Source organism: Diadema antillarum, unplaced genomic scaffold (assembly GCF_040938485.1).
Source record: "Diadema antillarum isolate AM-2024a unplaced genomic scaffold, OU_Dant_1.0 scf00000017, whole genome shotgun sequence".
In the NCBI taxonomy this organism is placed as follows: domain Eukaryota; kingdom Metazoa; phylum Echinodermata; class Echinoidea; order Diadematoida; family Diadematidae; genus Diadema; species Diadema antillarum.
The window spans coordinates 350,225-475,000 of NW_027270906.1; the positions used below are offsets into that span (position 1 = coordinate 350,225).

General features: G+C 38.2%; 3 protein-coding genes across 3 annotated transcripts; 2 read left to right on the forward strand and 1 right to left on the reverse strand.

Moving 5' to 3' along the window:
• Positions 1-25,375: 25,375 nt before the first annotated feature.
• Positions 25,376-46,672, reverse strand: LOC139727023 (cyclin-F-like). Its single transcript, XM_071638007.1, has 16 exons — positions 46,625-46,672; positions 45,053-45,246; positions 44,076-44,185; positions 42,787-42,854; positions 42,272-42,453; positions 42,067-42,120; positions 41,335-41,457; positions 40,614-40,691; positions 39,638-39,789; positions 38,768-38,932; positions 38,071-38,194; positions 37,291-37,471; positions 28,846-28,933; positions 27,996-28,262; positions 27,151-27,296; positions 25,376-25,932 (listed from the first exon to the last, which is right to left on the reverse strand). Exons 1-16 carry the CDS (start codon positions 46,629-46,631, stop codon positions 25,376-25,378), a joined length of 2,496 nt encoding a protein of 831 aa, XP_071494108.1. The 5' UTR covers positions 46,632-46,672.
• LOC139725291 (uncharacterized) lies at positions 30,899-33,309 on the forward strand. The gene is made up of 2 exons (XM_071636383.1): positions 30,899-32,746; positions 33,181-33,309. Exons 1-2 carry the CDS (start codon positions 30,986-30,988, stop codon positions 33,307-33,309), a joined length of 1,890 nt encoding a protein of 629 aa, XP_071492484.1. The 5' UTR covers positions 30,899-30,985.
• Positions 46,673-47,030: 358 nt separating the features above from the next.
• On the forward strand, positions 47,031-120,097 carry LOC139727032 (protein HID1-like). The gene is made up of 19 exons (XM_071638015.1): positions 47,031-47,183; positions 52,963-53,112; positions 54,270-54,431; positions 66,654-66,758; positions 67,706-67,874; positions 68,798-68,855; positions 69,309-69,519; positions 70,326-70,439; positions 71,679-71,853; positions 72,356-72,507; positions 74,018-74,096; positions 74,486-74,650; positions 75,485-75,712; positions 76,569-76,726; positions 78,400-78,597; positions 79,170-79,261; positions 82,348-82,506; positions 104,897-105,017; positions 119,621-120,097. The coding sequence occupies exons 1-18, from the start codon at positions 47,118-47,120 to the stop codon at positions 104,967-104,969; spliced, it is 2,514 nt and encodes an 837-aa protein (XP_071494116.1). The 5' UTR covers positions 47,031-47,117; the 3' UTR covers positions 104,970-105,017; positions 119,621-120,097.
• The last annotated feature ends 4,679 nt before the right edge of the window (positions 120,098-124,776 follow it).

Here is a 124,776-nt window from a genome sequence, read left to right on the forward strand (position 1 = left end):
TCGGACATGCTGATGTTCATCAGGTCACTATATACTTCTTCATTTCTGTTTTCTGTGATGAAAGAAGGACTGTGGGAGTAGTTGTATACACTTATGTCGACACGGTTGGCAGGACTTTGTCAGGTCTCATTTTCATTTATATCTCATGCCTAGAAAACAAATATCACTTTCCATTACATTCAGCTTTCATTATAAATGCAGGGTTGGGTAGTCAGTTGTCATGGATCATGTGGATTGTTGTGGGCTTTGAATCAGTGGTTTCTGGTTCCACTTATCAAAAGTAATAAGCATAGAAATTAAAATTTATACTCACCTTTTATTTTACTTGATAAAGTCTCATTTCTCTTTTTCGATACTTGGATTCAGTTTTTCCTTCAAATGTATACCGCCTGCTTTCATGTTTTTTGTTTATGATGTCGACAAAGGCGATGAATAATTACTTAAAATTATCACAAAGGCCTTAAAAGATTAATCATATTGATCTAATCATATCTTTATAGTACTCCTTACTATTGTTGTTGTAATGGTCATTGTTATTACTGTCACTTGACTGTTGTTGGTATTTAGGCCAATACCATCATACAACCTGGCTATTGTCAAAGATTCGTGTCGAATAATGTTTACGTTGATTAATGTGCCTCCTTCATGTGAACATGAACATGAATTGAAACATTGAGGTCAACAAGCGGGAGCGTACCACATACGCACTTAAATTAGTATTAAGGACAAACAATGTAATGTGCATGCACGCCTTGTACTTCCAACAATATACCTCAAGTCAATTAATCGACTGGAGAATTTCTCTTACAGACTAGAAACAAAGATGCTAACCCCTACAGTGTGAAGAGCACGTGCGTAAAATATCGATGGGATGTAACTTGAAAAGCGTCACTACAGACCATAAACTCTTCAAAGGGCGTTAAGAACTCAAATCAAGGATCATAAACTTTCAATAAGATGGAAGGTGAGTGCACTACACCCTAGGGAGGCCACTTTGCTGGGAAATCGTTCCTCTTTCAGGGAATCCATCCGTGTACAAACATCTGGAGGCAAGCCTAGGCTGCTGAGCTGGCGGATGTTACTTATTAAAAGACTGTAATTATTTTGCAACTTTAATCTGTGTTTTGAAATTTTGACGTGGAAAAGCCTTCAGCTGATGTGTGCTTTTCTGAAAGCAGCTTTTCTTTTTTTTTTATTAATCTAGTAATACAATTTCTTGACTGCGAAACACTCCCAGAAAAGGGTAATCTTCCTCCTCCTATGTTAATATCTTTATTTCTCTATGTTTTCTTGTGTGTAAACATTGTTATCATTCTGTATGAATTGTACATGTTGTATGCAATCTTTCTTGTAAATGAAACGCTGTGTTGAAACTTATCCGTGTTCAATATTCACTAAACATTCATTGCAACCTGAAGAAATAAAACCTTGTTTCTATTCACCTTATAAGATCTCAATCTTCAAGCCAAGAAACCACACACGTTCTGCTGACCTTGTGTCTTCCCGCCGCGGGTCGTTAAGCGTTGGATTCATCTACATAGCATTTGCGATCAAGTATACACCCCTCAGCAAGCGATCTTTCTTCTTTCTTGGAAGAATCACCGGCACAGGTGCATAACCTGTGCTTTTGATAGTATGGATTCTTTCAAATAAACGTTACCAGGTCCTCCCCCCCCCCCCCTCCCGCTCTCATGAAACGATCGGGAGCGCGTCACGAGACCGACCACCCACGAGTCATACAGCCCACGAGTCATAGAGCTCACGAGTCTTACAGCCCATGAGTTACACAGCTCACGAGTCATACAGCTCATGAGTTCGACGCTAAGCAAACATGGCAAACAAGGCCCACGAGACTGACACATTAAGCCCCGTGTTGTATCTGTCGAACTCGTGGGCTGTTTTTATCTAGTGTCGAACTCATGGGCTTTGTTTGCCTAGTGTTGAAGTCATGGGCTGTATGTCTCATGGACCTGTTTTCAATGTCGAACTTGTGGGCTGTATGACTCGTGGGTGTCGGTCTAGTGGGATGACCCCGAAACGATCTCTACACTTTGTTTTCAAGAAACTGAAGAGGAAGACGAGGGCAAGCACTTATCTGTTTCAGGGCTCAACACTATCCTTTTTCTCTGATGGCTAATTCTGGCCTCTAAAATCTTTAAATCTGACATTCTGAAAGCCAAAAAGAGAAACGCATCGTCCCCGGAGGGAATAAACATCCATCTTGAATTCTAGATGCCTGATAGGGGCCACCAACAGATAGCCTCACTGGAAATTTGGTGGCCTGACATCAAACTTAGTAGCCCCGAGTCACCGGGCTTTGATAATGTGGAAACCTGTCTATTGTTGTAATCATGTGTAACACCTATAGTGCACATTCAGTATAAGAATCTTTGATAATGTCACCGATTTATATTCGTATTGCCCTTTGACCATTTATTTACTTTGAGAGTGAAGGTGAGAATGTTAATTCATAATTCCATGTTGTTCAAATCACGTGGAACAGAAAAAGACTATTTAATCTACTATGAAGCTTCTTTCACTCATCAACTGTTCGTATTTATTTCAGACGCCGCAGCGGTTCTCAAGTGTGTCTCAAGCGGTGAGAATGCTCTCAACGCGTTATGATGGAAGCCGCCATGCACCCATACGGATATAAACACAGCGTAACGTGGCGGAAATAAAGGGGGTTCTTCGCAAGGCTTATGAGAGTAGCTGCGGAGACACCGACGCTGCCTGAAATGCATTTATTTCGCCTCTGATTTGCCATCAAACATGCATCTCTCTAAAATCAGGACAGGAGTAAATATGAATAATCTTTCACCTGAGGACATTCGGCGTGACCAAGTAGGACCTACTGCTTGGCAGAGTTAAGTTTAAAGGTAAATCAAGTTTACAGTGGCCCGGCATACAGCTCCTATTCTCCTTGACAAGCCTTACCCACTTATAAACGAAAGGAAGCATTAATGTCACCAATTGATTTGTTAAGCAGCTGACTTTTTGAGGCGCCAGAGGGGATATTCATGTTGTTGACTGACAGACACTATGAAAAAAAAAAAGACAAAAATAGGAAATATTTCCACGCGGAACCTGGCATTGCATTTTTTTTTATTTGTATAGGACTCATGCTCTTTAAGAGCTCATTTAGATGCACATCAAATCAAGAATGAAGTAATAATAGGCAGAAACGGGGCTAAACATTTTAATTTATTAATCCTTCAAAGCCCTACGGGTAGATGGTTTTTGATGATACCATTTTCCGCTAAACTATAGGATACACACACATAATAATGATATTGAGCTTGTGTTTTTATGCGCCTTATATGCTATCTGTTTTCCCATGTCGTTTCTTTCTTTTTCATAATTTCACCTTGTTTCGTCAATGTCTTCATTGTTTTATATTTACACTTTTGTACACAATTTGCTCGAATTCAACATGTATTTTTTCATCTATACATTAATCGAAAATAAAGATTGAATTGAACTAAATTGAAAATATTGGAAAAACATAATTTCAAGAAGGTTTTTAGAGTTGTGATGATTATTACGAGAAGTTTATGATTTTTTTTAAATGAAAGAAAAATATTACAATCTAAAGCAGGTCATATCATGGTATGTTTATGATTTAAATCATGTGAAGCAAGGTTATCCTATGTCATTGTTTGTCCTTCATGATCGTACTGTCTAACGGAACGGTTTCAGAAAATATGGTAATCATGTTCTACAAGTGAAAAGAGGGATGTACTGTATAAGCTGTTATTTTCCCGTACAGATATTTTCGTGAATGAGGAGGTCACGAACATTCTCGCGAGATGATTTCGCGATTTGACACCGAGGCTTATCGTAAGTGCACTATTAGCCCAGCGTATGGCGACATTTTTGCGTTTTGTTAAATTCGCGGTGTGGCAGTGATTCGCAAAATTCGCGAAAATTAAACCCTCGCGAAAACAACGGATTATACAGTATATGACACAGGTTCAAGGGCAGGCGCGCCGGAAGCAGTTTTGGATTGGGGGGGGGGGGGGCAAACATTGGAGGGGGCTCAAGATTAGACCATGCATATGTTACACAATATACACATACACACACACACACACACACACACACACGCACACACATCTATTGTTTATATATATATATGTATATATATATATATATACATATATATATATATATATATATATATATATATATATTATATATATATATATTATGTAAAGTGGCGTACGGTGGGTCGAAACATGGGGGGAACCATAAAGTAATTTTGACGGTCTGTATGCTTGTGCGTGTGTGCGTGAGCAATAATGGGACTACAATACATTACGGAATGTGATACATTCAACAACGCAGTCATTGAGGAACATTGTAAATTTTCCTTACATGGATTATGGAATGACGGTGTGAAGCGATCGACAAATTATATACTGTCAGCAACATAAGGTGAATGGCATAACAATAAAATGCGAGCGAGCGAGCTTGAAAATTTTGATATTCTACAGTTCCAAAACTGGAGTTTGAATTGTAGCTACATATTTCGCTTTGAAATAAATGGGGGGCGCATCGGGCGCAACTGCTGGCAATTATTGGCAGCAACATTAGGAGAATGGCATAACGATTCAATGCGAGCAAGCAAAGCGAGCGAGCTTGAGAATTTTGACATTTTACAGTCCAAAAACTCCCGTTTGTAGCTATATCTTTCGCTTTGGAAATTAAGGGGGGGGAGCATCGGACGCAACTGCTGGCAATTACTGGCAGCAACATTAGGAGAATGGCATAACGATTCAATGCGAGCGAGCAAAGCGAGCGAGCTTGAGAATTTTGACATTTTACAATCCAAAAACTCCCGTTTGTAGCTATATTTATCTTTCGCTTTGGAAATTAAGGGGTGGGGGCATCGGGCGCAACTACTGGCAATTACTGTCAGCAACATTAGGAGAATGGCATAACGATTCAATGCGAGCGAGCGAAGCGAGCGAGCTTGAAAATTTTTGACATTTTTACAGTCCAAAAGCTGCCGTTTTGTAGCCATATTTTTTTCCCTTTTATTCATATATATATATACATATTTATTTTATTTTCTTTGTTTATTCATTGATTTTTATTATCATTATTATTATTTTTTTTTTTTTTTTGGGGGGGGGGCTTTTTTTTTTGGGGGGGGGGGGGCGTAAAAAAATGCGTTTTGCGGACGCCCCCCCCTGCCCCCCCCCCCCCACTTCCGGCGCCTATGTTCAAAGGAATGTTTTTCTCTGAATGCTGCTGCTAAAATTTCTTGTTTGTATGGATCGGTTTTTCAAGAGGTGTCGCCACGAGTTTCTTCCACTTAAAGGGATAGAATACAGTATTGGTTGAGATGGGGCTTGAGGTTTCCAATGTTTTTTTTTTTTTATGATGATGATGATGATAATATTTTTTTTTTGTTTGTTTTTTTTACAAATTAGAAACCTCAAATGAATGTGAAAGAACATATCATTCTAAAATGGAATAAAAGTTTACTTGATGAAAATCGATTTTGAACTGGCTGAGGTCCTAGTATTCAAAAACAAAGCAATCTTGATAAAAGGTCGGACCCACATTCTATTATAGGATCGCTTTGCGTTACTTTGTTTTTTGAATATCCCAGTCATTAAATATTTTGAATATCCCAGCCATAAAAAAAACCCCACAATTTTCTTCATATTAACTTTGAATTGCTCTTTGTAAAGAATGGTGTGCTTTTTAACATTTCATACATGGTTTATGAGTATCTCGCAAAAAGCGAAATCTCACCTCAACCAATAGGCCTACTATGTTATCCCATTAAAAGAGAAGTGAATAGAAAGCCTGTGCACGATGAGCTAAATACTGGTATACGATGTATAGGTATAGGGTGAATAATTTGCAATGCAGGTCATGCTTAGGGCATTATGTCTGTCTGCCTGTCTGTCTGCATGTCTGTCTGCATGTATGTCTCTCTTTCTTTCTCCCTGCTGTGAACAGACAGAGCAATTCAGCGTCATGGTTCTCTTTATTACCCTATAGTACATGCAGCAGAGATGTGTTGCCTATAGGGAGTAGAGGATTATCTGCGACAGATAGATGAGGGTAAGTGATCCATGTACAGAGCGCGATTTAGGTTATATCTGCCTGTACCCACATGCATGACCTCGCATATCTGGGACACGTTTTCTTCCAACATTTAAAGCTCCTGCGCGTATCTGGTCATCTAGCCCCTAGATTTACTTCTCACTTTGACGTGAAGCTTGAGGACGTCTTCACACCAGTTGAAAACGTAGAAGACCGATGTTGAGGCTTCGCGGACTCTGCGATTTGAATTTCAGAGCCATCAGGAGAGGAGGTGTGGTTTCTTTCTGAGTTCCCATCAATCACTGTGAGCATTTGAGGAGCGCAGCTTTTCTGCGGAAGTAGTTGAAAGGTCACCGTAAGCTCTACCCCCCCCCCCCCCCCCCACAAAAATAAAAGAACACGATTTCGGAGGTCAATTATTCGTACACACGATTGCGTACTAGCGAATCGTGATTAGAAAACATCTCCGGACAGTCATTTATGATCTGAAACAAGATCGGAATTACGATTCAAATCACCGTCCAATTGCTTTCACACAGCAAAAAATACGTAATTTGAATCACGGTTCTATAGTGATGCGTCCTGACAATCGTGTTTCAAATTAAAAATTCTCGGTACGTGTGAAAACAGTCTTTGACTAGATAGCTACGTCTGACTTGGTACTCCCCAAACGACCTAAAAACCGTGCTGAAAGAAAGATTTCCTGGCGAACGGTCCCTCGGGAAGGGGTCTTGAATTTCAATTCTTGATCTGGTGAATAAAATTCACACGTGTATACACGCTGTAGGGACTTTCCCTTCTATGTTGACAATCCCTTGTCTTCCGGTGAGTCGATCCAATGAAATATTCTTTAAAGACACTCACCACCTCATACAGTAAGGAATACAGACCTGGCTGGAGCGTTATTTCTAAATACCTTATTGTTAAGAATTGATCGGTTTCTGCTTACCAGAAAATCTAAGTTTACCTTAAAAGGAATCTAGCATACATTGCCATAGAAAGAATTCAAAATATTGATTTTGACTGTTTGCGAACAGCGTCTCCAAAAGAAAGTTGAACCCACAAAGAGTCCCTACATCAAATGGTTGCCCGAATTTGGTGTGTTTTGTAGCATCAAGGAATACTAGTACTCTCTGCAGTATACATTTATGAAACATTTTGGGATCTTTCCCAAGTGACAAAGCAAAAGGAGAGAAAGAGAGAGAGAGAGAGAGAGAGAGAGAGAGAGAGGGAGAGGGTGGGAGAGGGTGAGAGAGGGAGGGAGAGGGAGCACCCCCGAGTCGACTTCAAGAGCCCCTCCTACATTCTGCTCACTGTGGAATCTACAAGTGATAAGAATTCTTGGCACTTATGAATATGGGAGTGCGAATGCTGAGAATATAATTTAGTGTCGATTAGAAATAATTCCACCTAAGGGTGCCTCTGACAACAGAGAACTGTCCTCGAAATAAGTATTTCATGTTAATGTGAACGCCAATATGATGCCGTTTTTGGTACCCTGGGGTACCAAATAGAAATCCGTCATTTTCTTGAATTATTCATTTTTTGTTGTTGTTGTTATTTTAAGCACTGTACCCTGGGTTAAATAAGAAAAGGTAAAAGTAATTTTTAGTTCTTTACGGAAGAAAATTTTGTTGCAACTATGAGCTCAGCAGGAGAGAACAACATCAGCGCCCATTACGCATACTAGAGTACTACACCAGTGATTTCAGTGTCATACACAGGCAGTAAATTGCTGCACCGCACTATACGCATTACCAATCCACTGCAAAAACGTATTGGTCAAAGTTGTTATAACATGATTTTGAAAACATGATGGTACATCATACCAAGTAGGTCTCTCTCCTTGTCTTTCTCTCTGAGTCTTGTTAAAGGTATAATTCACCATTTGCAGATGAAACAAAAACCCAGCATTAGTGCGTCAAAATAGTTCTAAAATGTGAGTTAGGGCAGAATCAACCAATGCAAAAATTTGAACCAGTATAATCGATGTTAAGTATTGTTAAATACACAAATTGTGAACAATAAAAATGTTGTCAGACTAAACCGTCTGCAGTTATGGTTTAATGAGAAAAATAGTGATATCTCCTTATATTTTAGGCTTTATTGCAAAAAATTTACACGGTAGGATGTTTTGTGATACAACTGACCTACACATATGCATCAAAAGTGATATCTTGAACCTTTTTTTAAAATCACTGCTCCCAAAGGTAAACAGGACCTTTAATTTCCTTGTCAACATGTCACGATGTGTTCATAAAGCAATATTTGTACGTCTGCATTCTTATAATTTACTATAGTAGTTGCAATGTGGAATTACAATACAAGAAATTTTGTTTGAATAAGCCAGAAAATGAATTAGGGCGAGGACACGTATATTATGTGCATGAGAGGACTACTGGCTTTATTCATACTGCTTCTTTTTATACTTGTCTTTTTTTATCAACGTATATACAGGGTCTAACAATTTTAAGACAAACACACAGATAAATATTTGCAAAGAATACGTGCATGTATCGCCTTTCAAAAGCACAGTATTAACAAATCAAGACATCATGTAGTTATTGAAATAAGTTCAAAGCATAAAGAGGCAAAGCAATTTTATTATAAACACATAAATAAATATCTAAGCAACAGTCAAGATTAATAAGGCCCTAAACTGGAAGGTCAGTTGAGACTTTTCTTTTTTCTTCTCAGCTATTCTGTACTCAATCTTTATTTTTTAATTTACCAAAACGAAAAGCGCAGAAAAAATTGACCTTTCTTTTTTAAATCTTCATCTGTAGATCTGAAACTTGATATAAATAAAAGGCAATAATCTCGCCATGAGTTCTATCATCGACTCTTTTTATACATGCAGGTGCGTATCTACATATATGTAGACATACATAATAAGACTTAAACATAATTTGTCGGATAAGAAATGCACACAATTTTTCAATTACAGTGTGAAAATAAGCAGTTACTTTTTACATGTTTTACCTTCTATTTTGGTCGGTTACTTAGCGATTTAATCATCTTAAAAGCACGCCATGAATTTCTTCTCTCTTCCTCTCTCTAACTCTCTGAAAAACTGAATTTCAAAGTTCATTACAGTTCAAGTTACAGTTTACTGTCTTTTCTCCTGTATGGGTTTTAAAGGATACCTTCTGAATAATTATGAAATTAACTATTAGCATTGTGTGGGAGGTTCAATTCACAACTGACAGCTATGGCCTTTACTTGCCTACATCAGATATTTTTTTTTTCCTTTAGGCTCTGGCATTTCTACCAAGCAAACTTTAGCCACTCTTCTATAAGTGCGTGGTCTAAACTATATCTGCATGTCTTGATGATACTCGAACTTGAAGTGAAATACCTACCACATTAATCATTTCAAAGCCAAGAAAAAAGAAAGAAAAGAAATTGCGTTTTCCCTATGATTACTATGGCATACGTCACTTTATACCATTCACGAGGATTAAATCCGAGTTCACGAGGATATCAAATCCAAGTCATCATTTGATTGCCCGACTGAAAGATGACATCTACTAACTCCCTCCTCTGAAAGAGAAAAAAAAACGTACTTTTTAATTTAGAAAGAGAAAAAGTTTGATAGACAAAATATAATCCACCTGAATTGGGCCATTTTAGATTACACCATGTATCATGATGATGAAATCAACAAGGTGCACCGTGGGCTTGCGTGGAGAAAAGACCCTATAGAAATACCCTTATATCACACTTTGTATAATAATTATACAGTATAGAAAGAATCAGAGTAGAACAATTTTTTATGTCAGTACAATGTACTATTCTTTCCGTTGTGACCTCCAAATCCCCCCTCGCCCAATTGCATCACTGTACTTTCCACAGTAAGTACAGCGTCAACACATTCGATGTCAAAGTACGTCGGACAGAATAAAACATCGAAGAGAACCATAGTGTTTATCATGTTTTATATACTCTCGATAAGTTGGATTAAGAGTAATCCATATTGCATAACATGACATACATTGTTTCTACACTCATGAGCGTTTGTTGTGTAGAGTGCTGTCGCAACGATTTTCATATTCATATCATTCATTATAGGATGTCATCCATACCTTTTCAAGTTATGTAGTAGGTCAAAGCAGTTCTTATAGATTATTTTTATGATACATACTTTTAGCTGATGCTTTTGGAAGGTATAAAAATACGCATGCGCAGAGTGGAAGTTGTACGCGAAGCTTCTTGCTTTGAACGAAGAACACGATCTCTGCTTTTGGAAGGTATGAAAATGCGCATGCGCAGAGTGGAAGTTGTATGCGAAGCTTCTTGCTTTGAACGAAGAACACGATCTCTGCTTTTGGAAGGTATAAAAATGCGCATGCGCAGAGTGGAAGTTGTATGCGAAGCTTCTTGCTTTGAACGAAGAACACGATCTCTAACGAAGATGCTGCAGAGCCTTGATAAAAACTCACTTCCTGACACAAGAAGTAAGAAATCTTCGACCATCATCTTCGATTCTCATCTATCTTGCAGAGAGCGCAGAGTAGATGGAACTCTATGTACATTTAGATTGAAACAAACCTTTTAAGATCGCTGGTGACATGTCTTGTCGCATCCAGATGCAAATTCATCTTGAGGAACACCACTTTCTAAGGTCAGCAGATAAGAGTTTGATATTTTGTTGTTGTTTAGAGAAAAGAAACAACGTCTAGGTAGCATGACTTTAAATCAGCACCAGTAAAAATTAGAATTAAAAGCAGGCAAAGAGATGAACCGTACAGGTGTCTATTGGGACAGTACATCTCACAAGCCTTCCTTCTGACAATGTCTGATGTCAGTGCTGACTTTAATCTCTTTTTCTCTCGACAAACCCTTCGTATTCATTGACCTTTCCAGGAACAGAGGATTCTTTCCCTAAGCAAGGTCAGATGGTCAACGAATCGGTCAACGCACCTCGAGACGTCGAGGAGTAATCCCTATACAATCTACCATGATCAATGATGATCATTGCCAAGTTCTGGTCGACGTGGCAGTCGGCCCGGGTCACATCGAAATTAAAAAAAAAGAATCCCCTTAAGCAAACAAGAATACAAGCAAACAAACAAACAAACAAATGAACAAACGAACAAACAAAAAAATGAACAAGAATAAATAGATGAATTAGCGATTTTACGAACGAGTGAATAAATAGATAGATCGATAAATACCTGTAAGCGTTTACAGATTTTCCGTCTGTGGCATATTCTCCGTAACTCTTACTCAGTGGTAACTTTAAAACAGAACAAACAGAACGTATAGAACAAACCTGGAATTAACACAAAGGCTAGTTCCGCATTCAACTCTTCAGGACACAATGATAAGAGCTAAACTTAGCAATTTAGTCTTTGAGATCAATGAAAAGGCACATGCTATTTCCGTTTTGATTTGTACGTGATCTGTGATAACAGATGATTTGCATGTGAACGAACTATAAAACACCTTAATAGTTTTTGATATGCCATAGATAGAAGGCGTGATTCAGAGACGAAGTGAAATTGTCTCAACAAGTTTTTAACATTAAGTTTGGCGTTATGAAAATACAGCGCCAAACGCTGCAATTTAATAATATTGGCAATGGCCTAACTTGCCTAGCAAATACGAGATAGTTTGAAAAGATCGATTCAGAATGATAATGATCCGCTTCTAGAAAAGTCTAGAGTGACTCAGTTTGTAAAGATCGATTCAGAATAATAATGATCCGCTTCTAGAAAAGTCTAGAATGACTCCAAGGATCATCAGAGACATTCGGAATTATGGTAATTGCCGAAGAATTGCCTATTACCAATGTAAGTTGTTCAAACTCTGCTGTTTTTTTTTTATCTCCTGCTATCATTTTATCTATTAATGATCCAGAGAGAGATCTCACTTGCATGTGTTGCCGGTAACGTTGACACACCAAAACGAAAACAGGTCAGAGACATGTATTGATTACCTTTTTTTGTATTCACAGCCCGAGGAAAAGTGATGATAGACGCCGCATTAAACGATGTTGGGAGCGAAAGCATTCGCAGCAAAAGACAACAAACCGAGAATAGTGTTCACCTTTCACTAACGCTGATGGACGGACGCAATAGCGAGCAGAATTTTGGTTGCGTTTCATTAAATGCGATGAGGGACGGAGCGATTCCAAAATTTCCAGGAAATAGAAATTGTTGATTGTCTCACATGTCTGAATTTATGATGGTGACGACCTAGTTTTCTTAAGTTAACAACAATTTTGGAAATTGTCATGGGCTCTGGTGACATCAGCTTGATATGATTACTCGGGGATGATGTTGAAAGCTATTCTTGTAATGTAGCAAATTATGAAAATTCCTGGGCATGATGATAATTATTATGCACTTGCACAATGTACGTCATATTATGACGTGAGTAAAATAAAAAAAGAAAACAGCCCAAGAACAGAAAATCATATGTATGGTAAGCCAAGTTGTCTATTTCTATCAACAAGGGAATGGTACAATCAGGCCATGTACGTTTTCAGTGTATTTCATTCAAAAATAGATGCATTATGTTTTTAATCAAATCAGCTAACAAGAATACAGTGTATTAGTCATTCTTTTAAGCTCTTTGTGTTTTTAGGGAGAAAACAGTCTTTGTTAATTCGATTTGATACGTTTCGCTCACAGAGTAATTCCTTGTTTCATCTCGTTATCAAAGAAGACAATATAACTCATATGACATTGTCAAAATACCCTCAAAGTGTGTCCTATAGTAGCCATTCTGTCCTTTTCGGGAGAAAAGTTCAAATCCTTCCAAATGGTGCTGGGTTGAAAATGGAAGAGGTATGAAATACCATAGTAAAATCTGTAGGAAAGTTTTCCTAACTACCAGTCCATGTATTGGTTTTTAATGTTTCAACCGACTTCATTCGCACTGCATGCCATGGATGTATGCACTGGCAGTGTGGCATAATGATTAGCTCTAATACTAAAAATTTTGTATTCGCAAACCATAATCCTTGATATCTCTATCTCACTATATACCTCAGATGTCTACACATCGAACCATTTTTCGCAGTGAGAAACAATTGGTGCGTTGGCAAAATACAAGAAGTATTTCTAATTCCCAAACAGGCTACACGTGTACATTCGGTTTATTTTTTATAATTACTTGTAAATAGTGCGATTTTATCTACATGGGTTTCTTACGAGACGGGCTATTTCATTCCGCTACCGTTTTATTGACTTGTATGGTAGTAAATTCCCAAACAGGCCACACGTGTACATTCGGTTTATTTTTAATAATCTCATGTAAATAGTGCAATTTTATCTAAATGGGTTTCTTAAAACGGGCTATTTTATTCCGCTACCATTTTATTGAAACATAAACAAGACATCATTAGACATCTAATACATTATTGAAACATACATACATTATTGAAACATACATTATTGAAATATACATACATTAGTGAAACATACATTATTGAAACATACATTATTGAAACATAAACAAGACAAGAATTGAACATAAACAAGACATCAGTGTGTGATCTATAAGCAGTATTGCATATCAAACGCATCGCTCTTTTCTGCAAGAGAAGCACCCTGTCCATTTTAGTTTGTATTGCATTTCCCCATGCCATTACGCCATAATTAAGGTAAGGTAGAATAAGAGTTGAATATAACATAAGAAGCACTGACTTGGGGAGAATCCATCTAACGTGATTGAGAATGCCAATATTTCTTATTGATGATATTGATAATATTGATAATGCCAATAAACACTGTGTACACAAATCTGTACTGTGTAACATTACATGACTTATTGTATATCCATAGCAGGGTTCATGATTGTGCCCTTGTAAATAATGTCTATAATTATGGTGTTTTCGTTATACCACTTCGCCTTATCTTTGACATTATTTTGTCTACATTCTGTAGGGGGACTACATTTAACAAGCAGTGCTTCTAAGTAGTCCCCTCCATATTTGTACATGTTGTAATTTTATCTAAAAATATTACGGTATTTTGTATATATTATACTCTGTGTATTATGATATAATGTCCACTATATAGGAATATGATTTTATTTTATTTTATTTTATTTTATTTTATTTTATTTCATTTCATTTCATTTCATTTCATTTCATTTCAATTCATTTCATTTCATTTCATTTCAATTCATTTCATTTCATTTCATTTCAATTCATTTCATTTCATTTCATTTCATTTCATTTCATTTCATTTCATTTCATTTCATTTTTTTCATAAACGGTTATAAATGTAAATTATAAAAGAGTATTCATTGCATGGTAAGAAAACTCTTTCGAGCATCCATCGTCCAGTGCATGATGGTATCTCCTATACAAATATAATTTCTACTTGCATTTTTTTTTTCTCCAATTCACATCATTTCGGAGGATAGGTTGCCGGGTGATGTATCCCTTGAAATATGCACGTGTAGTAGCCAAAATCACCTTTTATACATTTTAGAGGTTGTCTGGTTATGTGACAAGATTTCTCCACGTTGGATTCATTACCCGGCATAATCTCCTACTAGCGAACTAACAAGCGAAACCAAGGTGCTACAACATTCTACTCATGCATGGACGCTTCTCTCGAGATCTGATCACATCTGTCATGTTTTACAGGTTTCATTTTATTTCAATATCTTTTAACAAGATTTTGTACATAGGGGAGTTTTGTGATCGTGACGTTTAATGGCTTTTGATTTGATGGCCAATAATCACAATAATACCAGCTCATTACTACTTCTGTAATCTGTCATTTCTCGTTGTGATGCCTGTATTATGCAGGGAGTGATACATCCGTCAACCCCACGATACATTCTACGGTCAGTCGATGATGTAGTAAATGCCGATTGCTGATCTCATTCACACGTTATATCTGTTACCGTTTGTTTGTGGGGTTTTTTTTCCCAACGATTCATCATTCCGAAGGGTTTGTATTCCGGAGGTTTGCTTGGACGCACCTTCTTTTTACTTTCGCATCAACGAACCTTTGGAATAACGAACCTTACTTAAATGTCGGATTAAAAAATGTTCGAAATAACGCCACAAATGTTCAGATTACCGAACCATATTTCATTAACGAACTATATAGGTAACTTGTAGGTATATTAGGAAGTTGTGTTTTTCGGGATAACGAACTAGGGAATAAAAAAACAAACAAACCTTATTTCATCTTCGTATTACCGAATATTCAGAATAACGGACATCAGCCATGTTACATGTGTTATGCATGTACGTGGTCAGAAAACTGTTTGTGTTGAATTTGCGCCAGGCTAAAACATTGCAACCGACAGTATAAGGCATGTGTGTTGTATGCAGACGTAAACCAGAATTTCACAAAAAGCCACCAGAATAGAAAAGCAGGGGCTCTGCTGGAATTTACCCAAAACAGTTTTCTCGCACTATATTCATAATGATATATTTGTATTATCGATATATCACACTCCGGGTGGTAGTTATGAACGCCGCACAGTCCTCGGGCCCTCTGCTAATGGACGGGTTCTCCATTTTCTCTCCCTCGAACGCTATTTGTCACTTTTACAACTCTAACGAGATTGCATTTGATATTACTAGTAAACATTCTTGTTCGTGGAAGAGGGAGTATTTCCAGTTTTCTTGAAGCTTTTCATACTTCCACAAATTTGTTTGTTTGTTTGTATGTTTTTTCGAAGCATGTATTTAACCCTATGTTGGGGGCTGGGAGCTTTCCTACCCCCCCCCCCCCATATCCTGCCATCCGCGCGATATCGCCGCGATGTTTCAAGGTTGTGTGTTGGTTTTTTTTCTTTCAAATCTCCCGCATCTTTTCTCTCGAAATTTTCGACGCCTGAGCACACGGTTTCGAAGTTGTACTTGCACATCGGACTAAAATTGCTCCAAAAACGTGAATCTTTTCACATTTTCAATGTAAATTGAGCGTTCGTTCAAATATCATAAAAGCATGATTACTTTTTTTTGGCTTTTATTGATTAATATCAAGTAATATTTCCATGCTAGGAACAGTGTCACCGACAAATCATCATCGAAAAAAAAGCCAGTAAATAGCATAAAGTTTGAAAACAACGGAATACGTAAGAAATTCGGAAAACAAAAACAATCATTTTTTTTTGGCACAATATTCTTTCACTTCTATACATTTGCTCAGGACACTTGAAAGAATATGTACACCAAAATATGCCTTTTTGGAGCTTTATTTAGTGATTTATAGCAAATAGTCAGGTTTCATTATGCATAAATTGGCATGAATTAGCATATCCGAATTATTATTTCTCTCTCATCTACCTAAATAGCCCTGCCTAGTTATAGGGTTTAAGATAGAGTCTACATTCATACATGACATAAGAACGACATAATCCACACATCAATTCGATTGCGCATCAAAATTTGTTTGAGTTTTACCAATTCGATCTTTTTGCGCATGTACTTTATTTGCTCAGTCGATATATAGCAAACATGATGACTTTTACACACACACACACACACACACACATACTAACAAACAAGCAAACAAACACATACGTAAGACATATTATTTTTCCTCTATTCAATGAATAATTCTTAAGAAGAGAGTAAAACTGAGTGCTTAATCTCCCACAGAAGGCTATGGATATAGGACTACATGTAGAAAGAATTGAAAATACAAAATGTAAGAAAGATTATCAGCATCCGTGGCGCAACGGAAGTGTAAGCTTCTTTACAGTATAGGTTCACAATCCGATGGAATTATATGAACCATTATTATATTGCCCCTGATTCTTTTCTGGTGTGATATTCATAGAAAAGAAATCCAGTGAAAATTACACCCTTGAACAAAAATATTGCGACCCATGCGCTCTCTCACTTTGTTTTGAGGCTGTAATCCTATTTTGAATGTATGGCTTATATCCTCTGGCCTTAATACCGGAAAAGAAGAAATTTAAAAAACAAGGAAAAGTAGAAATTACGCGGTGCGTAACATATGTCCCCGCCGGAAGTAGCATTTTGTAACAAAATGTGCAATATAGGTAAAAAATCAAGGTCAAAGGTCAAAGAAGTCAAAGGTCAAAATTCTGTGTAGAAGTTTTGAAGCCCTCACCTAGTGCAATCACATAAAGCAAATGTAATCGAAATTGGGTTAGAAATGGCGAAGGAGTAGCATTTTGTAGCCAATGTACAATATAGGTCAAAAATCAAGGTCAAAGGTCAAAGAAGACAAAGGTCAAAATTCTGTGTAGAAGTTTTGAAGCCCTCACCTAGTGCTATCACATAAAGCAAACGGAATCGAAATCGGGTTAGAAATGGCGAAGGAGTAGCATTCTGTAGCAAAATGCACAATATAGGTCAAAAATCAAGGTCAAAGGTCAAAGAAGTCAAAGCTCAAAATTCTGTGTAGAAGTTTTGAAGCCCTCATCTAGTGCCATCATATAAAACAAACAGAATCGAAATCGGGTTAAAAATGGCGAAGGAGTAGCATTTCGTAGCAAAATGTACAATATAGGTCAAAAATCAAGGTCAAAGGTCAAAGAAGTCAAAGGTCAAAATTCTGTGTACAAGTTTTGAAGCCCTCACCTAGTGCCATCACATAAAGCAAACGGAATCGAAATCGGGTTAGAAATGGCGAAGGAGTAGCATTTTGTAGCAAAATGTACAATATAAGTCAAAAAATCAAGGTCAAAGGTCAAAGAAGTCAAAGGTCAAAATTCTGTGTAGAAGTTTTGAAGCCCTCACCTAGTGCCATCACATAAAGCAAACGGAATCGAAATCGGGTCAGAAATGGCGAAGGAGTAGCATTTTGTAGCAAAATGTACAATATAGGTCAAAGGTCAAGGTCAAAGGTCACGACTGAAATTCTGTGTAGAAGTTTCAAAGCTCCCATGTAGTGCTATCATATAAAGCAAACAGAATCAAAATTGGCTCATAAATGACAGAGAAGTAGCAACTTGAAGATTTTGATCACACACGGACGCACACACGGACACACGGACACACGGACGGACGGACACACGGACGGACGGACACACGGACACACACACGTACGGAGCCCGTTTCATAGTCCCCTGCTCGAACTCGTTCGGCGGGGACAAAAAAGTATGAGAAAAGGAGAAAAAAAATGAGAGAAGAGCTGATGGAAGAGGGTTCAAGAAGGAGGAATAAAGGAAAAAGAGTTCAAAGTGATGACATTTTTGCTCGTGTTTGTTTGTTTGGATGTATCTAAGATAGCTACAAAGGAAGCGCTTATTATTGTTATTTGCGTAGTGTATTTTTTGTATATAATATTGTGTTATATTACATTATACATGTACACTTGTATATCCTTATGTATATAATACAGTGTACATGTACATTGATTTTCATCAAAATCTTCTATGAAAAATATAAACTCGAAAAAGTGTTTACTTCTGGTTTTTTTTTCTGACTGTACATGATACATAAAAACACCACAAAATCTGAGGTTTAAGGCGAAATTCCACACCCAGTTCAAGTCAAATACTGCAGAGCATTATCAGAAGAATTAAAATTAATGGTAGAAATTTCATCCAACTTCCATCGATTTTACTCTTTTCACGACAGCTATCATCTCGAACATAGTGTTGAGCTGCACTTTAATTCTCATTTGGTGTCTACACAGAGACAGATGGACATCCTAAGACATGCATTGGAATGCCTCCTGCGCCACAGAGGTATGAAAAGGAGGGTTGCTAGGGTGGATCTATAAGGCATTTCCGTACTACGCTGGTTTACCCATTCCGCGATCGGTTCGACGCATAACGAACGATTGGCAGGAAAAACAACAGGGCCTAATTGCAGGTAAAATGAAAGAATAACACGGTAGAGGGCATGTTTCGAGTATTGTAGATGAATTGCGTCTGTGCGATCGTTGGTATCAAAATGGATGAGAGGGAGTGGGCCGGGGGGGGAGAGAAGGAGGGAAGGAAAGAGAGAAATAAAAACTAACCGTTGAATAAGACGCAGAATCACTAGAGGGAACAAACAACAAACTTGGATATTAACATTGGGCATCTTGACTTGCCCTCCTTTATTTCTCTCTACCTCTGAATCGCCTTGAGCAAATTGACAACAGAGGAAAGAAACAAAAAGAGCGCCATCTTATGGCCAAAGTTGCATAGGGCGAGTCGAACGTTACACATTCTTGGTATGCATGTAAAAAAGTGTAGAACTGTTTCTGTCACCAAGAAAATAACTTTGACAGTATACAAACATAGAATAAAAAGAAATATATTTACAAAAATCAGCGTGCTCAATCAATCTAATCCCTATTTTGGAAGCAATGTTATACTAAAAAAAAGTACTTCTACATAAAGAAATATAGAATAACTTTGTCTACACACAACAAATTGAAATGCGATAATTCATAAATCGTATTTTGACACACTGACTTTCCAATACACTTCATCAAAACTGAGGTGTATATAATAAGGCACATTGTGAAAGTGAAAATGACGACAGCTGCAAGCTACGTAATACATTTCTTTATGTCTGAAATCCATAGTCAATCAATTCTCTGAGTATTTCAAAATGCTGTGAGGATCTCCATGATATCAATACATGTACATGTATTCCACCTGTACAATTCAATACAGTGTATAACTCACAGACAAATACAATGTACTTAACAAATCGGGACGGCACTTGTGCAGGATGTATAGTTGTATTCCTTTGATACCATTTGCAATGAAATTAAAAACAGACAAAAGGTTTGCTGAATCGATCTCCAGTGTGAGAAAACACTCACCAACAAAATGGAATGAATAATTTCAATCTGACAGCAGCATACATCATAAGGCTTCCCACAGACATGGGACATTATCAAGGTCCATGTGGTGTACAATAAAAAGGGAGATCCCTCCGAAAGCAAAAACAGCTAAATCATCCTGCAGCTAGTATTCGTACTTTGGCAATAAAGTAACAAAAAAAAAAAGAGAGAAAAAAAAAAGGTATGCATAGATAAGGAATACATACACTATCCAAACATACATTATTGAACGATGGAATTATAGTTCCTGTCTTCAGCGCTGTCTTTCATTACCAGAGAGATTTTGCTTTGGTGTTGTAAAGTACATGTAATTACTAATTCATGGCACCCCAAGTTAAGACTTAACACAGCTTTATATGTACTACAATGTACACATACAATTCAAATATTCAGCAATAGATTTCCATGCCTAATTTACGATACAGCCAGTCTTCATGCAGCTGTCATTCAGTACAGTGTATCACAGAACAATCATTTGCACATATCAAAAGAAATTTCATCTCATCACTGTTTAGTACTGAGGCCTGCTTATGTGTATCATTTAATACAATTTATCTTTAAAGGTACACTTGTACTATAAAGGAATGTCACATGTTTACTACTGCTGAAATTCATACATTTAAAGTGACATACCATGGTATGTAAGGATGGATCCTTTTTTTTTCCCACACCAGTTGGCATACATCACAATTGGGTTGACAGAAAAATAAAATATTTCCTACCAGTCCATGAGAATTGAAGTAGATTTCAACAACGAAATATGATAGAAAAAAGAAAGATACAAATATATTGGAATATGTACACACATTATCATAAAAAGAAACAAAACATGCACCATGATGTTGAAACATTATATTACTTGCAGTAATCTGATTCAACTACAATGTAACAATGTAATTGTAATTGTAGCAGAAAAGCAAATGTGAGGACACCATATCAAAACTGAAGAGTCTTTTCTGAATGCATCAGTGTCTTCCTCTAACATACATATCAAAGCACAAATCTCCCTGGAAACATTCCCCAGTGGAATGTTAGAAATTGGTGCAAACACACACAAATTTCTACCCCCAAGTAAAAGAAAACAAGAAATCTATAGTAACATGCCATATATTTACACCAACAATAACCAATACCTTTTTTGTTCCCATTCCAAAATTCATTTTCCATAATTTGTTTAGAATAATAGAAGATCAAGAAAGACCTAAAGAGAGGGACAGAAATATATACATGACATAGAGAAAAATATGAACTGACAAACTGAGGTGTTTCGAAATTTGTACCAAACATGGTTAGTGAACAAAACAGTGTGACAGTAATTGTTACATATCTTTTACGATAGACATCGTTGGAAGACAGATTTGTTAATGATGACTATTAAGAATACATCTTCAGCAAACAAACATGAAAACAAACAAAGAAGAATCACTCCTGAGGGATTATGATTTGTGCCCTCTCATATATCAAACACAACTACAATGTACTATAAAGTACACTTGTAGTATGCTGCAAGCCTATGAAGGTGTGACATCTTTGCAATAGGCTATGTCTTTAAATATATCATGCTAGAAGTGTCATTCCTTCCCCCTTCACCACAAAAAATAAATAAATAAATAAATAAACTAGAAAAGCACTCTGAGAGCACAGACCTCCGCCAAGCATGCAAATCATTTTCACCACTGATCTTGTTCTTCCGCATATTAGAGATCAGTGTTCCACCCATATGTACCTTACAGCATTGTGTGCTGAAAGTTGCCAGATTTCCCAATATAGAAGCCTTTGTTACATCATAAACACTCAGCTGCACGGCACGCCTCACCCCAGCAGAAACTAGAGCACGCACTTTAGTGCACGCAAGCAAACCTCAAATGCGCGCCGGCAAACCTCAAATACGCGCAGCCTGAACTCCCATGTTCATTGACCCTACCTGCCAAAATGTCAAAAATCCTTCATAAATTCCCCCAAAATTCTCGGATCACTACCAAAAGTTAATCGTTTGGTACTTGTGTCATTCTCAACCTTTCCTGCAAGTTTCATCCCAATCCGTTAACTACTTTTTGAGTTATTTTGCACACGGACAAACTAATGAACTAACTAACGAACAAACCAACGGTAACGAAAACATAACCTCCTCCCTTGGCGGAGGTAATAAACAAACAAAGGGGGCAGGGAGGATAGGAGGAATAAAGAGAAAACTATTGTTACCTGAACTGCATTTCACAACACAAGTCAGGTGAGCAAACTTTCCAAAACAAAAATACCTTTCTTGTAGCAAAGTTTAAAAAGAGGGAGAATATATATACATGCACCAAGACTAACAGTACTGAGTTTGCAATACATGTATATACTGCTCTTGAATCAGGATAAGAATCAAATACATGACTAGGTGATGACATTGGTTTAAATGATAGAGTCAGATGAATACTAATGATGCATTTCGAAAAAGCTATGATCGTCTTGCCTTGCCTCTTTTATATTTTGTGTCAATCCCTATCTTCCACACTCTGTTTACTCTAATACAATGACTAACAGAAATGAATTTGTGCACTGAACTAAAGGTAATTACATTTGTGAAAGTAAGCTGTCAAAGATGCCATATAAACTGTATAAAAACAACACAGAATGCTACTTTCTAAGCAAATAGGTACAATCTGTAATGCACATGTACCAGTGATATGTTGTGAATCCCTGCAGAAGAAAACTCATCATTGCATGAAAAAAAAAAAACCACACCTGAAATCAGCAGCATATCTGTGTCAACAAAGTTCAAAGTTCAAGAAGAAGTCAAGGTGATACAGCTCTGCTTGTAACCTCTTACATGTGTACTCTGTACATCATAAAGTGTCCTGTGTACAGTGCAGTGAGTGCACTCGTCGAGGTCATTCCATAAGTGAGAAAGAAAATGGATTGAATCCACATGTTTGCAGTTAAAGGCATACAATCGTGGCGAGTGGTTTGCGCGGCACAGAGACGAACGCAACATGCTGCCTCCCCCATTCTGTATCAAATGTAGTGACCCCGAATGAGAATAGCACTGGCTCATTGGGTCACAGCGAACAACACTCTAGACTACAAGAGTTCTGTGCTACAAATCTCCTGACCCAAAATGGCTGTCCGAGCGAGCCACGAGAGCTTCTGAATGGACGCACACTCTCAGTGCACATCCGCATGAAGAGAGGCCAAAAGAGCAACGCATCTTCTGGCCTCTCTCCTCCAATCACCGCAGCTCGCGGTCACAATGTTTGTGTATGATGCGTACACACATGTGTCTCAGTGGCAGCATTGTCCCACACGTTTATGGATATAGCTCCGAGTCTGGCATTGCGCAATTGCATGCACAAACTTCGGTCGTTCGGAGTTTACGTACCATTAGGGATGACGATCATCCAACTTTAAAACATGACATCCCAAGCAATGAAACATTGCAAACAAAACAAGTTATGAATATAAAACAAATTAAACTGGCTTGTCAGAAAGAAGTCGTCCTCTGACATTTAAAGATGCTTGCATTGCTTTTGTACCAACCAGCACATAAAATGCACAAGTATTTCACAGTTTGAAATACTTTAGGTTATTCATTTTCCCTCAAGTCGTAAATCCTTACATGTTCAAACATCTTCATTAGATGATATTTCCCTTTATCTGGAAGTTCAACAAAGAAGAATGTTAGTTTTTACACCAACATATCCATTTTTCTCTACTGCTGCAGTGGTCAGTGTTGGTTTATCTCATAAATGAGCTTTTCTAATAACACATTCAGAACATCAATTGAAGCAAAATGCGAACACAACACAAGCCCTACTGGGAAATCACAATAGTGTCACATTGGACTGTGCCTGAAGGAAATGGGTTGGAATCAGCAGTTTGGGGATCTTACAGTCGACCAGACAAAAGATATCAAAGTCCCATTTATCTTTGAAAACATGAAAACATCGCCACCAAAGTGTGTTTATGTCACCCCCAGGGAAATTGGAGAAAAGAATCATCTAGTCAGGATGGGCCGGTGGGATAATCGATGAATTTATAATAAGGCTAATCCAGACAGCAAACAAAATAACCTGCATAATGTTTAATTCAAGCAAATCATCTACACAAACAAGAAAAAAAAAAGAGAGAGAAAAAAAAAGACAACATCCACTCCAGAGAAACTGAAGAGTGTTGATGCTAAAATTCATTTCATGTGACTCAGTGAAATGACAAAGTTCTTGTTCCATGTTTAGTTTGTTTTGGATTCTTCTTTCCCCCACAAACAATGTTCTTTTACTTCCTTATAAATTCTGAAATAACTTTTTATTCTAAGTTTTCTAACTTCTTCTCATGATGAGCTGTGGGATCATTTCTCTTTTCAAAGTGAACTAGATTACTTCTTACAGCTGACAATGTAAAGAAATGGCCCTATTTTGTAAACTGCTTGTTACTACACAATTGTGAGCACGGGAACCAGGAATAACTCAACTTCTTCAAAATAATGCTGTCTTGCCCTTTGAGAGCTTGTGTCTACAGTAGTGAGGTATTCTTGTCACCTAAACAAACTCAAAGGGATGATAGTTTTGGTGGAGATGGGGATTCATGTTTTAACTTTTTGTGAGATAATAAGAAACCACTTAAATGAAATATTAAAGAGCATACCTTTCAAAGAGGAGTTAAAAGTTCATTTGATGAAAATTGGTTTTGCAATGGGCGAGATATCCAAAAACAAAGTAAAACAAAGTTGTCCTAATAAAAGGTGAGACAGAGCTATACCATCCCTTTAAGATCTAGAAAGACATAAAGATAAGGTCAAACAAAATATTTCCAAATGGACAGTGGATGGATTACAAACAAAACACAAAAGGATTTTAGAGGCTCACATTAGAAAAAGCTTCGTTCACATTTTTTTTTTTTTTTTGGGGGGGGGGGAGGGGTGGCAGACCATCCATTACTAGCTGCATTTCTAGTTCAAGAGTGGTTCTGCTGTTGACTCTGAAGTAAAAGAGGTAGATTCAAAGTTTTGTATAATTTGCAATGTCACAGGAATACTGGTGATAAGTACTAGACTTTTTGTCAAGAAGTAGAAAGGTTTGTCCTGTGAGGAGCAGTAAGGTCCTGAAATGCATCTTTTAAGGAATACCAAGGATGTAACAAAAGCTTCATTGACTTGAGCCATAGCACTTTATGAATATTGTCTTTTGACCACTTTTTTTAAAGAATACTTTCCATAATGGTTTTGATCGCATTATTTGAAAAGAATTCTCCAGCATCTCAAAGTGGATTTATAAGTCCGCCTCAGAGAACTGGTCATTTCCGTTCTATACTAGGTGGTCGCAACATATAAAACAAACCCTCTCCAACTGTCACATACATAGACATGGGCAATTTGTTGGAGTAAAAGGGAAGCTGATGTAACACAATAACAAGTACATAAGCACCATCATATGCAAGGACTGTGTATTGAATATAAACTATCATACATTCCAGCTTTTCAGCATGCACCAATACTTGTATCACGCACTAAAATGTCTTGTATGTAAGTGCAGGAATAATGCTGGGGGAATGATTGAGTAACATAAAGTACTGTCGGTGAGAAGTCTGATAGGTCAGTGGCCAAAGGCACCCTCATCACTAGAGTCCTCCATGGTCTTTCGCTTGAAGGACTGCAGAGGAGTGCGCTGCCTGAACTGGTATCGCATTGTACCTGGTGTCAGCTGGCCCTGAAGTCCACTACTGCTACTGTTGCCACCGCATCCGGCCATCCTCCGCCTTCCACTGATGGGCGAGGCTCCCATCTTCCGGGTTCGAACCCGCTGTTGGCAGAGTCTCCCGCTGGAGCTGATGGTATACGTTACTGGCTTGTTGGTCTTTGATGCCGAGCATGTTGATGATGATGATGATGATGATGATGATTCCAGGGGCATGAAGCAACTGCTAGTGTATGAGGCATCTTTGGTTACTGATGATGATGATGATGATGACGATGATGATGGTATTGTCCTTGGTGATACTGGTATCTTGGAGGAGGCAGGAAGTGAGTTGCTTGTAACAGCCGAGATGGAAGGACTCTCATCAAGGACAACCCATGATGCTGAGGATTCAGCTTGGATGCTAGAGCCTTTTGAGTGTTTTGATGCACTTGAAAGAGATGGCTTTGAATACTCTGAAAGAGCAACAAGAAAACAACCATAATAATTCATACCCTGTGTTTTCAAAGCGAGTTAAAGTACAGTGCACTCCTGTTATAACTAACACAGCTATAATGAAATTCAGGTTACAGCGAAATAAAAATCAAGGTCGCAAAATTATTGGCTCCATCATATTTCATTGTTTATTTCTTCAAAAGAAAACTGCCGGTCCCAAGGACTTTGTTATAATGGGAGTCCACTGTACAGCAGACCAAATAACAATTCTTAGTGCAGGGCTCGACACTAACGGTGGCCCGGTGGCCCGGTGGCCCAGGGCCACCAAAAATGAAGTCGGGCCACCAAAATTTTTTGAAAAGTATGTCAATAAATTCGTAACTTTTCGCGCCGGAAATTAGCAGTTAATTTTGTTCAAAGGATGGCTGAAAAGGACTGAATGAATGCCTGAGAGTGAGTGTTGCAAGTTTGTTGAAGTTTATTTATGAGTAGATATGTCCATTCTAATTCTTACTATCATAAACCTTAAATATTTAACTCATTAAAAAAAAAAAGGACTTTTAATGTTCTTTATTGTTTTTTTTCGGGACACCAAATTTTTCTCTCGGGCCACCGAAAATTTGAAATCTAGGATTTTGGTGGCCCCATCGGGCCACCAAACAAAAAAGTTAGTGTCGAGCCATGTTAGTGTATAATGAAGAACCCCATCATAAAACTTATCTCTGCTTAGTCTGATTACACAATAGTACAGCTCAACAGACTCCATTCTACTAGGTGACAAAAAGTATCAAGAACGTAAAGATTTTTTTTTTTTGCATGTACAGCTTTATATTTTACAGACCTATGCAAACTTGTACCATAAGAGGACATGGGTATTGAGAGAGGAAAAGGGGATCAAATACCGTAAAACATGACATATTCGTGGCATGAAATTTTCGCGAATTGGAGCTGACGGCCTTTTGCACGGCATGAAATTTTCGCGAATTGCCACTGGCATTCAATGCATATAGTGTAGACAAGAACTTTCGCATGTATTTTAATTTCACAAATTTTGGCGCACGTGAAATTCGCAAAATTAGAATGCACGCGATGTGATCTTTGTATTCTTGAAGGTATGAAATCTTAAATTTCAAATCTGAAACTTGACTATATCTTACGGTAAGGATCGATGCATTTTAGCAATAGGTCTTTGTACTACTACTTGTACTACAAATATTACATCATGTATTTATACAGACCTGGTGATGGAGCGCTAACATCACACTCATTGACATCCTTTTCAATGGGCTTGATGTCCAGATCGATCTCGGCATCGTCGGGGAATTCGTGGGTCGGAGTGGACACCCTGTCATGCCGCTCCTGCAAGTAATCGCCTCGTGGCTTCCTGTAATTCAGTTTGGAGGAATGAAGATGGTTTTCACAATGAATGCATCACAACATCAGTGACCACGCCTTGGTATCTCAAGTGCACTATATTACTCCTACAGCGAAATAACATCATAGACTGCCTGTGTGATGGTTAGTCACATGACTATTAGTCACATGATTGTTAGTCACATGACTGTTAGTCACATAACCATTAGTTGTGTGGCTAATGGTCTGCACTAGGCTGCCACATCACTCAGGCATCAAAATGAGGGAGGTTTCTATAAGCAATCAGAGACTTCTTGCGTATTTGCATACAAGTCAATACAAGTTGGTGAAAATACTAGGCAAATCTAGAAGCCTTTCAAATCCTCTTGTAACATGAGATTGAAGTTTTCAATGATTTCCTGCAGAACTAGGGAAACAGGGCAGCTGTCTTCTTATGGTTCTACAGTCAACCTTGCCTAAGTCGAATCTATTTTGACTAATGAAATAGCTTCGACTTATGAGGGATTAAAGATAGATAAAGATAGATAAAGAGAAAAGGCCTTTTTGAAAAAACCGTCCAGGCAATTATTCGACTTATGCGACATCGACTGAAGCAAGGTCAACTGTATGTGTGGTTAAGAGAATACAGTTGGCTGGCTCAAGAGGTAAAAATAGTTTCGTGAATTCGGGCCTAAGAGGCTACCAGGAAGTGGAACATTTTGTTACAGACCTTTGACCTCTGGACTTCCTTGAAGGAGACATAAGGAGGAAAGCTTCCAGTCCATCTTTGTCTGACGGCAGGGGATCAATCTTGCTCGTGTTGGCGGATTCATCCACCTCCTCCTGCTCCTCTTCTTCAACACAGAGCATCGTCCTGAGAGTGGCATGGTCCATGATGTTCTGCTTGCTGACCCCCAGGAAGAGGTCCTCGGAGAAGCGCTGCTTGACCGCCGCCAGGGTCACATCTCGATGATCCTTCACTGGCTCCTCAAGGAAACTACGAGAAGAGCAAAATCCAGATATTACATATTACATCCTATATTCCTATATCTCTTTTTGGTGGCTACATAGAAGTGTAACATTTGAAGTAAAATCCTGATGAACATCAATCAATTTCTCCAAAATTTAAGGGTCAATGCTCAACCCTCTGAAGACAGACTTATTTTCCTGTAACATGTATTTTCCATTTACCTCAGCCAAAGAATACTCGGGACTAGTCTTTAATGGGTAAATAGAGAGTGAGAGGAAAACATGAAGTGATGCGCTCATAGAGAGAAAGGGATGGATGAATTTTACCCTTAAATGGAGTGTGACAGGTTGATAACTTTCATTACGCCTTGACCAGCTACAAGTTCACTGATTACATAGACATCGATGAGAGAAAGAAAAGGTGAAGTACAATTGCATCCTCACAGGTGTCTTCCCTCTACAGGTACACAAAATGTGTGTCTCATACTTTTGGCCCTATGTGTCTCCATTCAGCTACATGCTGCAAGGCATGAATGAATTCACTTATTTGATATAGAAACAACGATGAGAACTTTATTATGATTCAATTTAGTTATAGAGTGGTTTCCTACCATTTGTTGTGAAGAAGCAAAGTACATTGGACCAGGTCTTTCAGTTCCAGTCCGGTGTGCTCCACCATGGATGTAGGCCAAGGAAAGTCTGGGGAAATAGGATGTTTGCAAACAGACTTGTAAACTAACTGGACCACAAAGGAATGCATGTACACAGCAACTCTACAAATAAAACTTGTAAATCAAGCAGACCATCATCCCTAGCTCAGATTGACTTGAAGGCCGCAAAGTCAAATTTACCAACCTTTAGATATTTGAGCAGATATATTGAATCAATTCTGACATGATAACACTTTCAAAAATACAAAATGAAACTCATCAACATAATGCACACATGTAAAATCAGCATTATTAAGTTTTTGTCAATGGACACTGTCACATTGAAAATGCATTTCCAGGTTGTTTCATGTACAACACCTATCGGTCATTCAACTAGACAAACATGTTTACGGGTAGGGATAACGAGACAAAAAGTGCGAGTGAGTGAGCGAGAGAGAAAGCGAGAGTGAGAGAGAGAAAGTGCTAGGACAGGTGTAAATGTTTTACAAGTCGCGCCATCGATGACCGAGAGGAGTTCATTTATTTTTGCATGTCAATTAATGTAGAAAGAAAAGACAGGAAATAGCTCCAGTTCCGGGAGAGTGCGGTATAGGTGTTTTCGTTCAAGTCCTTTTAGTTGTATCAAATATTCCAAATGCCTCGAAAAGGAGTGTCGTAGTCGAGTAGCAATTTAACAGTAGAGTTGGATCTTTTCGTGGCAGACACCATTTTGATTTCACCGAGAGAACATTGAGTTAGCTCCGTGATGGCAGAAAACCAACCTGCCACACCCAGGCGCCAGTTGGCAAGATAATTTTGTGTCTAAGCCCAATTTCGTTTGCGGCCAGGAGCCGTCCGTCCACCTTACCGTCAGCCTGTATACTGGCTGATTTGAGTTCAGATTTTGTTTGCTGCCAGAAGGCGTATTCCAACAGCCTTTGCAGCCTTCCAGTAGCCAAGAAGAAGAGGCATTTTGGTTATATTACACCGGTCATTGATGGCGCCGAGGCCGAGGTCGAATCTACTCCCAGGCCGACGCATTCGCAGCAGAGCGACTGTGCCCGCCCCTCGCTAGGGAGAACTTTGGACGCCAATGAATACGGAACGCGGGTCCCTCGCGAGACTTTGGAGCTGGAACAGCAACCTCGCATACAAGGACGCTCCACCCACGAATCAGTTATGTTCTGGAAGCGAATAGTTTGACAATTAAGGTGACTCTGTGGACAACGCAGGTGAGCGATGAACCTGGCGGGTGCATGACACCCTGTTGATATGATTGGTTATGACGAGGAAGTGTCGCCGAAGTAGAGAGGTGAAGGTCATGTTAAATTGGTAAAAGGATGAATATGATGTGCACATAATTCGAATGTTGGTATTTATACACTCCATGATAGTTGCGGGTTAACACAGAACCCGGATGTAAACGGAAGCAGTGTAATTGAAGGCAAGTGTTATAACCGCGGTAAACCGTCGTGCGTGCAGGCTGGTCATCTCAGGATCAGCACTACGGTGGTGTGAACCATATAGTGTTGCGCTTGATAGCAGATAGTGTATTGTCAGGGATAACGAATTAATAGTGAAGCTGTTATAATTATTCTGAAGAAGTGTCAAGCCAAAAGTACAGGTGGAACCGGACCAAGACAGGGTCCCGTTCACATGGTTGTCGAATATAAGAGTATTGTAATTTAATTTATCTCACTCAGAATTTTGATTTTGCATTTTATGTTGGTCACAACTCCTTGATTTCAGTCTTGTAAATATTCTACAAATGGTTTATTAAATTGTACATTAAAGTGAATGGCACGAGTGTGATTGAGTATTATTTAAGTCCGCCCATGTGACATTTTCTGGGGGCACGTCCGGGAGTATAACTCGTGCCATTCGAAGTCACATGGGTATATAAACGGAGAAAACAGAGTAAAGAAAAAGGTTGAGGAAAACTTGTGATTTTTTTTGTTTCCTCTACATTTGTATGTATGTACTATCTATGTATGTATCTATGTATGTACTATCTATAGGTGCACCGTTGTATATTCATTGTGTACATGATCTGAACTGATCTGAATACATTTTTGTATTATAAGTGCTCAGGTAATTCAGAATGGAGCTAGCTAAGTTAACTGAAATTGGAGAAAAGTTCGGATTCAGTGGAGAGGAGCTTAGGCAGTTTGTTACAGACGAGCAAAAGAGACTCAGAGAGGAAAGAGCGGACATGTTAGAGTTAAGGCGACAGGAAAGAGAAACAGCCGAGCTACAATTGGCGATAGCGCGTGAAAAGCAAACCAAAAGCGAATCAAGTTCTAATGGGTGCAAAGCTCGATCTCCAAAATTGCCTCTATTTCAGGAAGACAAAGATAACATAGATGCCTATCTACAGCGGTTCGAACGATATGCCAAAAATCAAAACTGGCCAACTACAGACTGGGCACTCAACTTAAGCACACTGCTTACAGGTAAGGCTCTTGATGTCCACTCTAGATTGTCAAGTGCGGAATCCAATGATTATGACACTTTGAAACATGCACTCTTGAAATCCTTTCAGCTCACTGCAGAAGGATTTCGCTCCAAGTTTTTTTCAGGCAAACCGACAACAGGAGAAACGGCATCCCAGTATGCAAACCGACTAGAGAACTACTTGAACAGGTGGGTAAGCCTCTCTGGTATAGAGCACACTTTCGAGGAGCTGGCAGATCTACTCCTCCGGGAGCAGCTCATCAGTGGGTGTCATCGAGAGCTGGCCATCTTCCTAAAAGAACGGCAGCCCGAGACTTCGAAGGACGTGGTGAAACTAGCTGAGCAGTACTTAGACGCCAGAGGAGGCACCTTCAGACCACCCCCACCGGCACAAAGGAACATCCAGACACACGTGGGACAGATGCCACGGAGCAACACCAGACCTGAAGGTAAAATCCCTCCAAATAACATTTCAGGAAATAGGCCCCCATCTCAACCCAAATGTTACAACTGCCACCAACACGGTCACCTTGCCCGTGATTGTACAAAACAGGGAAACAGAGGCAGAACGTGTTTCATATGCCACAAACCAGGTCACATTGCTAACTATTGTCCTTTCTCCCCCATGAAATCGGCAGGTCTAGTCCTCGCCCAGGATCCAGAGCAAGGAAACCCCCCTACCTCGGAACACAACCTGGCTTCATCGGAACCCGATCAGGTAGAACCAAATCCACACACTCCCTGTCAATGTCCAGCTTGCACTAACACAAAGGTCAAAATTGAGGCTTCTTGTATGATGGTTCGGATGCCACTCAATGCCCCCAAACTAGAATCCACCACAGACCATATCCAATTCAAATGTGGACACTCCTTGCCGTTGATGAGTGCAGCATGCACCAAAGAACATGTGGTCAGACAAATGCCAGTTACTAACGGACTAGTCAATAACAATCAAATTTCTGTTCTCAGAGACAGCGGCTGCAGCGGAGCTGTCATTAAACAAGATCTTGTCCAGCCAACCCAAATGACAGGTGAAGAAAGTACTGGCGTGCTGATTGACGGCACAGTGAAAACTCTCCCCGTCGCTAGAATAGATGTAGACACTCCCTTCTACGTAGGAAAAGTTAACGCATTGTGCATGAAAACTCCACTCTATGACCTGATTTTAGGTAACCTACCCGGAGTAAGAGAACCAGACAACCCAGATCCTGACTGGACGGCTACACCAATGCCTGTCGGCGCAGTACAGACGAGAGCCCAGGCTCAACGAGACGGTAAGCCATTTCGTCCTCTCAGAACCCCACACCCAATGGAAGATATCGTGACTCCAACAGCTCTCAAAGAGGCACAACAGAAGGATGAAACATTACACCGCCTGCGAGAACTCGCCGATACTCGTTCAGAGAAGGTAAGTCGCAATAACGGTCTCTCTTCCTTCTTTTACAAAGACGGAATGCTGTATCGCTCATTCCACTCTCCCCAAATGGACCCCGACACAACAATCACACAAGTGGTAGTACCAAAACAATACCGCAAACAGGTTATGCAAACAGCCCATGAAAATATACTCGGAGGGCATCAAGGTACCAAAAAGACAACAGAAAAGATACTTACCAATTTCTTTTGGCCCGGTACGAACTCTGACATTACCAGGTACTGTAGATCGTGTGACGTCTGCCAACGTACACTATCAAAAGGTCGTGTAACCAAGGTCCCACTCGGAAAAATGCCGCTCATCGAAGTCCCCTTCGAACGCATTGCTGTAGACATAGTTGGACCAATACACCCAATGACTGACCAGAAAAATAGGTACATACTTACCGTTATTGATGTTGCTACTAGGTACCCCGAGGCAATCCCACTCCCAAGCATCGAGACAGAAAGAGTTGCAGAAGCCCTAGTGAGCATCTTCACCAGAGTCGGAATCCCCAAGGAAATGCTGACCGATCAAGGGACTCAGTTCACATCTGATCTCATGAAAGAGGTAAGCAAATTACTCTCCATCAAACACTTCACTACATCCCCATATCACCCTGCCGCGAATGGACTAGTTGAGCGCTTCAATGGCACTCTAAAACAAATGTTGAAACGTATGTGCGCTGAAAACCCAAAAGACTGGGACAGGTACATTACTCCCCTTCTATTTGCAGTGAGAGAAGCACCACAAGAGAGCATGGGGTTCTCCCCGTTCGAGCTTCTTTACGGCCGGAAGGTACGCGGACCCCTCGACATCCTGAGAGAACTCTGGACAGGAGAAGCCGAAACAGGTGAGACCAAGTCTACTTACCACTATGTACTTGATCTCCGAAACAGGATCGACGAGACATGCCGCAACGCCCACACTCAACTTCAGAAATCAGCAAACAGGTATGCAAAATACTACAATCAGAAGGCAAAACACAGGGAGCTACAAGTCGGAGACAAGGTACTCCTACTCCTACCAACTGACAGGAATAAGCTCCTTCTACAATGGAAGGGCCCCTTTGACGTGATCTCCAAAATCAGCTCCATGGACTACAGGATCGACCTCAACGGGAAACCAAAGGTGTTCCACATCAATCTTCTGAAAAAGTATCATGCTAGAAATGATGTTCCCTCTATTTCAGATGCCGAAGCTGCTTGTACCGCCGTGATCGAATGCGAAGAGCAAAATGATGACGAGGAAGAAACGCAGCAACCACTAACTAACACATCTCTCCTACAGCCTTTCCCATTTCAGGCGAAAGAGTCACTCGACGATGTCTCAATTAACTCAGCCCTTTCCTCCCCACAGAAAGAACAGGTCAACGAACTCCTCAACGAGTACAAAGACGTCCTGTCTGATCTTCCCGGTCGAACCACGTTAGGCGAACACCACATCAAACTCAAAGGAAATGAACACCTGAAGAGTAAACCATATCCCATTCCCCACTCTCTTAGAGACACAGTCAGAGAAGAGGTAAAAACCATGCTATCGCTCGGAGTAATTGAGCCATCAGAAAGCCCCATTGCCTCCCCCATAGTACTGGTTAAAAAGCCCGATGGCAGCAACCGGTTTTGTGTAGACTTCAGAAAACTCAATAAAGTGACTGTATTTGATGCTGAACCCATACCAGATCAAGATGAACTCTTCACAAAAGTCGCCCATGCAAAGGTCTTCACCAAAATAGATCTCAGCAAAGGATACTGGCAGGTACCCATGGCTGCCGAATCCAAACCACTAACCGCTTTTCTTACCCCCGATGGTCTCTTTCAGTTCACAATGATGCCCTTCGGCTTAGTGAACGCTCCCGCCTCCTTCAGTCGACTGATGAGGAGACTGCTAGACCGACTCGGAGGAACGGTGAACTACATCGACGACATCCTCATCTATTCGACCACGTGGGAAGAACACCTACGTACACTCACAGAACTCTTCAGACGACTACGAGCCGCAAAGCTCACTGCTAGACCAAGTAAGTGCTTCATCGGACAGACAAGCGTCGAATTCCTAGGACATGTGATCGAACACGGACAGGTAAGACCCCGCCCTGAAAAACTCAAAGCCATCCAAGAGGTAAGTCAGCCTCAGACCAAACGAGAGCTCAGATCCTTCCTAGGTATGGCGAACTACTACCGGAAGTTCATTCCGAACTACGCCGCCGTCGCCGCACCACTCACAGACAGGACCAGAAATGCTGAACCAAACAAGGTAAAATGGGAAACGAGCCAAGAGCAGGCCTTCACAACACTGAAGGAAAAACTTTCTAACCCCCCTATCCTTCATTTGCCAGATTTGTCACAGGACTTCATCCTCAGGACAGACGCCTCCAACGTTGGACTAGGAGCAGTCCTCCTCCAAACACACCAAGACGAACGATTTCCAGTCTCCTACGCGAGCCGAAAACTGCTTCGACGAGAACAAGCATACTCAACCATAGAACGTGAGTGCTTAGCTGTAGTTTGGGCAGTAAAGAAGTTCGAACCATACTTGTACGGCAGACAATTTGTGCTAGAAACCGACCACCACCCACTATAGTGTACATGAACAAGGCTAGCCCTGCAAATGGGAGGCTAATGCGTTGGATTCTGGCTTTGCAACCCTACAGATTCCGTGTGGAAGCTATCCGCGGCAGCGAGAATGTTGGCGCAGACCTACTAAGCCGGCTGTAGGGAGAAAGATAGTGTTATAAGTAATTTCTTTTAATTATGAAATGCATTTTTCGAAAGGGGGAGTGAAATGTCACATTGAAAATGCATTTCCAGGTTGTTTCATGTACAACACCTATCGGTCATTCAACTAGACAAACATGTTTACGGGTAGGGATAACGAGACAAAAAGTGCGAGTGAGTGAGCGAGAGAGAAAGCGAGAGTGAGAGAGAGAAAGTGCTAGGACAGGTGTAAATGTTTTACAAGTCGCGCCATCGATGACCGAGAGGAGTTCATTTATTTTTGCATGTCAATTAATGTAGAAAGAAAAGACAGGAAATAGCTCCAGTTCCGGGAGAGTGCGGTATAGGTGTTTTCGTTCAAGTCCTTTTAGTTGTATCAAATATTCCAAATGCCTCGAAAAGGAGTGTCGTAGTCGAGTAGCAATTTAACAGTAGAGTTGGATCTTTTCGTGGCAGACACCATTTTGATTTCACCGAGAGAACATTGAGTTAGCTCCGTGATGGCAGAAAACCAACCTGCCACACCCAGGCGCCAGTTGGCAAGATAATTTTGTGTCTAAGCCCAATTTCGTTTGCGGCCAGGAGCCGTCCGTCCACCTTACCGTCAGCCTGTATACTGGCTGATTTGAGTTCAGATTTTGTTTGCTGCCAGAAGGCGTATTCCAACAGCCTTTGCAGCCTTCCAGTAGCCAAGAAGAAGAGGCATTTTGGTTATATTACACCGGTCATTGATGGCGCCGAGGCCGAGGTCGAATCTACTCCCAGGCCGACGCATTCGCAGCAGAGCGACTGTGCCCGCCCCTCGCTAGGGAGAACTTTGGACGCCAATGAATACGGAACGCGGGTCCCTCGCGAGACTTTGGAGCTGGAACAGCAACCTCGCATACAAGGACGCTCCACCCACGAATCAGTTATGTTCTGGAAGCGAATAGTTTGACAATTAAGGTGACTCTGTGGACAACGCAGGTGAGCGATGAACCTGGCGGGTGCATGACACCCTGTTGATATGATTGGTTATGACGAGGAAGTGTCGCCGAAGTAGAGAGGTGAAGGTCATGTTAAATTGGTAAAAGGATGAATATGATGTGCACATAATTCGAATGTTGGTATTTATACACTCCATGATAGTTGCGGGTTAACACAGAACCCGGATGTAAACGGAAGCAGTGTAATTGAAGGCAAGTGTTATAACCGCGGTAAACCGTCGTGCGTGCAGGCTGGTCATCTCAGGATCAGCACTACGGTGGTGTGAACCATATAGTGTTGCGCTTGATAGCAGATAGTGTATTGTCAGGGATAACGAATTAATAGTGAAGCTGTTATAATTATTCTGAAGAAGTGTCAAGCCAAAAGTACAGGTGGAACCGGACCAAGACAGGGTCCCGTTCACATGGTTGTCGAATATAAGAGTATTGTAATTTAATTTATCTCACTCAGAATTTTGATTTTGCATTTTATGTTGGTCACAACTCCTTGATTTCAGTCTTGTAAATATTCTACAAATGGTTTATTAAATTGTACATTAAAGTGAATGGCACGAGTGTGATTGAGTATTATTTAAGTCCGCCCATGTGACAGACACCAATGTTGTCATCACAGTCATCCTTTTCACATGTAGGCCCGAATTCACGAAGGTGGTACAATCTTTGTCCCTGGTTTAAACCATGGACAAAGACATGGGGCACCAAGTGTCACATGGCCTATTTCGTTACGACACTTGGCGCCTCATACAAAACTACGGTCTTTGTCCATGGTTTGAACCATGGATAAAGATTGTACCACCTTCGTGAATTCGGGCCCTAGAGTCTGATTTTAGCTTACCTGAGCCCAACATTAGCCTAGCCAGGTAGAGAGAGCAGGCTGCTATGTGTGACCTCGAAAACAGGCCAAAGTCAGCATGAAGGAGAGAGAGCTCGCTGATGTAAAGTGCCAGGTACTCCATTCGGCTGTCTGCTGCCACCACTTGGCAGAACAGGTGAAGGTAGTCAAGGACTGTCAGGTCCTATAGGTAATGCATCAGGTAAGATGTACATGAAAATTTGAATATTGTGTTTATCTTGAATCTCTATCTTCATTCTTGGTTTAGTTATGTAAATGTGTAAACAAGAAGTTAACTGGCATTTTGTTATAATACATTACTATTGACAGTTTAAAATTTGGCATAACACAAGTTTTCACAATTGAAAATTTTAATGGTTCATTCTTTCTGATGAATTATGTAACAGGAAAAAATAAACATGAAATAGCAAGACTTGGAGGGTGCATTTTCATTTAATTGCACAGCTCAAAAGTACACCATACCCTTTGACAGCTTGTTTCAATAATGTTCTAGAAAATAATCTATAGTACAAAAGAGCACAATATTCTTCTCCTCTACACTAAATCTGACAAGTTATCAGAACCAACTTTGTTTGTCTAGAATTAACTTCATTTAACATTGTGTTTCCTTATGGCATATGTTTGTATGTCTACAGGTGAAACTTTCTATGCTGAATATGGTAATCTGTCAGGACTATATTACATGGCGTTACTGTGAAACTCTTCAGTTATTCCTGTTTGTAGCTTGCAATACAGTGTACCTGCAGCTTTCTGCGAACTTACTCTGAGGTTGCCCTTGAGTGTTGCTACCACATCACCCAGCATCCTCACAACCTCCTCATACTTGTACGTTCCATCTGTCAGCCATGCCGCCTCTCGGATGGTGATGATGTCATCTTCTAGAAGCCTGGTAGATATTCGGGAAGAAAAAGAGGGAGACGTAGACTGGGTATGAGAAATTTAAATGAAAGCTAGGCATATCCATGTGAACAAGAGTTTAAGTACATCACCTAGAACTGAAAAATGTGGAGGAATTAGTATCACAACTAATATTGAAACCTATATACAGGGTATCAGCTCTAAGCCTTTGTTTAATCTGTTGAGGACAAGTCCCGAGTATACTCGGGCAGGTGTCTATGGGAAATGTGTGTTATAGCAAATTCAGTCCGTCCTCAACTGGTTAGGAAAAATATAGAGTTCAACTGCTATTGCTGTAAAACACACACACAAAAATTATATCAGGGAGAGTGTGTGTCATCAAGACAAGCACATGAATACAAACTAGTTTTAACAAATCTCAGAGCAACAAAAATCACTTTACTCGTCACACAATTCAAATTCATGGAATAGAGTCATGCAAAAGTTAAACATGAGTTTGTACAAGGCATTAAGGAACATGTTTATTGAGATCATGAAGAAATACTGGTAGCTGTTTTTGAGTGCCAGTGACCACTGTAGTGGGTCAAGTGAGTATAATTACCTGGAGCAAATGACCATGCAAGTGATGCCGACAAGCTGCAGCGTTGCCCTTGAGATGTTCCGAGCCATTAGATAGCGGTCAACCAACTGGACAGCAGTGTGGATGGTCAGACAGGAGTAGTCTTTCATACTGCCCACCTCAACTAGCCAGTCCACCAGAATATATCTGAAATTCATTGAAGTAGGAAGAACAGTGTCATTTATTCCTGTCACAACCTTGTAGATCTATATCAAATTATGTCACCATCTTCATCATATTCAATCAAAACTTATTCTTGTGATGTACTCATTTAGTACCTACATAATGGTCACAGACTAAAAAAAGAAAAACAAAGATGAACAACAAAATCACAGTATCACATGCTACAGTGTACAGTGAAAATGTAAAAGGCTTTATTGGGGCACTCAGAAAACAGCTTCCTTTAATCTTGTCCGACTTTACAATGTGAATTTTACCCAATCCTTTTGACTGCAGAGAACAGAAAAATGGTTTACCCCGATCAATAAAAGTTTAAACTGTGAATAGCCGAATTCATATACACGACGTGACATCAGTAATTAGTCAGATAATAGGACAGTGCAAATTTAAGTCAAATTGTATAGGACTGAATAAGAATCGCTGAATTCACTGCAGTAACATCATTGGGATACCCAGATGGAGGACTTATTCCAAACAAAAACCAACCAACAAACAAACAAACAAACAAGGGGACAGCCCTTCAGAGTTAGTGACTTCATTCCAGAACATGCAATGACCTTTGCATGCTGTGGTGCCTGTAACAAAGTGCACAGATAAAACCTATTAGCCAGAAAAGAGTGAAACCTTCAAAAGTCGTGACAAATATATGTCAGGTCGGAGATGACCACAAACCTCATTGCACTGTTGAGTCCACTCTGTGTCCTGAGTAGTGAGTGGACATTGGTTGGCTGTGACTCTTGCACAAAGCTCCTAATCGCTTCACAGCCCTGCAGCCTGGACACTCCCCCAAGGTTTCCCTTGGCATACTCTGAATACAACCGTAGCTACAGCAGGCAAGGGGATAGAGAAAATAAAAACTTAGGTTAATTGAAATACAACGAAATTGTATACTCTTTTTCTCTTAACGCACTGGTATTGAGTTTTGGCTCATATTGTCTGTTGAGAATGAGAAGGGCGTTAAGTCATCTTGAACACTTTGGCCCGAATTCATGAAGGTGGTCTAAATTCAAACCATGGTTTATGTATATTTCTTCTGCGTAGATATGATTGACAGATTGCGTACGCTAACAGGCATCCAGTAAAGACGTGCATTGATGCGCACATGTATTGGTACGCCTATTTAACGCTTATTTTAGACCATGGTCTAAATTTGTATCATGGTCTAAGTTTAAACGTTTAAACTTAGACCATACCACCTTCGTGAATTCGGGCCTATGGGTTTTGTGACAACTTAACGCCCTTATCATTCTCAACCGACGATATATAGCACAGAAAAACAGAGGAAGGAGAAAATTCATACTCTTTCTGTCATCTAGCTATAACATTGTGGTAAGTGTTGTTATAATTTTCTCTCTTTTTTTTTTTCCTCAACAGTATCTTGTCCTCCATTACACTGTAAAATCATCCAGAAATAAAATGATGGTGGTGAAACTGCCCCCCCAAAAAAAACAAACAAACAAACAACAACACAAATATATGCGAAAAAATACATTTTCTGGTGACCAGAAGTCATTTGTGTATATGATTAGATGGTGAATTGTATGAATATTTCAATATTTACTAAGTTTACATCACTTGTATCAGTAAGCAATGGACTATGAAGATAACCATGTTTTAAGATGTCCTAAACTCAGCTAACTCTTCTCACCTTGGCATCCAAACATCCCTGAGATGCAAATTCCCTGAGTTGACGTAAAATGTTCAGATTGCTTGCTGCATCATCAGCCTATGGAGAGAGAGAGAGAGAAAGGAGGTTGTTGAAAAAAAATGCACATAGTGTAGTACTCTGCCATCTAGCATATGATGTTATTGAATGGAGCTGAACGAAACTTGTTCAATACATTTCAAAAATGCATTTTCCTATTCTCTTTTACATTTCCCTTTTCATTACAAAGTACTATCAATTTTTTTATGTTCATCTAATGCAACATGACACAGTACAAAATAGTACAAACATAAAAAAAAAAACAGGATGTAAGGTTCTATATTATGAGATATGACCAAGTTATTTTCTTCTGTGACTCATGGTAATGTACGTGTGGGTTTTATTTCATGTGAAAATACTTGTTCTTAAGTGTTCTGTTTTAGAAATGTCAATAGTGAGCAGTACATATTTGCACTAACATCAAAAGCAAAATATTAATAAGTTACCCGGTATCAAACATCAAAATGCTTCATCAAAATGAGGAATATACAGCTGGGAAGTGAGTTAATCTAATAAAATGTTTCTGTTTTTGGTCTTTTTTTGGGTTTTTTTTTTTTTTTTTTTGGTGTGTGCATCAAATGGGCACTGTTTTTCAAACATTTGGAGCAGGCAGACACACTGATAACCTACTCTCATGTGATGATATTTGTTGCGGTTTACTCACACAGGTAGTAAGACTATTTTTCCAGCGTTCATAGCTTGCTGCAATGCTTCCTTTCTCTGCTGCCTTGCTGAGCCACTCTCTAGACTCACAGCTCACTCTGCTGTTCTTGGTTGAATCCATCTCCTGTTCGAACAAAATTTGTACAATTTTCTGTGACACATGGAATTAGAAATGCTTCATAGAAAGAAAGTTTGTTGCGAATAATGAATAACCACAAAACCACAATCAATTGAATCAACATTTAGGGAAAAAAAAATAGTGGCCAATATTTTTAAACTTACACTTTGTTTGAAATTTGACACATACAATTATACATACAAAGCAGAGACCAGGAGCCCGTTTCATAAAACTTGTTATCAGTGACAACTGCCACATTTCTATGACAAATTTGCTCTCAGCCAATCAGATGCAAGCATTTCAGTAGCTTGTCACATCTGACAGCTTGTCACTGATGACAAGTTTTATGAAACGGGCCCCTGATTAACGTTAAAAAAAAAAAATGATCAAAATGATTACAAACAAAGAGAATTTTGCACTCTATTGTATTCAAGGGTGCACTTAATAATTTGGTGGAATGTACTTGCACAGAAAATTAGCAGTTATACATATAATGTACACATAGTAACTTTATATAATCAATCATTAGACAGCAATTTCTTTGACAACAAATTTAGCACAACTGCAGTGGAGACAAAAACTGATCAGTAATGAGATCTAAAGACCATTTCTTACCTCAAGAAATGAATGCAGTTTGGCAAGGCAGAATAGTACTGATTGGTCAGCTTCCTGTTTAGGAAAGGAACAAATAAAAATTTATAAGAAAATGAGTTCTCCTGGTGAATATGTAAAAGTCATGGTTCAAAGTTAGGAATCATTGATAAATTAATGGTCTCATTTATAATGTGATAAAACTGTCCTCAACAGATAACATTCTCACCTTTGAATTAGTACAGATGTCCCTAAGGCAGCTAAACACCCTCGCTTTGCAGCATGTTCCATTGTTGCTCCAGGGGGGACGAATCAGAAGCCAAGTGAAGGGGCTGGCTCCGGGGGCTAATTTCTCTGCCTTTGCAAAGTACTTAGCTGCACGACTTCCATCTTTACACAGCTGGGAATCCACTGCAACATACATAAAGAAACAGCAATGTTAGAGAAAACGAATGAAGGTACAATTTACATTATAAGTAAGACAAGAGCATTACATCAGTTTAGCTTGGATTCAGTCTAACAATGAAGAACCATCACACTAAGAACAAATGAGGGCTGAAGCAATTGCCAAAGGTTGTAAGTAACAGTCTGTAGAGATGTAGATATACAGTACATGTATTAAAATGCATACTGTGTGTGACATACAAAAGTCAGATATCACCTGCCAAATTCTGATTTTGTATTATGGGATACATAAGAATTGTACCTTAGTCTCCCTGAATTTTCCCCAAGTATTCAACTCACCTCCTTCACTGTAGAGATGGGCCACACCTAACTTTATGAGAGCCTCCACATTTCCCAGGTCTGCTACCCTAAAGAGGAAAAGAACCAAAAAGGATTACAGTAACTCAGAGTAAGGCAATCAGAGTACAGTGCACTCCCATTATAACGAAATGCTCGGGACCGGCAGTTTTCTTTCGTTATAACGAAATTTTGTTATAACGAAATTTCGTTATAACGAAATTTCGTTATAACCGAACAAATACAATATTAACGAAAACAAGGAAACCACGTATATATATCATATTCTGTTTGCTGAATACTCATCATACACTGCAAAGCTATGTGAAATGTGATGGGATAACTGTATTACAATGATAAACGCAAGTTCCCCTCAGAAACTGTGCGTGACACAAGGAGCGAACACACAGTGGTGTGAAGCATTAACCCATGCAGAGACGCTATAAATGCTTGTTCCGCTACGTATTTTCGAAAGCAATTCGCATTTCGTTATAACGGAGCACATTTCTTTTGTTTTTCTTTGTCTGTGGCGCTCGGAAAAGACTTCGTTATAACGGAAATTTCGCTATAACCGTGTTCGTTATAAGCGAATTTCATTACCATAGACTTTAATGGTGATAATTTTGGGACCAGAAGATTTACTTCGTTATAACGAAATTTCTTTATAACCGTGTTCGTTGTAACGGGAGTGCACTGTACATGTATGTATAATATGGAGAATCTCACTGAACTACTCAAAATCAGTATCTGTTTAAAGGGATGGTAAAGTTTGATTGAGATTCGGTGTTAGGTTTCTAACTTTTTTGATGAGATAATGAGAAAACTTATGAATATGGAAGAGCTAGTAATTCCAAGAGGAAGAGTTTATTTGATGAAAATAGGATTGCTCTGTTTTTCTTTGTTTTTGGATATCTCAGCCATTTCAAAATCAATTTTTATCAAATGAACTTTGAATTCCTCATGGAATGGTATGCTCCATTTCTAGGTATCTCGCAAATAGTTATAAGCTCAATCCTCATCTCCACCACTACTAAACCATCCCTTTAATTACCTAAAGACCATATAACTAGACTTTATAATTTTCCATCTCTCTCCCTTTTCTGCTCCATCTTTGTTTCCTTACTATTCATATAACATCACACAATACAAATCTTCACACTCAAAATTTAATAAGATTTCTCTGAACTAACACAAAAATTTTATTTTTCCCCTCAATACTTGCAATAACTAGGTGAATTCAGAAACATATCATGCAGAGTCATATTGAGGACAATAAAAAAGTGGAAACTAACTCTTCAAAGCATTTGCGTTCCTGCGAGCTGGACGGCCAACGACCAACAACGCTGGCATTGGCCCATATCCTGGGGGTGCTGTCCAGAAGCCATTTGAATTGCTTGTTTACCTGCATATGAATGAAAACACAAGAAAGAGATGTGATCACAAAACTAGTGAGGTTTTGATGCTTTGATAGATATGCCACATATTTTGACCATGATGACAATGTCCAAAATGAATGACACAATGTTGGGAGGACCTATAGTCTTAAATTTGTGTGGGATAGCTTGAACACAAAGTGACATAGTTGTATTCTAGGGGTGGGTTGGAGAGAGAAAGAGACCCCCCCCCCCCTTCATTCCCTAGAAAACTCTGACAAAACTGCACTCACATTTTGTAGAAACATTGGGAGTTAAATGATAACAGGTCTTTGTATACCATGGGCCTACAGGCACAGCACTCGTGCTTTTCGCAGGGTGGTTCACAACTTGAAGTTTGAGCATATTGCAAGGTCAGAATAAGAGAATATTGAAGAAATTGTATGTGCGCACATCATGAGCACATATTAAGCAATATTTCACAGCTTATCTCTCTTTGTGCTGCTTACATTTAATGTTTTCTCTCATGTTTTGCACACAGATATTTTAAAGTACCAGGTACAATGTACTGTAGTTTGATCTTTCTTATGTTCTGCACATGTTTTTCAGATGTTTGAATACATTTTGTTTTGAGCTTGTTAATTGCAAATTCTTGAGGATGTTGCATAGCATGTTGCTGGCTTTTGAGGATGTCGCACAAGAGTTGAGGATGTTGCACAAGAATTTGAGTACACTGTATGTTGCAGTGACATGCTAAAACCCCTCGTGGACCACCCTGACTTTTGTGTATTACGCATCTTGTGCGTTCCTGGAATCAATAAAGGTAGCTACACTATGTACATGAGATCTGTGGTAGTTTTGAATTCATTTTCTCTCTAACTGATCATGCCTCTCACCCTGTACACATTTTGCAGATCACTCAGAGGAAGAAATTTCAGTAGGTAGAGAAGGAGTTCATTGGGAAGGTCTGAGAGCATCGTCTTTGGCAGTCTACTGTTGCTTCTCAGTACTCGGACATGCAGACTGGTTGGTTTGCTTGTGGTTGAAGGTGACCTCCCAGCCCGGGAGGGCAAAGGTCGGCTGCAAGAGTCTGCAAACAAAAAACAACAACAACAACAATTGAGACACATTATCAGCCATGTATCATGTGTGAGACTATGCCATGTCATGAAATAAACATGTTTCATCGCTTGAACAGGCTACCTGCACAGCAAAAGATAGTAGTGGATATGAATCTGCCCCACTACCTCTTCTTGTTCAGTTTACAGTCGGTAATATGGTAGGCCTAAAAAGGGCCGACAGCATTACTGTCCATACAGTTAACGACACCATCAAACAAGAGGCAGATTTATTGGTCATACTGTGGAGTGTTGTGATGTCACATAGAACAATATAAAGGAAAAAGAGAATTTCACAAAATTCTTTTTTTTTTTTTAAAGTGCACATTTCCTCAGCTTATCACTTTGACCGAAAGATCAGTCTGTATCTGGTCGTCGGGGATATGTTCCGTGAAGACTGCGTCTGGCTTCATGATCCCCTCCGGAGGAGAACGTCAAAAAACATAGACTCCTCCGGACAGACAGATCTTTCTGTCTACTTATCACTGTGACTTATGCGAGAAAAGTGACAATAGACCCCTTATGTTGAATTTTCCTCATATTTTCTTTTATAATAGTCTTACTTAGTATATCGTTCTACACATGTGACATCACAAGCTGTAGTGCTGTAATGTTAAGCCGCTAATCTTCTCATCCACGACCACGCATGCAGTGACTGAGCAGAAACTTCAAAGATTCTCAACTTTTGAACAGATTGTCCGATTTTACCTCAAACAAACTCTCTCACTCATTAAAGTTTTAGTATAACTTTTACTCATTCACTCAATCCATAGATTTGTTCTTTAATTGCAGTCAGCTCCAAGTATGACCGAGCTCAGATTGGTCAATTCTTAAAAGAATTACTCGTAGGTCGTCTAGAAAAAACACCCTACCTAGTCAGTCTAACGTTAGATTCTACTCCTTCCTCGATCCTAAATCCTAACGTATAGACAACTGTAACATTACACTCAAATTTAACAAATCTGGCTTCAATCATTATTCACGAATACCACTAAATTTATTGCTAAATATCTATACCCACTCTATCTTATCAAAAGAAACGACAATGCACAATATCAAAGTCAGGAAATTTAGCAACTTCAAAATGCACAGTTTGTGTTTTTGGGTGGGGTGATCCATCCGCATCCCGCTACGCTCAGGTGCGACCGTTAAACGGGGACGCCAAGTCTTTGCAACTTTGGCATGGGTAGTATCGGCGCTAAATACAACTGCCGCTTCGTCGACGAGCCACATCGGCTTTTCGGCGTATAGAGTCTAGAAGTAGAACCTAATTTGATTTGGTTACCGAAATGCCAGGCATTAGTAGCCTTACTATATTGCAGTTATAATTGACGTCGCCAACATACTTACTCTTCATAGCGCAGAAACGAAGCAAAGCCTGCAACAAATCTGAAGAAAACCTGCCCTTCGCGTTTACTCTGAAGTGGTAATCCTACCCTCTTCGTGAAAGCAAGCGCCAGCACCAAGCGCGACCGGCCGTGTGTACACTACACGTACACGCATTTACGGGGATTTCAAGTTTAGCGCGTTACAAACCAATGCATACAAGGCACATGCCCAGCCGTTGTTGTTTACGTCCGTTATGTGCGTCGTCGCCCGTGATTGGACGAGAGAATGCATTTTTGTTTAGACCCCGCCCCTCCAAAGTTTGTCAATGAGGGGGAAAAGGTCAGCTGGTGACCTTTCACATTTACAAATTACTGACGTCAGACACCTGTGTATAATTCGTGCTACGTTGCCGATTATAACACAAGAACGATACGACTCACGGTATAACAACCTGTTTTCCCATATTTTCAAGTAGAATTGCGTGACAAACTAAGCAATTCACAGTTATTCAGAGATGGGAGGATCGGATTCTAAGCTAAATTTTCGGAAAGCAGTCGTGCAGCTGACGACAAAAACTCAGGTATGTGATGCCGAAGTCCTGAAAACCGGAGATTTTCTCTCGTACGTTTTTCGTGTGTGTAGATGTATAGATGTGTGATTCAACACAACACTGAACAGTGTCCAGAAACAGCTGTGAATCTTGTGTGTGTGCATGTGTTCTTGCGATGCGGTGTGCGAATGTATGGCGAGTATATTTAGAGGGTTGTGGTGCGATGGTGGGGATGCCGCAGTAATGTATCATGTTATTTCTCAAGGCCCAGTAAGTAAGTAAGAGTTAAGAGTAAATTTATACAGCAGGATAATCTGCGACCAAAACTGCTGTGTATACAAACTGTAAGGAGTTGCCTATGGTGGTAGTGGTATGTGATTGGTAGGCTGTCTCTGGTAGCCCCTGTCGTCAAATGATGATGTTGCTGTTGTTGTTGTTGTTGTTGCTGTTATTGTTGTTATTGTTGTTCTGCCCAGTACTGTAAAAGTGGAAATTTTCACGCATTTCGCGCAACCAGAAACTAGCGCGAAAATAAAAGCACGCGAATGTCTTTGCTTGCCATATGTTCCAGTAAGTACTGTAAAAGTGGATATCTTCGCGCGACTAATTTTTCGCGCTCGGCGGGGTTAGAAGAGTTTCGCGTGTTTTTAATTCCGCGGAATCAAGACGTCAACTACTGGAACAAATGGCAAGCAAGAACATTCGCGTGCTTTTATTTTCGCACTAGTTTCTGGTTGCACGAAATGCGCGAAAATTTCAACACCGCGAAAATTTCCACTTTTACAGTAGTTGACGTCTTGATTCTGCGGGATTAAAAACACGCGAAACTCTTCTAACCCCGCCGAGCGCGAAAAATTTAGTCGCGCGAAAATATCCACTTTTACAGTAAGACAGTAGTTGGCAATTTGCAGGACAAATGTAGATCTACATCTGTAGGCCTTTATATCCATAATGATATACGGATGTCAATATCTCTCTATAAATTCCACTCAATTCAACCAAATTTCACCATAATCACAGGGAGTACTGTAAATGCTGAATATTTCGCAAGGTTTTTATTTTCGCAAATTTTGCGAATCAGCTGCTATTCGCAAAATTAAAAACATGCGAAAATATTGACTCTGATCCCCCCGATATGAAAGTGACATATGCGTATACATTTCTCCGTGCAGTACATGACTCCACGATCGCGAATTTAACCAAGTAGCTCGTGAAATCGCCGGGAAGCCTTGATTCGCGAAAAAAATTTAGACTCGCTAAATATGGCGTATGAATTTACAGTACCGTAAACTGGGGGGACATTGGACAGGCGGGTGACTTTGGACAGTTCAGAAAAAAAAGATTGTTTCACTTACATTTTTTTTGCTGTTGGTTTTTCTGAAAATATTTTTGTAGGTTATGAAAGGGGGATATGTGAATATTTGAATGACTGCACTTCTCTTGTATATTGCATTACCTCATATGTTTTGGGGTCTTTTCTTTGCAGGGTCCATGGAATGCTTGAATTTTGTGACCGTCGAACTTTTGGTACTCTAGGAATACAGAAGTATGGAAGCTCAAGCCTATTTGTTGGATAGTGAACATGAAGTGGTCATGAACCCACCTGTATACTCAGGATACCTGACCATCCTTGCAAATTTCAAAAAAGGTCATGTCCAATTTCACCCCCTGGATTTGGGGTCACTTACGGGGTGACTTTGGACACCAAAGAAGTACCAAATGTTCGATGGCTGCGCAATGTTTTTTCTTTCTTTTACAGATGAGATAATAAGTTAGGATGGGCAGATCATATAAAAGACGATCTGGGTCAAGAGACTATAGAAATTTTTCAGAAGAAAGCATGAAAGATGCAGTGAAAGCTTGCAAAAATGGAATGTCGATCAGGAAAGCATGTGCAGAATTTAACGTTAAAGGAGGGACTTTGTGTAACAGACTGAACAATCGGCACACAGGCACACAGAATTTCCAGTAGACATTGGTTTTCATTTTGTGAACCTAGGTCCAAGAATTTAAGCAAATATTTCCTGTAGTTGGTTTTACTTTTGTGATTCCTAGGGCCAAGAAAACCTTGTATTTCCAATAGACAGTTGTTTTACTTTTGTGATAACTATAGGGCCAAGAAAAGCCTTGTGTTTCGAGTAGACACGATCTTGTTCTTTCTTTCCAAATCACCATGCATTTTTTTTTTTTGGAAATAAAAATGTGTTATTTTGCAAACATTTCAAATTGATCTAAAGTTACAATGAACAACATTCAAAGGAAATTACAAAATTATCTTGTAGAACTACATACCCCGGTGCTTTAATCTGGCCAACCTCATGTGTACACTGTACATGCATTTCTTGGGGTAAAACCCCAAATTATTCTTTAAAATGACTTGAAAGTGATTTATGACCCATTTGAATAGTAAATTAACATCTGTAGAATTAGACAACTCAATGATAGTACATGTACAATACCTCACTTATCCATGTGATCAAACTTGCTGACTATCCTAATTGCAAGAAAATTCATGCAGTGCCTTGTTTAAGTAGCATCCTCTTTCATTTTTGTTCTAAACTATTATGAATACAGTATTTAGGTCTATTGAAAATTCAGATTTTCAAATGTAGGGGTACCAGTAATTCTATTACTAGTATCTTGAAAAAATTGTGCGACCAAATATCTGTGAATGCCTCTTTAAAGTTAAATTCTTCACATGTTCATTACTGCAGAATTTTGCTTCTAAAAACTACCATACACAATGTATAAATCATTCATGTGTATGTTGTATACTTGCTGGTTGTTATGAAACTTGTTATGAAACATTTATACATGTTAGAGTTGTTAAAACTTTTTTAAAAACTGGTTAGTAGTCTAAACTCCCCCCTTAGAGAGTTAATCCTTGGACAAACAACAATCCTGTAGGGTATATTGACAAGGTTTATATGGTTGTCCAAAGTTGCCCCGAACCCCGGGGGCACTTTGGACAAACTTTAACCAAAAAAAATTAACATGAAATAGAATAAACTGAAGAAGTCTCTATATGGCATGATATCCTCTTTATTAGTACTTGTTAACCCCCACATTAACCCCAGAATTCCTTTGATCTTAATGAAGATATCAATAGAAATAGTTCAAATTTGTCCAAAGCCACCCCGGTTTACGGTACTCTACTACTAGTACTAGCTTAGCTACCTTAATATTTCCATGTCACTCACATGAATTTGAACCAAATTGGATATCTTATTGGGAAGTGTTGATTTATTTAAATACTGACGTCAACTTTGATGTCGTCGTTCGTCGCTTAGAACAGCAGTTTAGGAATGGCCGGCTATCACCCAACAAAGTGTAATTTCTGAAATGAAGAAATGTGCGGTTAAAAAAAATGTCCTGAATAATTGCCACGTGTGGCATCTTTATAGAGAAGCCCAAGGAAATAAACTCCAAGAGCTAGATTTGGGTAGAACATGGGGGGGGGGGGGGGGAGGCAGGGGTAGGTTTTTACAGCAAATTGATAAATAACTTAAAATAAAAACAAAGAACCATTCTGTAAAGTGAGGTTTGCTAATTGCCATTCAAAATTACCAGTCACTCTTTATAAGAGAGAGAGAGAGAGAGTTTAGAAAAAAATACAAAAACAACACCATTGGAATGCTTTTATATGCCTGCAGTATTTTTTATTTATTTATTTATTTTTTGGTGAGTTAGAGTGCACTAATTATTTCTTTGAATTGTATGTACCATGTACTTGTATGTCATGAATTAAAAGAATGATGCTCATTCAAAATCATGCACAATTGTATTGTTGTATTTACTCCAGTATCAAAGCCAAATTGGACATTTACTACAGTTGCACTGTAGTGTACAATATCTTGTACACATACTACATATATGTGTATTTCTAGCCATTCAGAAATTATTTTGATTGTTCTGCAGAGATAATCTTTTAAAATTAACTTACATTGTATAGTGCATTTAAGGCAAGATAAGTTTGATGTCATTTAAACTAAAATAATTTTTCTTTCAGACTTTCAAATGCTTGTAGATTCTATGACTTGAAAAGTCTGTCTTATGATATTTCTGGTCTGAGAGAGAAGAGACTTACATTGTACATGTAATAACGCCATGACATTGGCAATACTGATTCAATTTAGTTTAATGTAAAATTTACGTAAAATACATTTTTCATAGGATGGTTCATGATTGAACTTCACCAGCAAAGAATAGTGCAACTTTGATTTACAGTGCTCATACATGTCTGAGGAACTGTTTGTGTTATGTGTTACAAGTGTACTATAACATTACTCTCCAAAAGACAAGCTCTGTGTAACTGTAGCTGAGTGAGATATCTGAGGTATAAAATCTCAGTTTAACACGTTGAGGATGGACTGAATTTGCTATAACATGCATTTGCCATCTACAATTGTATAGACACCTGCCCGAGCATTCTTTCAACTTGTCTCAAAGGGTTAAAGGGATGGCACAGTTTCAGTTCAGTGGGGTTTGACGTTACCAACATTTTTTATGATGATTTTTGTTGTTGTTGAGATAACGGCAAATCTCTCATAAAGTATGGAAGAGCATATAATTACTGGTATAAGAGGAATTCAAAGTTTATTTGATAAAAATTGGTTTTGGAATGGTTGAGATGTCCAAAACAAAGCAATCCTAAAGGCGGGACCCACCTTTTATTAGTATTGCTTTGTTTTAATTTGTTTTTTGATTTCTCATCTGTTTCAAAACCAATTTTCATCAAATAAAGTAACTTTCAATTGCTCTTTGGTCTTAGAATTAGAACATTTCATATTGGTTTCTAAGTATCTTTCAAAAAGTTACATGCTGAATTCTCACCCCAACCAGTAATATACAGCTGTAACATCCCTTTAAAGAAACCATATTTTTGAAACAGTGACACGACATTTGCTCTGCAACAATTGGTCCAGTCTTATTTTCTCCAAGGACTTATGATTGTCATGAGTTTTAGGTTTAGTTTGATGTGGAAATTAGGAGTAGATAGGGTTGTGGGTAGGTTTTATGTGGTTTAGTGTGCAGATATTTCATGGGAGCAATTTTTTCAATATATACAACACACGAGTATACCATAACCAAGGCAATGGGTGTTATTTAGAATTCAAAGTCAACATGCAGAACAGATTCCCCTCAACAAAGGTCTGGTCATCTTACTGTTGATATACAGTGTAGGTTTCCATGTACGTGTACATGTACACTATTCAAGTGAACTTTGGTACCATAGTACAATTTTTGTAATCTACATGGTACTGTATACTGACTGCCAGGTTTTCTGACATTTCAGTTCTTGCAAGCTCGTAAGTTGTAACAAGGTTTAAGAGTTCAGGGTTATTGAGGATCATACACTCTATGACAATGTTTTCAAAAAGAATTAAGTCATCAATGGGACAGAAAACATTCACATGGACTGCATTATATGCCAGTCAAGCACAAAGTGTGTCTCCCTTTAATTTTGATGAGTATAACAAACTGTCATCATTGCAGTTGCACAGTGTCAATTAACAAAAACAGAATCTTAACCAATTGCATCCTCACAACTCAACACCATGACATACATATAATTCTGTGGTTGTTATTATTGATGCCTTTGATTCTACCACTGTAGTTACCATTGTTTCGACAATTATTATTGCAACTACACGCTATAATTGGACGATAAATCATTATCATGATAAATATCAATTTCATCTTCATCATCTCTTGATAATACCGGTAGTATTGCTGATTAGTATCATTGTAATCGTCTTTATCAATATTTCATTTATCTTTTCTTTAAAAATATGTTGTCAAATTGCAGCCTGTGGAGGCAGGAGATGATGCATTCTGGGACCAGTTTTGGGCGGACAGCGTCACCAGCGTCACCGATGTGTTTGCCCTCATCCCAGCAGCAGAGATCAGAGCTTTGAGAGAAGAGTCCCCATCAAATCTAGCTACCCTCTGCTACAAGGTAACCAAGCTTATTAACTCTTTATGTGCCATGGTGGAAACCCCCTGTGTGCCACGTTATTCTGAGACACGAAGGTAGTCATGCTTTGAGAAAGAATTTTGTTTTTCCAATTTGTATAACTTCTACAAATTTCTGTTAAGCTGGACATAGTGAGCAAAGTCAAAGAGGAATGCCAAACTTTGCTTCCATATACAATGTATAGCAATTCTATTTTCATTTTTTTTTAAATTACCAGTTGCTACATTACTGTAAAGGCATGACTTTTGCACATAACATAGTGACAGAAATTTAGAATGTACACGCAAACCTAGTTGGGAACACCGTTTGATAGTCAATCACCACATAGAATGCAAGCCCTATGTTAGAGGAACAAAAGCACAATAACGCTTTGATTGTACCGCGGGGTTAGTGATTTATCGATCGGTTTTGGCGGCTTTGTTTGTTGAGCAGAATATGCGAAGTTGGCACGCCGTCGACTGAGCCGGACGTGCGAACGTGGCACATAAAGAGTTAATTAGAGCACTCTGTGTATTAGAAGTGTTGTAGAAAGCAGCAGAAAATGTTTGTGTAAATGTAACATTTTCATATGGTATTATTATGGGATAGAAAAGGCATAAAACATGATTTGGTTTTCTTTTCCCTCTTTTAATTGTTCAATGCTTATTTAAGCATTAGGTCATGCACTATGAACTTTGGTTGAAGAACTTATCGTCACTGGAGCGACAAGACCTCGTATCTCCAAAATTTTAAATGTTCAGGAGAGCCCAAAAACATGGTCGCCAAAACACTATTGGGAATGGGATAGCCTTTCCTTTTACATGCTGTGGTGGCTTCATTTTTGGGGTAAGACAGTTTGGATTTGGACAGGACATCACTTAACTGATTATTTGGCCATAAATCCAAAAATGTCGTTTTTACCATAATTTGAGATGTCACCGGTATAAGGTCTTGTCACCCCAGCGACGTTATGCTTATTTTTAGTGCTAGATTAATTAGGTAGTACGCCATTTCTTGCTTTTATTAAATATCTGCTGATCTAATTGACATCTTCTTACTGTAAGAATATAATGTCATGTATGAGCAAGGAGCTTCAAACACAAGGAGCTCCTAGGTACGAGCAAGTCATTACCATTTAAGTAATTCAATTAATGATGCAGGCGGTGGAGAAGCTGGTGTCAGCAGCCGAGTCAGGATGTGCCATGCCCAAAGAGCAACAGGTGGTTCTCAATGCCGTCCGCCTCCTCACGCGCATCCTCCCGTACATCTTTGAGGACCCTGATTGGAGGGGATTCTTCTGGTCAACACTTCCCGGCCAATCAGTGAGTAGTATACTGACTGTTTGAGAGACACACCCTCACAAGATTCTGCGTGTTATTTGATATCATGTACAACAGCTGCATGGTGATAGCATGCTACTTCTAAAGATCAGTGCATTAACTGAACATGATATTCATTAGAAATCCAGAGCTTTGTAGGGTTTCACGATAACAATTTCCTGAGTAAGACTTGTTTCATGATAGCTTCCATGGACTGTTTATTCACCACAAATTAAAAAAACAAAACAAAACTAAACTGTAAGCCTATCTCTTAATTGTTATATCGAAATGGAGACTTGATTTTATGAAATGGGTATGCGCACACAAGAAGCAAGACATGATCATATTTACGTTTTATGTACTCTAAAAACCCACAATGTAATTTCCTTCAACTACCAATTTTGTTAGAGAGGATATAACTTGAGTAAAAACCATATATTGTCCTTGTATTTTAGCAGAATAGAGTAAACACACACCAAAAAAATGTGTCTTGGCAAAATACTGTATGATGCAGTATTTGCAGAAAAGTACAGATAACACATTTTGCATGAAAACATATTTTTGAATGAGTGAAACAATAGACTTCAAATTAACAGAGGCTGTTTAGCACCAAAGATAACTCATATTGAATCAGATGAGATACCCATTTAATTCCAAGCATAGATATAATACACTGTACATGTAGAGGTAGTTCAATTGTCAACGTAACAAGATACAGCTGTGTCGTGAAAACTTTTCGTAGTCTAGGCTCATACTGGTATAATGCTGCAATCTTATAATATATATTCACTGCAGTTTTTGAGAGAGCTTTCTGAATTTCCATATAAGCCCATAGATGTTGTTTTCTGCATGGCATTCTTCCAAATTTGTGTGTACATGATTACACTGGCTTTTTGTCTCAGTGCCTTCTATAATTGCAAGCAGGCAAGAATTGGAATTCAGACGTTTTGTTTTCCTGACAGGTTTTTCTTGCATTTGCTAATAATTTTGAATGGTTCTTACTCTCATTGCTGATGAAATTTCTGCTTCTTGCTCTCTTGTTCTGCCCTTTCATTCTACCTCTTTCATGGAGCACAATTTATCATTTTAATTTCTGTGCCTTCCTCTCTTATCCATAGTCAAACATGGAGGGATTGGATGACTTTGTAAGTGATTGAGATTCTGCACATGTTAAAGCACACCCATTAAGAATGACAAAGGAAAATCGTGATAAAAGATTGTTTCAAAGCATGGCAGTTATTGTGATCATGAATGAAATTTTGTCCGTTTGATTTTTAACATGACTATCACCAGTCAAATGACTCCAAAACAAACCCAGCTACCCAATGTAGCTCTCTCTTTTACATATACCGGGTGTCCCAAAAAAAGCGGAACGGTGGATTTTCAGTACTTTGCGTTCTAAAAGTGATATATTTTTTGACATCATTAGAAAGAGCATTTTCCGCAAAAGACAATGGTACCAAAATCATTAAATTTGGTTCAGTACTTTTTATTCTACGCCAATTTCTAAGAATGCAGTCATTTTCAAATTTCGCCGGATTTTTGGGACTTTATGAGATAATAATTTGAGTGCAACACGCGATCCATACGGTGAATATTGTGTAAGCTTGGTGATCCATGTCAACAAAAGATACAGCTCTCACATTGAACACTGGCCAGGAAAAAGCAGTGTGTGTGTGTGTGTGTCTGTGTCTGTGTGTGCGCGCGCCCAATATGAAAGCGTTATCTTTTGTTGACATAGATCAACGAGCTTATACAATTCGCCGTATGGAACGCGTGTCGCATCCAAATTATTATCTCATAAGTCGCAAAAAATTGAAAATGACTGCATTTACAGAAATTGGCGTAGAATAAAAAGTACTGAACCAAATTTAATGATTTTGGTATCATGGTCTTCTGCGGAAGATGCTCTTTCTAATAATGTCAAAAAATATATCAAATTTAGAACGCAAGGTACTGAAAATCCACCGTTCCGCTTTTTTGGGGACACCCGGTATAATGTGTAATGCTGCAAGAAGATAGAGAAATGTAATTTTAATCAACATCAACTTGAACATTCAATTTTTCATATAACCCACTGAGGACGGACTGATTTTGCTATAACACACATTTCCCATAGATGCCTGCCTGAGTATTCTCGGGACTTGTCTTCAAGGGGTTAATAGAGTGACTACACATGTATGTGTGTGTACCGAAGTATGCGAAATATTATGCCTGGTACAAGTACCAGCATGTAGCATATGGTTGGAAGTACTGTTTATGGACATGGACTAACAATAATGTATCTCTCAGCCCTATTTACAGTACTCAAACATACAGGGCATTGACTGTGACTCACTGTAAGAACAAATGTTTAATGATATCTCTTTTTTAATAAACAGCCATCTCAGTATTGTAGTGGGCAAGTCCAAGATAAGGTCCCCTCAGAAGGCAAAATTTCATCTTTGCTCAATATTGACATGTTTGGTATCATTTTGAAGCTTATGAGTTGAAGTTTTGATTTCCATGGAGGAAAAAATTATATTACGTAAATTTATGCAAATTTCAAGGGCTTCATTTGCATAAATGTGAAACACAGCGTTACGTATGGGACATTTATAAAAATTCATATTAATTCAAAGGAAAGCAAATGATATTTGATTAATATGTGGACATAAGAAGTTCATCAAATAGTTTAACTTGGTATGAAAATTTAGGGATTATGCAAATGATTATGCAAATTAGCTCGTGTCCTATCATGACATGTCCCATACGTAACAAATTGAGGTCATTTTTTTAGGTTTTTTCTGAAATTGCTAAGGTTATATTAATGCCCTTTTGGAAAGTTCTAATTTATTGTTTAGAGAAATTAAATACCATAGAAAAATGAAAAAACAGTAAAAGGAATATTTTTTATTAGGCATTGAAATAATGTTACGTATGGGACAAATGCGTTACGTATGGGACATCCTCATACATAATGCATGTGAATGCATGTAGCTAGCTGGGAAGGTCTCTCAGTACACAAATGGTCAATCATCCTGAAGAAAGCATCCCAACATTGTAGCTACTTTTTGAGTTATAGACACTTTAAACAATACATGTACTTGACTGAACAATTTTCAGAAAGGGGGAGGGGAAAATGGCAAAATACACAATGAAAAATCAGCATTAAAGGGATGGTATTTTTTTGTAGAAATGGGGATTCAGTTTTCAACATTTAATGAGATGATTGGAAACTAATTATAAGAAGTACTAAAGAGCATACAATCCTAAGACTAGAGGAATTCAAAGTTTAGTGATGGAGATCCAAGTTGAAATGGTTGTGATAAAAATATTTAAACAGAATATAAAGTAAAATGATTTTTTTTTTTATTGCAAGTGATACACAAATTGTCCTTATTCAGGTTTCAATAATAGCCACGACAAAATTCATGGGTATACATACTGAGGTGTGACTCGAATCAATGACTTGACTGCTAGACAGACATCATATATCTACTCGATCACTGGGGTTCCACGCAGCAGGTATTGCTTATTTACAGTTGTATAAAAATTAATATTTCTTGTGTCAAGTTGTTTTTTATTGAAACGAAATGGCAAACTGCCCTTCATCAATGGAAGTAAACACTTTCAACTATTCAAGTTTTCAGTAGTAATTATCCTGATGAAAATAGGGCATACATACTCAGGTTGGTCAAAAAAATATAGAATATGATTAAATATGATTATGATAGAAATATTTGGGGAATATTGTTCCCTTGTCAATCTGGATCAGTATTTGAGTACAATGTAGTTTCAACTGATTCCATTTCAATAATTATGCAAAAATTTGTTTATCGGTATTTTGCAAAATTATTTTGCAAAATACCCATAAACATGTCTCTCCACACACTAAACGAATGGGGGACAAGGGGCATGCATACTCAGGTTGGTCATAAAAATATAAAAATATGATTGAATATGATTAGGATGGTGAATATTTGGGAAATATTGTTTCCTTGACAATCTGGATCAGTATTTGAGTAGTTTCAACTGATTTTACTTCAATAATTATGCAAAATACCCATAAACATGGTTCTTCACACACTAAATGAATGGGGGACAAACTGTCCCATACGTAACTGTCCCATACGTAACACGTCATGTCTGTCTTTAATTAGAACCTGTAATTAGAGCTTTTTACCTAATGACACGAAACTTACCTGTGATAATCTTGAGTGTTGTGACTTTCATCACAGTGAGTTTCAAGTTGTAGAATGAAATACTTTCAGAGAGTTTTGAGGTTGAAAAAAATGTTCAAAAAAACAAAAATTTTCTGGTCCCATACGTAACGGCACATATTTTCTCTTCTAGAATACAATTGTGAAGGTCATTTTTCTCCATTTTTTGCATGATCATACTTCTTCTAGATATCAATCACCATGATAAAGTTTAATATGGTCAAAAGCCATTAACACTATTTTTCAGGTCATAAAAGTCTCTGAATGTCCCATACGTAACGCGCGTGTTATCTTGGACTTGCCCTAGTCCAATTTGTGGGAAAAAAACCCAAAACAAAATGGATGTTATTTCTTGATGGGTGTACTTCTATCTAGACTAGAATACACAACACACTTTATGTATCTCCACACCTTTGTTGAGCTGTATGTTGCTGCCAAGCCAACCAAAGCAGGTTTAGAAGTCATTTTGAGCTGAGTGTGTGTAGAATGCTCTATGTTTTGCACAGTATGTGTTGTTGTTGTTGTTTTTTCCACATTCAGAATATGTTTAAACAGAGTGAATTAGATTTTGGCCCTGTGAATTTGTACCACATTTCTTATCTTTGCCCATTTTTCAACTTCAAATGTTAATAGCTATCTCCAGTAAAATGCATTTTCTATAATCCCTATATCTGGAAGGAAATGTTAAGGCAAAATGATAACAAATGTCAGAGATGTTATGCCGTAGTTTGGATCAAGAAATGTAGAACTGTTGCAATAAATAATAATGATGAGGATGATGATAATGATAATAATAATAATAATAATGATAATAATAATAATGATAATGGTAATAATGATAATGATAATAATAATAATGATAATAATAATAATAATAGTAATAATAATAATAATAATAATAATAGTGACAATAATATAAAAATGATAATAATATTAATGATAATGATAAATAACACTTATTTAGTGCTTAAAGGGATGGAATAGTCATGGTTGAGACCTAATTTCAGGTTTCTAACATTTTTGGTGAGATAATGACAAAACCTCTTATGAAATATGAAAGAGCATAAAATTATATGAGGTCGGAGGAATTCAACGTTTATTGGATGAAAATTGGTTTTGAAATGGCTGAGATATCCAAAAAAGAGTGATTCTAATAAAGTGTGGGACCCACACTTTATTACGATTGCTTTGTTTTACTTTGTTTTTGGATGTTTCATACATTCCAAACCCGATTTTCATCAAATAAACTTTGAATTCCTCTTAAAATGGTTTGCTCTGTACTACATGTATATCATTTAAGTGTTTTCTTGGTATCTCGCAAAAAGTTAAAAGCCCAATTCTCATCTCCACCAATACTGTACTATCCCGTTTAATACTGATGTTTCTTAGTGCATTCATAAAGATGTTTTCCAAGAGTATCACAGTGAGAAGCAATGTCCAAGAATTGAAATATAGGTCAAATCAGATTCTTTGTTTATCACTGAAGCATTAGATCAACCAATAGAATACAAAGAATTAGATTGACAAGAAGAGACTAACAAACAAAGTGATGCCAGTAAGTTGGCATTTTGCACTTTATCCATCAAGAAGATGAAAAAGACTTGCCTCTCATAGCCTCTTCTTTGAAAAAAATTCCCTTGTTGCTATGACAACACATATTTTTATACTGATTCTGGAACCGAGTCATTGCGATTTATTTTGAAAGAATTCATCACTGTCAGTCCATTTAAATTTCATGGAAAGAATGTAATTTTCATTATTATTTCTATTATTATGATGCACACATATGTACATGTACACCATACTTGTATGCTTGTAATGTGAGACATAAATTGTACAATGTACAATTATCATGTACTATGTGTACATTTGTAGTAACCAATCAATCAAAACTCTTCTATCACATATATACAGGTTGTACTCAATTTCCATCTATCCTTATACAATGTACAGTGGTGATTCATCACATGTAGTAGTATAATGATTGATGGTTAAGTTTTATGCTGCAGGACTCTCATATTCTCATTATAATTACATTGTACATGTAGGAGCCTATGTACACATTTATATTATGTATCCATAGACTGATACACAAACACAAGATCACATATATCAGCTGCCTGTAAGTGTAATAGGTTGCTGTGCTGTGATAATGGTGTATTTATAATGTGCTATCAGGAGTGTACATACATGGTTCAACATGTTACACACATATTCATCCTGCATCGCTATGACATTAATATGTAATGGATTGTGGGCACATCTGTACACGGCTTCATAGTTTTTACAGTCTGCACTATGTACACTAAATGGAAGACAACTTTTATATACACTTGTGTACTTTTCATTTTAGATTAGCATAATCACAGATTATGGAATATAGCAGTTTTCATTTTGTATATGCTCATATTTCAACATACATTATGAAGAATGTCCCACTCTGATTCAAGACTTGTGTATGTATGTATGTGTATGTGTGTGTGTGAGTGTACAAGGTACAATAATGTACGTGTATGTTCGTTCACTACCAATCTTGTGTTGCTAATGACTAGTACACTAATTTTCAGTTGTATAAAAATATATTGTGTGTGCAGTGAAGTTGTACTTGAAGTATACACCAGTCCTGTAGTACAGCAGTGTTAGCTGTCTGTGTGCAAAGCAGCATATCATGACGTGATGTACACATATTGAGGTATCCTGAATTATGTTCAAACTGTTTGTTTTTTTTTGCGTGTGTGTGTGTGTTTTGATTGGAAAGAGTAGAATAGAAATGCTTTTGTGTTTTTTATGTGCTTGTGACAAGTTTAATGATTGCTTTCATGGCATATCAGTGATAAATGTCACATTTAATGGAACAGTAAGCTTTAAAGGACAAGTTCACCTTCATAAACATAAGGATTAAGAAAATGCAGCAATATTAGTAGAACACATCAGTGAAAGTTTGAGGAAAATTGGACAATCAATGCAAAAGTTATGAATTTTTTAAATTTTTGTGTTGGAACCGCTGGATGAGGAGACTACTACAGCTTGTGAGTCATATGCGTACAACAGTATAAAGAAAATGTAAAAGAAAATTCAACATATTTTCACTTTTTTCGTATAATAAAAGAGCACTTGACTTGCCTCTTTCTAAAGGCAGAGGGAATGATATTACCCATAACATTTGTCGGTAACGAGTCAGGGGAATGTGTACTTTTTTCAAAAGATGAAATTTTGTGAAATTCTCTTTATATTTTCCTTATATTGTTGTACGCATGTGACACTGCAGTAGTCTTCTCATCCAGCGGGTACTGCACAAAAACGTCAAAAATTCATAACTTTTGAATGGATTGTCCAATTTTCCTCAAACTTTCAATGATGTGTTTTACTAATATTGCTACATTCTCTCAATCCTTATGTTTATGAAGGTGAACTTGTCCTTTAAATAATCTATAACAATCAGTCAGAGATTATACAGACAGCCACTATGAATGGAATCATTTCATGAATAATCATTAATGATTACCAGAGTGCTAAAGACATTTGGAGAACTCAAACTTGTAGACCTTACAGCAATGATATGAATTTATGTGTCAGTATTCATTTTGTTACCCATTGATATTCATGGCTTCTGTACAATAGCAGCTCATTCATGCTCCAATACCTTACCAGGCAGATTTAAGTTTACATTACATTAGAGAACCTTAATGGACTATGCAGTGGAGAGTCTTTCAGAATGCCTTGAAAAGCTAATTGTAAAATGTATGATACCAGGTTTATACAGATTTACCAGGTGGAAAATGGAAGTGCACTTAACAATTGTGTTGAGTACAGATTGAAATTACCCAAGATATGTTTCAAAGAGCATTGTGCCACTTATACCTGATATGTACACACTAATACCTGCATCAACCATGTGTACCCAGACACCTACACCTATTTTTGTTCAAGGACCCTTGCAATCCCATTATGTACACATGCTGCACATGTTCGACTGTATTTACACTGTACATAGTGATAAGATAGGATGATAATTTGCCTTCAATGCGTGGTTGTCTGTTTTCATTTCGCTATGAGGTAGGCTGTAGTACATGTACATCATGTATTGTTAGCTTTTAAATGTGTTTATATTGGTTGTAACAAGCTTTGTCAATTTCATTCTTCCCTTTTTCCCAAACAATGAATGGCCTCAGTTGTCCCAGCTCCTCAATGACATTGATCTTCCTCAAAACTTTCCACATCTGGTTTGTTGACCCTTGGCTGTGCCTTTGCGTGAAGTGCAACTCTTTTAACTATTAAACCCTAAACCGTCTAACCATGTGTGCAGAGAATTTTGAAAAACTTACATTTCAAAAAAAAGTAAAAAATAGACAGATAGCATCTAGAGTTCGCACAACATCAGATGATCAGTATAAACTCACATGCACTGCAGTTTCCAGTGATGACCACTTAACGTTTGGTGTGAGACATACAGTATGTCATAGATTCTAGCTTAAACTGAGATTAGGTTCTACCAGTAAATTTTTTTTGAATACCTGGGGTTTCTTCAAAATTATCGTCATTGCAGTTTAATACTTTTATGATGATTTCTTCCCTCAAATTCAAGCTAGTGAGCTTATGATAGAACCTCGTAAGGAATACATTTTATACTGTTGTTATTCATGATAGACCATTTCAGTAGTGTACATTGAAATTTTATGCTTTGTTCACAATAAAAATTGCCTTTACAACTACAAAGTTTGCCCTACACTGTGTGTAGGAACGATTGATGAATGCTGGGAGAGTAAATTCCCGCTGGCGAAGTTTGATATGAGGGAGCAATTGCTGGCAGTGGTTAACTACTGGGCTATAGGAAAAGAAACACCATTTAAAATCATTTAATACAGAAATGGTCTACTGCAAGTTGGCTCTAAAGTCCTTTTCCCTCTGCTATACATGTAGCACATTCTATATTGCAAATACAAAGTGTAGCATCATACATACAACATGTAAATCTACGTCTCTCTGTGTGTCTGTGTGTGTTTAAAATGTGTTCACTGTATGCTGTGATTTTGCTTGAATTTGGTCAAAATTTATAAGTTTTGTCAAGTTTACCTTTGATAAAGATACCAGAGATGTGCAGAGCTGCAAAGTTTCCCTGTTTGTTTGTTTGTGTTGTTGTTTGTTTGTTTTTTTAACTAGAGAAGCACAGCGTAGTGTTGCACTATTGATTATTAAAGAAGTGTTACAGCAGGCACGGTCAGAGCCAGACTGGCAAATGATTGAGAAGTTTAAGATCATGATCTTTAAGATCTCAAAGTTTTGCCAGTATAACCTCAAACTTCCCGTGAAACATTCCACAAAACTTCTTGTAAAACTTCCCACTCCAACTAGGGATATTTCCCCACCCCCACCAAACTTCTTGATCTTTTGTCAGAATGCTAGAAACTGAAACTTTGCAAAATTTGTCATGTGACCAGTCCACCACCTGTTTAGTGGTGGTGCCTCCGAAGTACGTGGCCATTGTCATGCACATGTGTTCATTGTTACGGGACTACGGTACAATAACTGGCACTAGTGACCCAAACTTCTCGATCTTTCGATCGAGAGGTTTGCTGCCAGTGTGACCAGACGACAAAAGATCGCCAAGACTTTGCAATCTTAAACTTTGTGATCTTTTGCCAGTCTGACTGTACCACGCCTAGTGTGATTTGTTTGCAGTGCATTTCTGTTCTAACCAAAGTATTTCTTTGCAGGACAGTGAAAATGTTATCATTTCAAGAAGTTGAATTTTTAATGCTTATATACAGATTGTAATGTGGATGAAAGCCATTTTTAGGAGCTTCTGGAACTAAAAAGAGATTGCAAAATGTTGTTTGCTTTTTCAAATAAAAGAGGGAAGATGTATCATTAAAATTCAAGTGTGGCCAAGAATTCATCAACATTATGTTGTCTCAGGTTTGCCACTCCATCCAGTTCAAAGTGACTTTATCGAACCAAGATTACCGAATCAAGATATCGTTGTCAGTAACTTTGAATGGTGAGATGTGTTTGAATCTCAGAGAGCACAGTTACTTGGACTGACTCTAAACTATAATGTATTGCATTCAAATTAAAGATAATATGGACATAGACTTTTATACAAATTTTCTTTTTTCCTTAGTATTGACATTAAATAAATCAAATCGTTTGAAGTTAAGTCAAGCATGTACTAGCGGAAATACATTATGAGAGGAGAAATTTTTACTACTTGTAGCTTCCGTTTTCGAAAGCCAATCTTATTGTTATTTTTGACATGCCTGAAAGTGATTTAGGTTATAGTAAATCACAAATAGTGATTTTATAGATGACATTTAATCAGAGACAAAGTAGTATTACATCAGGTTACTATGAGAAGATGATAGTGATACACTAACATGTTTTTGGTTGTCAGACCAGTCATTACAATTGTACATAGAATGTTATAGGCTATATATTTATCACCAAGTCCTATTCTGATGCACAATTGTTTAAGAAAATTAAGAACAACAAAAAAGTTCAATTACCAATTCATCAGTCATTTCATTTTATTTTATAGAAAGAGACATTCTCATCATACCCTTGGTCAGTACTCTTGGACAAGCCTACTATGGGTAAAAGGAAAGTAGCATGGTATGGATTTTTAGCTCACCCGAGCCAAGGGCTCAAGTGAGCTACTGCGATCGCTCTTCGTCCGGCGTCCGTCGTGCGTCGTCCGTCGTGCGTCGTGCGTCGTCCGTCGTCCGTCGTCCGTCGTGCGTAAACTTTTTACATTTTCATCTTCTTCTTGAGAACCCCATGACCGATTTTCACCAAACTTGGCAGGTAGCATCCCTAGGGGGATAGGATCTCAATTTGTTCAAATGGGCACCATGGCCCACCTGGGGGGCCCCAGGGGGGCCCAAACACCCTAAAATTAAGGAATCTTTAAAAATCTTCTTCTCTAGAACCAGAAGTGATAGGGCTTAAATGATACTATGAGTAAGTACATTGAAGACTGTAGTTTCAAGTTTGTTCATGGGGGAATCAGGGGTGCCCCCCTTGGGACCCAGGGGAGGGGGGTGGGGAGGGGTTCTAATGGGGCCTAAATTGTACATTTTCATCTTCACTTTGAGATCGCCATGTCTGATTTTCACCAAACTTGGTAGTTAGCATCCCTAGGGGGACAGGATCTCAATTTGTTCAAATGGGCACCATGGCCTACCTGGGGGGTCCCCAGGGGGCCCAAACCCCCTAAGATTAAGGAACCTTTAAAAATCTTCTCTAGAACCAGAAGTGATAGGGCTTGGATGATACTATGAGTTAGTACATTGATGACACACATAGTTTCAAGTTTGTTCATGGCGGAATCAGGGGTGCCCACCCTTCCCCCCCCCCCCTTTGGGGATCCAGGAGAGGGATGGGAAGAAGTCCTACAGTTGTAATGGAGCCTGAATTGTACATGTTCATCTTCTTCTTGAAAACCTCATGATGAATTTTGACCAAACTTAGCAGGTAGCATCCCTAGGGGGATAGAATCTGAATTCCTTCAAATGGGCACCATGTCCCTCATGGGGGGCCCCTAGGGGGCCCACCCCTCCCCCCACATTAAGGAATATTTAAAATCTTCTGCTCTAGAACCAGAAATGATAAAGCAAAGTTAATATCATGAGTTTGTACATTGATGACTTTAGTTCCAAATTTGTTAATTGCAGATCCAGGGCTGCCCCCCCCCCCCCCCCCCCCCCCGAGTTGAGGGGGGGGGGATCCATATGCAGACCTAAAATGTCCAATGTTCTCAGGTAAAAGTGTGCAAGAATGCATGGAAGGTGAAATTGCGATACTCGGGTGAGCGCGTGACCCGCGGGTCTCTTGTTTTCTTTCCTTATGAAAAATGTTGAGCTCATTGAATTTCATCTCTTGTCAGTTCTGTAAAAAAGAAGAAGAGAGAGATGAATGGGTATTTAAGTAATGAGTAAATCAAAGGTAGATGAATGAAATGAATATTAAAGGGACAAAGAAAAGAAAAGAGATTATTCTTATTTGTATGTCCCTCTTATCCTCTCAGAGTGATGAAGAATCCCTTCCCTTGGCCCAGTCTCTCCTGGCTGCTCTGTCTGATCTCCTCTTCTGTCCAGACTTCACTGTGGTTGCCGCCAAGAAAGCAGGGCCGGTGAGTTTACTAAACAGTGGAAGAAAAGAGACAGAGAACTAAGCTCTGAAAACCTACAAAATTGGTGTACCTTTTAAAGACATTTAACAATTTTTATTTTGTGTCAAGTGCATAGAGAATTAATGATGATTATTTTGCTCCGTGAAGATATGAATATGAAATATTATTACCATTGTAGAGTTTCATTTGATAATTGTTGTCATGACTGAGGCCCATTTCATAGAAAGATTAAGAATCATTGCAAGAAACAATTTTTATAGCTGCCACAGCAACAAGTGAAATACTTGGTGGTATGTTGGTTGCTGTCACACCGCTACCATGAAAACGGGAAATGTTGTATGTTGTTTTTATTGCAAACTGCCGTATTGACTGTTTCAATCCAAAGTAAAGCACTAGTATCCAACCCATACTGACATACAAGATGTCAGGCTTGAATATAGTAGGTTGAGGTGAGAACAAAGTAAAGATGATATGTTATAAAGTAAATACGAGGAGCATTGTGTCAAAATTTTATCTGTAAAAACTATAACTACAAATTAAACAAATATAATCCACAGTCTTGTCATTCTGAGCAGTGTTGTGATCAAATTAGTTGGGGTCTGTATGGCATATTCTAAGGGGGCAATTACTCATTATGCCTCTACTAATAATTTCTTTTTTCTTTTTTTCTTTTTAATTTCAGATATCAAATTGAGTAACATAATCACAGAGCCAGAAATTAGTGTTTTCTAAAGATGACTGTTGGTTCCCCCTCAAACTACCCCCAAAAGTCTTTTTCACCTTCCAAAGAGCACTATACACACTGCAGAGGTGAAGTTACAAGTAAACACATACAAAGACAAAAGTTCACTGCACTTTTCAGATTTTCCACAAGCCCACTGCTTAGCCAACTCTTCTGAGATTCAGCCTCTTACACCTCAGCCTTGGGTTTTTCTCCCATTGTACAGGAGAAGCCAGATGATCCTCAGTCTATTGATAGCTGTGAGTACATCTGGGATGCTGGGGTGGGGTGCGCCACGGCCCCACCCCATTTTGCTCACCTTGACCAGAACCGGACGGAGATCCTAAAGCTCCTTCTCACGTGCTTCTCAGAGACGATGTACCTACCACCAGCCAGTGAGTATTGGCTTTCTCTACACACTCATGAAGTACATGTATTTTATCCTTTCTCTGTGTGTCTCTCCTCTGATAACCAGTGACTAAGCAATGTGTGCCCTGAGAGCTTGCTAGCACATACAAATACATATTTCTCAAGAATAAATAAGCTATACAGAAACTCTGCTCTGCTGCTCGAGTTTCTAATGTCTCTAATGTTACAATCTACAATACTATTTCAATGAACAGTTATAACATTGTCAAATTTCTAATTTGTGGAGGTAAATTACCAGGTATTTTGCAAGTTGGGTGCTACGTGGCAGTATGCACATATGAAATTAGAGTCAACTTTGTCTACACGTGGCTGGGATTGCATTGGTAGTGTCTCTTTGGAGCTACAGAGGTTGTGGTTATTTTACGAAATGTGGGTTTAGCATTTCAGTAATGCCATCGGGGCTTGACCTTTGTTGTAGATTATTGACAAAACTTTGAATAAAATTCTCAGGCATTCTGGTACTAGTCTGTAGTAATCTGGGACCATTTGAAACAACCACAGATCAGTCTACAATAATCGTATCTTGTAAAAGTGTTTCAGTGCTACTGCAGTTACTCCATTTAGGATTTAAAATCAATAGAAAAGTTCCTGTAGCTCATGTGCAAATTTCCGTTTATATCTCACACCCTTTTCAACGTCAAAACAGTGCAGAAACGCAGCATCTTGCTCACTTTCAAAGCGCAAAGGTTGACTTTTATTTAACTGAGTTCATATACAACTGACCTCTCGAATATTATACTCACACTATGTTACCGTATGAAGGATGTCGAATGTTAATTATGGTATTGATACAAGTTATGTTTTTTAATAATGATAAACATTTATAAATTATGTCAAGTACATTGTAATTTCTCGTTTTTTTTTTCTACTGTATGTTTTGTTTCAACAGGTGATGCTCACAGCTTGCCAAATCAATGGATTAGTTTCTTTTGTTCATCAGATAACAGGTAAGGCTTAAAGCTATCAAGCCAGAATGTATTGATAACTATTTTTTTCCTATTTCTGTCATGAAACCAAACACAATGATTGAAAAAAAAAATCATAATGAAAAACAAGACAGGGTTTGAAACATGTGCAGAAATAATAGGTCTTCATCGTGTGCCTTATTGTTGTCATTAAGCAATCACTAAAGATTACCAAAAGTTGATTGGAGAACAGTCCCTTGAAGCACATCAAAATAGGATACCAAGTCCACGAAAGTATGGTGGTATAATAGGTATATTGTCCAAGAAATACAGCCACTGAAGCTGTCATCTGTGTTGTAAAAATGCTTGTTTTACATGAACTATTAATTGTGGTACGTACTTCTCAGAGAAACACATGAGGTATACTATACATTCTTGTTGTTAGCACAATCCTGCAATATGACACTCTTCATTCTCTTCCGGTTTATTCCCCAGACATGCCCTACCACTCTTCACCTCCTTGCTGAACATCGCCTGTGCCTACGACCCCGTGGGGTACGGCGTGCCCTACAACCACTTCCTCTTCTCGGACACCCGCGAACCTCTGGTGGAGGTGGCTTCCCAGATCCTGGTGGTCACTCTTGACCACGCCAACCCCCACAATGTTGCGTCATCGGTGGATGGAGGGGAGGAAGGGCATGACATGGTTAGTTGGACTTCGAGCACCCAACCCCTTGTGAAAGAAGAAGAAAAGAAATTCATAAAATAAGACCCCTTCCCTTTTTTCGCTAACTCTGCCCTTGACTGGAGGAGGAAATATTGATATGATTCACATCGTAAACTTAACTTCATTCATTCATCGTAAAGAGCACGGTGTCAACCTGGTAAAGTGGTCCCCCTACCCACCGACACAAGAAAACAGGCGGATTATGCCGACCCCGCCTGGTTCGCCCCAGGTGACTAGAAATAGTCGGTAAATGGTATCAACCAGGCACACTGTGCCATATGCTTGAATGAATGAGCAAATTTAACTTCCTTGTCAGGTAGACATATTCTCTCCCAGATTTGGCAGAGTCATTTTACTTTTCAGAATCACTTGATTAGAGATATGCATCTCTGAAGTCTAATGCAAGATTGATATCAACAGTATCGCAACAGCTAACTCTCGATTTAATAAACTTATAATATTCTATCTTGCCATATATTGTCTTATATGACAGGGCTCAGATGTGACATGATAAGAGAATGTAAGTTCAATTCATCTATTAGTATTTTTCCATATTGATCACAACTTCTCCAAACACCTCTTGCCCTGCAATAGAGAACAAAAATAAAAGTCTCTTCCCTTCCTGTGAAAGTTTGCTGATGAAAATCTTTGGAAGATATCCACTGCTCTGATTTGAATTATTATTTGTGTGTGTTTGTCAGTTTCATTTTATGTATATTTTCCTCTGTGAAGACGCTTAAATTTTTAGCTTGTAGTTCCCTTTGGCTGTTGTTTGTACCAAACAGGGGGTGCTGCCAGAGAACCTGTTTGTGAACTATCTCTCCCGTATACATCGTGAGGAGGATTTTCACTTTATTCTCAAAGGCCTCACAAGACTTCTCAACAATCCTCTCATCCAGGTACAGTGACATCTACCTCACATCATCTTTGTGGGCTTGTATCTATATATGTATGAGATGTGTCAGAAAAGTTCCAGGACTTGTGTCATAAAAGATTTATTTCAAACCCAAGCTTCAAACTAAGAGGTTTCACCTTCAAAGTAGTCTATCTGGAGTATGTAACTGTGATCTTAGCTCATCAGATTTTCTACATAATTTCATATACCTGGGAAACATCCTTTGTTTCACGTCGTTAAGCAATGAGTACAGAGCAACGAACAAACTTCAAGTTTCTGGTACAGTTGGGGAAACTCTTTCAGAAGCGCTGAGATTGCTGCAGCAAGTTTACGGTGATGAGACGATGTCATGCACACATTTTTGAATTGTACAAGAGGTTTAAAGAAGGACGCGAGGACTTGAAAGATTGCTGCAGCAATCTCAGCACTTCTGACGGAGTTTCCCCCAACCTTACCAGAAACTTCAAGTTTGTTCGTTGCTCTATGCTCATTGCTGAATGACCTGAGGCAGAGGATGTGTCAAAAAATTATGTAGAAAAAAATCTGATGGCTGCAGAGAGTTAAGATCACATACTCCATATAAATTACTTTGAAGGTGAAACCTCGTAGTGTGAAGTTTGGGTTTGAAATAAATCTTCTATGACGGCAGTCCTGGAACTTTTCTGACACACCTCGTATGTGTATTTTGTACCAACTGTTTTTGTCAGACTAGTCATCCCTTTATCTTATCGGCTTTGTACCTTTCATTCAGCAGGGAATTAAGGCTTCTTTCAGTTGTTACAATCCAACCATAAATCATAATCATGATGTGATTGTTCATTTAGGTGATTTTTTTTTTAATTCATTGATACGTCTGTGCAGTGTGCCACTTGCAAAGCTATTGGCCATTTTGTGTTCTCTGTCCACATATTTGCTGTAATGTAATCTGCTCCAACTAGATAAAGGATGATGATGCTGTTGTCCCACTTGTGGGCCATTATGATACAATAACAAAATTGGATGATTGAATAATTTGTTGCACTTGTATTATGCTTCTGGCATCTGTGCAAATCAGGGAACCAGCCCTGATGTAAGTAGATGAGTTAATTAGTGAATGCAGCGCAGTGAGATAGGGTATTAGCCTTCATTAATGAACCTCTTACTTGTCAAACCCCTTCATGTTTCATTCAAAATATGAGAGCTACTGGCTGTGTGAAAAATTGCACATGTTCTAATCATCATCCTTTTCTATTCCTGTGTCTAGACTTACCTCCCAGGCTCTACAAAGAAAATTGCCTTCCATCAGGAGTTGTTGGTGCTGTTCTGGAAGATGTGTGACCACAACAAGAAGTTCCTCTTCTATGTCCTCAAGAGTAGTGATGTGCTGGAGGTGCTAGTACCCATTCTGTACCATCTCAACGATGCCAGAGCAGACCAGTGTGAGTGTCTATGAGTGCTAACTATTAAAAACATTGTGTGATTGGTTGGCATTTGGAAGAAGTGACCTGAAAACAGCCATTCAGTGGCAATGATAAGGAATTTCTACCAGTTCTGTTTAAAATATCTGTTACTGGTATCTACAATTTAACCTGATGGTTGCTGTGGACTTAACCAAGAGCAACTTGAATTGGAAATTGAATTGATGGAAACATGGCTACAACTTCGGTGATTCAGGAAGTGGAAAATTAAAGGAATCTATGTGTAGTGCTAAAATACGCCATATGCTTTAGCATATTTGGTTGAGTGAAGGAATGGAGCCTAGCATATTACCTACCAAAGTAAAACAATTTATTGTAACTTTTACACCAATGCATCTTATGGACTCGTATGTAATTATTCTCCGTTATATTTCTTGTACATTGTACGTACATCTTGATATTCACAATTTTACTCATTCCACATCATGATTTTTCTCCTTTCTCTTTCTTCTTTTTTTTTCAGCCCGAGTTGGCCTGATGCACATCGGTGTGTTTATCCTACTGCTACTGAGTGGTGAAAGGAACTTTGGGGTTCGTCTGAACAAGCCCTACAGTGTGCGTGTCCCTATGGATATTCCTGTCTTTACTGGCACTCACGCAGACTTCCTCATCATAGTAAGTCTCTTTATATTCCACATACTAAGAATGTTGCAATAGGATTGGTCAAGAGCTGATCACGTGATAAAGCGTAGTTTTGCCCATCACATCGCCTGAGAAGAACTAGGTCACTTGATAGTACACAGTGCAACGCACTTTCCCTTCAGTGTCACGCTGTGCGCGCATCAAATTCATTGTTTCGTCATCTATAAAGACAGCTGTTTGTTTTGCTGATCTCTGGCAGTCCATACAGTCTTAACGCGAGATGAGTACGCGCCAAATAAAAGTGCGTTGCACTGTGGACTATCATTTAACTAGGTCACTTGATAGTACACAGTGCAACGCACTTTCACTTCAGTGCCGCGCGGTGCGCACAGCAAATTCATTGTTTTGTCATCTACGCGCACATGTAGGCTAAGCCCTAAGGATACCTAAAGACAGCTGAAACGGTTTCATATGTGGAATAAAATGGGAATTTCTAGGACCCTGGATGTGGAATATAAAGCAAATAATCAACTTTTAGTTTCAGGCAATGAGACAAACTATCACTTCCTCGGCGATCTGAATGTGTACGCTATCTTTCCTCAGCTGCGCTTCGGAAAGATAGCTACATCCAGATCGCCTCGGAAGTGATAGTTTGTCCCATCACCTTCACCAACGTTGATTATTTGTATACTATCCTCTGACTAAAGTGATTATCTTTGTCTCAAGTCTTTCTAGCAGTGCTCCATGGTAGTGTGGAGTCAAATACTTAGTTGGTTGCACCACTATTCTTTCTTGGGTATGTATGTTGCCGTGAAAAAGGTCTACCAACTCCCTGAGGGGCGTACCCACTCCCTCAGGGCCACATTTATACCCAAGAAAGAATACACGGTGCACCATTAAGCCTTCTACCACCCAACGTTAGAAGGCCACGAAAGCCTTCAAAGATTTCAGTCAAATAGTCCAGTCTTTCAGGCAGAAATGAACTACAATGTTGTACATTGTGTTTACTGCTCGAGACATACTTCTGTGAATATGCTTGTGCTGCTTGCTTGCAGTCTGTAAGTTTGTACATTTTGGAGAATCTCTGACTTAAAATATTCACCTTGTTTCAGAATTTCTATACTTTTGAGTATTGACATCATATAAATGCTACATGTGTGCAGATGGATCAGTTTCCACTGTGCTTCAAATCCACCCCACTGCCCTCATATTAAGGCCTGTAATTTGCTTTTTTTCCACAGGGGAGGGGTTTATCACAAAGATGAAATAAACATTTTATATGAGATTTTTATTGGCCTGGTTAACAATTATGGAGAACTCCACTCAATTAAAAATGAAATGCTGCTGACAGCTATACTATTAAAAAAAAATCAAACTGATTCTCTCACAAGACTGTCATACGACATGGATTTGCATAATTACAGGCTACATTAGGATGAAGAGATATATTTGTAGTTGTTTTTGTGTTGTACTGAAAGTGATTCAATAATATCAAAGAGTGAGGATTTGTATACAATATCTTTCTTCTGTCAAACCATTTCAGGTGTTTCACAAAATCATCACATCTGGTCACCAAAGATTACAGCCTCTCTATGACTGTCTGCTGACTATCATTGTGAATGGTAAGTAGGTGTGAATGCCAATTAGGTGTGAATGATGAGGAGGTGGGAATGGTTTGAAGGTGTGAATGGTCTGAAGGTGTGAATGGTGAATAGGTATGAATGGTGAGTAGGTGGGATTGGCAATTAGATGTGAATGGAAAGTAGGTAAGAATGATAATTAGGAGTGAGAGGTAAGTATGTGTGAAGGGTGATTGCAGTTATAGCCAGTTGGTTCCCTTTGGCCATTGGAAAGCAACTATTTACTGGAAAAACAAAAATGTCTCAAAACACTTCTGACATATGATATAAAAAAGATTCTAGATATGATGATGGTGATGAGTGTAATATAATTTAGGGATAAAAGTGACACATGTGACTGATCACAAAACCTGTTTGATTCTTGCTTCCAGTGTCTCCGTACTTGAAGAGCCTGTCCATGGTGTCAGCCAACAAGCTGCTCCATCTCCTGGAGGCGTTCTCTACTCCATGGTTCCTCTTCTCCAGCCCCTCCAATCATCATCTGGTCTTTTTCCTCCTGGAGATCTTTAATAACATCATCCAGTACCAGTTTGATGGTGAGTGCATCATAGAGCCTGAGGGTGCTGCATCGTAAAGCATTAGGTTCATGTATCGTAAAGCATGAGGGTATGGCATTGTAGAGTTTTGGGGTATGACATTGTAGAGCCTTTGGGTGCTGCATCTCTGATGTTCCTTCACTGACTCAATGTGTTTATTTATGATCAAAATGAGTTTTCTGTGACTTTTGTCATCTCTTGATATGAAATGAACAAGATAAGAGGAAATTTCAAACTGGCAACTTGACAGAACCAAAATCATTAAAAAAAACAGACATGAGAGCAATGTACATGTACAAAAATATATGTGAGTATGTGTGTATCAAGTGCTGTGAATTCTGCAGATTTTTTTTTTTCTGGTGTAAAAAACAAATCATGAATGCAAGTCAAAATGCTATGTCATAATATAGAGAAAACTATCCTGATTTCAGTATTTTTACCTTGTTTTTGGTTGTTGGTTTGTTTGCTATCAAAAAAAAAGGGAATAAGGAGAATATTTCTGTGCTGCTGGTCTAGCAAGCTCCTTGAGAGCTGAGTGTGTCAGGTACTGAGAGAGAGGCCCCAGTGATTGTTAATATACAGTATTCATAGCTAATCTCTGTCTAGGTCTGTGTATGAGTCTTATGGCTGTACTCTGTCTGTCACTCATGTCAGCACCTTTGTGTGTCTGCGGCCAGGTCAGCATTAGTCGCATTCACTGATCTGTCAGGGAAGACATCAGACCCATCAGAATGCCCACTACTTTGTATGTTTTGTGAATGTGATGATAACAGTCACATTATGAACTTTTGATAGAATCAGCCTTTAAAGTCATACCTGCATCTCTGTTGCTAGGCAACTCCAACCTGGTGTACACCATCATCCGGAAGCGCACTGTGTTCCACCAGCTGGCAAACCTCCCATCAGACCACGTCTCAATCTCCAAGGCTCTAGCCAAGAGGAGCAAGAAGCTGCACCCCACCCCCAGCGCTGACTTCCCTGAGGCTGCCACCATGGAGGGCGCTATGCAGGCGGCTGATGCTGAGCCAGGCACGCTGAAGGCTACCCTTCTTGCCACTCCAGGTAACTCACCTGTTTGACCTTTGAACCTACAAAATATCACAAGGAAAGATATTCCACTGACTAGACCTTTTCACCCTAGACTATGTAACAGTTTTGTTGTCTTTTTAGGTCCATGTTAATGAGATTGATACCGACAGATTTCTGGTAGTATTGGATGGTAATCATGTCCTAATGTAAATCAGAGGTAACTCCAGGGGGGCATTTCATGAAGCATTTTGGTCGGATATTTTTCTGACAAACTGTTACAAGCTATTGAAATCCTTGCATCTGATTGGCTGAGAGCCCAATTTGTCCGACAACTTGTCGGATAAAATGTCCGACAAGTCAATTATATCCGACAAGTTCAGAGGAATCAGCCAATCAGACTAAAGAATTTCTCAAAACTTGTCGGATAAAAGAGACTTGTCAGATATTTTATCCGACAAGTTCCTTCATGAAATGCCTCCCTGGTTGCATGCTCAGCTAAAAACCAAGGTACATTGGCAACAACCTCCATTTGGGCAAAGAAATCCAAAAGGAGAACATGGAAATATAGTGAATAGTTATCAAAAGCATGCTTTATGTTGACATGTAAGTTGCATTGTGATGACATATTCCGTGTTGCAATCATAGATTATTATGAAACCCAGCAGCTTCCTACGAAGTGCTGCAAATGCTTTCATATGGTTACCTGTAATGAATAATCAAAACCGATTCATGATTAAGTCTGTGATACAGTTTGAAATTTAGCTTATCCATCATTACTTGTTTGATACTATGATATTGGATCTGCTAATCAGTAAACTTGTGAAAGTTGTTGAAGGTCTTTGATAGATTTTGTATCATGTGGATGATATTCTCCCTGTCTCCCTGCCAGGTGTATCCATGATGACAGAGACATCCAAAGTGATGCCTGGTGAGGCAGCAGCAGCAGCAGCAGCCAGTGTGGAGCACTCCAGTGGGGAGAACAGGGCGGGGCCTGGTGGAGAAAACAGGGCGGGGTCCGGTGGAGGAGGAGACAATGCAGCCCAGAACGTAAGCCACGCTGCCATCTCAGCTGTATGATTTAAGCCTTACTATGCTGTGTTGCCAATTTTCAAACATGAATGAGAACTTTCTCAGCCAATAAATAGACCATCTCTGTAATGTATTGAAATTCATGTATGTTTCTTTTCCTAGTAACACATCATTTTATACTCTGGCTATGTGCAATGAAGTTTCTTAAGAATTCACTTAGCATTATCAGTTGTTGCTGCATAGGCAAGCCTCTTTCTTGACCGAAAGATCGGTCTGTATCTGGTTGTCGGGGATATGTTCCACGGAGACAGCGTCTGGCTTCACGGATCCCCTCCTATACGGACCGAAGGCTATCATACTGGCTCCTGTAGGGATGCTCTGCCGTGGTCGCCCACAGACCAAACGTTACGATAAACCCAATTTCATACAGCTTTTTTACATTCGAACAAGTTTGACATGACATGACACATTATGCAGCAATATTTGGGGTAACTTTCTCACATTGTGTAGTCGAAATACTCACAGTAACTAGGTTAGATCGCAGAAATTTGTATCCATATCGCAACATCACCGTTCGCTAGCTGTATGTTGCCATTTAAAACACGTACCTCGCATGTGATTGGCTAACGGATTTGTATGTTGAAGAGCTGTTACGACTGTATCGATGGGCTGGTAGTTGTTTGTCTTTTTTCATGAAAATTCTACCAAAATGTTGGATAATTCATTAATCTTGGGAGTGCAATGCATTCTTAAAATGTTGATTTTGCTATACAAGTTTAGATTTGCTGATCTAGGGCTGTGCATTAGAACCAATCGAGAAGGGTTAGGTACAGTGTACCTCACCCAATTCTCCATAGAGACGGTGGTTAAGAGCTTCACTACAGCGAGGTATGGGACAACCTTCCATCCGTCTATGGAGGAGAGCGATAACGTCAAAAGAATAAAAGACTCCTCCTGACAGACAGATCTTTCTGTCTAGCCTCTTTCAAGCTTTGCAGTTGCTATGGCAATCTTTTGTGGACAAAGCATGCATAGAATTTGAATACAATACAGAAATGATCAGTTGGCACAGATGTCTTGGAATTAATTGTCAATGAATAGAGACAAAGTCTCCTGTCTCATAATGGCTCACCTACCTGTTGGACTGAGGCAAATTGCTATACTTGAGTGAGCATGCTGATTTTACAAATAAGTTTTTGAGTTTGGAGGGACTAATGAATGCTGATGAGAAAACTTGGCAAGCTAACCTATTAAGTGTCTGATTACATAAGGGATAATGTAGTTGACATCTTGGCCTATTATGGCATATTCCCAGTGGTACTCAGCAATAAAAGGTCATCTAATTTAAAGTCCTCTATATAGCCATCATTTTTATCTTGTGTCCTTCAGTCAAAAATACTGTAAAACGAGGAGTGTTCACATGCATTTTAATTTCACAAATTTCACAAGAGCCAAAATTCGCAAAATCAAAGTGCACCTGAAAGTTCTTGTCTACACTATATGCATTGAATTGCAGATGCAATTCGCGAAAATTTCATGCCGCAAAAATAGCTTGCTTTACAGTGTACATTTTCTGAGATAGTACCATTTTCCTTTCAAGGGTGATGTTGTTGTCATAGTGATTCTTTCCTTGGTGTTGTGATAGATTTTACTATGTAAAGTACATTTCAATGTCTCTCTGCCATTTTTAGCTTCAGGCTGCAGTGTCCCCACACAGTGACACAGAAAGCCATTCCTCGGAGTCCGGTAGATTACCACAGGATGGCCAACAAGCGAGGGCAGGCTCCAGTAGGGAGGAGTACAGACCATCACAGCTGCAGAGGACTGGTTCAACGTCCTCGAGTGCTGCTGCTAGCATGTCTGGGGAATGGAGGCCAACACCAGAATGGGTAGGAAAAAACAATTATATGCCTAAGAAATGTTTTAGCAAATTCTTTGTGAGCTAATCTGAAAGTGTGTGGGACTTTACATACAATCTTGGTGCTGTATTTGAATGTGTTACCAGACAATGATGGTTTTGTGTGTCTTTTTTCTTTTTATGCTACACTGTATCAGAGACAAGGTCTTTCAATGATAAAGACATATTGGCAGTATTCTGAATATTGTTAGAATTAGTTGATAACAATGAGCGAGCTCTAATGAGATATCTCAGTTTTAGACCATGTAATGACGTCGTTATAATCTCATGTCCACACTTTAATTGTTAGGCTATTGTAAAACCTGAAATTTTGGCGTGCATGAAGCTTTTGCTAATTTTAGCTCGGAGCCAAGATTCATGAAAGTAAAATGCATTCCAAAGTTCTTGTTTAAACAGTTTCATGCTGTGTAAAAGGCTGTCGGCTCCAATTAACAAAAGTTTCATGAGCAATGCCTATGTATCTGGTTTTATAGTATGTAAATAGGAAGTAAGATGGCCGTCCCTATGGTGAGATACCTAGTACCTTTGTTTCCATAACAACAGGTGCAGTCATGGAAACAGAAGCTTCCCTTGCAGACCATCATGAGATTGCTTCAGGTGCTGGTGCCACAGGTGGAGAAAATCTGCATTGACAAGTGAGTTCAAAGGTCAAATAACAGAAATCTTCCTTGAGTTGTGATGGCTACTCTTGTCCTCTCATTCTATCGACAGTTGTCTCCTACTTGTAGTTGAGAAAAAAAGACACCTTTGTTATTAACCAAATAAAAGTCAGTGATTCTAGCAGTCTTCTTCTCAAGTCACTACACTCCACCCATCCAGTTCTCCACACAGGTTCTGGCCTGGTTTATTGATATTTTTGGCATCCAGGTCATTTGTGACAGTGCACCTCAAAACGAACATAAAGTCGCACACACTGATTTTGCATGAGGACTGAAAATAAGTGAAATGGGTCAACCTAGCCGAACTTGACTTTTTCATATTTTATGAAAGAGCGGGTCTTCTTTTACATTATACTAAAATTTGGTATCATAAAACGGGCAGGAAAATGTGTTTTTCAGCAGTTTATCTCGAACATTTTTGGTAGAAAAGTGTGATTAGGTGTGTCTTTAGAATCCCTTTTTCATTTCTGAAAAACCTTGTCCACACTCTTCACTTTCAACTCTAATAACTTTTGAAGAGATAATGCTACTGCTTTGAAAGTTGACACTAATTATGGACAGAATGTGTTAATGAGGCATGCTTAATTTTAGTTTAATCTGATAATCCCTTCATTGTTGTTACTCTGGTGGTTTACTTCCTGTTTTTTTGTCCCATTCATCGCACAGCCAGCACGGTTTGGTAAAGATTAAGCGCTTGAATAGACACTGTACTTCAGAGCCTCTTTTCTCATTTCAAAATTTTCCTGACTTTGTGCTTTCTTTCCAATATTTAGATAGGTTAGGAGAGTCCATTTCATTTGAGTTATACATCATTTTAAAGCTTAAAGTCTGCTCTTTCAGAATATGGTCTTAACTAAAAATTCATGTTTGGCGACTTTTTGTTTGTTTTGAGGTGCAGGGTCACATTTTGTCTAATCTGTTCAAGCAGGAGGGGGCAGACCAAAATGTCTCGTTCTCTGTTTCCCTTTGCAAGCACAGGCAGTTGGGCCTTCCTCATTAATATATCAGGACCCTGCAATGTCCAGTCTTAGATTATAGCAATGTAGGTCATTTTGTGTTATTTTGGCCATCTTTTTTTTTCCTTTTCTCACAACCACAGACTGCATATTTAGCACTTTTGATGCCCTTTCTTAGATATGACTACTAAATGGGTCTAGTGGATATGGCTGACTATTTCCCACTTACTGCCAGTTTGCTGTCATGCAGTCAGTAGCCTGTCATGCTGATTTGTCAGAGTTAAAGTTTTGTTTTATTCACTCACAAAATACTGACCTATGGCTGAGTTTCACTAAATTTTTCATTATTGCTGTCCTCTTGGTGACATACTGTAAAATTTCATTCAGACTTTACTTTATCGCAGAGAATAGCACAGAAACCTCCTCTACAGCTAGCTTCTACTCACCTTGTTTTGCTCAATGTTTCCGTCTTGTTTTGTCGTACAGCCTTTATTGTTATATTAGGGCGAGATGTGTTGGTAAGCAGGTCTCGTAAATACTAGAATTTAGACTGGCATTATGTTCATGGCCTGCAATATGTGACCGTGCACCTCAAAACGAACATAAATTCGCACACACTGATTTTGCGTGAGGACTGAAAATGAGTGAAATGGGTCAACCTAGCCGAACTTGACTTTTTCATATTTTCTGAAAGAGCGGGTCTTCTTTTACATTATGCTAAAATTTGGTATCATAAAATGGGCATGGAAATTGTGTTTTTTTCGCAGTTTATCTTGAACATTTTTGGTAGAATAGTGTGATTAGGTGTGTCTTTAGAATCCCTTTTTCATTTCTGAAAAACCTTGTCCACACTCTTCACTTTCAACTCTAATAACTTTTGAAAGGATAGTACTACTGCTTTGAAAGTTGGCATTAATTATAGACAGAATGTGTTAATGAGGCATGCCTAATTTCAGTTTAATCTGATAATCCCTTCATTGTTGTTACTCTGGTGGTTTACTTCCTGTTTTTTGTCCCATTCATCGCACATCCAGCACGGTTTGGTAAAGATTAAGCACTTGAATAGACACTGTACTTCAGAGCCTCTTTTCTCAGTTCACACTTTTCCCGAGTTTGTGCTTTCTTTCCAATATTTAGATAGGTTAGGAGAGTCCATTTGATTTGAGTTATACATCATTTTAAAGCTTAAAGTCTGCTCTTTCAGAATATGGTCTTAACTAAAAATTCATGTCTGGCGACTTTTTTTTTTGTTTTGAGGTGCAGGGTCACATATGTATTTCACAGTATTTATATATCGCTGTATTCTCACATTTAAAAATGTGCCAAAAGATGTTTCTTTGTGTAAGAGAAATGAATCTTGTAGGTGGGAAATATTAAGGATTTCTCAAGAAAAGAAATTTTAAATTGCTCTTTCCCTCTGTGTAGTTCTGCATTTGCAAATTTGACCTCTATTCGACTATTGTATTGCTCTTTGTAAAGTACTGCAATGTGAAAGCAAAAACACCTTTGTGCTCTGGTACCAGGGATATGCGCTCTATGTATAGAATTAAGTGCCATCAGAGGGTAAGGTTAAAAAGTTGAAAAGGTTGAAATTAGAGGTTTGAATGTAAATTACAACTCCCTTGATATTGTCTCTCTTTGTTATTGCTGTAATATTTGAGTTGTTATGATAGTGTGTGGTCAGTGCCCTACATGTGGATCTACAAACACCTTGTAAAGACATTCACATTTACCTACACACACATATTTATTGATAGAAAGGTACATAGAATGATGGATAGATAGATAGATAGATCAATAGATAGATAGATAGATAGATAGATAGATAGATAGATATATACTGTAGATATTAGATAGATAGATGGATAGATGTACAGGTTGGTAGATGGATGGCTACATAGGTATCTATGTAGATGGATGGAGGAATAGATTCATGGATAGCTAAAGAGATAGATAGATAGATAGATAGATAGATAGATAGATAGATAGATAGATAGATAGATAGACAGATAGATAGGCAAGTAGGTAGGTTGATGGATGGAAAGATCATAGATAGATCCAGGTAGATGGGATTCTGTAACCTTGCCTGATGTTTTTACTTGCCAGGGGTCTGACGGATGAGAGTGAGATCCTAAAGTTTCTGCAGCATGGCACCCTGGTGGGTCTCCTCCCGGTGCCCCACCCTATCCTGATCAGGAAATACCAGGCTAATAGTGGGACCACCCTCTGGTTCCGCACCTACATGTGGGGTGTCATCTACCTCAGGTAAGTCTTCAAACATTTCCCACTGAATCTCATCACAATGCCTCTTGCACCATTTGGGTGGGAGGCATTATGATTAACATTGCGCCATGCTTCACTTCTCTGCACTCGAGTGTACCATATTGATCTGCTGAATAAAGCTGCCTTTACACCATGTTCCACCAGCAACCATGGCAGCCCCGTTTCAGGCTACCGTGGAAAAAACGGGAGGGACATGAAACGACGCGGTGAGACGGGATACAAAAATGTGGCGGCCGTGATTGCCGTGAATGCTGTGACAGATTTGTAAACTGTCAAAAACTTTGCCTCGCAGTTGCGATGCTAATGAGGAATTTTGTATGCTGTGATAGAATGGGGTGAATGCAAAGAAACACGTTGGCATGCAATAGACGGTAACAAAACAGGGAGGTGGGCCATAGCGGGACGCGATGGAAAATACTGATAGTCTACCCTGATCAGACGTGAGAAGAGCGTCTGATAGCAATATGTTCACCGGGGCGAGGACTGGAACAAACAAGACTAGAATGCGAAGGGGGTAAGACAGGAGAATGTCTCATCTACCCATGGCGCACTGCGTTTCAGGCAATTGGGGCTGCTGTTACCGCCGAGAACATGGTGTAAACGCAGCTTACAGCAAACATATGGTAGGTTTACGGTTCACCATGTGTGAGTCCTGAAAAGGACTGTTGGCATGAAAGAGGAAATGAGACGGATAGGAAGAAGCGAGAAAGTGAGCGAGAGTATTATTTCTAGAGTGTGTGTAGACCTAAAAAGGACTGTGAACCAGAGAGGAGTGTGGAGCAAGGAGGAGGACTCAACGTTTCGGACAGTTGACTCTCCGTCCTCAAGAGTCACCCCTGAGGACGGACAGCCAACTGTCAGAAACGTCATCAAAACTGTTCATTACCATTAGCGACTTTTCGTTTTTGATCTGTCCCCATACTCAGCTCTTTTGCGCATTCCAGGATCACCCAGTCAAAACATATGAGATGTCACTTTAAAGATAATTAATTAGGCTTTCTTATGATATCATATTTAATGAAGTTAATGCCTGTATATTAAGAGAAGTACAATAAACCTTAATTGCAGAACTTATTTTGAGGGGTATATTTATGTAACGTAAATTTTTCTTTTAAACTATACCATGATTTACAACACTTCGCTGCGCAGCACTTATGTCTGTATTCCAGCATTGCTTACTGCCTGACTGCACACAAATAATTGCAATGTACGCTACACTACACTTGACTGCACTGTATTTGACCATGCACTGTGTACAAACAATGCTAAACAAATACATCCCATATAATAACTCTATGCTGGTAAACACGAAAGTTGACTTCCCATTACAAACTGCCTGGTCTGCATTACACCGCCCATCCCTGACTGCACCAAATAATACCCAACTTCTCAACACAATACCACACTGCATTATGCTTCAAGGAGATATGCTCTATTGCATTTCAAAGGACTATTCTACTGCATTCATTTTAATGGACATGCTGTGGGGGATTCATTTTACTGCTGACACAAGGTTGAGTTGAGTGAGTGTGAGTTTATTTATTTAACCACGGTAAAAAGCTTGCTATCAGCTATAACCTGTTTTTCAGCAAGGCTGTGAAATGATAACAAAACATAGAAATCATACAATGGAAAGAATGCAAAAATAAAAAAATCATTACAAAACGAACGCCAAAAAAAAATTAGAATGAAAAAAGCCACAAAGTTTACAGTGTGTAAGTATCCCAGACCAAAAAAAAAAAAAAAAAAAAATCATACATGTGACAAGTTAGTAGAAGACAGTAATTACATATGCATTGTGTACCAAGAGAAATTTAAAAGCTAATTTTAAATTAGTTAAGGGAGGTACGATGTATATATTGAAATGCTATTTCATGTCCGCTCATCATAACTTGTTTTATCTATAATATTCACTAAGCGGAATGTGATGGCTAATGGTTGTTACTTGCCATGTTTGTTAGAGTATCAGATACACTGTCCTTATGTTTATTCCTTATCTTTTAAATTTCATATACAATGTATGCTGTCTCTGTTTAGTTTGTATTGACCCCCTCAATACCAATGCTAGCGTGTATAGAATTTAAACATAAGAGAAGGCAATAAACTTAAATGAGATTTGGTGTTCATGATGGCCTGTATGGTGTAAGCTTAAGGGTGTGTGCAAGTTAAGCACTGAAGGCTTGCTTCAAAGACTTAAAGGCATAATTTACCATTTGCAAATAAAACAAAAACCCAGCTTTAGTGCTTCACAATAGCTCTTAAAGGACAAGTTCACCTTCATAAACATAAGGATTGAGAAAATGCAACAATATTAGTAGAACACATCAGTGAAAGTTTGAGGAAAATTGGACAATCGAAGCAGAAGTTATGAATTTTTTAAATTTTTGTATTGGAACCGCTGGATGAGGAGACTACTACAGCTTGTGAGTCATATGCGTACAACAGTATAAAGAAAATGTAAAAGAAAATTCAACGTATTTTCACTTTTTTCGCATAATAAAATAGCACTTGACTTGCCTCTTTCTAAAGGCAGGGGGAATAATATTACCCATAACATTTGTCGGTAACGAGTCAGGGGAATGTGTACTTTTTTCAAAAGATGGAATTTTGTGAAATTCTCTTTATATTTTCCTTATATTGTTGTACGCATGTGACATCTAAGTTATTCATACACTGCAGTAGTCTTCTCATCCAGCGGGTACTGCAAAAAAACTTCAAAAATTCATAACTTTTGAACGGATTGTCTGATTTTCCTCAAACTTTCAATGATGTGTTCTACTAATATTGCTACATTCTCTCAATCCTTGTGTTTATGAAGGTGAACTTGTCCTTTAAATGTGAGCTAGGGTTAGAAACAACCCATGTAAAAATTTGAATCAATGTAGTTAATGTAAAAGTACTGTTAAATATACAAATGTGAACAATAGTCATGGTAAAAATGTTTCTAGACTAAACCGTCTACAATTATGGTTTATTGAGTAAAGTAGTGATATATCCGTATATTTTAGGCTTTATTGCAAAATTTTTACATGGTAGGACGTTTTGTGATACAACTGACCTACCCATATGCATCAAATGTGATATCTTGAACATTTTTTAAATCTCTGCTCCCAAAGGTAAACAGGGTCTGATCCAAAAATCAAGGGAGCGCGACGGGACGGAATTTGAATGGGTTTTTTATTTAAAACAAAAAAAGTTTAAGTGTTAGCAGCCATTTATTACTACAAATGTGTTAAGCTTACATGAAGACATCACACTGCACTATGGACAAGATTGGCATCTGTTTTGTTTCCATGGCAACAACAAATTTTATTAGCGCGACGGGACGGACTGAAAAAATCACTGGTTTTTGTGAAGAAAATTCAAAGGAGAATTAATTCAAAGTTAATGAGCAATACAGACCATGTCATGTGGTGTTTGTTTGTCAATGTTCCAAACATTACTTGCACAAATAGAGAAACTTCTAGATCTAATAGATTTTATTTTTTAGGTAATTTTCTCAAAAGCTGTTGAAGTCCGTCCCGTCGCGCGACGGGACGGACAAAAATGAACTATGTACAAAACGAATGGGAAATTTTTGAGAATTGGCTAATTTTCATCAAAATGTATTTAAACTTTGGAAAACACAGTTTTATAACATCTTGGTGTGGATTAAGCACACCAAGATTCAAACTACTAATGAATGCTGAAAAATTTGACCAACAATTATTATCATAAGGCCAAAAATTCTCATTTTACAAGAATTCTTATACTTTTGGTATGGTAATCCTTGATTTTCTTTCTCGAGGAAAATTACTTTTCATGAATGATAATGTTGCAATGGCATTTCATTTGCCCAAAGATTGAATCTTTCCACCAAGATTTGATCACCACTGCAAAGGCTGTCTTTAATGACGATCTTGGCAACTGTGGATACTCTTCATTTTCTCTTCCATTTTTTTTTTTCAATTTCCAGCGAGAAAAAAAAAATGTGCCTCTTGGTCTGATCCAAAAAATCAAGGTACAGCGATGAGAAGGAATTTAAGAGAATTTTTTGCTCACAAAAAGAAATGTTAGCATGATAGCAGCCATATGTATCAAGCTTACATGAAAGCATGAAAGTGCACTATAAACAAGGCAGACATTTGTTTTGTTTCCATGGAAACAAAAAATTTTACTGGCGTGACGGGACGGAATTAAAAAAATCACTGTTTTTTTAGACAAAATTCAAAGGAGAATTGTATCAATGTTGATGAGCCAGACTTGCCATGCTATGTGGCATTGTTTGCTACTATTCTCTACATTACTTCAACAAAAGAGCTAACATACAGATCTAATATATTATAGTTTTTAAGTAATTTCCTCGAAAGGTGTTGAATTCCATCCCATAGTGCAACGGGACGATGCACTATGTACAAAACGAATTGGAAATTTTCAACACTGACTAATTTTCATCAAAATGTGTTCAAACCTGTGGTTACCACAGTCTTATGACATTTTAGTGTAGAGTTCCAAGATTTAAACTAACCTGAGAAATGATGGAAAATTTCAGTAACAGTTATCACTATTACAGTTAAAGATTTTCATCACATAAAAATCCTTGCACTTACGGTATAGTAATCCTTGATTATATTTTTCCCAGGAACATATTTTTTTTTTTTATGAGTGAAAATGAGACTTATACGTTGCACGTCATTTGCATAAGCTTTGAATTCTGCCTCGACCATTTGACTGACTGTGCTATAAAGTCTATACAAGTTTTCAGCAGCAACAACGCCACTCAGAGTATAGTGGCAAATCATTTTGGGGAAGTAATTTTGTGATAATCGTTAGTATCCAGATGCTGTTTTTTTTTTTTTTTTTCACTTTCCATCCACAAGGGGTTGAGCATCATATATTAGGATCACAGTTTTTGACAACCATGCTGTAGTTTTTCAGTTTTAAAACTTCACCTCTTTTTGTGTTGCAGTAATATTGTTGGCATTTCTTTTTTATATAAATTGCATTTTTAAACTTGTATACCAGAAGTGTCTAAGAATTGAAACAGGTTTATGTATTTTTAGATGAAGAATTTTGAATTGTCAATTCCCCATGTGCATCCCAACATGGGGATGCTCAAAATCAATGTTTCAGTATTGAAATGCAAACAATTGTCTAAGAATGTTTTTTCTCCCATTTTTCTCATAAACTTTTTGTGGCAATTTTTCTTCCATATTTCTCAGACATGGTTAGAATCTGCATGTTGATAAATATTAATCTCAATTTTTAAAAAAAATACAGTTAGAACACATGGACAAGAGATTCAGGTTTATATAATGCAGTATTGACTTCCAGAGTAGACTGTGCATTTGTAATTTACAATTATTTTTTATTCTAAGTCTAAATGGGAATTGCCTTTCTAAAAATAAGTTGGTGAATTACATCATGGACAAATATGAAACAAAAAGTAAGCATAGATCTTAATACATTACTCCAAACAGTAAAAATCTATTCATGTACATGTAAAATGAATGCAACTACAAATCAGCAGAACATCAAACTTTAAGGGAGAGTACAGTGTTGGTTGAGATGAGGATTGAGCTTTTACACTGATACCTTTTTTTTTGAGAGAGAGAGATACTAAGAAACCAGTATATGAAAATACAGAGCATACAATTCTAAGAGGAATTTAAAGTTAATTAGATGAAAATTAGTTTTGAAATAGCCGACATATCTCAAACAAAGTAAAACAAACAATATCCATTGCCAAAAAAAGTGGAACCCACCTGGCTTTGTTTTACTTTCTTTTGCATATATCAGCCATTTCAAAACCAATATTCATCAAATAAACTTTAAATCCCTCCAAGAGTTACATGCTCTTTCATATTTCATAAAAGGTTTCTCATTACCTCACAAAAACAGATGAAAACTTGATGCCCCATCTCGACCAAAACTATAATATGATCTTTTTAACTTCAATTGGTCAACCTCTCTAGTCAATATACTAATGTAAGGTCTGAAGGGAAGATGAAGGATCCATAAAACCTCTTGACCACATACAATGGTTACTCTTTTCACAAGTTTGCCAATTACATTGTAGTCTTTTTATTCTGTGCAAGTTAGGGACACTCTTTTTCTAGCCCATTATTGTATAAAATTTCCGTCCCGTCGCACCTACCATTGCTTACATGTGCAGTCCGTCCCGTCGCGCCTACCATTATGTAAAGTCCGTCCCGTCGCGCGATGGGACGGACATTATGTTGGACAATTATAATTTTCTTATGAATAGAGAATTATTTAATTTAGTGTCATGGATATAGAGCCCCACTAATTCATTGATACATCATGGAATATGAGTGACCAAACTCAAGTCTATCATACAGAAAAAATAATAATTTTGTGTCAAAGTACTGAAAAACATGTTTTTTCAAGAAAAAATGAAGATTTTGACCCAAAATTTAACTATAATAAGAAAAATGAATACCAGATATGAATTGCTCCTAGGAAGGGTACTCTATGATAAGAATTGATGTTTCCCCTACTTTTGTAGTTTTTGTGCAAATTACTTGAAAAAGTAAAGTCCGTCCCGTCGCGCAAAGAGGGCGCTTTTCCTATTTTACCACTAATTTACGGAAAAGTCTGACGTCAAATATATTAGACATGTACTTTTCTGAAAACTGCAGATTCTCAGCTTTAATATGATATATAACATGAAATACAAGTGTCAATATGAAAATTTAGTCCAAGTGAACACTATTTTTGGATCAGACCCAACAGTACCTTTAATATATATCATACATACAATGTATTTTGATTTTATAACACAGAACAACCTTAAGCAACTTGATCAGGTGTTTTTTTTTCTTTCAATGCATACAATCCATCTACATCAACGAATATTAATCATCAAGTGACACACACCTACCCTAGTGAAATGAGTTGGAAATGCTAACAGAGATCATGCAAACATGATAAACAATTCAGATTTCGTACATATTGTGAGAGTGCAGTATAGTTACCCACGCCGATGTAATCGGCAGGGGGTTATGTAAAGGGTTCCGTATGTTTGTTTGTTTGTTTGTTTGTTTGTTTTTTTTTTTTTGTTTGTTTGTTTGTATGTTTGTTTGTTTGTACAAGATAACAAGAGAACGGGTAAACGGATTTGCACGAAATGTTCAGGGAATGTTTGGATAATGACAGGAAAGAATCGATTAGATTTTGGTGATAATCGGTTGACCCTTGCAAATTCTGTGTGACCTTGAAGTTTTGACCCCATGGTATAGTGACCACTCCGAACATTTTCCGTTTCTTTGCGATTTTCCGCTACCATACAAATATGGCGCGCCATTTGATCAGTAATGCCGATTAACTGTTCATCGCCGAAAAACACTGTTTATCGGCGATAAACACTGAAAAAACACTGTTTATCGGCGATAAACAGTGTTTATCGAACGAAAAACACTGTTTATCAACAGAGAAAAACTATGTTTATCGACCAAGTGATAAAGTGTTTATCGACGAAAAACTATGTTTATCGATCGAACGATAAACAGAGTTTTTTTGTGATAAACACTGTTTATCGACCGCCGATAAACGGTGTTTATCGAGAAAAATTCTGTTTATCAGTTGATAAAGGTGTGATAAACAGAGCTTCATCTTGATAAACAGAGTTTATCGCTCGATAAACAGAGTTTATCGCTCGATAAACAGTGTTTATCGCTCGATAAACAGTGTTTATCGCCGATAAACAGTGTTGTTGGTCGATCGGCGCGCCATATACAAAAGCGTATCTCCCAAACGATCCGACTTCGCTGCATGCAACTCTGTTCGTAAGACGATCCAACTTCGCTGCTCAACACCATTTGTAAGAATTTCGAAATTTACGTTTATTTGAGGAACTATGTCCTTCTTGATTTATGAAAGTTCGGGGTTCGCTCTCCGTCGTCACAAACTGTCCCGTATTTGGTGATTTTTCAAATTAACATTGATTCTTTTTTTGTTTGTTTGTTGGAGGAGCATTCCTCAATCATGAAATAATTTTGCTCGGTCCCAGTCACACTGCACGATGTGCGCACTCCTTGTCAATGCGTGTTCAAGGCCGGTGAAAATGCATCGCGCTCTACCCTGTTGGCGCAAAATTGCATCGCGGACGTTGCGGCGCTCGTTGGTGACCGAATACTGGTGCAGTAGATATTTGCATTCAACCCTTGTATTGAATAATTGCCGTAGGGTGGTAATTGCCCAGGGGGTACGTAAATTTTGTTTTTACCCACGCCGATGAAAATCGGCAGGGGGTTATGTAAAGGGTTCCGTATGTTTGTTTGTTTGTTTGTTTGTTTGTTTGTTTGTTTGTGTACAAGATAACAAGAGAACGGGTAAACGGATTTGCACGAAATGTTCAGGGGATGTTTGGATAATGGCAGGTAAGAATCGATTAGATTTTGGTGATAATCGGTTGACCCTTGCAAATTCTGTGTGACCTTGAAGTTTTGACCCCATGGTATAGTGACCACTCCGAAAATTTCCCGTTTCTCACTTTGCGATTTTCCGCTACCATACGAACACATAAACTCCCAAACGATCCGACTTCGCTGCTCAAATGTTCGTAAGAATTCCGAAATTTACGTTTAGGCCTATTTGAGGGACTATGTCCTTCTAGATTTATGAAAGTTCGTTCTCCGTCGTCACAAACTGGCCCGTATTTTGATGATTTTTCAAATTAACATTGATTGTTTTTTTCGTTGGAGGAGCATTTGCTCAGTCAGTCACACTGCACGATATGCGCGCTCAATGTCAATGCGTGTGCAAGGCCGCTGAAAATGCATCGCGCTCTACACTGTTGGTGCAAAATTGCATCGGGGACGTTGCGGCGCTCGTTGGTGACCGAATACTGGTGCAGTAGACATTCGCATTCAACCCTTGCAATGAATAATTTCCGTAGACACTAATCATAGGGGTAATTGCCCAGGGAGCACGTAAATTTTGTTTTTCTTTTGCGCTTTTGTGGATACCATCAAAGATCGTACACTCATACGACCTTTGATATCATCACACTCTTGGCTTGCTATGAGCAAAATATCCCACAACAAAACGGCGTATTTCTCTATTTTTAGCGCTTTTTCGGCGACCCGTCGCGTAGACAATACTCTTAAAACTGGACTTAATTCGCGCGCGCTTGGAAAAGTTCTGATTCTGCACTTTTGACGGTGGTATTTGGGATTTTCGATGGATTTTTGGAGGAGACTAAAGGACTTTCCTGTTGTGAATGAGTGCTACCGTATGTGAAATGATGTGATTTGCGTGTGATGTGACTGTAGAGCCAAAGATCGCACACTTCAGTGTACGATCTTTGGTAGAACTCACTGGCTGGTGATAAAGCACACTGGCAATTAAGTGACCGAATTCTGGTAGATGACCGAATGCACATTATGTTTACCCCGACTTTGTACAAGGCGTGGGTCTGCCGCCTTTGACGGCCCCTCTCTAGTTTTCCTTGTTTCCACCAATGTTTCAAACATCCTCACACAAGTAAGTGTTCAAACTGCAAACTGCTTCATATTCTCGTTTGGTGACCAAGGAATGGCACATGATTCTTGAAAGCCATCTATAGAACATATCAAAAAGTTTTGCAACTCCAAGTTTCACTGATCTGAATGTGCTGATCTGTTCAGCGGTATTTTTTTTTTCTTAAAAGTCTATTATAATTCTGCTGAGCATTATCGAAATGTATGAGAGAGGGCATGATATCTCCAAATTGACTGACAACATAACTTTCTAAACTGTAAATACATCTCATTCCGTCCAAGTGGTACATGTATGTGTCTTTTAAAGTTTCGTAACTTCAAGGTATCAGCTCCTTTCTGCTTTGGTTTTCACTCCCTTCTTTTTGCAGAACCATTATCAGACAATTTGGCTGCATGCAGCTCATTTAAGACATTTAAAGTTTGTTGTAATAAGGAATGCCATAAAAGAGTAATTTCTTGGCCTGCTTTGGAATATAACTTAACTCTACTCTTCCAAGCATAAAGTAACCTTCTATAGCTCATCTTTTCTCATGATTTGTGTTTAGAATGGAGTTAATCAAACCTTCAGTGCATTTCTTTTTTTCTTGAAGAGGATTAAGTCTTTATCTACGAAAGAGAAGTATTCCCTTTGGGGAACCATTATTAGGGCAATTTGACTCCACAAACTTTCCCAGAGAGATTTCAGTTTTTGAGTGATTTCTTTATGAAGTTTACTTTATCTCAAATCTAACTCTTTCCCCTGTTTCATGCTTGGACGAGGATGTTTCAAAAGCTGATCACAGTGCATGTTTTTGTATTGCTTCATTTTTCAAAGAAGATTGGTCTAACTCTGTATTTTTCTTGCACTCTCATGTTTATCTTTGCATGATATATTAGAATATATCTCTATGTTATTTGTGGTAGCATTGAAAATGTTGTTTGATGGGGCCATCTTATAATTGCCTGTGTTCTGAGCAAGATATCCACATTATAAAGGAAAAGGCTCTGTTTGTTGCAGTTACAGTTCCATCCATCCATAGTTGATGAAATTTTGATACAGTCTTCCACCTGAACATGCAATGAAATTATCATTATTTTGGATAATGTTATACTCTAAAGCATTAAAATGAAAATGTAGTTTCATTTTTGTGGTTTTATATTTTGTTTTGCCTATTTTTGTGTCTCGCCTTGGGTATATGTAAACTAGTTTATGTAGTTTTATGTAGGGTTTTTATTAGTGTATTGTATTTATGATGTTATGTAGACTTGTTTTTATTGCAAGGACTGATTAAAAAACTGCCATGGCTGATGTTAGTACCGTGATAAAATGAATGAATGAATGAAGTCACAAAGTATGTGATGCGACATAATGAGGGGCACAGGAAGATGCAATGCTTGATGGGATAGGTGACCGTAAAATCATGTACGTTGGTACATGACATAATTACTCATTCATATCATATCATGAAAAACATTGTTTTAATGCCTTCATTCTTGAGCCTTTTCCAAGTCTCTTGTACATGTACATTATATTATGATTACATTTAAGCCATTTCATGAAGTGAACATGAAGTCATCCCCACCCCCACAGTGCATCATACAATGAGCAATGCTTTGCTGATTGCTTTTCCTGTATGATTTGTCTGGTGAAGGGATATGAATTAGTTATGAAATCAGTGAGCACTATTGTCTTGCCTTAAAAAGAAAGAAGAACTTTTCATGCAAATTATGTCCATTGCACTTTTTCCTAATCACAAACATAAAGCTGTGTGAGCCTCAAGTATTACATGACAAATTATGGCACCAACTAAAATTATGCTGGTCTGAAGCCTGACACCATCCCAAAGAAATTAAGTTTTATAGTGGGTTCTTCCTGAACTTTTCTCTCTCTAAATTGAAGCTTTCCTGTCAATATGACTTTGAGCTTGAAAAGCTTATAAAAGGAAAAAAAAAAGAATGACTTTGAATGTATAGGTTACACAATCATGATCATGCCAAGAACATGTGCTTTCAAATGGCATGCTTTTCATGGTTCTGAATACGACATATGTGGAGTTGCTGTTTCCTTGACTCATAGGCTGTTTCTTTTTCTTGTGAGTTGTGATGACTCATTCAAAGTTAAAGGTATTGTTTATCTCTTTGGGAGCAGTGATTTGAAAAATGTTCGAGTTATCACATTTCATGAGTATGTGTAGGTCAGTTGTACGTATCACAAAGCATCCTACCATATAAACATTTTGCAATAAAGCGTAAAATATAAGGAGATATCACTATTTTTCTCAATTAACCATAACTGTAGACAGTTTATTGTAGAAACAATTTTATTATAACTATTGTTCACATTTTTATATATTTAACAATACGTAACATTGATTACTGATTAACATTTTTACACTGCTTGTTTCTATCCCTAACTCACATTTTGAAACTATTTTAAAGCTGGGTTTTTGTTTCATCTGCAAATGGTGAATTATGCCTTTAATGTCAGCATTCTGTCATGTCATGCGCACATTGTAACATTAATGAACCTTGTGTACAGGAAGTGAGTTGCAGAAAGTCGCTTCCTTTCAGTTCTGAAACAATTGAACAACTCTGATAAATCAAGTGATACAAGCCCATTGTTTTGTTTCCAGCAGTACCATATGTCCCCCCCCCCCAAAAAAAAAAAAAAAAAAAATTACAACGGGACCCTCCGCAATGATATCTTTAAAAATAGTGAATCAATCCAAATACAAATTCAGGGTATGAAACTATTACTCATTGCCCACATCTTGCAGAAAACCCATTCAATTTGCTTCAGTGGTCAAAGAGAAAGAAGGAATTTTGTAGAGGATGTCAAGAATCCCTTTCCTCCAAGTTCTGTCTCATATTGTATTCACACCCAAAATCATCGAAGTGCTAAACTTGGAAGAATCAGACTCATGACATGCTTTACAACATTCCACATTTATCTGTGACCGCTTAACCAAATTGAATAAGGTTTTCTGCAAAATAGAGCTAAGATGTTATATTTTAAGACCCTGAAGTAGCATTTAGACAGTTTAATCATATTGGGTGTTATCAATGCGAAAAATTGATTGTATTTTTTTGGGGGGAACATACTGTATATTTGAAAGGTGAAAGGCTTTTTTAAGTACAGGGGTTTAATTATCATATTGATATGTGATTAGACATATGCATGTATTGATTAGGTGTACATATGCATGTATTTGTGGTTGTGTGTATGTGTGTTTGTTTTGTTTTGTTTTGTTTTGTATTTTACATGTACCTGTATTTGTAAATCATCTTCAAATTCTCAGAATACACTTTATGCACACCAGCATTTGGCAGACTTACAGATCTACACTGTACTATATGTGTTCTGTTTTAAAGCACTGTAACTTTTGATGGACCTATAACTGGGTAGCTTCCAATATGAAGAAGAACTAATGATTTGAGCAGTGGGCCATGCAATGAGTGGGGTGCATTTTTATGTCTGTGCATAAATGAACAAAATGATACCAGTAGGCATACCTTCTGAATAAAGGCCTTCAGTTATGGCTGAAACTTAAATTAACATAAAAAACAGCACCGAAACTGAACAGGTCTGTACAGTCCATGGCCATCCATGCTCAGGTGCTGTTTGTGTGTAATAGGCCTTGGATCTGGTACAGAGTGCTTGAGTGAGCACAAATTATTTTTCTTTTCTTTTTTTCATCTCTCACTCATTCTCTCTTCTTACCGGAGTGTGAATTACAGAAATATTTTTCAATGCATGAATGCAAGTACATCAATAATGGTACAGTGCTTTCCACGATGCTTATTGTCATGGTATTCAGAGCACATTATGATTTATCCTTCAGAGTTGTTTTCTAATATTTGTTGTTGTCAGCATTTTACCAGACTTATCTTGTACTTACATGTAGTTATTGCTTTACAACCTGTTTGTCTTGAATTTATGAGGTTCATGGATTCCTGATAGTCACTGTAGACTTTCGTAATTAGGTCTTTGGTTTCACATGTGCAAGAAAGAAATTCTCCATACAAACTTGACAAGATTTATACATTGAAACCCCTTGAAGTGTGTTTATTATTTAATAGCATATTATGTGTTTGTTTGAAGTAGTGTTTGTGGGCACATTTGAGCATCGTCAAAGACACAATTGTTTTGCTCGCCACATACGGCCAAAAGTGAAATATAGTGGCCTCGTATGAAATGCATTTATTTGGAAGTGAGTATCACCTCTCATTTCTTTTGCTCCACTTTCTTTTTTCAGCATGTGACAAACAGATTGATCTACCAATATGTTGCCTGTTTTAACTTTCTTTTCTTCTTGCATCGTGTAACATTTTCCTTCATTTACAGACCACTTCTCATCCTCTTGGTATGTCATGTCAAACTAACCGCTGACCATTTCATTTCAGTTTCTTGGAAGGAAATGTTAACATCATTTTTAATCATCCTTCATCACTTCCTATTCAATTTCAGTCAGTGGTTTTATCACGCCGCATCTTGACAAGGGATACTAATCCTCAAAAATTTCATTTTGGTAGCTAGCTGGCTTGCTTTCATATCAACCACTAATCTTCAAGGCATTGAGAGCATGCTAGCATCATTGCAGTATTGCACAGTATATGGAAGCCTCATCTAAGGATGAAATACTCGCACAGAATTTTTTGCTTGTGCATTTCTGTTCCTTTTTATTCCATACCGGTATACCTCATGTGGCAGCTAACCTGCTGTAACGCTGGCTGACTCACACCCTTAAAGCCTCATCATCATGTTTTAGCAGGTTAATTACTGAAGCACTCCATGTGCTATGAATTAATGTGAGGACTCCAGCTTCCCCCAGCCATGCTTTCCACACTTTTTCTCAATGGGGGTTGTGGATATATATCAAATTCTTTTTATTATGTCCTTGTATCATAAAGAAGGACTCAGGTTTGTAGATTATAATGCTTTCTGCACACCCTAGATATGAAAGCCAAGGTAGAATTTCATCAGACTTGATATAAGTCTAATCACAAACTATATATTGTTTAATGTAGCCAGTCATTAACAAATTAAGTGGAAGAATATGAAATCTATTATGATATTGATTAGAGGTTCAGCTATATAGCTTTATAGGATAGGAGTGTGTTAATGATTTGTGAGATGAGTGGTTCTGTAAAGACTCGGCTATTAAGTGCATAAAACTGAGAGAGAGAGAGAGAGAGAGAGAGAGAGAGAGCAAGAAGGGGAGAAAAGAGGAAATATAAAAGCATTCTCTCGTAAGTCCAGTGGGTGTAGGTTGCATAAAACCTTTTTGAATACCATATACTAGGATGTGACTTTATCTTTCCCTTCATGTTTATATGGAGAAAAGTCACGTTAGATCTATTACAAATAATTTTTTCTTTTGTTACTTCTTTTGTTCAATGAATACCACTATTTGAAGCGGTTTTGAACAATTACTCAAAGGTTGCAATTTTTGTTTCAATTATTAGCCCATTTGCACATTCAACAGGATAAAAAAAAGGTAGAATTTTTCCTTTGTGTTCTTTTGTTTTTGTTATTGTGTGTGGGTTTTTTATACCCCCGCCAAACGAAGTTTGAAGGGGGTATATAGGAATCAGCGGACGGTCGGTCGGGCGGTCGGTCGGGCGGTCGGTCCGTTGCAAATCTTGCGTCGCGAACTACTTCCTCAGTTTTCAACCGATTCCCATAAAACTTGGCACAGATGTGTGCCTTGGGTTGTAGATGTGCAAGACGTATTTTTTGACAGTACCCTAAAGTACGTTGCCATGGTAACGGCATATTATGGGCAAAAATGGGTACAAATCTTGCGTCGCGAACTCCTCCCACAGTTTTTGATCAATTTTTATGAAATTAGGTACAGATGTTCATCTGAATATGTTAATGTGCAAGACACATATTTCCGCAGTGGCAAAAAGTGCGTTGCCATGGTAACGGCATGTTATTGGTAAAATATAGGGCAAAATGCTTCGTGGCAAACTGCTTCATCAGTGTTCTTCCAATTCTCATGGAATTCATATTGAATGTTTGTCTTAGGATATAGGTCAGCATGACACATTTCTTGACAGTGACAAAAAGTATGTTGCCATGGTAACAGCTCACATATTATGAGCCAAAATGATGGAAAATTTTGTGTTGCAAACTACTTCCTCAGTTTTTGCCCAATTTCCATGAAACTTGGTACAGATGTGTGCCTTTGGTTGTAGATGTGCAAGACGCATTTTTCGACAGTACCCGAAAGTATGTTGCCATGGTAATGGCATATTAATGGCAGAAGATCAAGGAAAGATCTTGCGGATTTAACTACTTCCTCAGTTTTTTGACCAAAGCTTATGAAATGTTGTTTTGACCAAAGCTTATGAAATGTTGTTTGGCGAGGGTATAACCAGTCGCTGTAGCGACATTTCTAGTTTAATGTATGGTTGGTCCAACCTGAAAGGCAGTGTAAAATCATTGCAAAAGCACTGCAAATGTGCAGTTGGCTCTGAAATGGGCAAATATGATGTCATTTCCCAATGATAAAACTAAAGAAAGGAATAGATCCAAGATCTTCAGAGGAACGAGGAGCTAGAAAATAGCATATGATATTGGATATCATGGATGATTAGTATGACTACTCACCCAAGCGTGTGTGACAGCCATAGCAAGGCATTTTCTTGCTCTGACGGGCAGAACAAATCTTGTGAGGATGATCAAGAAGTGTTGATGAACATTTTAACTTTAATGAAGAACACAGTCACCATTTAAGGGGGGTCTGCATTAAAGACCCCCCCAAAAAACAAAAAAAAATCAAAAAAATCAATAGAACTAACAAGTACACATGCCTAATTGCTGTAAGGGACATGTAAAATGCATTTACGCTTGCCAGACTCAGCCACACTGAGCTGGCAAACCTGAAACAAAGTTCTAACATTAAAAATGCAAAAGGCAATAGGAAAGCAATTATTTGGCAAGCACTGTTCAGGTCACGAGGCTTCACTAAAATGTTTCTATATTTTAGCTACAATTATGTCACATGCAGGGATGAAGTTGCTGGAAAGCAGGAAATGATCATATTACCTCTCAAAAAAAGCTGTCTTTGTTTTGTACACCAGGCTATTTACTTGTTTATGTAGTTGATGCTCCTTTCTTTTATTACCGGGTGCTTATTTTGGAAGAATGCCATGTGATGGTTTTATAACCATGGAAATGACAGTATGTGTATTTCATGTTATTTATGGGGGTTAGAAAAGCTGTGAAAGATATTTTTACTAAAATAAAATCAACAAGACAATAGATAAATCAATATAAAGTGCTGTGTACATAACAAGGTGTTGTAGAATAATTTGGTTTGCTTGTACATTGTTGCAAATCCAAAATGGGCAACTGTCCAATATACTGTATGGACCATAATGAATAGCGAGTCCCAATTTTTTGGTGAATCGGGAGTACCTGGGACTTCATTATAGTTTTGTGACTAGTTGAATTTGCGATTGTGAAGTAAAGTACTGAATGGAGAAATGTATGCATGCATGTCACATTCATGTTAGGAACAGAATTGATATTTTCATGTGTGTTTAAACTCACGAATAGCACCTGACTTTAAAATCTGTGAAAATAAAAACCCCGCGTAATGTTCGGTGTATACAGTAATCATGCTTAAGGAAGTGCCCTCATATTCCACAAGTCTGTCAGTGAACCAGGATCTCTGGACAAACTGCAAATGAGTTGTAGCATAACTGTGCCCAATCCACAGCTATGCTGCTTTCAATACGACAAGCTTTCTTCCCCAGGAGAAAATAATGGCAGAGAACAAGGTCTAGACATCCTCACTGAGACATGCCCTGTGTTTCAGTGCCACATTATTGGTAATTTCATCCGGAAACTGAAACCGTTTCTCCAGATTGCTTCCCCGCGCCTTGTTATCATATGTTAACCTCAATTGCTCCACTTTGGTGTGAGCGCATAAAACACGAAGAAAGCCGGGAACAGATTTAGTTCCCTTCTTCTGGTCAAGAGTGGCATTGTAAGGTCATCTTCAGTCTTGACAAGAGCCAGAAACGATTAGATTGCATGCTATTGAATCGAAATTAGGATTGAATACCGGCACATCGCACTCTATACCTTGATTTTTAGCCAGCAACCTCACTTGTTTTTCCGGCCGAAATTTAATTCACAGAGGCAAGGTACAATCTATGCATTAAAATGATGGAAGTTGAGATGGTTTTTCAAACAAAAGCAAAAAAAATGTGTTTGATAAAAGAGCACAGAATTCTTCCTCTGTAAGTATAGTTTGTTTGAGTGCATCTCAAGGGTTTCCTCTGACAAAGTTCAAATACAACTCTTTGGCCCAAATTCACGAAGGTGGTACAAATGAAACCATGGTTTAAACCATGGACAAAAACCATGGAGCGCCAAGTGTCACACGGAATATTTTGTTAAGAAATTGGTCATTTCGTCGACAAAATGACCGTTTCGTTAACGAAATTATCATTTCGTGGACGAAATGTTCATGTAGCTACAAAATGTTGTTATTTCATTACAAAATAATCATTTCATCGACGAAATGACTGATTTCATAACGAAATATTCCATGCAACACTTTACGCTCCAAGGTTTTTGTCCATGGTTTGAACCATGGTTTCATTTGTACCACCTTCGTGAATTTGGGCCTTAAAGTTTTGAGGTGTTGATACAAAGTCAATATGTTAGGAGAACATGAAGGCATCAAACATACACTTTTCATTTCTCGTCTAACAGTGATGCAATGTCAGATCTTATCAAAACGTGACATTTTACCATATTAATGTTTGGGTTTGCCTGACAGTGTATATAATCATAATTTATGTGTTCTATTATCTTAATATCTCTAGAGTAGAAAGAGCTTCTTTTTCTAGCCTGCTTATTGAAATATATCCATCTTGTGAACAGACTTGTGTTTCGTTTTGCCTCAAACTCAAGTTGAGCTGCGAAACAAACAAACAAATTGAAAGCAAGAATTAAAGTCTTTCTGATATTTTCAGATATTTTCTATGAAGACTTAGAGATACAACACCTGTCAATTACCCTTAACTAAGTCTTTTTTCAGTCTTAGATTTATTGTTCAAGTATGACCTCAAATTTACAGTATTACTGTAGCATGCCATTTAATCTTCTTCAGTAGTTAACCCGTTGAGGGCGAGTCCCGAGTTTACCCGGGCAAGCGTCTATGGGAAATGTGTGTTGTAGCAAAATCAAGCCGTCCTCAACGGGTTAAATGAACATCAGATTTCCCAGAAGAACCCCAACCTGTCCTTTCTCACTTCTCCAATATTCATCATTGTCAGAGCAATTACTTTGAAATTATGATTGTAATTCTAAGATTAGCAGTGCTGTGTTTTAGTATTATCTGAGTATGTGAGACCAGTGAGAAATGTCACATCTGTTGTGTGATAAGGCTTTGTCTGTCCTGGATGTGTTAAGATTATTCTGTGATCAGAGCCAAGTAAGTACTGTATGCCAAATATTTCATGATGTTTTTATTTTTGCGAATTAGCGAGTTGGGTGCTATTTGCAAATTTAAAAAAGACACAAATTTTTTATATTAACTCTGATCCCGACATGAATATGACGTGCACACATATATTTCTCCATTCAGAACTGTACCCCACAATTGGGAATTTAACCACTCGCAAAATTGTCGGGAAGTCCCGATTTGTGAAAATATAGACTCAGTACATACGTATATGACATACAGACTCGCTAAATATGTGACATATGCAGTAACCTTTTATTGTATATTTTACCTTAAAAATTGCAAAATGATTTGCTAAATGTGTCTTGGTAAGGGGAATGCAGGTTTGTAGTTTTAGATTTAGAGGAAAATAGACTTTACAGATGTTAACACCACCTGCCTTGTAACATGGTTTGCATTTTTTTTTTTTAGATCTGTATTGCTGTTGTAACCATGTTCTTTGACAATCACTAAAAATATATTGAGATTGAATTGAAAAAAAAAAGCAACCACAAGCAAGCAAATTGCGAGAGTGTAAGTTCAGAGTTACAGATGAGATGTACTCTCTCCATGAGGTTTACTGATAAGTTTTTTTTCTTGTCCATGCATATGAAGTTTTATCTTGGAGTATTCCACAAAGTCACTGAAACTAATGTTAGTCTTTAAAGCAAGCGATCGTGCCTTGCATGTCTCAGGTGACAGAAATCGTACTTGTCGATGCATATTATTCTGTAACTGAGCGTCATGAAATATTTTGGAGTGGTCCTCTCAGATCTTGTGAATAATGCATGACAAGCGGTAGGCGTGCCTTGCTTAATGGATTATCAGGAGTACCTTTAATTCCCTGGTGGTATTCATTTATGCTGTAGAAAAAAAAAGCTACATGTCAGTGACTCTTTCATTTGATCATATAAGACCCCAACCAAGCGATAAAAGTGGATTTGCAAGCAGTGCTTAATTTCCTAGGCTGTTTACAGAGAACATGATTTCAGAAAACCAGAAGTTCAAAGAAAATGAGAAACAATTTTTCTTTTCTTTTTTTCCATCATAGCAGAGTGAATCTGCATGCAGAATGAGACTGGTGTTTGCAGTAAACTTGCCTTGACAGTTTTTTTCAACCGGGCATGGCATCTAGGCAACTTAGAATGGAAAGTAGCAAGATTCTTCTTCTTTTTTCTTTTTTTTTTCAAGGTCACAGTAGCATGCAGTGAAGTCAGATAGTAGTATATAGTTTCTGTACATTTCAAAAGATGAGTAAATCTATTGCTTGTCCTCTAAAAAAAAAAAAAACCTGTGTCAACGAAATGACTAATTTCGTAACGAAATAGGCCATGCGACACTTGGCGCCCCATAAAAAACTACGGTCTTTGTCCATGGTTTAAACCATGGACAAGATTGTACCACCTATGTCAATTTGGGCCAAAGGGTCTATAGAAAGTCTTATTTGAATCTTGTAGAGGTTAATCACAGCAAGCATTGCTGAGTGATCAATGATATAGTTCTCCAGACATTATGTCTTATCTGATATTATTTTAGGGTTTGAAAGGGCTATTATTCGGATTATTATTAGGGTATTTTAGAGTTATTAGTGGGGTCTGTAGAAAGACAACAAAATTTGAATCTTGTAGACAAGGGGTTAATCACAGCGAACATTACTGAGTGATTGATAGAAAACTAGTTCTCTAGACATATTATGTTTGATATTATTTTACAAAAAGGGAAACCATGCAAAGAATAAAAAGATTATGCAGTATACAATCAGCTTCAGTATACTATGAACTAGGTTAAGGATGTATGAATGTAGTAGAATGTGTGTGTGTGTGTGTGTGTGTGTGTGTGTTTGTGTGTGTTTGTGTGTGTGTGTGTGTGTGTGTTTGTGTGTGTGTGCTTTTAACTGGGTACATCTTAGGCATTTGTGTGTCAGTATTGTCAATATCCATATATTCATCATTGAGTAATGTTAAAAATAGTCAATCATTAATCAAGGATTTAGTGTTTGATACCATGTATTAGTTGATCTACATTATGACATATGATTTTTTCCTTGGCTGGTGAAGTAGTTAAAACATCATGGTAACTTGTTTCAGTCATTTATTTGTGGCTTTATCTAGAAACCAGCCGGCATACCCAGGCAATACATCATATGACGCAAGCATGTCATCGTCAAGGGCTGTTATTGAAAGTATCTAATGTACAGAGCAGTGTTTTATTTCAGCATAACAGTGGCGGCAGGCTGGATTTTGATCAAATACGATAGGAGAAAAGCAATATCGCGGGGAATCAACCTCATGCTAGTTTATCCATGATGATAATTGAGCTGACTGAGTTAATGGGAGATGCAGGGATGTATGAGTATGCGCTTTGGGAACAGGCATGAAGAAAACGTGAATGACGAAATTGTGAAGCCATGTTTTGGTCGCCCCATGTATAGTCAAGAGGATTAAATTCCCATGGTATGAGATGTTGATGGAGAGCAGAGAGAGAGTCAACCCTTACAGACACATTGTTGCAATTTACCAGCATCAAACATTTCAGTCAATGGCTAGTTTATGTTCAGTTTCAATTTCTGTGTCCACGAATCTTACTTCCTAATGACTAGTCTTTTTCCAGTCTCTGATATGTCCTTTCATTCAAAATGACTGTCCTCTTTATGTAGATTCTTCTTTCCAAACATTGATAGTGCACCTCAGTAATTTTGGGATCTGTTGCTTTGATGTGATCTTGAATTGAAACATATCTGCCATTTTGTCTGGTGTATCAGCCATATTGATACACCCCTGAGTTTTGACCAGTAGTCTACCGTATCTTTTGGTAAAAACAAAAGAGAGTACATACATGTGTTGGTATCCATGGCATCTTCTATTGCATCTTGAGATGTTGTTTTCATTGTATTCAAAGTCGGTTCTGTGTTTGTTGAATGTATAGAGCAGTGTTCGAGTGTTAAGGAGCGTGACAGGAACTTAGAAGTGACTTAAATATTTTAAGCCTACGTAATTTATCATTTAATGCACCATCTAATCTGCCCTAGAATGATAAAAACTGGCTTTTACATGTCTGCTGCCAAAATGTACCGTGCAGCAAATTTTTGTACAGACATAAGACTACTTTTTGTGCAGAAGTTTGCTGTTACTGTGTATCAACCATGCTTCCTATGTTGAGGGTTTTCCTGTCAGCAGAAATGAACGATCAATACACCAGTAAACAGAGAGTAACCATGCTCTGTGAAAGTTATCTTGTCATTCTCTTTTGTGAAAGTCAAAGGAGATGTTTAAAGGAATGGAGGACTCAAAGGCAATTAACAGTATTCACGTATACCTAATTTGCCATTTTAGGCCTGTGATTAATTGATATCTTGTAGTGCATGGACATGGCTTGAAACCAAGATGTCTGTGTTTGGTGTGGTATAAATGTTTTATAATTTTTGTTTTGTGTGTCATGTGACAGGAATCTGGAGCCCCCCATCTGGTACGACACGGGCGTTCGGCTCTTTGAAGTACAACGCATCAACGAGAGCTAACAACACTGAAGGAAGCAACTCACAAACAAAATGTCTTCCACATTCCTGGTATATTTGACACTTCTTGCTTTTTGACATGATCAACTGTTTTCTTCTAACATTTTTCTTCTGATTCATTCCAACTAACATTCATTTTTCCCCTCATTCTGTCTGGTATGGTGTGTGTTTTTGTCTGTTTATTTTTTACTTCCTCAGGCTAAAGGTGTAATTTGAGAGGTTTCTACATGTTGAGAATGGTATCAGTGACACCATTCTTAAGCTCATTGTTTGCAAGTGTTGGATCAACGCAGCGAAGCGGGCAAATCTGGAAAAGCCACAAGGGGTTTGATGTTCCCTCTCCACCACAATAAAAATGCAAATCTGGGAGCAATCAAGCTAATGAAAGTGATGAGGCATCGCCATGGGGGCAAAGTGGTCCATCTCGGCGTCATCGGATGCCCTCTCACTCTCTCTGAGCCGTCAGACATTATAGTTTTTAGGAGATGTCCCCCCCCCCCCCACCTCGCATTCGTAGAGTTGTGTCCCAGTAGCGTATGGCATGGGAAGGCTGGCTCAGTTTGGATACATTCAAGAATCTCCCCAAAAGAATTGTGGGCAATAGCTGTATCACTGACAGCCAAAAAATCTTGACTGGAGTCGACCGTAACTGATAAGCATAGACTTGATAGATGCACAGACACATTGTAATTGCTGATTCGTTGTTTTCGTATGTATCCTGGTGGGCACTGAATGAAGATCAGTTCAATTAGCATTCCCCATGCTACCAGTCATTAAAGGTGTCTTAGTTTTACTGTGACTTAATTCAAACCACAAGTGAAAAATAATCTGTGTTACACTTGCTCATTACATGGTAAATTACATGTCATTGAGTGTAATACTTTTTAGATTGTCATATTTTGGTGTGTCCTTTCACATTTATCACATCAAGATATTTCAACATTCTGAAGTGATATATATTCTTTGCAGTTTATGTGGATTTGTTGAATGACTATTGAATGTTGACTCTGAAGCACGTCAAGATTATCCCCTGAAATGAGCACAGAAAGTTCTAAATTATGTTTAACCAACATACACACGTACTGTTGTTTCAAGATTCAAATGCAGTATAGCAGTACTGAAATTGTGTCAACTGAATGATGAGTAGTTGACAAAAGAGTTTAACATTCTTTGTTATCAGCATTTAGCAGCAGCTCTATAATAGCTGCCATGATGGACGGACACATGCAATATCCACAGACAAAGTCCTACTCCCCACTCCACCACCCACCCCCCCCCCCCCAAAAAAAAGAGAGAGCTATATAGGATAAGAATATTACTGCTAGCTAGATGAAATTATTTTTCCTGAGATTATAGTCTCTCAATTCAATCACTTCATTTTACAGTTTGACCCCTTTGACATTTTGACAAGAGTAGAGGTCTCTTGTGTATGCAATCCCTAGTAGCCTTTTCATATCGATTGCAGTCCAGTAAGAGTTGTGAAAGAAGTCAACTTATGGCTGGGAATTAAGCACGGCTTTATGAAGGATGGGCCTGGTGTGCTGTGTGGCAGCTGAGGAGGCGAGAATATGGGATGAGATGATGCATTGGCATAGCAACGAGATGAGAGACCGTAGGTCTGATTTAAGTCTGTCAGAGAGAGCAATTAAAAATTTTGTGCAAACCAGAGTGATCAACCAGAGTGATCATCAGAGCAAGATGAAGACTGAATTGAGAGGAAAGGATGTATGGCTGAGGGATGTCAATCTTCTCTTACAAAATCAAATCAGAATTTTATTAGAAATCAGCAAATTTTTAGCTAATGTTGGCAGCCTACACTGTTTTACTACAACATCATTTAATCGGCTGACTGTCAAAGCAGTTGTCTGTTCTATTAGACCTTCCAAATATTTTGAACTCTGTAGAGATGACCACTAGAGAACCAATAACTTGAATCTATTATTTCATGCTGAGTTTTGCAGCATGATTAAACGAGAGTTTAACCCTTGGTCGTTCTGATTCTGTCATTGTCATATGTTGGTCAAATTTTAGGAAAAATGTTCACATTTTATAACCAAGTGTGTGTTTCATAAAGCTGTTCTTAAAGTTACAAACGACTTACGAACGACTGGAACACGTTTTGATGTGCTATGCTTATCAGAATTTCAATAATTCAGCACAAGAACTGATCTACAGTTTTATGAAACATCCCCAGATTTTATATTTGCTCAGGCTGGAATGATAATAATGATAACTAGAGAAGCACTCTGAGAGCGCAGACCTCCACCAAGCAGCTACTTTCCACCACTGACCTTGTTCTTCCATAGAGGTCAGTGATTTCCACCCATACGACCTATGCATGCTAAAAAAATTGCCCGAATTCCCGATGTAGAAGCCTTTGTTACGTCATAAACCCTCAGCTGTGTGGTGCACCTCGCACAGCAGAAACTAGAACACACACTTTAGTGTGCGTATAAAAACCTCAAAAATGTGCAGCTTGAACTCCCAAGTTCATTGACCTTACCTGGCAAAATATCGAAAATCCTTCATAAAATCCATAAAAATGTTTGGATCATCACCAAATTTGAATCATCTGTTTTTTGTGTCATTCTCAACCTTTGCCTGCAAGTTTCATTTAAATCTGTTCACATCTTTTTGAGTTATTTTGCACACAGACAAACAAACGGTATTACGAAAACATAACCTCCTCCCTTGGCGGAGGTAATAAAGAAAAATGGCTCATAGAGGAAGGAAGACAGAGAGAGAGAATGAGATGATGAGAGTGGGGAAGATACAGATTGGGAGGGATACTAGAAAGGAGAGAGATATATTACCTATTTTTGTCTCTTTCTCTCATTACCATGGGCAATAAGATTCCACTTAATGATTGTTGATGCCCTGACTCCATAACACTAACAAGCCATGAATTTTCAATGCAGCTTTATTGCACAATTGCCGTGTTCATCCAAGCGAGAAAGGCCCTGGGAATTGGAATGCTTTGATCGTCACGGCAACCACGGCTGAGACATGACGGCATCCGTTTCTCAGAGCTCTTCTCCAAAGATTTCAGTCTGTCTCTCCTTTAGTGTTATCCTTATGTGAATTTATGAATGAGGGAAATGATATACGCATTGTGCAGTAACCTATTTTTTTTGACATAACACTTTCACATTAGTGATCTTCATTGGCTGAACAGCATGGGGGGGGGGGGGGAGGAAGGAAACTTCCTCCCCCCCCCCCCCAAGAAAAAAAAATGCAAACACAACACAAACAGAATTCCTGTATCTCAGTAAGTATATGAATGATTTGTGATGACTGAATGGTACCTGCAGCTCTGCAATATGAACATTTTCATCATTATATAAGTGTTCAAAAGGATGAATATCTCGCTGGAGAAATAACTTTAGGTGTCCAGATTTTTTCTCCTGGGATATTATGTGATCATTCCAAGGTATAGAAAAGGAATGGAATCTGCATACTATATATATGCCATGCATTAGATATGGCACAAAGGTTTCCTTTGAAGAGATAGCTTTTTTGAATTACCAGCATCTACATTGGCTCAGGTGTGTAAATTTCTTGTTTTGATACATAAAACTACTGAACATCACTAAAATGTTGCTGACCCTCGACCTTTCCATAGAGAATGGTGCAGAGAGGCAGCTGGGGTTTTCATTCTGACCATAGTGAAATTGACAGAGAAAGAGAAATGTGTGAAGACAGTATGGGGTTAAGACTCTCTGTTAAAGACATTTCGGAGCTTAAAGGGGGTTTGCAGTACTGGGTGGGGTAGGGATTCATGTTTTTTACATTCCTAAAGTGAGATAATGAAAAACATCTTATGAAATATGAAAGAGCATGTAATTTTTAAAAGGATTCATCATTTATTCTATGAAAATTGGTTTTCAAATGGCTGAGATGTCCAAAAAAGTGATAATGATAAAAGACGACAGGCCACAACTTTATTAGGAATTCTTTATTTCACCTTGTTTTTGGATATCTCGGCCACTTCAAAACCAATTTTCATCAAATAAACTTTTGATACCCCCTAAAATTGCATGCTCTTTGACATCTCATAGAGTGGTTTCTGAATATCTCGCAAAACGTTAAAAGCTAAATCCTCACCTCGACCAGAACTGTACACACCCTTTAAAGGTGCCATCACACAAAATACAACAAGAATCATGTACCACGAGATTGCTGTCTCCAGACAATTAACAAAAAGCTGCAATTGGTGTGTGAGAAGATGCATTCTAATGTTTAATATTGATTGTCATGGTGATACGTGCAAATCATTGTGTTAAGTCTTTAAATGTCAACAACTGTGTGACAGGTGTGTTGTGGATGTCAAAAGGTCAGCTCATTGGAATAATAATGCACTGTGTGTGGTCTTTTGTTGTGCTATTTCTTGCTTTGTTTTAAAAAATGCTGTAATTATCAGTGAGTCACGCTTACGTTTGATTGCAATGTGGTCCTCAGTGCCATAGTCATTCGTTGAAACACCGTGGTATAGTGAGTGAGGCTCTGGATAAGTAAATGGAAAGTCGTAGGTTCAAATCCTGCCAGGATCGTTCATTCTTGGACTAGATGTTTGAATTACAATGTCCTTTGTGACCCTGATGTAAGAATGGGTACCTGGGCCACATGTTGGAGTAATGATGTGATAATAAAAGCAGGTCTGCCTAGAAGGCAGGTCTAACACAGTCGATTCTACCCTGGATAAACAAAACAATGTGACCCATTATTATGGTTTTTTGTTTGAACCAATTCCTCTGTATACACATATTATAATCGATCTCACAAATATATCCATGCATGCACAGCTGTCTTGCCTGTTTTTTATTCGTAAAGGTTGTTCAAACCAGCTGTCATCTCAATTAGTTTGAGTTTGAGGATTAGTTTGTCTGATTTGATTGATTGCTGTCGTCATAATGTACAAATTTGATTAGATACATTTGATTAGGCTGTTAAAGAATAGAATTGAACATCAAATACAGGCAACTCAATTTATCCATCAAGGACATAGACTCATTATTGATGATAATATTTATTGATGTTATCTAATAAGTAATAAAAGGTAGGTTGTGGAGTGTGACCCTAACTGAAATTAGTGTCGCACTTTTAATTTAGCGAGTCTTTGTTCATTGCATGCTGTGTTTGCGCCATCTGAACTTTCTTTCAGTTCAAGCACTAATGAATCCTAATTGATTGCATTATAAGAAGTAAGGAATGAATGCCCCTGTAAAAAAGGTGCAATTACATTGTTCAAATGATATTCTTTTTTTAAGTATAATCTCTTTCAATGGAAACCCTTTATGAGAGCCTTTCATCTTCTACAGCAAACAGTATAGGGCACCAGTTTGAGTTGTTTTATTATGTGAAATTTATGTTGTCTTCCAACTGTAAGTGCAGTATTCTCTGCTTAATCGGGTAGTGTCGGGCAGAGCATTTCTTACCAGATTAAAGCGGAGTACCCAATTTGCCAGAGAGCGTGTTTCATTCTTGTCACCCTGCAGCTCCCACTTATCATGCACGCATCTGCAACATGTACATGGTATGTCACTACAGCCACAGCTCGTCGAAAGTCACATTTTTTTTAAAGGACAAGTCCACCTTCATATACATAAGGATTGAGAGAATGCAGCAATATTAGTAGAACACATCAGTGAAAGTTTGAGGAAAATTGGACAATCCGTTCAAAAGTTACGAATATTTTAAGTATCTGCGCAGTCACTGCTGGAAGAGAAGACTACTGCAGTGTATGATGTCTGTCAAAGGGTTTCTCGGAGGACGACCGCAATAATAAACTGAACACAGTGAATTATCGTTACAAATCAATTGGGTCATCCGACTCTTTTATTTAAACAAAGTCGGTGCACTGTGGGATGTTGTCTCCCGAATGTCAATACAAAGTCACCGAAAGAAAAATGTTTTCGGGAAGAAAAATGCAAGACAAAAAATATATGTATATAAACAAATTGTTTTATACTATCCTCATTTCTAATAAGCCCCTATATAAGCACGTGCATTTTTACGTATGAAAACCCCCTGTGACTTAAGTCCCTACATATCAAAGGCACTTTCACGTTGTCGATAACCGCGCGATGACTGTACAGTGTTGCTCAGGCGAAGCCGGATCCTGGCGTCGGATACGCGGTTCACGCGAGGTGGCGGACGCCTGGTCCTGCAGTCCGTCGCGGCGTGAAGTGCATACGGGTGTGGCAGCATGGCGTGGCCGGATACACACGGTCAAGTGGCGTGGGTATTGTCCGGTTCGCAGGTGTCTGCCTGTGTCTGTCCACAGCTGGGCGCGGGATTACTCGAAGACTCAAAGACTGGGCGGTATCCGACTCCGGATACGTCCTCCGGACAGTCCGGATACTCAGTGCCTGGATACGGACGGCTAGAAATATAACAAATCCCTTGTCAAAATACATTTCTACCCAGCTACTAATCCTCAACCCCTATAATACAACATTTGCGCTCACCCTTGCAGTAATGTGTTAAGGCAGAAATATATCTGAACATCCTCAGCTTATTATCACATCAACTTTCTCCTTTCATGTTTATTTTAACTTTTCTTACAAAAGAATATTAAAGTTTATGGCACATTTCAGTTCTGTTGCAATAAATTGTCATACAATGAAATGCATGAGCGTAGCAGTGACATATCATGAAACCTGCGATAAATCAAAAAATCACACAACTAAGGGGACAGTTATCACAATCCAGCGATAGAATTAATCTACCAAACAATGCAAATCTCCCCTGTAAAAACTCGCTTTTCGCTAACTTCCGTTTCTAACTTCACATGTATACTCTTTACACTGTATCTCTCGTCGTTCTAACATTCATATCCGAATTTCACAGAAGACATACTTTCTCTTACCATTAATTTCTGTGTCTGAATCAATTCACAGCTACGCTTTATCGATCCTTATACGTATCGTCCTTGGCGTAGATATGTGTATCAACACAGATCGATAATATTACTAATATCATAATTATTACAATTATCAGAAAATAATTTTCATAGCAATTTCACCAGCAACAAAACTCGTTGTTTAGGAGTAAAATCTCAGTGCTATTTCTTTTACTCAAACGGTCTCACTTTTGGTGTAATACAAACAACCTAACCCTCTCACTGCCAGACTAATTCTCCCTCTGGCTTAAATATTTTGGCTCATTACGTACATAAAAACAAACATCATTTCAAGCTATATTTCAAAAACCTCACATGGTTTATTTGCTTTATACTCTTTAACATTAACATTTCTTTACTACTATTCTAATCGATTAAAAAAAAACTTCTTTTCTACCGGGTGCTAAATTAAGTAACAATACCAAATTCTGCAAAACTTACAGCTTCTCGGTCCCTTTTCCTTTTTTGAGTGACGGCCAGCGGTGTCTACGGGGAATGCACCAAGCGACGCAGCCGAATTAAATGCAATGATGCTCAGGCCCTGTTCTTGGCTTGTCAACCCGTCTGCGCACCTTCTCGCCAGCAAGCCTCAAATGCAACTGTTCACTCTCGCTGCTCACTCACTTCACACCCGCACCCTAACCATACATTCCTGTCACATACCATTCAAATCATAGTTAAATTGTTTTCCAAAATATTTGTCTACATCTCACCAGCTCCCTCTATTGACACCAGAACAACATATACTCTATCACCAATGTCAGATTCATTTTGACAATGTCACATGCGTACAACTATATAAGGAAAATAAAAAAACAATTTCACAAAACTTTACTTTGTGAATAAAGTGCACGTTTCTTCGACTCGCTACTGACGTATGTTAAGGGTAATATTATTCCCCCTGCCTTCTGAAAGAGAGAAGTCGAGGGTTCTTTTGTTATGCGAGAAAAATGGAAATATGTTGAATTTTCTTTATTCTTTCTTTATATCGTTGTACTCATGTGACATCACAAGCTATAGTAGTCTTTTCATCCAGCCGTGGCTGAGCAGAAACTTCAAAAATTCTTAACTTTTGAACGGATTGTCCGATTTTGCTCAAACTCTCACTGATGTGTTCTACTAATGTTGCTGCATTCACTCAACCCACATGTCTATGAAGGTGAACTTGTTCTTCAATTTTGCAGAAGCCCCAATTTCCCTCCTGATGGTTTCAAGAAAAACAACTTTTAAAATCCTGACAGATCCCTTGTTGATGACCAACTGCAAAGGATATCCATAATCAGTAATCCATTCCGAGGGTCTGCTTACATGAGTGGAAGACTCGCCATTCATGAAAGTACAATGTATGTAAGACAGACAAGTCACACAATGTATTGACGTGACATTGTAAAAGACAACTAGACTTCGTAAACTTTGCATGCAGCTGTAAACTATGTTGTCCCTATTAATGGCAATTTTAAATTTTTCATGAACATTTCAAAGAAAGGCTCAGTGGTCTCAGTAGAGGTACAGCAGCTTATTCTTTGTTTCTGTTGAGAGCTGGGTAGACATGTGTAATGATTAGTGTGTCACTGTGAGTGTAGTGTGGAGTGTGTGATGCTGGTGTAATGGTTTGTATGCAACATGTATAAAATGCATCTACACTGTTAGTGATACGTGGAATTGGTCGTCACTGCACACTAATATCTTGACGATAAACGTAAACCGTAGTGCTCCATCACCTCTCAGCACCTCACAATTTCTTGATAATCTGTATTTACATGCATTTCAAAGACTTTCTGCGGGGAAACAAATTGAGAATGGATGAGGCTTGTCTGAAAAATTTAACTGAATAGTCTGGCTACCCGATTATCCAGTACATAACATGCATCGTAACTATCTGTTCACATTGTATGTCTATTAAGTGGCGTATCCGATTAAGCTGTCCACCCGATTACCGTAGACTACTGTACTGTCAACTGCAAAGTGGCGTTGATCTGATTTTAGCAACATGATATTAAGAGATGGGAGAAATGCTGCATTTTAGGATGACAGGTTTATGTCTCTGCCACAAAGTGGTGCTGGAGGCATTGTGTTTTCAGGTCGTCTGTCCATAAGTCCGTCTGTAATCAATTTTGTGGATGGTGTTACTTAACCGTTTAAGTTATCCAGACAAAACTTTGTGGAGTTGTTTAAAATGCTAAGATTTAATCCCGTCCCCCTTTTGCATATCTCGGAAGTGACTCAAGATATCTTCATGAAACTTAAGTACTGTATGGCCTGACATTGATTCCCTTTGGAAGTTTGGGGTCAGAGGTCAAAGGTCAATGGTCAGGCCAAAATGGTGGTAAAATTACACGTCTATTTGGTGCTGAAACTGAAACCCTGGAAATGCCATGTACACAAAGCAGGGTAATTAAACTTGGTAATGACTAGCTGTAACAGGGCTGCCAACACTGGAAACTAGTTGAGAGTGAGACTCCCATAGGCCAATGCTATGATTTAGGAGTCAAAATGAGTGAGATCAATAGAAATGCATGCAAATGAAATAAAGTTGTGGAGTGAGAAAGGACCAAAATGTGTGAGAGTTGGCAACCCTGCTGTAATATACAATTTTATACATGTAATAAATGTATTCCCACACAGTGATTATGTTTGCAAGACATTTTTGGACCATAGAGACAAAGGTCAAGTGAACATGCTAAAAGTTCACTGGTATTCCATATTTTGAAAGTGGTTCAAGGTAATGTCTTGGAAATTGATGTACAATTACCAGATGATTATTTGCCGATCATGTGAAATTGACATCTCACATTGGCGCATACAGTATGTACCGTAGACCTGTTGGGAGAATAATGCGATATGGCGGAGGCATACTAGTCGCCATAGCAACATAACTAGTTTCTTTATTTGAGATTCAAAAGGAATGACTACGTCTGTAGTTCTTAAATCAATTTTAAAATGTCTGTTTTTTGTTTCAAGGCTTCCACAAGAGTACCTTGTAGAGAGAGAGAGAGAGAGAGAGAGAGAGAGAGAGGGTGCCACCGATGGTTTTAGAGTTTGTGCCTACCTTAAGAGGCCACAAAATTTTCTAGATAGGGTAAGAAAGGGGTACTGTATCATGATCTGTGATGCACACCTGTGTTTGTTGCACAATATGTTTACATGCCAAGTTTCTGTGAGTGTGCATGAGGCTCTCTGAAGCCTTTGATATTTAGTGTGTTATCAGAAAAGAATATGAATGTCTCCCAGAAACAGGAATTATTTTCACCCATTGGAATAATATAAATGCGCAAATATATCCCTGATTCCTTTTTTAAACGTTCATGATTTTGGTGCAAATATGTTGACAGCTCTAAAGATGTACTTGCCATCTAGTTTTAAGTTTGCTTATCTGGTAATGGAGCAGTTTGATATGGGTATGGTCACCATGTGCTGAAAAAAAAAACAAATAGTGAGGGGACTTTTTGAAACATTTTTGGAATGATCATCAAGTAAATCACAAAGATATTTGTGAGGTCATGAAAAGATGTTAAGGATGTACACCTAGAGGTTAGCAGTGATTGGATTGGTGTGCAAAAGGTATCTTGATGAATTGTAAGAGGTTTCAATTGTTAGGTAGGTTTGGAGTGATTCCAGGATCCAAGAAGAGAGAAAGATACTGCACTGTTTTCACATGGTTGAGAGAAGCCACCATGGCAAGTGGTAATCATGAGGAAATGTTTGTATTCATTAATCATCAATCTGTAAGACTGTGCCTGTAAATCTAACCCTCTCCCCATTGCAAGCAACCTCAAAGCAGTCTTTAAACAAATGACCGGGCTTGTGGAATTTTTGTGATGCGAATGTTTGTTGCAGGCGTGTCAGGATGAAACTGACAGTGGAAAAGAATTCGTCACGCTAAATGGTGCATAACTCTGAAACAAACTTCTGCAAACTGTTCATAAAGAAATTTGAAAATGTCTGCTTATTGGGGAATATAATATTACATACTTAAGCTTGAATAAGTGACATATATACGTTATGTATATCCTACATTACAAGTGAAAAACATTCCAAAGAACTTATTAGTGATTAGAGAGCAGACATGGTCACACCCAATGTGAGCCAAGTCATCTACAGAGCCAATCTTCAGCCAATTTTAGAAATTTCAGGCACAACGTCTGAGACAGATTTGTCCAATACTTGCTTATCTTCGTTCTCCTTGTTATCATTACACATGGTGAGTTACTAATTTAAGAGTCGGGCTTCAGGCCGCATTTATTTTGATCTTATAGGCAAGAGTCGATGATGAGTGTGATAATCTGTGCGTGAGTCAAAGTGGCGTGAGCCGAAAATTGCCTCACTGGAAGGAGCATTTTTAAAATAGTCCTCCGATTATTCCTCACGCATTTATGTACAGAGTCCCACACAATTTTTGGCTGAGTCAAAGTTACAGAGCTGAATACAAGATGAGCCCAAGGAAAAACTTTGTTCCGGTGTCTCATGAAATGCTTGGGAATTAGATCACACATTTCAAACTGGAAATGCTGTTTTGACAGAAATTTGCCTAAATATTAACAAACAAGAGGCTTGGTCTTTCAGTAAATTTCGCAGTGCAAAACTGAGCCATGTTAGCTGTGATATAGCAACTAGAGTGTATTCCCTGTTTGTATGTGTTGTCCTCATCTGTGATGTTGTGATTTTAATACGGAAATCAACCAAGTTCAGATGGTTTTAAGATATCAAATTAATATACCTAAAAGGTAAGGGTAAAATAATCATGGACAAATGCAGAGTTTAGTTAACAGCAGCGCACAAATAGAACGTGCCTGAACAACAGTTGATTTAACATATAAACATGAATATATGTGAAAACCTTGTGAGTTGCAAAAACTTTGTCTCTCAAGTGGCATATTGCTATACTTGGAAGCAAAACTTGCCGTGCCATCATCAGTTCTGTACACTCACAACACACCACATTTGATTACACCACTAGCCTCTATTAGAGATGCAACCTATAGAAACTGGGACATTGAGTTTCTACTTCATCAATACATTTAAGATTGATTGCTGTTCATATTATATGGACTGGCACTCATTCGCTGATGGCATCACTACACCAAGAATCAGTTTTGTTTTTATTATTTTTTTATTCATTAAAAGAAAGGGATGAGGAAGGGAAATCCCCCAAGGCACATGACATCATTATATGACACACCCATAAGCCCCACTTGGCTCCACGCTGGTCACTTAATGTCTAAACAGTTTGATATCATAGCACCGGGGGAGTAGAGCTCTTCTCTAATAGTAGCCATATATCTTAGCTACTTGCTGTCATACAGCACTAACCCAGAGTGCTTCACCCAGAGTGATGCCATATGGTGTATGCCCACTCATAATGTTACAGGTACTCTTTCATCTTAAAGGAATGGTATAGTATTGGTGGAGATGAGGATTGGGCCTTAAAATTGTTTGCGAGATACCAAGAAAGCACTTATGAAATAGTACAGAGCATACTGTTTTAAGAGGAATTCAAAGTGTATTTGATGAAAATCAGTTTTGGAATGTCTGAGACCTCCTAAAACAAAGCGATCATCATAAAAGGTGGGTCCCACCTTTGATTAGGATTGCTCTGTTTTGGATATCTCGGCCATTTCAAGCCAATTTTCATCAAATAAATGTTGAATTCCTCTTGGAATTACAAGCTCTTTCATATTTTTTTAACAGGTTTCTCATTGTCTCACCAAAAAAAATTTTATAAACCTGAAGTTTGGTCTCAACCAAAACTATATGATCCCTTTAACCTGTTGAGGACTAGGCCCGAGTATACTTCGGCAGATATCTATGAGAAATGCAATGTTTACAGCAAAATCAGCCCATCCTCAACGGGTTAAAGACCTACGTAGTTCCGCGGGGTTCATGGTTTGCCTGATTCATTCACTGCCCATCATAGTACATTACAAATACCACAAATAACACTGGTTAGCAAAATGTGCATCAAAGTGAATGCTTGTCAGTAATGGTCATCTCCATTCAAGCTTCTTCAGCTGTGTGTGTACTTACACAAAGATCAGTGATAAAGCTACATACAATTCATTACAGGGATTCTTGAATATATCCAAGCTGGGCCAGCCTTCCCACCCCATGGTATCCCCATTCTACCGGGGCCCTGTTTTATGAAGAGTTATAATTGATCATATAGTTGATTTCAATTGTAAGTGTATGGGATCCTGTGTGGTAAGGAAATTTATAATTGATTAATTGATAAAATGGGGCCTGGGTCTTTAACTTGAAACTTGACCTTAATTTGTCATATTTGTTGTAGTAGTTTGCAGACTTTCTCCAAGCATGCAAACATTGCAGAAAGTCAAGGTGGTAATGAATGTTCATTCTCCTGTTTTTATTAGACATGAAAACAAAATGTCATCATGATTTTTATTTTAGGATTCATTTTTCTGCAATGGTTCTACTCTGTCAGACATCCACCCAGGCTCTTTGGCATCAGTCGTAATGTTCTTCCGTATTTCCCATGCAATCTAATCTTGATGGCCTGCATTCACAAACTTAGTTTACATCAACTCTGTGGTTTGAATTTGCTCTGTGGACTAACAGAGACTCCAACCTCAAGCTCCTTCTGATCTGGAGATTCTCCCACCTAAAACCCCTAGCAAACGGGAGACTTCAACTTGATGTGCGCGAAGTTCCTTGTGGCCGGGGTCCAGCTCTAGGGTTCTAGATGTTATCTCATTCTATCTAAGGCTTATTTTTCTACATACGATGACACTAAGTTAGAAATCATTTCAAGCGCGAGAAATTAAATCCCAAGCGGGAGAACAGGAGATTTAGCAAAAATGGGCTTTCGACGGGAAATCTCCCGTCGAAAGCGGGAGAGTTGGGTCTCTGGACTAAAAACAAGTATAAATTAAGTATACCTTGCTCATGGGTATGTTTGTTGGGTTCATTATTGATTGTAATAGTGTTTGTGATGTGTTACACAGGTACGCAGTCGGACTTTGCACAATCCATGAACTAGATCAGGATGTGGTCACCTCCCTGACTAGATGTAAACTATCCTTGCAACTTATGTTCTGGTCAATTTTTTTTTTATCTAGTCATGATCCAATGGTATATCTAGCCCCATGTGTTGATTCCCATCACACTTTGAAGCACTGAATGAATACCAATGAACATCTTTTCACTTCTTCTTTTTTTTTAAGAAGGAGTGGTCCCAAGTAAAGCACTATGGGTTCAAATGATAATTCCTATTGATTGTGTAACTTGCTGTGTAGTCATAAAGCATTACACATTTCAAGGTTTTAATAGTTGATGTGCAGCCAAGTGTTGAACACCATTTTTTTTCTAGTGTAGTTTGAGCAGAAGAGACAATAAAAGATAAATACCAACTTTGCTGAAAGGGAAAAAAAAACCACTGTCTGCTTGAAAAAAGGATGCCAGAGTTTATGTGTCCGTTTTTCACCCATGAGAAGCTAAGCATTCAAGTCGATGAGTCTGGTATGGAGGCTAGCTAACACAGTAGACAACAGAATAATAATGGCAGCGTGTGTAGAATATGGGCCATGTCCAAAGTCCAAGACACGGCTGAGATGAAAGAATGAAACCTGCTTTGTTAATTTGGCTAATGATGCCTGAACAGAAATTATATTACAGTTGTTTCACGGTCGTCTGCATTTATCGCAGGAGTATACTGTATGTCTAGCATTTCATTTGAATGGGTGTATGAGACTAAATTCTCATCCGTCTTTTTCCCTTTCCTTTTAATTATATTTGGCAGGAATTTGGACCCACCGATCTGGTATGACACAGATGTGAAGCTCTTTGAGATCCAACGCGTGTAGACTGTGAGTGGAACACCATTTGGCTGGAGACTGAACACACACACACACACTCACAGACAGACAGACAAACACAGCACACACATCTTCTTGTCCTCATGTTGCAGTCTGCTTGTATAGTGTGCATTATGAATGGTTTCATTTCCCCTTCTATGTGCTTAAGTGTGCAGTTTCAGATATGTGATATTAGAGCTAAAAATCTCACACATATGTATAGATTAGTCAGGCTGTCTGCAATAAATGTTTCCCCATAATCTCACCAAGTCAGTTGCCTAGCTAGAAGGAGGGTTTCTTTGCTTGCATTGACTGTTTTCTTAATTGCTGAATATCTTAGGGACAGACTTAAAAAAAGAACAACAATCAGTGTAAAATGCTGTTCCCAAGCTGTATATTGCCTTCCCCTCTGTCTACCAAGTCACAAGGTACAGGGTGTATATATACATATACATATATATATATATGATAATATATGGCTGGTTTGCATTATATCTCTTCAGAACCTTCTAATGCTTTCTGGAAATATGTCTTGCACACCTCTTGATCATTTGCTCTTCTGGCATCAGACAGTGTATTGTTTTATCAGGTAGTATCTTTTTTCTTTTATCGGTTCTTTGTTATTATTAATTTCTTTCAAAAAAAATAGGGGGAAAAAACCTCTGTGGTGATAACTCGGTCGGGTCATGTCGTTGCAAAGAGTGGTAGTCATTGTTCCTTTGTTAGGCACGACTGTAATGTCTATTTCCTGTGCTCCTAAGTCAAGGTGGAAAAAGAAAGTTGTTTAGTCAGTCACAATTCACAGCCAATAGTGGTGTGTAAATTTTGCGGAGACAGAGTTCTACAGGACGCCAGCCAATCAAGCATGAAATTGCGCCTACAACAGCTAGTTATGGAGTCATAAGGTGTGGCACTGCATATTTTTCTACACGTTGGAAGCTTGACAATACCTATAATCATACAGCCCCACGTTGGCATGGTTGCATTTGAGTGAAAAGTAAATTACAGTTGACATTTACTTGGCTAAAGAACACTGTTTTTGGCGGAGGAATTTGCCTGTATTTAGTCACCTATGTTTTGTGTTAGATTTTTTTTAACGTTATTAGATAGGTGTATGTCGTATCTTGTGATGTGTGACTGGTAAAGTGCTGTTTTCAGAAACGGGATAAGAAGTTATGACAAGCAGGGAATGTCAGAAATATTGCTGTGTGAAAATTAACTTTAGACTTGGCATGTTGACAAAAAGGAAAGTTATCTGAAAGTTTGCCTGAAGAAAGGAGGGAAAAAAGAGAATATAGATATTTATGAATAACAGAAGCTTTATATTCCTTTATTTGATTTCTGATTGCTGAATGCACTGTAAAATTTTCATGCATGCACAAGTTGTGTATTTGATTTGATGTAATCGATCCCTTTCCTTTGCTGCATCCCAAGTAAATTCCAATCTAGGAATGTATCAAATTGATTGCACTCTTTGAGGATGCCTGAGTGCACAAGCAGTAGGCAATGCTCACTCTGAAACTGAAAAGTTATTTTAGTGTTTCATAGATAAGATTACTTGGCTAGTGTACTTGTCAGGTTCTCACACACCAAGAAAGTGAATTAATGGCAAAGAAGTCCTCACTTTTTTGTCCTGTGAGGTTTGTGTTCACTATGGTCTGTTTATGGTCAGAGGAAATGGCTCCAGATGGTCGTAATCAGCAGCTCTGCACTTTATACCATGTGTCATGAGTTTGAGTTTACTGCTGGACTGTAGAGCTGGAGATGATAAACCAGGTGTTCAGAGTCCATTAACCCGTTGAGGACGAGTCCCGAGTATACTCGGGCAAGCGTCTATGGGAAATGCGAGTTGTAGCAAAATCATATCATCCTCAATGGGTTAAGAATGCACAATGTGGCACACTTCCTGACCCAATTTCACTAAGCTGGTTTAAATCAAATCCATGCTTTGAATTTAACTTTAATCCACAAACTAAAGCAAGCACTATAGACAGGCTCACCTGGGCTGTGTATATGTCTGCATGCATTCCTTGTTATTGGTTATTGGATGCCTATTGCGATGTGTCATTTGTCATCCACATTTGCACAATCAAAATTTGCATAATTATTTCTAGAACTAGACTGAAATTGCCTTGATGAATTTTGGCCTAGAGCTATGTTAAAAAGTCAACCCTTCTGTATGTATGATATGTATATGTAGATTGTTTGCTTTGAGGTATGTTTTGTATAACCAAAAGTAGGGTAGAATTTCGTACTCATAGGGCGATGTGCAGTTAATATTTTATACTATTTATTTCTTATAGGTCTACTAGTATTTAGTACTTTTCCTGCATTCTCTATGTTTGTACTCAATTTATCATTCCTTCACTATTCTGTATGACACGGAAAGGATAACACAATCAGAAAGGAGGATGGTGAATGAGGAATATTTATGTCACTATTAACCATTGTTAAGTAATAAGCGTTGCCGTGGTGACCAGAACACTGTTTATCTATCTTCTTGAGGAAGTTAAGCAGGTCTACATGTAACTTTTCCAGGTACACGTCATGTATTTGTTTTGCAGTCGAGAGTTCTCACAAGTGTTATGAATACAATTTTCTCTCTCTCTCTCCATATCCACTATTCTCTTTTACTACCTTATGTCTGGATCAATAAGTGTAAATGATTTTAGTGATATTTTACCTACATGTGAGGTTTATGTACATGTCACACATGATTTGATATATGTATACAATCATTTAATGTGTATGTTTTGCTTTTAAATAGATCTTGCACTTACATTTTGTGGTGGACAACTATAGCTGAAAAGTTGATGTGCTAGACTTTTAACACAAGTACCCTGAGTTTTATTTTCAATGCCATGAAGGTATTCACAGGTGCAATATTGCCTTTTCAGAAAACAAATAACCCCTGAATAGTAAATGATTTTGCTTTTGATTGTTATTAGGAGGATACTAATGTATGTATCTGTGATATGTCAAGAATTTGGGTTCTATGTAAATACAGTTTGGTGAAGCACACACTGTTAGAGAAATCATCAGATATCAGTCATTAAGTTGTATTTTTACCTGATTATGAGGTATATTATGTAATGTATTATTTACTTACACCGATGAAGTGTATGTGACCCAGTAGTTGATATTCTGTTCGTTTAATGTCAGAGTTGTAAAAGGGGAAATGTGCATCTGCTGCACGTGATACAGTCATTTCTAGAAATCTGGATTCTTCAAGAGATATTCTGAACAAAACTCAAATTTTGTAGTGGACATTTGAAGTGCTAGTGTAGTTTCAGCAACGACTAGAAAGAATGGAAAACAGAAGTATGCATGATTATATTTTGGCATGAACACCAGTAAGAACACGCCATGCCACTTTTCTTGGAATGATTATGGATAAAACAAGAATGTTGCTTTGAGCACTAGATATTGATATTTGAATATTTGATTTTATTTTTTTTTTAATGAAAGTAACAGTATTTAAGTATCCTTGTTAAATAGGCAAGCGAGATGTTCAAGATATAAATGTGGTTCAACCAAAATAGTCCTCATGATGAGGAGTTTAGACATTTTGCATTTGACCATGCAAAACAAAATTTAGCCACTTTCTTGCAAAGTATGCCCCCCCAAAAAAAAAAAAATAATGATAATAATAACTTTGCTTGTTGAATGCAGGTGCAGTGTAACTGCCTATTTTATGTTTATTTAGGTTCTGTGTGTGGTGTTGTATTTTCTTTTAGACAAGATAGCATGCAGTAGTGTTGAGACATTAATCATTTTTAGTAATCTTGATTGGGTTTGAGTTAATGAAAAGTCATATTTCACACGCCAGGGTCTTATATATGTCAGTTTGTTGTTGTTGCTGTTTTGTTTTAGTTCAACAAGTGCAAACATCAAGAATGTATGCGTACCTGCTCTAACAACTTTTTGCTACTTTGGCCAGTGCTTAAGATGTGATGCAGTTGTAGAAATATTTTGATTCTTAAAATTATTTCAATCAAATTCCTTTTCTTTCTTCGTTCTGTATAGAGTTCAGCCAAAAGCAGTATTTGAGTGAATAATGTTTCTCCTATGTTTATTCACCCATTATGTCCATGAAATATTGCGCCTATTGAAAATGACAATTTTGGACAATTTAATGCAATGCATATGTTTCAAATTGTAATTTAGTTTGCTACTCCTTCTGAGAGCTGACTTACGAATGGTTATCAAGATTTCATGCACCATCCTCACTGGCTTTAAGAGAAAACTGCTGCCACAGTTGAGGAAGTACCTATTAATGTTGATTCCGTGCCAAGAATCGAGTTGCCTGGTCTGTAAACATACGCACAATATGGCCCAATGAAAGCTTTTGCTATGGTCTGGTACACACTGTACCTAGATTGACTGGGACTGTATGTTTTATGTGAAGCAATGATTGGTTTCAAAATACATGTTGTAGATTTGAGCACCCCCACTTCTACACAGATGAAAGGAATATATTGGATATTTTGCATTCATGTTTCATATGTTGGCACCCCCTCCCTATGACAGTTCAAATTAACTTGCTTTTAGTTTGATGCATGTGATCAGCAGGGCATGATTATAATAATGACTGAAAATTGTGGCAAAAATAATGATGGAATGAGCTTATCTGTAAATGAACCATGCAACATTTACCCAGATTTGAGCATAATGATGGAATGAGCTTATCTGTATAAATGAACCATGCAACATTTACCCAGATTGTTGCGCAGTCATATGAGTTCAGGAATATGGTGAAATGATAGTTATATTGAAGACTGCTGTGAGGCAGATTTTGAATGGAAGGTGTATAGTGTGAATAGAAGTTGTCAGTTCATTGGGAAGATGGACATATTCTTTGAACAATAAAAGATGCTATATACTGCAACTAGCCATATAAGAGAGTGACCTTGAAAGTTTGTGACTTTTTTGTGAAGAAAAAGTGTAATGTTTCATCAAGCTGGTGTGTGTGTGTGTGTGTGTGTGTGTGTGTGTGTGTGTGTGTGTGTGTTTATGTATGTGTGGATATGTACTCATACATTTATTTGTGCATTTGTGTGTCTGCATGTGTTTTAAACTGTAATAGGGTATGATAGTCGGG

Bases quoted from the DNA above. Each gene is read 5' to 3' on its own strand.
- LOC139725291 (XM_071636383.1), top strand. From the start codon at position 30,986: ATGGAGCTAGCTAAGTTAACTGAAATTGGAGAAAAGTTCGGATTCAGT. The intron at 32,747-33,180 runs GTAAGTCGCAAT...TGTTGCTACTAG, and splicing joins CCGATACTCGTTCAGAGAAG to GTACCCCGAGGCAATCCCAC.
- LOC139727023 (XM_071638007.1), bottom strand. The intron at 39,790-40,613 runs GTGAGAAGAGTT...TGCCTGCTGTAG, and splicing joins AGGGATGTTTGGATGCCAAG to CTACGGTTGTATTCAGAGTA. The intron at 28,263-28,845 runs GTAGGAAACCAC...CTCTTCTCGTAG, and splicing joins TTGCTTCTTCACAACAAATG to TTTCCTTGAGGAGCCAGTGA.
- LOC139727032 (XM_071638015.1), top strand. From the start codon at position 47,118: ATGGGAGGATCGGATTCTAAGCTAAATTTTCGGAAAGCAGTCGTGCAG. The intron at 71,854-72,355 runs GTGAGTGTCTAT...TTTTTTTTTCAG, and splicing joins CGATGCCAGAGCAGACCAGT to CCCGAGTTGGCCTGATGCAC. The intron at 78,598-79,169 runs GTAGGAAAAAAC...CCATAACAACAG, and splicing joins GGAGGCCAACACCAGAATGG to GTGCAGTCATGGAAACAGAA.